The sequence below is a fragment of the Misgurnus anguillicaudatus genome, chromosome 9 (genome assembly GCF_027580225.2).
Source record: "Misgurnus anguillicaudatus chromosome 9, ASM2758022v2, whole genome shotgun sequence".
Classification (NCBI taxonomy): domain Eukaryota; kingdom Metazoa; phylum Chordata; class Actinopteri; order Cypriniformes; family Cobitidae; genus Misgurnus; species Misgurnus anguillicaudatus.
The window spans coordinates 17,977,007-18,121,185 of NC_073345.2; the positions used below are offsets into that span (position 1 = coordinate 17,977,007).

General features: G+C 39.0%; 5 protein-coding genes and 1 non-coding gene across 12 annotated transcripts; 4 read left to right on the forward strand and 2 right to left on the reverse strand.

Moving 5' to 3' along the window:
- Positions 1 to 10,704: 10,704 nt before the first annotated feature.
- Positions 10,705 to 12,921, forward strand: cd248b (CD248 molecule, endosialin b). Its single transcript, XM_055181125.2, has one exon. It carries the CDS (start codon positions 10,861 to 10,863, stop codon positions 12,892 to 12,894), a length of 2,034 nt encoding a protein of 677 aa, XP_055037100.2. The 5' UTR covers positions 10,705 to 10,860; the 3' UTR covers positions 12,895 to 12,921.
- A 1,481-nt stretch (positions 12,922 to 14,402) lies between these two features.
- On the reverse strand, positions 14,403 to 14,484 carry trnas-gcu (transfer RNA serine (anticodon GCU)). Its single transcript has one exon. It is a non-coding gene; the product is annotated as a tRNA-Ser (tRNA).
- Positions 14,485 to 15,078: 594 nt separating this feature from the next.
- LOC129424452 (deoxycytidine kinase 2) lies at positions 15,079 to 17,286 on the forward strand. Its single transcript, XM_055181126.2, has 7 exons — positions 15,079 to 15,326; positions 15,959 to 16,074; positions 16,152 to 16,345; positions 16,447 to 16,594; positions 16,671 to 16,786; positions 16,878 to 16,977; positions 17,097 to 17,286. The coding sequence occupies exons 1-7, from the start codon at positions 15,233 to 15,235 to the stop codon at positions 17,121 to 17,123; spliced, it is 795 nt and encodes a 264-aa protein (XP_055037101.2). The 5' UTR covers positions 15,079 to 15,232; the 3' UTR covers positions 17,124 to 17,286.
- A 2,017-nt stretch (positions 17,287 to 19,303) lies between these two features.
- On the forward strand, positions 19,304 to 62,038 carry ankhd1 (ankyrin repeat and KH domain containing 1). Of its 7 annotated transcripts, none has more exons than XM_055181118.2 (35): positions 19,304 to 19,451; positions 19,536 to 19,817; positions 38,266 to 38,419; positions 46,013 to 46,169; positions 46,447 to 46,609; positions 47,793 to 47,940; positions 48,058 to 48,291; positions 48,402 to 48,496; positions 48,734 to 48,971; positions 49,368 to 49,559; positions 50,508 to 50,617; positions 50,724 to 50,811; positions 51,333 to 51,460; positions 51,571 to 51,714; positions 51,817 to 51,919; positions 52,023 to 52,907; positions 53,189 to 53,322; positions 53,411 to 53,522; positions 53,608 to 53,753; positions 53,909 to 54,051; positions 54,159 to 54,372; positions 54,614 to 54,789; positions 55,572 to 55,734; positions 55,929 to 56,024; positions 56,349 to 56,465; positions 56,580 to 56,745; positions 56,872 to 57,376; positions 57,634 to 57,789; positions 58,152 to 58,301; positions 58,386 to 60,034; positions 60,137 to 60,331; positions 60,447 to 60,701; positions 60,906 to 61,081; positions 61,207 to 61,371; positions 61,451 to 62,038. In XM_055181118.2, the coding sequence occupies exons 2-35, from the start codon at positions 19,542 to 19,544 to the stop codon at positions 61,508 to 61,510; spliced, it is 7,893 nt and encodes a 2,630-aa protein (XP_055037093.1). In that variant the 5' UTR covers positions 19,304 to 19,451; positions 19,536 to 19,541; the 3' UTR covers positions 61,511 to 62,038. The 7 variants fall into 7 exon arrangements, with proteins under 7 accessions (XP_055037093.1, XP_055037092.1, XP_055037097.1 ...); XM_055181117.2 differs by having other exon boundaries at positions 19,307 to 19,458; XM_055181122.2 differs by having other exon boundaries at positions 19,352 to 19,817; positions 46,046 to 46,169.
- Positions 62,039 to 63,566: 1,528 nt separating this feature from the next.
- On the forward strand, positions 63,567 to 65,917 carry eif4ebp3 (eukaryotic translation initiation factor 4E binding protein 3). The gene is made up of 3 exons (XM_055181127.2): positions 63,567 to 63,774; positions 64,604 to 64,756; positions 65,373 to 65,917. Exons 1-3 carry the CDS (start codon positions 63,648 to 63,650, stop codon positions 65,402 to 65,404), a joined length of 312 nt encoding a protein of 103 aa, XP_055037102.2. The 5' UTR covers positions 63,567 to 63,647; the 3' UTR covers positions 65,405 to 65,917.
- Positions 65,918 to 69,228: 3,311 nt separating this feature from the next.
- tmsb (thymosin, beta) lies at positions 69,229 to 70,602 on the reverse strand. The gene is made up of 3 exons (XM_055181206.2): positions 70,444 to 70,602; positions 69,917 to 70,029; positions 69,229 to 69,488 (listed from the first exon to the last, which is right to left on the reverse strand). The coding sequence occupies exons 2-3, from the start codon at positions 70,014 to 70,016 to the stop codon at positions 69,451 to 69,453; spliced, it is 138 nt and encodes a 45-aa protein (XP_055037181.1). The 5' UTR covers positions 70,017 to 70,029; positions 70,444 to 70,602; the 3' UTR covers positions 69,229 to 69,450.
- Between the last annotated feature and the right edge of the window lie 73,577 nt (positions 70,603 to 144,179).

Consider the following 144,179-nt stretch of genomic DNA (forward strand, 5'->3'; position numbering starts at 1 on the left):
GACACCAAGGCATCCAGAGTTTTCTTTGTAGATGCTTTATACCTCGGCCTTCACAAACTATTTTTGGGTTGTCTAGACTGAAGTGATCTTCAGACTTTAAATCTGCTGGTGAAGCGTCACCGTTTTGAAGGCTCCACAACAAAGCCCTCAACCACAGCGGGAAGACTGGCTCTATGAAAGTGTGAAGCTTTCTCAATCCAAGTAAGCACATCCACAGAGAGAATGAGCAGATGCTATATAGATCAGACGCAACGGTGCCGGCATATGCGATAGACATCATCAGTAAGAGAAGAGCTTTGGTACTAAAGAGAGAGTTGAAGTCTTTGTTGACCTTCTTACCTGAAGATCTGAGTAAGATGGTTTTTTAGATCAAAGCCATTAGAGTCCAAAACTATAATTAAAAAAACAGAAAGACATGGAGGAGTCCAATGCTAAGCGACTGTATACATCTTCTAAGGAATAAAGATGGATGAGAGAAGAAACCAGATGTTGAGAGTTCAATGTGCTCGCGACTAGCCTGCGTTCTTACCAGTAATCTTGTAAAAACAGAAGATTTATTGTTTTATTCCCCACTGTAGGTCACATATGTGGCTTTTATTGATATTTGTATCATAGGAGCAATAATGATATATTTCAAATTAGTTAAGGAAAAACTTAATCACAAGGGTTACAAACTCTGAGTTGGCGGTATGAGCAGATCATGACAGAATGAAATATACTCGCAGCCTGTATTCTCAATTTAAAAGGAATTATATAAACTTCCAGTTTTCCTGACCTCTTTTTCGGTTTAATACTCTGAACACATTTACAGTACATGGATTTCAAACGCTCCAAATGATCAATTTGATCACAAAAAGAGCACCAACAAAGATGTCTGTGAAATCCAGGCTAAAGTTTTATAATCTAAAGCACTATTCGGACGGGATTAGTTTTCCAAATGACGTTTGAGTTTCAGCGTGTCCCTCAGGACGTCTGTGATTTTTATGTACCGATTCGGACGGGATTAAAATGATGCAGGCTATTCCAGAGATGGGAGTGTCTGTTTTATGCATTTGGGCGTTGCAGTAGCACGTGCTCTGGATACGCGTGTTTGTAATGTTAAATATTTTGCTTTAAATGTAAAATTATGACAGAAAATGTAATTTATTAATTTATTTTTAACAAATCAAAATAAAATATACAAATCCTACTAAAGTAACGTTAGCCTACGTGCTTTATATATTTGTCTGCTTATAACAAACACAAAGAAATGAAGAAATAATGATTAATAATTAATAATTTAATATCTTTATTAATTAACATTACCATTCCGGAGTTGAACAACTTTGAACGGAGTTTCTTATAATGTTAATGATATTACAGTGTTTAGTCTTAACATATGATATTCAGCTCGTCTTGATTTAATTACTTTATTTTGCCGAATGCAAAAAACATTCATATCTGAATGAATGGGACTCAGGCTATGTCCACACGAAGCCGGTGCATTCCCTATCCGATCATTTTTTTCCCTTGCTCTAAAAAAATAATCCGTAAACACGAAACCACTGAAACTGACTGAAAGTGGTGTAGTATATATGCCGGACCAGTATGGGGCGCTGTAATTCTGCCACAGATATACACTATACACGGAGAAGAAGACTTTGAGCATGCGCATAACCAATGTATGGTGTTGTCCATTATCGCTTGTTGCTCACCACAATTGCATAGAAGCAATAGATTTTGCTGTAATAAAGCTAGTAGGCTTTAGTTGCTTCTGTAGCACGAACACAATCACGTAGTCCGCCGTTATTGTTGTTGCTGTTACGTGTGACGCTTCCGACACGTGATGTGATGACGTTTTTGCTTCACAAAATATACGGATTGGCTGTACAGACGAAACCACAAGGGTGTCGGTTTCAGATTTATCCACTATAGCGGATTCAGTCTCCCAAAACGCCGGATCCGTGTGGATGAAACGCCAATACGATAACAAATTTATACGTATACAGTGATATGCGTCTCCGTGTGGACAGCCCCTCAGGAAATACAATATACACGCATTAGTAAGACCTTACGGCTGATCGCGTTGGCCAAAACACGAAATGAACCGCGTTTTCAAAAGATATTGCGGGCAAACACAGACATTTGCATCCGAACGGGATTATATTTCTCAGAGGACCTCTGAGTTCGGCGGAAAAACAGTAGGTAAATTGCTCTGGAATTTTTACGGAGGTCGTCAGAGAAAAACACAGACATGGCCGATTCGGACGGGATTAAAAACACAGAGGACCTCTGAGAAGCACGATTTTCTCAGAGGTCCCCCTGTAAAACTAATCCCGTCCGAATAGGGCTTAATTATGAGATTTGGAAAATCAAAGTTTAATTTCGATCACTGATTTTACTTTAATTTCAATCTTTAAAGGTCACGTTCTTCCTGATCCCATTTCTCAAACTTTAGTTAGTGTGTAATGTTGCTGTTAGAGCATAAATAATACCTGTAAAATGATAAAGCTCAAAGTTCACTGCCAGGTGATATATTTTCGAACGGCCGGTTTGGACTACAGCCCTCTAAGTCCCGATTGAATGACTTCAATAAAAGAGTGTTTGACAAAACTCCACCCACAGGAATACTTGAGTCACCAGCTTCGGCTCAGGCCCTGTCCCAAATGGCACACTCCAGACTTGTGGTCCTCCTCAGTGTCCATACTTTGATGACATCATGTAGTGCAGACTTTAGAGACCCTTAATGCGAGTCCACGTGGGTGCACCGGAGTCGTATTTTAGGACAGACTCGAGCGTCACGCCGGAAATAGAAGGAGAAGTTGCCCGTCAGTGTGAACTCCTCCCTTCCGTCGTCTAATTGGTCTAATTGCTCTTTCCAAGGACTTCTGGGTTGGTAAAGTGCGTGAAGCCTGCTACAGTGCAGGCTTCGCCGAAGACCGCATCAAGGGGGCAAAGGGCGCGCTGATGAGCACACTTCGAAGAGTCAAAAGGCGTTTACCACACCTAGTTTGCCTCTTGAACAGTTTGAGTTTACTCGCTTCATTCGCACGTGAAATTCTAGTCATCGAGACATTCACGCGGAAATCGCATGATGGGAGGGGCTTCTGCGACTCTGCTCGCTTTCTGTAATCATGTCACTACTACAGCAAGCTCCTGATTGGTTAACGCGGCACGTTTTTTCCGCCACAGTTCAAATTTTTCAACTCGCCCGTTTGCCGCAGCAACGCTGAATTCGTGCCATTCACGCGAACTAGACGTGAGAATGAGGCCGACTTGTGTCTACCCGTGCTGCGCTTAATGCCTCATTGCACCGCGAGACCTCCAGACGCGCGTCAACGTGTCTTCACATCGACTTAACATTTAAATCACTCATGCTTGACGCCTCTACTGCGGCTGGTGTAAACGCAGCATAACTGCGGGTTTACACCAAATGCGAAGCATGCAATCGCATCGTGTTGCTCGCTTAGATTACTCGCGGGATTTAACTTCGTGTCATGCAAATTTTTTGCTCGAGTTGAATATTTTCAACTTGGGCGAAGGCACGTTTGAAGCCTAGTTTATGGTTGCTGCGTCCGCAAGAGCGCGTTGGTGCGCGCGGCAAAAATGACGTCAACGCGGAGTGGGCGGTCGCGCGTGTTGGGTGCGCGAGACCCCATTTCGCGTGGCGCTGTGCACGGCATTTTTTTTTAACTTTCCGCGCGGCTCCGCATCCGAAAATGACCGAACTCGAGGCGATTCTGTCCGAGCAGGCAAGCCTGTGACCTATCTCTTTGATAAATCCAAGCAAAACAATGTATATTTATCTGACACTCTGGAAGTAAAGTATGGAAACTTTGCAGTTTAAAACACGAATTATTTTACATGAATCAGAATGTTTGGCTTATATGTGTATTGAATGAACCACTGGATGAGGAATAAAATATAAACCTTAAGATGTCTGTACTGTTTGTTTAGTAAAAACGTTAATGAAATGATAATGTTTAATAAAGACATATTTAAAAGATTGTTGTTTTATTCATGTTCTCATATTTATATATATCAAACTCTAATGTTAAAAGCAGTAGGGTTGATCCAGCGGACGACTTCTATCCTCTTCTTTGTGTTTGTTTTTGACTTTATTGCTCGCGTCGCCGCCTGGTGGTTAAAAAAATAGTGCAACGGCGAGCGCGTTAACTATAAACGCCTCGTCCGTTTGGTGAGACGCGCGCGCAATCCGCGGAGGCTTGCGTTGCGGACGCGGCGACTATAAACTAGGCTTAACGCGCCATTCGCATCGCCCCACGCGAGGACGCGTCTGATCGCGTCTTTGCATTAACTTTGTATGTAATCTACTCATGTAAATTGTTGAACTCACATCTGGTTTAAACCCACAGACACCTCATTCGTGCCGCGAGACCTCGAGACGCGCGTGAACGAGTCTTCGCATTGACTTAACATTTAAATCACTTACGCTTGACGCCTCTACTGCGGCTGGTGTAACGGCGCATTCACACGGGGCGTAACGCTTAACGGAAGGCTTGTCTGAAGCGTGGCCAACAGCCAATCACAGTGGCCGCTACACATGCTCCGTTCTTCCATAAACGTAATTGGCTGGCTCTGTCTAGGTAATTTGCATAAGGCGATCTGATTGGCTGACGCACGCGTTGCCGCTTGAAAAGTTGAGAAATGTTCAACTTCTGCCGCGAGCAACGGCACTGACGCGGCGCCGACGGATCCACAATTCAGTTCGGCAACGCATGACGTCACCCATTAAAAGTGAATGGGAAGCGTTAACGCTTACGCCCTGTGTGAATGCTCCGTAAGCGCAGCATAAGTGAGCATGCGCAATTTAAGGCTACGAGACCGAAAGTCCACATGAAGTGATAAACAGCTCTGCTACAGTGGGGCAAAAAAGTATTTAGTCAGCTACCAATTGTTCAAGTTCTCACACTTAAAAAGACGAGAGAGGCCTGCAACTTCTGTCAAAGGTACACGGCAACTACGAGAGACAAAATGAGAAAAAAAATCCAGAAAATCACATTGTCTGATTTTTTAAGAGTTTGTTTGTAAATTGTGGTGAAAAATAAGTATTTGGTCAATAACAAAAGTTTATGTCAATACTTTGTTATATACCCTTTGTTGGCAATGACAGAGATCAAACGTTTTCTGTAAGTCTCCACAAGGTTTTTACATATTGTTGCTGGTAGTTTGGCCCATTCCTCCATGCAGTTCTCCTCTAGAGCAGTGATGTTTTAGGGCTGTCGCTGGGCAACTCAGATTTTCAACTCCCTCCAAAGATTTTCTATGGGGTTGAGATCTGGAGACTGGCTAGGCCACTCCAGGACCTTGAAATTATTCTTACGAAACCACTCCTTCTTTGCCCGGGCGGTATGTTTGGGATCACTGCCATACTGAAAGATCCAGCCACGTTTCATCTTCAATGCCCTTGCTGACGAAAGGAGGTTTTGAGTCAAAATCTCACGATACATGGCCCCATTCATTCTTTCCTTAACTCGGATCAGTCGTCCTGGTCCCTTTGCAGAAAAACAGACCCAAAGCATGATGTTTCCACCCCCATGCTTCACAGTAGGTATGGTGTTCTTTGAATGCAACTCAGCATCTTTCTCCTCCAAACACAAGAAGTTGAGTTTCTACCTAAAAGTTATGTTTTGGTTTCATCTGACCATATGACATTCTCCCACTCTTCTTCTGGATCATCCAAATGCTCTCTAGCAAACTTCAGACGGGTCCGAACATGTACTGGCTTAAGCAGGTGGACACATCTGGCACTGCAGGAATTGAGTCCCTGGCTGCATAGTGTGTTACTGATGGTAGCCTTTGTTACTTTGGTCCCAGCTCTCTGCAGGTCATTCACTAGGTTCCCCCATGTGGTTCTGGGATTTTTGCTCACCATTCTGGTGATAATTTTTACCCTACGGGATGAGATCTTGCGTGGAGCCCCAGATCGAGGGACATTATCAGTGTTCTTGTATGTCTTTCATTTTCTAATAATTGCTCTCACAGTTGATTTCTTCACACCAAGCTGCTTACCTATTGCAGATTCAGTCTTCCCAGCCTGGTGCAGGTCTACAATTTTGTTTCTGGTGTCCTTTGACAGCTCTTTGGTCTTGGCCATAGTTGAGTTTGCATTCTGACTGTTTTAGGTTGTGGACAGGTGTCTTTTATACTGCTAACAAGTTCAAACAGGTGCCATTAATACAGGTAACAAGTGGAGGACAGAGGATCCTCTTAAAGAAGAAGTTACAGGTCTGTGAGAGAAAGAAATCTTGCTTTTTTGTTATTGACCAAATACTTATTTTCCACCATAAATTGCAAATAAATTCTTAAAAAATCAGACAATGTGATTTTCTGGATTTTTTTCCTCATTTTGTCTCTCATAGTTGAAGTGTACCTATGATGAAAATTACAGGCCTCTCTCATCTTTTTAAGTGGGAGAACTTGCACAATTGGTGGTTGACTAAATACTTTTTTGCCCCACTGTAAGCTAAGCTGCTATTGAATCACAACACACTAAACAAACTACACAATCAAAACTCGTTACGTATTTCTGATTTTTTTTACACGTGAAACATGAACACATGTCATACTGTGCAAAAACACAGAAAGAACTGGACCTTTAATATGACCTTAAGTTACTCATTCAAAATAAACAATATCAAGGTTTATTTTCACAGATCTCTTTACATTATTTAGAATGATTTTATTTATTGAACAGTTAGGGATAGGGTTAGGCAAAATAAAAGACTTCAGCTGGGTTTTCACAGACGGGTCACATACATGTGGAGACATTGTGGTTTGTTAAATATTATGAAGTATGGGGAGGAAAGAACAGTCAGCATACACACTAAATCAAACCAAGTGCAGATATCTCTACAGGGCATTCTGATCTAATGTTTAGTGTCGAGAAAAGGGGAGGCAGGATGTCAAAACAACCCCCATTCCAGTATGAGCAACCACAGTTTCCCAGCATTCCTCATCTGTGTATTCCTGCAGGGTCCATCACTTTAATTATGTCCATACATTAGGTCGAATACACTGCTGGGACAAACACCCTAGTTAGTCATGCAGAATCAACAAATGGCATGTGGAGGTGTGTCGTAAACTACAAGATGTAGGATGTGGTTTAATTGTCAGACTAAACCAACAAATAGTGTATACACAAACTGCATATTGTTATAGTCTTTACATATGTTGGGTGTATGTTAAGGCTTAAATTGATGAGAAGCCATAGAAGATCAAGAAAGAACAAAACACAAACAGAGTAAAAATAGCTTCTACTGAACTATCCACATGATAAAATCTTCAGTCGGCAGACTTAGGCCAGGAACTGACCCTGTGCAATACACACAATCGCTATTTATTTGTGTTTAAAACATAGCTAGAGGAAAGGACCAATCTGATTTTGGTGTTTCCTTTGTTTGCTGAACAGACAGCTCAGCCTGTCTGCCTGCTCAGCTAAAAACTGTACACGTGTTTAATTTATAAAACACAGTTTAATAGTTGTGATTACTTGTTATTACTTTCTTAAAATAATTTAAAGTCAGATATTAAAGGGCATCTATGGCCTGATTCACATTTTTACATTTTCTTTGGTGTGTAATAGGAAATGTTAACGATATGCAAAATGTACATACCCCAAAGTAAACGATGACGCGAGTTATCGTCTCCAACGTAAATCTCTTTTCTTGGACTACAACAAACACACGGATTACTTCCTGGATTGGTGATGTAGACAAGACCGACATTATTATAATTCGCGCTTTGGACTCAGCCTGTAAGTTAAAGGAAAACACCACAGTTTTTCAATATTTTACTATGTTCTTACCTCAACTTTGACTAATTAATTCATACCTATCTTTTTTCAATGCATACACTTAATCTTTAGCGCATCGTGAATGTGTTAGCATTTAGCTTAGCCCCATTCATTCCGTAGGATCCAAACAGGGATGAAATCAGAAGCCACCAAACAGTTCCATGTTTTCTCTATTTAAAGACTGTTACATGAGTAGTTACACGAGTAAGAATGGTGGCACAAAATAAAACCTGCCGATTTTTAAACAGATAAAAAATGAGAACTATATTGTATGGCGGAAGAGCACTTAGTTTGCAGCACTTTGACCTCGGGCACAGTAATATTGAAGGATGTTTGAGGGAGTAGTCAGGAGTGATGTTGTAAATGTGTGCTGAGGTCGAAGTGCTGCAAACTAAGTGCTCTTCCACCATATAGTTCTTATTTATTATCCGCTTAAAAAAATCGCCACAATTTATTTTGTGTCACCATACTTATGTAACTACTCATGTGTCTTTAAATAAGGAAAACATGGAAGTGTTTGGTGGCTTCTAAATTCATCCCTGTTTGGATCCTAAGGAATGAATGGTGCTAGGCTAAATGCTAACACATTCACGATGCACTGTACAAAGATTAAGTGTAAGCATTGAAAAAAGATAGCTATATTAATCCCTCTTTTCCTTTAACTCCTGTTAGAATTGCATTGGGAGCAAATCTTTAAAACATGATTAGGATTGTCATATTTCCGGCTGATGTCAGAGGTATTCAGGCCAATCACAACATACAGATTAGCTAGCCAATCAGGGACACAACGCTTTTCAAATCGATGAGTTTTGTACAAAATCCATGGGTTGTAGTTAAAGAGTGAAATCTGGATCTACTAAAATTTACGGTATGTGGAAAAGAATGTTTTTTGAACCATAAACTACGCTAACACATTCATATTAAACAAAATACACAAAATAACGTTTTTTTAAGCAATGAAAGAGGTGCCCTTTAAATGTTTTCTGAGTACGTCACACCACAGAAAATTGTATTATTAACCACCCAACCAAATTTGAATGATGGAAAAACGGCATGTAAATAAAATAAGTTATTAAAACCTTGGAAAATAGGCTGCATTCCCTGCTCTCAAGCGGTGGGGGCGTGTCCGCTGTCGGCGCTGAAACCACGCCCCCTTGCGGGACCACGCTACTTTCAGCTATCCCTACAATCTAAATGAATGCTCACGTTTGTTTTCTCAACTCAGAAATGGTTAAAACTGTTTAACGATGTAACTCTGCAATTCAGTACATATTTTACAGTCTTTGTGGTGTGTTCTTCTTAGCAATACATTTCTAACATTTACAATGTGTTTAGAAACAATTTTCAAGATTGCTACAGCTGACTTTAAATAAGTAACTTACAAAATGATGGGTATGTTTTTACTATCCAAAAGCATAAGCAACATCCCGATGACATAAAGATTGACAGAGGGAACCTATTCAAGCTGTACAGATTTGATTGATGAAATAAAGTGAGTTTGGCAATGGGATAGCTCTGTGAGCCAGTGGTGGAAAAAATTGTTCAGCTGAAACACCGGGATGGCTCTACAGTACGCTCGGGACATGATGGGACCTTTCCAAACTATAAAACACACGAGCAGTTAGACGCTTTCTGATCTCATTCAGGAAGCCTTATCTCACACTGATGAAGATGCAAATCTAAACATATAATGTGGAAAATAGTGGGCAGATGGGACATCTGGAGAACTGAGTAGAAACAACATGGCTCATTCATATTCGGGTCCCTTGAGGGTTACGTCAACAAAACACAAATATATCTTTGATTTTTAGATTTATAATCTTTCTATACAGTACATGCTGTAATTTTTACTTTGTTCAAGTTGAGCATGAGAGAAAAAGTCTACATCAGGACAAACTTGTTTGAATTGGATGAGCACATTAAGAAATCTGGGATGGATTTCAGAAAGGTGCCTTTTGGTTAAAAGAAACAACGAGAGACTCATTACATTTCTTAGAGGAGTAACTGAAACAGATTAAATCTGTATGTAAGAGAAGGTCAGAAGCAAAACAGTAAAGAAAAGCAGCTATTGCTTAAGTTGTCTGACTGTTGAGTTGTTGGCTCGCTGACTCTTGGCACCACAGCAGTACCTGATATTCATGCGTCTCTAAAGGTTTTTCCTTCCACCATCTATAAATCTTATGGAGTATTTCACTGCAATATTCGCCTTACTCACAAGGAGCTAAATACATTAAGGCATAGTTTTCTTTAAAGCTACATTATTTTGAAAGGGATTATTTAAATAATAATTACAATAACTTGCATCAATGTCTCCACTTAAATGTCTCCATACTGACCACCAGATATGTTTGAATCTCATAAGAGTGTGTTGGAGAACATTAGATTGTGGTCTTGCATAAACACTTCTCTTGTATCCTGAAGGGCAAGCCTTGACCCCTTGTGGTTTATTCGCCCCACGCAATCCAGAAGACGACTTTGACCACTGTGAGGACACTTCTACATGTTTTCACATAGTAAAACATCATCTTTAAGCTTACAGTGGTTCACAATATCAACTCTGCAACATTTTAATAATACTATACTGAATGGCCTATATCACATTAAGACAATCAAAAGCATCACCTTCATTTATCATTTAAGGAAAACTGTCTGTGCAGATCTGTGAGGTTATGTTATAAAGAATGAGGAAAAAATCTGATCAGGATGAGCGAAATAAAAAATTTTCAGGTTGAATTGATGATCTTGAAGATGATGTTGTACTGATTGGATGGGTAAATAGGGGGAGATTTGGGGTTGGGGGAGGACATTTTGGCAGGGTCACAGACTATTTCCTTAAAAAGACTTATGAAAACCATACGGCACAAGGGAAAACCATGGGCTAAATCTTCCCCCTCCACTCGGCGTACTCATTACCCGCCCCCTCTTCCAAAAACAAACGTCTGTACCCTCCTTCTCCGTTTCCCTGCTGCAGACAAAAGTCATCCTATATGCAGAGAGACCAGATGTTTCAAAGAGCTTATAGGTAAATTAAAAACTTCAGGCGTGTAAAACATAAAAGAGAAGGAATGGAAACCCAGAATTTCTGTGCTGTATACCCTTGCATTTTCTTTGGTCTGCTTTGTTTGTATTGGTCTGATGGAGTTGTGGGACAGAACTTGCAGGAGCAGGACAGTGTGTGCGATGCTGAGGGATGCTATTCAATTCACCTCCAGCGCAAAACTTTCCGCGAGTCCTGGAGGAGCTGCAAGGAAAAAGGGGGGAACCTGGTTACAATTAAACGACCAGAGGAGGCATCCTTGATTCACAAGCTCTTATCATCAGGGGTGAGACGTGGCTCTCGGACCAGAATCAGACTGTGGATCGGTCTCCAGCGCCAGCCTCGCCAGTGCTCGGCCACGCGTCCTTTGAGGGGCTTCACCTGGATCACCGGTGACCAGGAAACGCAGTACACAAACTGGCAACGGGATGAATTATCCAACGCGTGTGCTGCTCATCGCTGCGTGGTCATTACTTACAACACTGCTGACAGAAGTGGCAGTGACCAGAACAATTTCAAATGGATGGATGGCTCTTGCGCAGTGGCTGTGGACGGTTACCTCTGCCGCTATGCCTACCTAGGCATGTGCCCAGCTCTTCAAAATGAGGGAGGGGGGCCTGCACTCTACACCACCCCGTTTGAGCTTTCCAGCACTGTTCTTACTCACATCCCTTTCGGATCTGTAGCCATCGTCCCCTGTCCAGATGGTGAGAAGGAAGATCAGTCTGTGCTTTGTACACTGAGGGGGGACGGGACTGCCGAGTGGTCTAAGGATGGCCCACTCTGCACGTACATTACAAAAGACTGGTGTGAGCATGAAAAGGGAGGCTGTGCACATTATTGTGTCAACACGGAGAGCCATTATCATTGTGAGTGCTCTGAAAATTATGAGTTGGGAGAGGATGGTAAGAGCTGCCAGCTTTCTGACCCCTGCCAAAATGCCAACTGTGAATTTGAGTGCGAGCCCACTCCTCAGGGCCACCGGTGCAAGTGCCCGGATGGTTACTTACTGTCGGGTGACGGTCAAAGCTGTCTTGATATAGACGAGTGCTTGCAGAAGCCATGTCCGCAGATATGTATCAATGCGCCTGGTACGTTTGAATGTAGGTGCAATGAGGGATATGAGCTCTCTGAGTTTGGAGAGTGTCTGGACGTGGATGAATGCATGGAAGGAAAGTGCGATCATTTGTGCGAGAACTTGCCGGGTTCCTACGAGTGCCGCTGTCATGATGGATTCCTCTCGCTGGCTGAAGATCCAGATCAATGTGAAGACATTGATGAGTGCAAAATCGAAAACATTTGCGATCAGGTTTGCCGAAATTACGAAGGTGGATTCGATTGCCTTTGTGAGGAGGGGTATTTGTTGCAAGAGGACGGTTACTACTGTCGACCAGTTGAAGATGATGTTGAACACTTGACGGCTGAACCGACTGACGTAACGTTACAAGATATTGTCTTGCATCCAGAACTAGTAACAGATGCCAGTCCTGCAGAATGGTTTACTGAGTCTCCAAGCGGTGAGTGGTTTCCTACATATTTAAACTGGTTTACAGAGATGGCACAGGAAGGAGATGTGACCACGCAGGAAGTTGATTTAATAGAGCACCCAACTTCTCAGTCACCGGCATCTCATTTCGCTGATTCAAATGAAGAGGATGCAAAACTGTGGAGGAATGTGGAAGAGGAAATATCAATGGCGAATGGTGATATAGAAGATGCAAGGACTTTAGAAGACCACACACCATTATATGCATCCACACCAGTACCAAAACATGAAGTGGATTTTGTTATGCTCACTCCAGCAGCATCTCAAATACCAGAAAGTACATCGGCATCAGACGCAGAACAGCGTCCAGACGCAAGGAAGAAGCATGACAAAAGCTGGCTGCTTGTGGCACTGCTAGTACCACTCTGCGTCTTTATTGTGGTCATGTTGGCACTAGGCATTGTTTATTGCACCAGTTGTGCCGTTGAGCCACGAAACAAAAGTGTGACGGACTGTTACCGCTGGACCACCACCCCAAAGCCTGAAAAGCCAAACACTGCTAAATCCCGAGCTTGAGTAACGCTTGAGTTTACATGACTTTTTTTCTAAAAACAGCAGTGACTCTGGACTTTGTCAAGCTGTTTTGGTGTGTTCATTCACACTGATGTCAATCTGGTATTCTGTATGATCCCGTGGAACACACTGTAGGGATAAATTGTCAATTTAGTCAGAATTGAGCATTCTGACATCGTTTTCAGAGAATGCAGAGGATTAAATAAAACACATTAACAATCCTTAACAAATCCAGGTGGCACAGTAACCCTAAATGCTCAAATATTAATGTGCATAGAAATATGCCACAGGAATTTTTGTGGAAATTAGGACATTGAAACTTTGGTAAGTGTAAGTGTGGTAGAGGTTTGTGTCTATAGAATTTAGCATGCAGCTCTTTTTCATACATGTTTTTTATTCATAAAGTCTTTAACTGGAAATAAAATAATAATTTAAAATCAAACACCAGCTCATTTTTTCACAGTTTATGTTACAACACCCCCAACAGTATGTAACTTAAACTGCTTATCTAGACTATTATACACATTTGAGATGAAAAGATTGCATCTTAATAACTTACAGTTAAAATACTTCATTTTATCTGATCAAAATGTTTTGTCTAAAGGGGACATACTTTTGGATCAAATGTATAGGAATACCTGTGTTACCTGAAATGTTTTCTGTGTTGGTATTTTCAGCATTTGGTAAAATTATAATAACAGAGAAAATAAATGTTACCACAGTAAAAACAGTTGAGTATAATAATAAGAAAATAGCAGAAACCACTGAAAACTATGAGGCATTAACAATAAACAAACCTTACAGACCTGGTGCAAAAAACTCCAGCTCTTCGGGAAAGAAAATGCCCCTTTAGAAAAATAAGTAAATAATACAGACTAATATAAAAGAAAACTTTTATTTTGGTGGCCCACTATCATCTTAAATAACGTGTTTAAATTTAAACGTTATTTTATTTAAACAATATTTTTTAACTTTCAGCATCTCATTTCTAACTCACGTGTGGTCTAATTGCAAAAAAGCATTTTTTGTGTTGTGCAGGCACAGTCACACCAGTAGCTGTCGCTGTCTGCCATTTGAATAATTGTATTTGTTAACAAGTGGTTTTAATAAAGGCTAAACCTGCACTACGTTATCGGACAATTGTCGTTATATTTAAGTTTTTTATTTTTTAGCTATTTGGTCCTTTAAAGAGCCCTAGATAATACTATAAATGCAGTAAAGTAGCTTATTCACATTTTTAAAAGCTGGGTATTTGTATAATAATTGTACATTCATGAGATAACATCATGTCACATTTTCTTACGTTGTTGTTAATACATGTTAGTAGTCAAGAAAGAAATCTGTTAAAATTTTATTATTAAACCACTTACCTGGCACAAGCTATACTCACTTTGTATCAAGACACAGAGATAATTTAACATACAAATGATTGATATAATCAAGAAAATCAATCGTGGGATATTATTTACGTAAAGGTTTTTTTTTTTTAATTCTAAAAAGGTGAAAATTGTCGACGAGGATGGGATTCGAACCCACGCGTGCAGAGCACAATGGATTAGCAGTCCATCGCCTTAACCACTCGGCCACCTCGTCTGATACCACATATGGGATATATCTTATCAAGAAAAATGTGACGATAAGAATATTTTTTATCGCTTATTAATTAGTTCATAACTTAAAGTTAAAGCGCTAGTTCAGCGTGAACAATAGCTTGACACGTTATTTCATAAACCGCCACCGTACATTTGGTGACAGTTATCCAAACTTATAAACTGCTGAAGTGCAAATTAATGCTAGTGCGTTTTCATGATATAGGGAGACCTAAGTTACACAGCTTCACTTTGTGTTTGACAGGTAAAGACGGTAAAAAGTGTAAAAGATAATGCGGGAAAACTTCTAGCATAAATGCAATCTTGATCCCATGTCACCCTCTGCTGGCCAAAAGACGCTGTGCTTTCGAATCGCTTTCGCATTACTCGATCTCCTACGCATGTTAAAATGTTATTTTTACATTTATAAGGGCGGTTTGAATATTGTTCACAAAGTATGCATAGTGGCCTAAAAATATTAAAAAATAAAACAATACAAAAAATACGAGAAAAAAATACGACGCACTGCCTGAAATCTTACGTAACACCCCTTTTGTGGAATTATCCAATCAACTTCTTGCTGCTCCTGACGCCTACCGGACACGTGATGTGACGCCTTGCCGCGAATTTCAACCAGACCAAACAGTCGTTTAGGCGCGCAAGGGGAACTTTAAAGCTCCCTTTAAGGGCTTTATACGTTTTTATTTATAAAACAAGTGGTGCAGAAAATACCTCAATATTTAATACAAACTATGGCTACTCCTCCCAAGAGATGTTGTAGAAGTTTCGACGCTGACCTCAGCTTCGAAAAAAGAGCATTGAAAATCTCAATAGAGGGAAACATAGGTAAGTGTGAATACTATTTTAACTCTATTTACCTAGATCACAAACAAATCATACCTGTGCATGAATGTATTGTGTGATTTCTATTGTATCATGAGAGAAGGCGTTAAAGGGTGTAACTTATTCAATTGAGCTAAGAGATGTATTGTTTTTTTTTTGTGAGCTACTGTAGTGCAGTTGGCGCCAAGTAAGTTTGCCTGCTGAATGAGCTCTTTAATTTTTAAATAATTTCAAATAATTCGTCAAAAACGATGCGACAAATATTTAATAACATATGTTATGTTTAATAACATTGCTTTTGGCTATAATATACATTTTAGTTTTATATAGGATATGAAAAAAATAATAGTTTGTGGAAGTGTGTTTTTTGTAGCCAAGCACCTTAAAGTTAAAAATGAACTTACTATTAAAATATTTTAATTCCTGTTAGCGTGCTATTTGATAGGTGACTTTTATTGCATTTATGCTCGGACAGATGCTTTTATTCTGAGCGAATTTTCACGCTATAAGTTACTTCACCAGTTGAACTATGGGAACATCGATTAGATTGTTCTCGATATATTTTTAAACATGCTTTAATCAGATTTGTTTGAGTAAATGTGTTTTAAATTTTAAACCCTTTTTGTTTAAAACAGCTGCTGGCAAGTCAACGTTTGTGCGCGTGTTGGAGCGTACGTCAGAAGAGTGGGAGGTCATACCAGAACCCATAGGAAAGTGGTGCAATGTGCAAACCACAGAGAATGAGTACGAGGTATGACTAGAAAATATATTTTCTCAAAACAAGATATCAAATGGTTATCTAAGTGGCTTGATAAACATTCCCTATAGGAGCTTAGCACATCACAAAAGAGCGGAGGAAACCTGCTGCAGATGTTATATGACAAGCCCAGCCGCTGGTCCTACACTTTCCAGACGTACGCCTGCCTGAGTCGTGTCCGTTCACAGCTTCAACCTCCTTCTGCCAAACTTCAGCAAGCTGAGAAACCCGTCCAGTTTTATGAGCGTTCTGTCTACAGTGACCGGTACGTAACAGTTTTACTTTGTCAGCATATAGAAATGAAATTGCTTAATCTATGTAATTGCTGTGGCTATACATATTAAAGATGTGTGTATGAATCTTCAGGTATGTGTTTGCGTCAAACCTCTTTGAATCTGGAGATCTGAACGAGACTGAATATGCCATCTACCAAGACTGGCATTCGTGGCTCCTCGGTCAGTTTGAGGCTCAGCTTGAGCTAGATGCCATGATCTACCTTCGTGCGGATCCAGAGGTAGTTAAGTGCTCTTTTATCCATATTAATCTAATATAGTTCATTACCAGTTACTTATAAAAGGCATGTCCTGCAGAGATGTATGCAGCGTCTTCTGTTCAGAGGGCGAGATGAGGAACAGGGGATTCCACTTGAGTATCTTGAGAAGCTGCATTATAAGCATGAGTGTTGGCTGTACAACCGGACCACAAAGTTAGTAAGCATGTTCATTTGTGCTAAAATGGTGTGTGTGTGCATTTTAAGTTTATCTATTTACTTTACTAAATAGATATCTTGTATACAGGGTTGACTTTGAGTATCTTAAAGACATTCCAATATTGGTCCTGGATGTTAATGAGGACTTTAAAAATGACAGAATTAAACAAGAAGGAGTAATGGATCAGGTAAGTGTGTCTTTGTGAACAAATTGCAAAATATTTTGGATTAATTTAGAGCATATTCTCAATTTTTTGACCAATTAAAGAATACAATAGTGTAAATTGTTCTGTTTCTGTTGTTTTAGGTGAAGAAGTTCCTGAACACGCTGTAGCCTCCAATCCAACTGCTTGAATCACGTATACTGGTGATTTATCACTAGTATTCTGGATCAGTGCCTGTTACTACTTGAATGATTTTTTTATCTGCTTTTTGTTGAGCTTATTGTACATATGTAATTGTGTTTTTATTAAAACCAGATTTTTAACATTTTACAACCAAGCATTATATCAATTTACCTTTTTATTACAGTAAATGGTCTGTATTGGACAGAAGGAAGATGATAACATTATCAAACATGAGGTTCACAAAATACACTACCACATACACTTGAACAAAATAAATTTTATTAGTGCTGCAATAAAATTTGGATTGGTCATTGAATTTAAGTGTAAGTACAACAGAGAATATAGGTGACATACATACAACATACAGCATATGTGTAATATTAAAATATTATGTAGGACAAAAAAATCACTGTTAATTCATTATTATGTAAGGCAGTGAAAATAGAAAAATGCTGAAGTAGCTTAAGAGAACGTATTTTTCTTTACACAGGTATTTTGTTACCTACAGTTGCGATCAAAAGTTTACATACAGCTTGCAGAATCTTGAAAATTTGGGAGAAGAGGAGAAATTTTGAAAATAAAGATTGGTTTCACATGAGAAATGTTTAGAGAAGAATTTTTCGTTCAGAAGTTTACATGCACATGATTCTTAATACTGCACACTGTTACCTGGACCATCAATGATAGTTTTTATGTTTTGTGAGTCGTGTCCGTATGACATTACCTTTAGTTGACCAGTGAACAGTTTAATGTCTTAGGACAGAAACTGTTGATCAACTATCATGAAACAAAGAAACCGTCATTGATTGTCCAGGTATTAAGAATAGGGTTATTTTTTAGAAAATCTGTTATTTTAGTTTATTTATATAACTTTCTCATGTGAAATAACTTGTTCAGGCCAGGACTATATTCAAAACAAAGCAACATTTTCAGCATTTTCTAGGTTCTGCAAAGTGTAGGATATTGTAGGTTTCCTTTGTGAATGTAATAAATCTTTTTCCTGTAAATATGAATCACTGGAAAAGTTGTGGAAATTTTTGAATGTGTAAAAACCCTGATATACAGGTAGGCTGTACAGAAAAAATGTATGGCTTCAAAAAAGAATAAAATTTCTTCAGGTTTTGATACAATCCTCTTTATTTGGTCAGGTTAGTTTTATTTAGGACCAATATTGACATTAAACGGAATTAATTGTTCACATGTAAAACGTTGCAGCAATGTCTGTGTGTATAGCTCTTTAAATACTGTCTTGGACAATTGTCTAATAATTGGAGTGTCATGGTCCTAATTTATGTGAAAGCAGTTGCCAAACCATAATCAAATTAAGAACACAACTCATATACAGTGGTTCATAATGGTGAATGTTTTCTTATTTGTAAGTCGCTTTGTATAAAACCAGCAGCTTAAATAAATACATTTAACAGTCAAACATTAGAGATATGGTATTTTGCAGGAAAATATACAACAGTTTTTTTTTAAATCCCAGAATTACCACTATAATATTAAATTGGGATGGTACCAATATTCAAAAACTTGTGGGGAAACAAATAAACTCTACAAATAGAGTACATGTTGAATAAGTGAACATATTTTGGTCTTTATTTCAAACTATTTTGTAATTTTAAAGTCTAGTGCATCATTTTTACAGATCAAAAAAATTGACTACAAGTCCCATAAACGAAACAGAAATCCGGGTATTGCTTCACACAGGTCGGTCGCACCCTCCTCCAAAATGTTATTGACACAGTTGTCCTGACATGTCATATAATATTAAAGTTGCTTATCATCACGCAATCACTTTAAAGGTCCACCGAATAGTTGCTAATATATTAGAAATTATATTATAATAGGAAAATGGACAGTTAGTAACTAAATAAATTGAGATCTTATGACGCACATTACATTGTGTTACTGTAAACATATCTCACAAATTCCTAAAACTTCCTAAATACGATTCTGACAACAAATTAACCTCTACTTTCTGGAAGACGACGAAATAGGCGTATCGAGAGGGCGGGAATTTGTGACAAGCGTGGCCGCGGCCAATCGTCTTTACTAAATGATGTTTCCTGGCGTTAAATCTTAAAGCCTCCCTGTAAACCAACCTTGACGTCGCGTGCTTTAGCTCGAGTAGCATATAACGTAGCCAATTGTAGTTTAGTACTCAGCGCTCTCGTCCAATAGCATTCGCATATTTTGAACAAGGGCGGGTCAATACACAAATGGAACGAAGTAGGCTAGGTTGTTAGAAAGTTAATGGCTTGGGGGAAAGAGATTCTCTTCTCGCTTCAGGAGAGTTTGAGGATTTTTCTGAAGTAAAACGTAATTATTTTGTAACAATATAACCCCAAAGAAAGTGAAGCGACAACATTACCTTTACAAATATACGTATTATTTAGGAAAGTATGCAGGATGCAGTAGCCGGGACGGCAATGCTGACGGACGGCTTCGAGGACGAGATTGACTCGGTGACTCCGCGTTCCCCTGCGTTAGGGATGGGGGTTGGAGCTACACCAGGAGCCGGACTCGGGGGCCTCGGGATCGGTGTCGGAGGCAAGAAAGTACGCTTGTTCGGAGATGCTGGCGGGCCCACAACAGACAGACTTGATTTCAAACTCACAGCAGCCGCTGTGCTATCGTCGGGCCCTGGATCCGGTAGCGACGAGGATGAGGTGTCTGAGGTGAGAGCGAGTCAGCCAGCCAGCAGGAAAGTGTGTGTTAGCTTACATGCTATCACACGCTAGCTAACTCCATCCACCGTTAATGGGGTTCATTCCCAACCCATCAAAACTATACGAATTAATCACTTTATTTCAACATGCCAGTATATCAAGCCCAACCCCTAGCAACCTTTATGTACTAACAGTTTCACACTAAACGAAGTAAATAGCAATTTCAGTAACGTTTCTTTCGACCCACGTTGCGTTTCTAAATAGCTCAAATTGTGGCGAGTTAGCTTAGCTTAGCACGGGCTCTAAGACGAAGGCTGCGATTTGGGCCTAAAGTGAACATCAGTGGGCAACGCCATCGTCTACTAGTTAGCTAAATCGTCACACTTTGCTCATCCACTGGTTTGTCAACTAGTTGCCACTTTAGTTTACGTTTGTTAAAGTACAACATGCTTTACTCCACGTTCCTAGTCTGTCATAGTGTCAGTCTGGGCTCATTTTGAATGATCTAGATGGAAGAAATGTCGCTAGCTTGTTAGCTAAGTGGTTCTTGGTACGTAACTAAATATTAGCTGGAAAGGCGAAGCTTATTTGCGTGACTGTGTCAGGCCTGTGCACTGTTGGTAAACTTAGGGTTTGACTTAGATCTGACATCTGTACTGTATGTACATGTCATTTGTGTTAGATGTTTGTGAACTGTTTACCTTTAACCCGTGTGTCCGTACTAACACTTATGTGAATATATCTACTGCAGATTATCTAATTTAACGCCACTGAAATGTTAAAAAAGTTTTAGTTTTAGCGTTAATAATTGCTTGTGTTATGAAAATACATTGACACTCTTGAGCTGCAGAACGACATGTCATGTTTGTTTGTCTTCGTACATCAAAAGGTGTTAAAGATGCACCTGTTAAGTCCCCTAGATTTTAATGATCAATCACAAATCCTGAATTTGACCAATGAGAAAACTTTCTGCAAAAAAATGTATTACGTTTTTATTTTGAGATCAGATCTATACCTCTACTTTATCTGCCAGAGAGTCCAAAACGTTTAAAGTAACATTGCAAAATATTTTAAGATTGATACAAACAGTTGTTGACAGATGACAAGCATTTGATATCTAAAAACTTAAAGTATCTGTATACTTTAAAATGTACCATGCACAAACCTAATGTATACCAAATAAGGTATACCAAATTCAGGTATACCTTACAAACTGACACTTCAGTTTTTAAGCCCATACATTTTCTTAAACATATACTGTTGTATTCAGAACTCCATGTGATTCCTCCACCAACTGCTTGAAGTACAGGGGTGTGTCTGTTGCCTTTTATAACTCGTGATGGGTGCCACTGGTCCCCCCTTGTCTTGTTGGTATTTGTTAAGAATTCAGGGGGAGGGGTATTATTATGGGTGGAGGTATGCAGAGATCAGGACCAGGTAGGACCACATTCCCAAAAAGATTATTAACGCTGCATCAACTACATACTTGGTCACCCTGCATCTCTATTGAGTCTACCCCACCAGTATGTTTTAAAGGGATAGTTCACCTAAAAATGAAAATTCTGTCATCAAAAAGGTTTGTAACGAAAAAGGTTTGTGGACCCCATTGCCTTCAATAGTGGGGAAAAAGTATTTTTCAAAATATCTTCAGGTTTGTAACAACATGAATTTTCAGTTTTGCGTGCAAGCTTTATGATTCTACAAACCTTGTGAATCGAGATACCAAATCTTCCACGAAAGATGAATCAATGCATACATTTTTGTTTTGATTACATTTAAAGACTTGAAATTCTCTTAGCTCTTTTTTAGTAGTTTTACCTGAAATCCTGAATTGGTCTATAGTCAAAAAAATTTGCATAGCTGGGAACAGATAGCGAGTCGTGTATAACTTTTGCCTTGTGTCAGACTGAACACAATCAGACTGACACTGTTCTTTAAAATCAGTATCTTCACAAGCTATATGTCCTACAGACAGAACAGATGTGATGTTTTCGGATCAGTCAGAGACTTTCCCATTAAATCAATGTCGGAGTCAGACAACTGTCAAATAAAAAAGCAATGTATTTGTAACGTATAGTTGCCCTTTCTCTCCTCATGTCAAAATGCTTATTGTAATGCATGATAAAAAACATTAATATGTAACTTTGAATATTTACACAATATTTTAAAGTTTCAAATGATATGTTTTTTTTTATGGCTGATACCAATAATAAGAAATCTGTATGGCCAATATGAGGATGATATAACACAAATGTTATTACAGTAAATAAGAGACAAACAAAATAAATTGGTTAAACTAAAAACATTCGTTGTTTATAACATTTATAAATATACCCTTTTGAAGTATTTAAAACTTATTTACAAGACAAAATTAATGTGGACCTGACATCTCACGGTACTGTTTGAATAATTGTGTTAAACTAGTGTGGTGTTGTGCGTGTGTGACACAACATAACTTTATGTTAAAAGGTGAATAATAACTGGTCATTTTACTGTCTGTCAGACTTTGGCTTTACATTGAGTGACACTAAGTATCATTTTGATCACAAACATCAAATTTAAATAATAGAGAAATTTACCCTCCAATTGAAAAGATTTATTGGCTGATGCCAATAAAATAACCCAAATATCGGTCGATATATATCTCCCCCTGCAATATATTGTCCTATCACTACTACTAGTGAAATCCTCTAGCATCACTGGACCAAAAATCTTTTGGACATCTTCACCCTACAGCGTTTGTCTTACTAAAGCTCTATTGTATGGGAATTATTAGCCTTTTTCTTTACATTTGTAAAACTGTACACATTTACATATATGTAATGACCAACAAAGCTGGACATGACTGTGGCCTATTGGACAGCTTGTGTTTCCTAATTTGTTTTGCGTATCCCTGTCTGAAGAGGGAGTCAACTACACAGTCTCTATATGTGAACTCCCTGTCTCTGGGGACAATTAGATATTATCATATGATCAAACTTGGCAGTTTCGTTACTAGTCTTTAGTGTGATGATACGGGGAATAGTGGTGTTTCTAGTTTAGTTCTTATCTAGTTAAACACAGGTGCTTTGTGGATGTGTAACATTCTGTCATTGCAGGTGCATTATCCTCTATAAGTAGTTTTTGCAACTCCTATGTGACTGCTTGAGATGGTTCTTTAGTTTAAAATGAGTTTTTCAGTTCTCCTGCTGATGGATGATAAAAGTGATATTGAAAAAATTTGGGTTGTAACTGTGCCAAGTTATGTTATGGTGTTAAGATGCGTTTTGGTCGACCAAATTATAAGTGGATAAGAGAGTCACATTCCAGTTCACACCTGCTGTTAATCAGTTTCTTTTGTCTACTTTGACCACTTCTATCCTAAATACTTTGGGGGATTGTCTATGGGCGAGTCGCTAAAACACGAGTGGGAGAAATTGTCGGCTTTGATGCATAATATTATGTGAGAGTACCACTGCTTGTGGCGTTAGTAAACATGTTGCACAGCGTTTTGTACATGTATAGCTAAGGGCTTCGTCGGATATTTCAGAGCAGTTGATTAAATAAGCTTTTGCAACTTGCACTCGCAAAATGAATACGAAATGAAAGAGGTTGAGAGCGAAAATGGAAGGAGCTCAAACGTTTTACACCCTGTTTATACCTTTATTTAGCGTCGTCCACTTGTGATCCGGTCAACCACAACGCATGTTAATGCTGCCGGATGTAAACAAGGAAATAGGGCTTTTTTACACCTGATCACTTCATGTGTTTTCTCTGATCGGATAGCTATCTGATTTGTTTAAACTGTTTCATTTACATTCGGCCACATAAATGCGTCTTAGAAAAACTGATCAATCCGATCTTCTACTCCTGGGCAAAATGCAAATACACTATTCTTTACTCCGCCTTAAAAAACTTAAGACGATGCTTATGCAACAAAAGGCAGCACTTACTCGGCCGATAATGTCCCCTATCGATCAGCCGATAATGCTTGCTATGCTTCTTAATGAATTACTGTGAAATGCTGCTACATCCAAAAGCCAGAGGGTGCTCTCGTGCAGAAGCTTAGTATGCGCTGCAGACGAAGAATGACACGCAGCTCCAGGAAATGGCTTAAGGATGTAGTTATGTTGCTGTTCTTCAAACCTTTTCAGGTATTTTCATGATAATAAAGAATATGTATAATGATTATGTTTAGCGAGTATTGCTTTTTCAAATGCATGTTATAAACAATTCAAACTAACAACGATTTCAGATCGATAAGGACTTACTGATCAAAAGCCGTAGTACATGAAATAGCTGTGAATAAGATCGGCTGTCCGATTTAGAATAGTGATAGGCCACATATTTTTAGTGGATATCGAAATTAATTGGCGCACCCCTACTTACTGTATGTTGTGCAGAGGACGCGCGTCTCCTTGCTCGGCATGCCGGAGAATAAGACAGCGCATTGATTTACAGGTCCATGATGGGGAAAAACTCTCAAAGTTGTATTTCTTTGTTAAATGTAACCGAGTTTGTTATTGGACTATTTTATTGGTTCTAAAAAGGTTTTTTACCCACTTTCTTCGCTCCATAAAGCAGCGAGCGTCGAGTGTCGTCTTTGTTTCTTCATCTCGTTCCCGGCTAACTTGCGAGTGCTTACGGTTGGAGGTTCAAAATGCTGATATATGTGGCTTCATCAACCAGATGTATTTTCACTTGTTCCGTTTTATCTGAAATGCGTCCCAAAGTGGTTTGTGCAATCTGATTTAAACGAGTCTCAAAAACACTTCAAAAACGCTTAATGGGTCTTCCACTGATAGTGAAATTAGCTAGTCTATGACGAGACGTAATTTAGCAAAGGATAACGTCACACTGCAAATTTCAGGCTAAGGAGAGATGATACGTCTCATTGCTTTAACTGTCACGCTATTAAAGAAATACTTCAGTCACATTGTCAGAAGTTAAAAGGACAGTCAGTCAACTACACTGTAACAACGTAACATTACTATGTAATTCCGCTTCACTCTCTGCTTATTTAACAGCAACAAAACTGGACATGATAGTCACAAATTTTGTCATGCTTATTTGAGTTAAGAGAACTGATTGGGATGTTCTTTTAATTGTTATTCAAGCAATGTATGTCTCATGACCAACTAGGGGTGTAACGGTACGTGTATTCGAACCGGACCGTTTCGGTTCAGGGCTTTCGGCACGGTGCACACGTGCACCGAAAGGCCGAATGCATTTTGTGTGCGCCTGTGCGGAACATAATACGTGCGTTTCCGCACGAACATATTAAGTGGCGGAAGTCTCCGCGTTCAGCGCAAGTCTTCTGTCAAACATATAACATAATTCGGCCCGCAGAAAGATTTTTATTTACTTGGTTGTATATCCGTTTGATTATTGATGTAAACGTTTACGTGTCGTATCTAAAAGCGCATGTTAAACGCGTGTCAACGTGCTGCTTTGTTCTTTCAAAAGTGCGTGAGAGGATGCGCGTCTTTCGTTGCTACGCATTCATGAGACGCGCTTTCTGTGACAGCGAGAATAAGGAATGCGTGATCAGATTTTTCATCTGCACATCACGTCAATCATATCATTGTGCCAATGCGATCAGCTGGTCGGGACAGAGAAGAGCTGTAACCCGGGCTTACTCAGCTGTCACTCAGCTGCGGAGGGGTTCGTTACAGCTTACATTGACGACACAAGCAAAGATTAGGAGAAACATGCAAAAGATCAAAGATGGCTAGGTATGCAACTCACTAATCTCAAAATGAGTGTATAATAAGTATATCATCATATTGCTTGCTATGCAGTTACACATAGAGCAGTAATATTATTTTTATACAGAGATGGTACATAGCCAATTCAATACTGTGAGTTAAACAATCCAAAATAAATCAAAACAGAAAATTTTTGGTGGCAAAAATGTAGGCTAATATAAATGTATTCAGGAATTGAATTTGTTAGTTCAAGGTTTTAGTAGAAAAAGTTTAAGAGAAGGTTAAGAAAAGAGTTACCTTCTGTTATAAAATAATGTAAAAAAAAGAACTTGCAGTAGTATTTTATTTATAATTTTTTCATTTTATATATATTTTATATGTTATATTTTAATAAAGTGTTTAAAAAAGTGTAAACAAATTGTAAAAAAAAGTTTATAGTAATAAACAACCTGCAGTTTGCATTTCTCCCTTACTGTACCGAAAATGAACCGAACCGTGGCTTCAAAACCGGGGTTTGCACCGAACCGTGATTTTTGTGTACCGTTACACCCCTATGACCAACTCACCATCAACTAAACCGTTGTTGATTAGCAGGTTGCAGGATGTGTGACGCGTTATACACGAGTGTTGCAATAGGGAGGTTGTACAATGCCCTCTGGTGGACAAACTATACAATGGCAACACTCATGACATGGTTGAAGGCTGTTTCGTCCGTGTTTTTTAAAAATATTCATTTATCGTCCATTATGAATGCAGATACCGATAGTTTGTAAAATGCCTAATATCGGCTGATAATATCGGCCTGCCGATATATCTGTCGGGCTCTAGTCTGGATTAGGGTTGTGCCGATAGACGATGGTATTGTGTATTGACGATCGTCAGACATCTCGCCAATAGTAGACCTTCATGAGGATAGTTGGCGATAGTTATGATTATAATCATAGTTATAATATGACAGGGTTTGTGGGCTTCACTTTGGGTGAGAGAGAGCCTTTGAAGTGCGCAGATTTCTTGCACGCACCTGGACTCAATGTTGTTGTGTAGAGGGTTAAAACTAGCGAGTTTGTTGTTCCCGCTCCCTGGCACGCAGGAAATTTTGGGGGCGTCTGGGATTTAATTATGCGCTCTTTAGAAAGTTGCAGTCATGACTGTGTTGCCCTTGCTGCTTTTTTGTCCACCAAATAAATACATTGCCATAAATGAGCAAAAAATTAACAAATAAATAAATGAGTAAACTATTGCCCCAATCCCACCCGATACTATCGTGTATCGCCGATCTCACAGGCTGATGATAGGGGAATCTCACAATGGGGCATATCACCCAGCACTAGTCTGGATTTAGTGATCTAGGTGTGCTTCCTATGAAAACCAGGTACAGGTACAATTACACTTGTACGTGGAGATGGTTGTTTGCTGTGTTACCAGTTTTCTCTATTACAGTTACAGCATAGTAGCTTCATAGTTATTATACATTTACATTGCATTTACATTTATGAATTTGGCAGGCACTTACCCAAAGTGACTAGCATTCAGGGTTTACCTCTTTTTTTAGCTTGTTCCCAGGGATTTGAATGCTCAACCTTTGCTAACACAATACTCTACCAGTTGAACTACAGGAACACTGCATTTTTTGTTTCACACATGGACTAAAATTTATTGTGGACTATGCAAACTCTAGCACACATGACTGTCGCTGGCTGTTTTTAAGCCAAAGTGAAAATGTAACTTAGTTTCATTAAATTATCACACGGATTTAACCTGTTTTGTATATGTGTTTATGGGACCTGTCTGCTATGCGTTGGCAGTGTGAAACATTCCTAGTATAGTGGCTGCAAAAGCTATAGTAGTATAGCACAGTGGTTCTCAAACTTTTTTGTCATTTAGTTGACTAGTGGTATACACTGATAAAAAAAATAGCTGCCATTAATCAAAACACTTAATTTGTCATGTTAAGAACACTGTCATTGCTGCTGTCATCCTAGGGATGTCGTCGCTGAACTTTTTTGACAGCGATCAGCTGTAAAATGTTCTGGTCCCGCTCGATTTTCGTTGACTTAGAGTAAAATAATGAAAAGTTTTTCATAAGATCCCCTGGGGTGAATGTGTTGGCATGATAGAAGCTTGATACTGTTGTTTGAGAATGACAGCCGGGATTTTTCCTTCGGCCGAGTGCCTGCGTAAATGATTTGATTTTGATGGCTTGCGTTTTTTCCCCGCCACAGAAAACCACCACAGGTTTATCAATGCCATCAAAAGTATTACTTTTGTTTGATTCAAAGCCCCGCCATTATTATTAACAATGCGTGGAATGGTGCGCTGTGATTGGTTAAGCAGATTTATTGCATTTTGAAGAGGAGGTGAACTGCTGTATGTCACGGTCTGAAAAAAGGGAGAAAAGATGACAGAATAACACGGCGGAATAGGATTTTGTGTAAAATGAAGAATTTACTTTTTAATACTTATCTGATACAATAGTAATTTTTGCAGTAACTCATAAAAAAGGTGTTTATAGCGTTAAATTCAGCGTAAAACTTAAAATTTGAATCAAACAAAAATATTAAATTACACAATGTAGTGCTGTTGGTTAGTAGCCTTATTTTTTTGAGGTTTAATTACACAGAATTTAGAGGAATTTATTATTTATAAAACTGGGGCCCCCTGCATCAGCTCGGGGGGGCCCCCCAGTGGGCCACGGCCCCCAGTTTGAGAACCACTGGTATAGCATATAGCTCTAATATGGTAGCTCTGTATGTAAACAGTTTATTTAGTACTCCAGTATCGAAAATATATTTTTGTATAGTGACCCACCTAAATTAAACAAATGTTCAAAAAGCATACAATAGGATGGGTCTACACTATATCCGTATTTGATCTCAAACTTCTGATCTCAAAGTTATGTGTGACTGGCACAGGTTATCTTATGCAATGCATAAGTTGTTTAATGGCATAAGTGCTGTGAATAAGTTGCTGGTTTGGACTTTACACACTGGATGCTATTGTTATTGTCAGGAATCTGTGTGTTGGTTCTAAGTTGTGAAGTTTGACCGTTTTAATGTGATGAAGACATATTACATTTTGTGTAAAAAGAATGATGACTTGGATTGTTTGATAGGTTGACTTTAATCTAGAAAAGACTGGATACCTCAAGATGTAGGAATTTAAGCCATTGTTATAGAATTCACCAAGTCATCCTATTGTTTTCATGTTAGTTTAGGGTTACAGACACTATACTTGTCCGCACAATGCTGTACTGCAGTTCACAAGTCTCATTTTCAAAGCCAGATATTTGTATGTGATTTAAGGATAACATGCCTGAGATCTTGCTGGAAGTGTAGCTCTCCTCTCTCTCTTTCTCTCTCTCAGCGAAGAGATGAGGTAATGAGAGTCACTTGTTTAGATGTAGCTTCTAGTCTCACCCTCTTCTCTCTCTCTCTCGCTCGCACTCTGAGACAGATGCTTCCCAGAGCTTGAGACCAGAGCACAACAATTCCAGCCACGCCACAGCCGTGCAAATTCAAATGCCCCTGTATGCTTTTAATTATTCCTACTGCAGATGGGCTCTGTCTGACCACACCCGGCCTTACTGCCTTACTCACCCTGCTTTGCTTTTTGGGTCAGCTTGTTCTGTCAGTGCTGGTTATTTTTTGCCGTATTTATCTAAACTAAAAAAATTCTATGACCCCTCTCAGTTCCTCAGTCTTGAAACTTTACTGTTTCTGCAGCACCATGAATTTGTAATCCCTTGACATAATTATAAGAACAACCACGAGTAGTGTGGTGGTTTACAGCGTTTCTGGTAATGGTGGATAATTCGGGTCCCCTGAATTGTATGAACAGTGTGGAGGTTAAGAAATTAAGGACTGGTTCTTTTATAACGATACTGAAAGTGAACAATTTTCATCTTATTTTTTGTATATATCATTTTGGAGTGCTGTTTCTGCAGTGTAAGAAAATCAGGCACTTTCATATGAAAATAGGTGGGTCTTATTTACTTTTGACTGTATGTGTTTATCTAAGTTGAAATTGGTAACATGTATAATAAACCTTTTCTCACCCAGCGATACAAGGAATGTCACAGTACCAAAAATATGGTAGTTGGTACCAATACCACAAAAAGTACCTGGTACGAAAGTTGGTACCATAGTGTATAAAAAAGAACAATTATACTTAATCATTAATTGTTTTATTAAAACATTTCAACATTATGTGTCTCTTAAGAGCTTCTGTTTAGTTGTTTATGTTTGTTGACTTTTCTCCTGACTCTCCTGGTGTACATCCTCATCTGGGTGATACTGGCAAAAAGAGAGAGAGAGAGAGAGAATAAGAAAGATTTTATTTATCTAACATACTGTCTGACAATGAATAATAAAGCTGCAGGTGCTAAGGTGCACTCATTAACACGGGCGCACCCACATACTCTGAATGCAAGCATTGGTTTAAATTTACTCGCATTGCTGCAAGACGAAAAAAGTTATTAGAAAACCCTTAACATTTTAATCATTATTTAATGCAGTGACAATAGGCTACATTATGCTGACAGGATTGCTCAAAAGCGATGCATGGTAGCCCATTTTTATATAGTTTATAATGTTGCAAATTCAGCATCATTAACAAATAACTGGCTAACGCAAACATTACAACCCTAAGCGATACAATGTTTGCTGATACCTCAAAAAATTCTGTGATTGGTTTATTGATATTCAGACTAGAGGTCGACCGATATGCTTTTTCTCTGGCCGATGCCGATTTTTTTAGAAATCAGGGCAGCCGATGGCCGATATGTTTGGCCGATTTTCTATATGTACATAATAATCAAAATGTTCTCATCATTATTAGCAGATATTTTAAATGCAAAAATGTCACTATTTAAGTCAAAGTATTTAAAAATATATGACTGGTCTTTCTGAAGAGTTTTACAACCTCTTCTGCACCATGCATTTATCAGACACAGATATTACCTGACACTCTGCTGTCATCATCTTTGATCAGTTTTTTACCATGGCTTTTATTGCTTTGTAGGATAAAATCCTTATTTGGTAGACCTGATAAAATATTTATTCATCATAAAGTTAACATAGTAAATGTCTATGGTTTTTAGTTGAGACTGTTATTTAGGGCAAATCTTTCTAAACACATTTACATTCTCATTTCTGAGACGCTATAAGTGACTGATTGTGCTGACAGTGACGTCTTGTGAGTTTACTGTGTTGGGACAGATCTGTTGTTTCAACCGTTCATTCAAACGAAACCGTTCAAAGGAGTCAGTTCGCGAATCGGACGCGCTGTGTTCTAATCCAGGCTGAGCAGCGTAAAACTGTAAACAAAGTGTTACTGTAACAACATGAAAAACATTTCCTTTGTGGATATGATTTGGTCTTCCGACCTTTCGCCATTGGGTCAGTTTTGTTTTGAGTAATAAAAGCAGGGAGACAGAAAGCGTGCACGCGCGGCTCTTCTCTCTCTGTCACGCAAACAAAACTCATCATCACTCATTAATCACATGAAATGAGCCTAATCTTTGCACGGACAGTGCACCGCGAGACATAAGCCCGTCGCGCTGTTGTACTGGCTGCTTAATTCGCGCGAGCCGCCATCATTTAGTAAAGCTGTTTGTGAACAAAGCATGGCTGTACACACACGAGACGGGAGCGATCTGCTTGCAGCAAGAGGCAGCGTCACGAGTTCTACAACAGCGCTTAGGTGCCCGCAGATGCGCCTGCCTATTAATCGGCCTAATTTTGCGGCAAAATCGGCCAAAGCCGATTTTTTAAAATATGCCAAAAATCGGCCAATTAATCGGCCGGCCGATAAATCGGTCGACCTCTAATTCAGACAGCATCCAACAGCAGACACAAAGTTTTCTTCGTCTGTCTTTTCGCAGCTACCACCGCTTTGTTATTGAATCGCAAACTGATGCACAGGCCGACAGTTTTTTTCTCCAGAAAACGAATATGCGCTCTTTAACAGAAATGCATGGATAAATTTTATGTGAAGAAGTGGAGAGAAAAAAAAAGAAATATCGATATTTTGCGTGTGACATTAATGCAGTTAAAGTTCCAGTGGATCGTTGGAGAAACACTGCATTATTTGACAGAAAACTACATCAAATACAACAACTCATAAACACAAAGCTGAACATGTCACATAGATGGAAAGCAGAAATTCTTGTGAATCAAATTCTTGTTTTTTTTAGCCTTTTTCAGGAATGCTAAGGGGTTAAAATCGCCGTGAGCTTTTAGTTAAAAGCTAATTGGTGACTAGCAAATTCGGCAAATTTTTGTATTTCAAAAACAATATAAACATAAAGCTGATGAATATAACGTGAAATATATATAGTTACCATGAAATTAAATGGCTTATTTTGTGAAATGGATTTTTGGTCATTTCACCCACCCCTAATTTTGAATGTTGTAGTTGTTATTGGCATAGTAAACTTTAAACTTTCTCACAAAAATCTTGCAAAAAAACTATATAGCAAAATATATGTATTGCAAAACATAACATTTTGATGTTGACATGTATATTGGAATTCATAGTTAATTTTGTGGATCATTAACAGTGCAAACTTGCGTAAAGAATGATTGTCGGCCGATTTTTGGCATATTTTAAAAAAATCGGCTCTGGCCGATTTTGCTACAAAATTAGGCTGATTAATAGGCGGGCGCATCTGCGGGCACCTAAGCGTTGTTGTAGAACTCGTGACGCTGCCTCTTGCTGCAAGCAAATCGCTCCCGTGTGTGTGCAGCCGTGCCTTGTTCACAAACAGCTTTAGTAAACGATGGCGGGATCGCGCGAATTAAGCAGCCAGTACAACAGCGCGACGGGCTTATGTCTCGCGGTGCACCGTCCGTGCAAAGATTAGACTCATTTCATGTGATTAATGAGTAATGATGATCTTTGTTTGGTGACAGAGAGAGCAGAGCCGCGCGCGCACGCTTTCTGTCTTTAAACTGTCTCCCTGCTTTTATTACTCAAAAAAACAAAACTGACTCGATGGCGAAAGGTCGGAAGACCAAATCATATCCACCGAGGAAATGTTTTTCATGTTGTTACAGTAACACTTTGTTTACACTTAGTTTTGCTCCTTTGAACGGATTCGTTTGAATGAACGGTTGAAACAACAGATCTGTTCCAACACTAAACTCACAAGACGTCACTGTCAGCACAATCAGTCACTTATAGCGCCTCAGAAATAAGAATGTAAATGTGTTTAGAAAGTTTTACCCTAAATAACAGTCTCAACTAAAAAACATAGACATTGACTATGTTAACTTCATGATGAATAAATAATTTATCAGGTCTACCAAATAAGGATTTTATCCTACAAAGCAATAAAAGCCATGGTAAAAAACTGATCAAAGATGATGACAGCAGAGTGTCAGGTAATATCTGTGTCTGATAAATGCATGGTGCAGAGGAGGTTGTAAAACTCTTCAGAAAGACCAGTCATAATTTTTTGAAATACTTTTTAAAATATCTGCTAATGATGAGAACATTTCGATTATTATGTACATATAGAAAATCGGCCAAACATATCGGCCATCGGCTGCCCTGATTTCTAAATATAGGCATCGGACAGAGAAAAAGCCATATCGGTCGACCTCTACTTTATTGTTTAGAGTTTTATGAAACATTTGGAAATGTTTGCGTTAGTTTTAACTTTGTTAGTCCCCTACATGTCATTTTGCACTCTGGCTTGTAAGTTTTCCAAGGCTGGTGATGATGTTACACATGGGTTGCTGTCATAAGTCTCCTGCCTGTGCTAACAAGCAGCACATTTCATCCCAGAGGGTCACGGTGTGGGACGTTCTGCCCTGTGGGTGGTAAAGCGAGTATAGTCTGTTTTTTTTACGTGAACGTACGTGCACCGTCAAACTCACAACTTTGCAAAGTATATTTTATTTGACTCGTACGTGTACACAGACATTTGACGCATCTCCTTGCAGTGCATCTCCTTGGCTACGTACTACATTCTCTTAGGCATGGAGATGTACGGGCAGTTTAACAAATTTGGCGTTCCATTCTGATGACGAAAAGTGCAGACCCTTGCGTACGTGTAAAATATGCACCATACTTTGGCCTTAAGGCAGGTTTGTGGAGGTCAAGGTCACAATGAGGAAAGCAGGGGAGGGAAAACCCTCTGATCAGCTCATGTTAATGCTTAAATTAATTCCTTGGGCTCAGAGCCTAAATACTGTGCAGCTCTGTGTCTCAGCTACATTTTAGAGGGGGGTGGATGTAGTGAACTTTGTCACTAGTTCCTTAACAAGGTAATTACATGTCCCTGTTTAAGGGTACACCATTAGCTATTATAATTAGTAATTGAAGTCTGCTTTTATTCTGGTAACATGAAATCTAAAGTTCACCCAAAAATAAAAATCTACTCCCTAAGTGCATGTAACGTCCTTTCTTCAGCTGAACACATTTAGTTATATTAAAGTGGCAATCCATAACAAATCTCTGTTTAAAACTATCTCCATACGTTGCCACAATTCACAATGGGAAAAAGTTTTAAAACGTCATACGTCTTTGCATGATGACGTCACGTCGGTAAACAAAGAAGAGGAGCTACTGTTTTGATATAGTCTACTCAAAACTTTTTGGTTGTACTTGTTGATATGTTTTATCATTTGTTTAAAATGTTAACATACATAAAAGAAGCCAAGCTATGTAATAATAAATATTAAGAGGCTATGAATAAAATGTGCTTTGGCGAGGAACTCAGACTTTGTGCAGGCAACCTGTTGTTTAAACGTGTCATCTAGATGGCGACATTTTAAACGACGATCATCTGAGGAACGACATGTTAACATGTCAGTTTATTACGTTCTTACATCTAGGAAATCATCTGTTTAAACTACAAGCTCAAAACTACAAGCTCGTGCTAAAACAAGAGTTAATAACAGCCGGGCTTTTTAACATCTGAAGGGATTAAATACTGAAGCAGAGACCGCTTCCTTTAAACCAACAAAGCATCTGTTAAAACACTATTACACAATAATATTCTTGCTATTCCTAGCTCTAATGGCATTGAATAGTGGCCACTTATGAAGGGTATGAAGCTTATCCATCATTGGAAATTGGAATCTGCATGACTACATTATTCACCTTAATATTGCAATTAGGGGTGGGCAATAAACCGGTAGACATGGTTGGCCCGTAGAGGTTTGTCGGCCGGTGGAGATTTTGGACTGTTGTTTCTGTCGAGGTTGCGCGCCCACACACGCTTGCGCGTGGTCGCGAAAACGTAACGTTTGTACACGTATTTAAACACATACAACAGATCTGTATGCGTGCGTTCTTTCTGTATGTCAGGAGCGGAAAAGTCGCGCAACCGCTGCTCTTTCTGTCTGTGAGGAGCGGGCAAGTCGCTGCTCATTAAGCTTGTGAGTATTTTTCCTCTTTATTGGCCTTAAATACACATATGTGTCAAAATTCCCGTCTTTGCAAGCATCCTCATAAACATGACCAGTTAGGTCTTAAGAGAAAGTAAACAGCTAAAAGAGAAAGCGCATGTGCAACAGTGTATTGGATCCGGACTTTGGTCTTAAAGGGGAAGTTACCTAATTTTGCTCCTGTCCGTCACTCGTGTTAATCAAACAGCATTGAGAGAAAATCTCTTACTGATCCTGATTAAATCACTTTTCTACCTTAAATAAAAATATATATAGGCCTATACATACATGCATAATTATTTATTATCATTCTTATATCATTGACTGTTTATCTCTTGAGTTTTGTTTGTTTTTATCTTCTTTCTTTGCTTGTATATGTTTTTTGTGAGAATTATGAACATTTCTATGGTATCAAAGATTTAAACCTTATTAAAACATAAAAAACTCTACCGTGATACATATCGTTATCATGATATAAAATTAATCCTATCGTGATATCGAAGATTTTGTTCATATCGCCCACCCCTAATTAATGTCAATTGATAGATTTTACATTTTAAGTTTTAAATGTTTTTTACATTTCTTTGAAGCAGCTGCTTGGTAAATTCTAAACATCCAAACTAAATAATATAAAATCATGTAAAAAACAAGTAATCTCCAACATTCTGCCGAAATGCACATAAATTAGCATAAATGGACAGCTGTAATTGAGGCTTTTGGCCATTATGTAATCGTTTCGCATGTAATTTTAATCCTGATTCGTTTTTTTTCTGATTAAATGTGCAGCCGTAGTTGTACGCCAGCTTTATGTTGGTTGATAGGACAAGTATTGATTCTCAAAAGTTTTGTAACTAGGTCTGCAGCTATCGATTATTTTTGTAATCGATTAATCTAGCACTTGATCGATTAATCGGATAAAATTTCTTGTTTGTTTTTAAACAACCAAAACAATTAATGCATAACGAAAATTATGTGGCTGTAAAGTGATCAAGTGTTTGGCTTTTTTTCTAAAAAAAAAAAAAAATAGGGGTATTAGGGGTGTAACAGTATGCAAAAATCACGGTTCGGTGCGCACCTCGGTTTTGAAGCCACAGTTCGGTTCATTTTCGGTACAGTAAGGGGGAAAATGCATACATTAAACTGCAGGTTGTTTATTACTATAAACTTTTTTTTAACAATTTGTTTACACTTTTTTAAACACTTTTTATTTAAATATAATAAATAAAATATATATAAAATAAAAAAGAATAATAAATAAAACACTGCTGCAAAGTTCTCCACTAAATAACATACTTTTTGACATTATTTTATAACAGTAAGTAAATCTTTTCTTAACCTTCTCTTAAACTTTTTCTAATAAAACCTTGCACTAAACTAACAACTTCAATTCCTCAATACATTTATGAACTATTAGCCTACATTTTTGCAACCAAAATGTTTCTGTTTTGATTTCTTTTTGATTTTTTTTAAGTCACAGGATTGAATTGGTCATGTACCATTTCTGTATAAAAATAATATTACTGCTCTATGTGTAACTGCATAGCAAGCAACATGATGATATACTTATTATACACTCATATTGAGATGAGTGAGTTGCATAAATAGCCATTTTTTTAATCTTTTGCACGTTTCTCCTAATCTTTGCTTGTTTTGCCAATGTAAGCTGTGACTTAAACTAACGAACCCCTCCGCAGCTGAGTAAGCCCAGGTAACAGCTCTTCTATGTCCCGACTAACTGATCGCATTGTGACAATGATATGATTGACGTGAAGTGCAGATGAAAAATCTGATCACGCATTCCTTATTCTCGCTGTCACAGAAAGCGTGACTCATGATTGCGTGACTCATGATTGCGTAGCAACAAAGGACGCTCAACCTCTCACGCACTTTTGAAAGAACAAAACAGCGCGTTGACACGTGTTTAACACGCACGTTTAGACGCAACACGCAAACGTTTACATCAATAATCAAACGAATATACAACTAAGTAAATAAAAATCTTTCTGCGGGCCGAATTATGTTATATGTTTGACAGAAGACTTGCACTGAACGTGGAAACAGGAAAATTGACCTATGTTCTGCACACAAAAGATTGCATTCGGCCATTCGGTGCACATGTGCACCGTGCCAAAAGCCCTGTACCGAAACGGTCCGGTACGAATACACGTACCGTTACACCCCTAAGGGGTATTGATTCCAACATTTGTCTCCAAAACTAAGCCTATTTATTGCAATTTTTACCCATTTAGTGTTTAGAAGTGCCAGTACCAACAATAAAGCAATTTAATTTATTAAAATGCACAACAGGTTTCATGCTGACATCAGAGTAAATATCTGGTTTATGTACATTTCAAGACCTGCAGCATTTACCATTAGGCTACTAACAAATAATATATAATTTCTGGGGTGAGCCTATTTGCTATGATAACAACCTGTGTGTGTGTGTTTGTGCGCGCGCGCGTGTGTTTGTGCGCGCATGTGTTTGTGCACGCGTGCTATGCGTGAGAAAGAGTGACACCCCAGTCAGACCAGTTGCTTCATTGCAGTTTGGTATGGCAGAAATACATATTCACATTCAATAGGATGCTGCATTTGACTTGCATCACTTGCATTGCGGTGCATTTTAGGTAAAGCATCCGTTCGAAAAATCACATGTCCCAGTGTATACAGTGAATGCATGCTGAAATTGTTGCGTGGCTTCATAAGAGTTTAAGCATATTTGACTACAAAACCAGTGTTTATACTTCAGGGCAGTTAACCCACAAATGTCTTGCATATAGTTGTATATGTATATGATGCTGGGTTAGGGGAATGTATTTTAAGACACGAATCTTAAGGCTATAATAAGTTAAAGAAAGTTTTAAAAGATCACTAAAGTTATTTTTTATGTGTGACTTAAGTTTCTAGCATTGCTAGTTTTAGTAAAAGATATGCATGCACCTTGTGCCTAATGGTCGTTGCAGGCCTATTGAGGAGGAGTAATGGGCTCAGTAAAATGCATCACACTTTTGATGCATGGTTTTGTCAACCTTCGCAGTCTCTGTGTTCCCTGGAGCAAGCGATTCATTTTTCACAAGTTAGAACACAAAGTCTGTGTTATGGATTGTGATGAAGCCAGATGTTGCTTATTACATGCAAGATAAATTTGTTATTTAAATCCACAATAATGAAATTGTGTTTATAAATGAATTTACTCGCATAAATGAATGTGAGAACTTTCATCAGCTATGTGTAAAGCATATATAGCTAATGTTTAGCAGAACCGAAACGCATGAATGTGTGTGACAATGTAAGGTAAAGATCCTTTCCCATTCGTTCCTGTGTTTGTTTAATAACAAGAGCAGACGGTCGCTGACACAATCTCTTTCCATGCAGGTGGAATCGTTTATACTCGACCAGGAAGATCTGGATAACCCCGTACTAAAGACGGCGTCAGAGCTGCTCTTATCCAGCGCTGCAGACGGAGCTGACCTCAGAACAGTAGACCCAGAAACACAGGCCCGGCTCGAGGCGTTACTAGAAGCAGCAGGTATGTTAATCAGAAGACACTGATTTGCTCACATTATACTAATTGATCTGTCCTGTGTGTCTGCATGCACCTGCTTTACAACTCTTGTTTTTGTTGTGACATGTCTTCGTAATGCTGACCGTGAGGTGATCTTTTTGGTTAATGTGTTTACGTTTCAGAGCTTATGTTACAGTTATCCTATAGTTAAGCGAAAGTCAACTCAGTCACAATATAAATACTTCAAAAGCAGCATAGCCATGATGCTTATGTTTTGCTTACATGTGACACATGTTGTGTATTTAAACAAGTTATATCTAGGTCTCTGAGTTAAAAGTCCATGTTTACAGTATATAAAGATCAACTTCCATGATCAGGCCACAATGCGAAAGAGTTGAAATACTTGGAGTTAGGGCTTAATTTAGGTCCTTAAAACCTCTTAATGCCTGTGTTTAAGCTTTACGTTGTCTGTTTATATCCCTGAAGTCTCCACAACTCAACCGGAGCTGTTGTTACATATGATCGCTGAAATGTTAATGATCTACAGCACAGGCAAAATGACCTAGATGGGCTAAGGGTCAATGTCACAGACAGAAAAAATGGACAGGGTTATTTTATAAATTGGAGGTTTATGGTACTGTCGTGCATGAGATAAAATGGTTTGGGTGAGGCCCGGCGTGTTAGGCCAGCTTCTCGGCATGGGCCTGCCATGCGTCACGAGCGGGTAGTTATCTCACAGATGAACCAAAAGAGAGATTAGTGCCAACAATGGATTTCCATACAGCAGCAGCCTCACTCATGACTCAGCACTGCCCTTTAGTACACTTGTGTGTGTTTGTGTACTTTTCTGTGTGCGTTTCTTCATTTGTGTCTGAGCATCACTCTGCCTTTCTCCATCTGTGCAGTACTGGTGAACATGTCTATTTTTGTGTTTGCGTTAAATTGGATTCAAGTTTGTGTTTTGCATCGCGCATGTGTTTCTTGCACTTTGTTGTGTTGGAGTCTGATTCACAGATTTTGCAGTGTGAAATATACCCGTTTACACATGCTTTGACATGTTTTCGTTTGGCCTGCCCTGCACTTATTGATGCACCAAAATTAAATTTCCGGCCGAAACGGTTACCGAAAATTACTTAAAAAATTATTTTTAAAAGTTTTTGTATAATTGTATTCATATTAGACTCTAAAAACCAATCAAATAGTCAAATCATGCTTTGCTGTGTAGCGCTATGATAAAAGTAAAGCAGTAAAACTGAAATCTGAGAAGCGGAGTGTAATTTCTTTTTCTTTGTATACAGTGGCTCAGCAACACACTTTACACGCGGCATTTTAGTGTTTATTAACAGTTTTTTTCAACGGAGTTTCAAAGGATTATAAACAATCCCAAACGAGGCATAAGGGTCTTATCTAGCGAAACGATTGTCATTTTTGACAAGAAAAATAAAAATATGCACTTTTAAACCACAACTTTTCGTCTACGTCCGGTCTTTGTGACCTAACGTAAATGCATAGTGACGTAGGGAGGTCACGTGTTACATATAACAGGGTTCCCGCGGGGTCTTAAAAAGTCTTAAAAAGTCTAAAATTCAGAAAGTGAAATTTAAGGCCATAAAAAGTCTTAAAAATGGCCAGATTTTCATACTAGGTCTTAAATTTAATTAACCCAAGTCTTAAATTTCTTACATCCGTTTATTCCCGAAAAGCGTTGTCCGCAAAAAATAAAATAGTAATTTAAAATGCTGTAGAACTAATCAGTGATGAAGGAAGAAAGTGTTTGATAGGCGGGTCTCTAAAAAGAAAAGTTCTGCACTTCGCTTGTCACTGGATCGCACTTCAATCCAGTTTTTAATCATCATTTTTTTTAAAGAGGATACAAATGTAGGCTATTATAATCAATGCAATTCATGCCATAAGCAATATTTCGGGTGTTGTGATCTGACTGTATACTGTAGGTTTGGCGAGAAACAAACCTTAAATGCAGTTTTGTATACGCAAAAATCTTTTCTGTGTTAATTTAACCAACTAGCCCGTGGCTTACCTGAGCATTTGCCAGGTTGTGAAACATAGAGGACCCAGAAGCGAAAAAATCAACACTGCTTTATTGAAAATCAACTTAAACAGTCAGGCCGTTGAGTCCCAAACCACCAACAACGAATCAACTTTAGTGTTACACAGTTTTTACTTAAAAAGCTTTTGTTTACCTCACTGCTCCATGGCGTTTACTCCTTTGACTTTAATCTGCTAATCTTGATGACGTATGCAGCCTAAAAATGCGACCTCTGGAGGCTACAGCCTAAACGGCCTTGTTAGCAACACACAACAAACTACGAACAGCCTTTTAATGGTAAATTTCATTTTCATTTAATTATTGTGTAATTAGAGAGGCGAATAAATGCGATGGCGGTATAGTGCATATTAATGCATATAACATATGGGTAGAGAAAGTGTAAAACATGTTAACAAGGCACTTATCATCAGCTGACGATACTGATCTTCCCATATTAGTGGATTTTATTTGTCAAAAAAAATATTTAATGATGATATAAAAATTAAAAAATATAATGTTTTGAGAATTTCTGAGATCATTGTGTCGCGTTGGTCTTAAATTTCACTCATAATGGTCTTAAAAAGGTCTTAAAAAGTCTTAAATTTGACTTGCTGAAACCTGCAGCAACCCTGCATATATAAAACGCACATTTGCGGACCATTGTAAACAAAAACTGACACAAATACATTCATTAGTATTATTCCACATACAACAACGTTGGAACGGCCCTCTTTCAACACACTTGTAAACACTGGGGCGGAGTTTCGCGTTCGTCCTCTGTGACCTCTTGACGTCATGACGTATTGCGTGGGGTCACGCTGACGCTTTCAGGACCGGAGGAATATGAGAAGTTGTAGTTTAAAAGTGCATATTTTTTATTTTTCTTGTCAAAAATGACAATCGTTTCGCTAGATAAGACCCTTATGCCTCGTTTGGGATCGTTTAGAGTCCTTTGAAACTCCGTTGAAAAAAACTGTAACGTGTTGAGTTAAGTGTTGGTGTCCATTAAAATGATAAAAATCCTGCAATGTTTTCCTCAAAAAAAAACAACAACATAATTTCTTCTGTACTGAACAAAGAAAGACATCAACATTTTGGATGACATGGTGGCGAGTAAATTATCTGGATTTTTCTTTTAAGAAAATGGACTATTCCTTTAATATAATATACAAAAAAGTTATGTTAAGATCCTAATCCTTTGCTTGATCTAATAATACTGTTACATTTAATAAATCATATTTAATAATTATATGAAGAAGCCCTTATATTTGAGTCTACTATAGCTAAATTGAGTTAAACTGGCAGCTTTGGCTTCTATCATTGCTTATATATGAATGCATCACCTTATGCCATGAACTAACCAACGTGTAAATTGTCAACAATTTGTCAATAATTGCATTATTTGTGCCTACGTCTTATAATAATGATTATTAGGTCTTTAAGGTGCAGTGTGCAGATTTTAGCAGTAAGATTGTGAATTGCAACCTAGGCTCAGTCCACAGTTCACCCAGAGACTGCAGTGTATGTAAACAAAAATGGCTCATTTTAAGATAATAAAAACAATACAGTTTATTATGTAAGGTCTATATACACTACTGATAATATAGTTCGGTATATTAAATTTCATTTCTGTCAAAAGATCCTTCTAAAATGTACACACAGCACCTTTAATAAATGTGGAGAAAAGCTCTTTCACGTCCTTCGTTGTTTGTTTCTCTCACTGATCTCAGAATGATTCAGAATGATTTGATTCACTGACAGAGCTCTAATTGATTCACTAGGTGACTGAATTATTTCAACCATTCATTAAAACAAATTGGTTTAAAAGAATAATTTTCAAAGAATCGAGTAAAAACTGATTGTGATGTTGAACCCCCAAACAATTTCATGCAGGAAACAATACTGCATCAGCCTGTGTCTGTGTATAGATATAGCTCAGGAGGAAACTCCATAAATTGCAGTTCTTCTTGTTAAGTTTGCTCGGCGCCTTGCTATGCTGACAACTGAACAGCGCCACTACAGTCGTGTAAGGCCTAGGGTTGGGCGATGTCCCCATAAATTGGCAGTTGACGATGGTTACGTAAACCATCGCGATGGACGATGATATCGTTAGGTGGGGGGGTATTTTAATTTTTCGTTATTATATAATTATTATTCGTTATTTTACTTTATTACTTCCACTTAAGAAGAGTTTTGCACTTTTTATTTTAATATATATTTTACATAAATACTATTCTGTACTTAAAATCTATAATTTTGCTATTTTACTATCCCAACTAATGTCTCTTTCCTATAAGTTGCACATAAGGGGAAAAAGTAGCTTTAATCCACTGAAGAGGAGTTGTGCACTTTTAAGCACTTTTTAATCTCTTTACATAAATATTTTTTCTATTAAAAAGCTATAATTTCGTTATTTTACTAACCCAACGACTCCTCCGCGCTTTCCAAATTTTGCACGTAAATATCTGTGCATATGTGCCACAAGTACTCCGTCAGAGAGCGGGTCTTCAGCACCACGGGGAGCAGCCAGCACTTCAATCCGCAGCTTATTAAAACTAGACAAAGTGAACAGGGCCAGACACATCGAAATTTAATCATGGTCTGTGTATGTAAATCCCTCGTTTCTGTCGGATTGTTGTTCCCTTTTTATTGTTCTTGACGTTCGCTGAATTCTGGGTTTATATCCTAATCTTCCGCTTCAGTGCAGTATAGCCTCAAGGTAACAATGAGCACGATCTCCCGAGACACTACAATAGGCTACTAATAAATGATTAATATGGGCTGTTTTCTTGTACAAAATTAATTATTTTAAGATAAATGTACAACATGTAAAAAGACAAGATTCTAGCAATGTCAAGATTAGGGATGGGCATTTTCCAGTAACTTACTATTACCAGTAATTTACTATTACTTTTAATATTTAATTTTTCGAATATTTAAGCTCTTAAAGAACGAATATTCGTTTATTTAAATTATGTTAATTAAGACATGCGTGTTTTGTATTTTTCATTTTGTCATAATTTCACAGAAGGCTTATAATTAGGAAATATCCACAACAAGCTAAACTTATATTCTGTATGTATGTATATATATATATATATGTGTATGTATTTTTAAGTTGAAAACATTGTAAAAAAAATATATATATATATTAAATTCTTCTTAAAAAATATCCTACAGAAAAAAATGCGTTAAAACTTAATGCGGAGCGAAGTCTAGTCAAATCCTTAGTTTCAAGTCGGTCGTTAGTATTAATTCATTACTGTTTGATCTTACATACATTGTATTATACCAAATATTATACACTAACCCCAAATCTAAGCGAAGTTTGAGGACTTGCGAAGTTTAAAGTTTGAGGACTTGACAAAGTAGCTATCATCATTTAAACAGACTCAAAACACCAAGAGCCCGGAGCAAATGAAAAAACACATCTAGATAACCGACTGCTCAGTCAACATATAAATATCTTCTCAGTTTAGTTTGACATGTATTTGTGAGTAAAGAAACCATCTTTACCCTACCTGCTTCGGTGAAAGCCCGTTCTTCTGACTAGATACAATAATGCCGGTGTTGTGGAGAAAACTCTTCCTCGTGATGATGGTTATCCGATAAAAACAACAGACGGATTGAACTAGATTGAATATCTGTATTTAACATTATTTTACAAATAACGTAAGCGGCTCGATACCTTATTGTTGACTGTGCAAAGTTACTAACGTTAGCTTAATTTAACAAGATTTCACAAAGACGGAGCTTTGCTTGTAAACAGCCATGTGCAGTTATCCGGTTCATTTTCAAAAGAGCACCGCATATAATAAATGTTCTCCGTTTCATTTCGTTCTCCGTGTCTGTCTCCTTATTAACAAAATAAAGTAGACTTTATAACAGAAAGCTTACAAATCTCTCATGATGTGTTGATTCGGGCGGCGGAGAAGCACGTTTAATAACACGTGAGCCCTCACGTAAGCCAGTGGCCAAATACGGCGCGGCGCGGACAAACCCGGAGGTAAAAGGAAAAACTTAAATTCGTCTGCAATCTGCATTGCCAAACAATCAGAAATACATACAAATTAATGTTCATGTATATTTTACATCCAAGTCTGTAAAAGACAGTATAGATGAAGTGAAAAAGCATTAAATAAGTTGTTACCCTTTGGTGGCACATTAAAAACAAACAAACATTCGAATAGCATTTTTTAAATTCGAATTATTATTGCCATTCGAATATCCGTGCCCATCCCTAGTCAAGATCAAATGCCTGACAGGATATTTTCACAGACTAACACACGTCACGTCTCAGGCATAGACTACAGTATTTAAAATAGCATATATGCATTAGTTATATTTTCTATTTAATTTATAGAGCAATTCACGCAAAGATATTAGGTTAACTATAGTCTATATAGAAGAGAGTAAGTGTATGTCGACTCGCAGCGAAGTGGGGAGGGGGCGTGGCATCACGATGGTGTGTCTCCATCGTGATGTCAGTCAACCATCACGATGGACGATGATATCGTCTATCGGCACAACCCTAGTAAGGCCACAACTGCACTTACAAATGATAGTACACTGAGTGCAAGTATTGTTCGTGTTTTCCTGAAAGACACATGACCGAGAAACTTGTCAAGAGCCATAGGTGGCATGAAATTTGGTCGAGGCGCCCGCGTCCAAAATCTCTAGGCAGGGTAAACCTTGGAATAAATTTTGATCGTTTTTTCTTTTGCCCAAAACCGATAATGCTTTTATCACTGGCCGAAATTTCGGTGCATCACTGCCTGCACCACATTGTGATGAAACATGTCCATGTGGCTTGGATTACCTGCTGCCACGTCCATTAGGCCTATCTGTTTTGCATTATTTGTGAAGCAAGTACTCTTCCTGCTTTAAAATAGAAGCAGGTTGTTAAATACTAAAATCAATGAGTGTTTGATGTGTAAAGCTGAGTCAAATCTGCCAATTAATATCAAATAATTTAACTTATACTTGTATAGCAAGTGTCATGTTAATTTTTTATTAGGTATGGGGGCTTTATTGTTCAATATTCTATAAACGCTGAAATCAATGATGTTGATCGTGTCTAGAGATGTTTCGACCCAACTTTTTAAGTTGTATGGGCTGATCCAGAGTACGTTTCTGATAAACTGCCCTTAGCAGTTAAGTATTTACATCTCATTGTGTGAGAGAGCAAATCTCTTATGGTAAAAAAAACACTTTGTTTATGTGTTAATTTATTATAGAAGTGAATCTAAACTACAGTTTGTTTTCCGTAAAGTGCAAAAGTAAATTCTTATAAACCTATAATCAAATTGAGAAAAAAAGAACAATTGTAACAAATTTAATTTGCATCGCCTCTGGCCAGCAACCAATCAATTTATCACTATTAGTGCAGGTACAAATCCTTAAATTAAATCGGTGCATCTCTTGTTGCCCCAATCACAAACCTTTAAAATTAAAAATGCATGTTTGGAGTAAATCTAACCAACGTTTGTATCTTGTGTGTTGGGCCTGTACTAACCATGAATGTTTTTGCTGAATGGTGTGTGTTACTGGTGTGGGGCTGGATGCAGCAGGCATTGGTAAACTCTCCACTCCCGATGGCAAAGCCTTTGCAGATCCAGAGGTGTTACGCCGACTGACGTCGTCGGTGAGCTGCGCGCTGGACGAGGCCGCCGCCGCCCTCACCCGCATGAGGGCAGAAAACACGCTCAACGCCAGCCAGGCCGACAACCGTAGGCATCTTTTCTCACGCACATTTCATTTTTCAATTCTGTGATGCAACATTTATAATCGACCAGCAAGAATTACTTCAACTTAAGTATAATGTCTCAGTATATTGCTTTGTCTCAGTATAAATGTTTAAAGTCTGAATTGTGAAGCTTTGTCAGAACCTGTATTATGTGTAATTAAACACAAGCAGCTGTACAGATCTTTTTTGCTGCTCTATAAGCCTTCAATTAGAGTAGTTAGCTTAGCTTCGCCTGCACAGTCGCAGTAATTGTAGCAGTCTGGTTATTTTTAGCCGTAGCCTGGCTGAGGCCTGCTCGGACGGCGACGTGAACGCAGTGCGGAAGCTGTTAGACGAGGGACGCAGCGTCAACGAACACACAGAGGAGGGCGAGAGCTTGTTGTGTCTGGCCTGCTCCGCTGGATACTATGAGCTCGCACAGGTACTGTGGACAAACTCAGACACTTATACTAGTGCTTTTTGATATCACAATAATTCAAACATGAAGATTTCTTTTCAGTAGCCAAACAGAAAGACAACCATGTCAAATAATTCTTTAGGGGTTTTCATTAATAAAGAAGTTTGAGCAACATATTTTAAATAAATACTCTCATTAATCCAATAAATTGGGCTAAAATCCAAGGATGCAAACTTGTCCCCTTTCAGCAATATTTGCAATTTTGAAAATGGGGTGAGGGGGTCTGCAAGGTCAGTCTTTGGACAGGGTCGCAGTAAATGAAATAATAAATAATCATGTGGTAACATTTAGGGCTGTCAAACAATTAAACGCGATTAATCGCATACAAAATAAAAGTTTGTGTTTGCATAATGAGTGCGTGTAATAGACATTAATGTATTTAAAAAACAAGTACATGTGAATATATTTTCTATATTTTATATTATATACAAATAAATAAATAAATGTTAATAACATTTTTCTTAAATTTATACATTTATGTGTGTGTGTTTAATTAAACATGCATAATGAATTACACACAGCGCACACACACACGTATTATGCAAATACAAACTTTTATTTAATATGACCTATCGTGAGTAATCGTTTGACAGCCCTAGTAACGATGTCAAATCACTAGCCTGTTTGACTGGTTTTGTTTTACAATTTAAAATCACTTTATGCAATCTGCATAGATTGAGTATTTGAACTCAATGTTAGATATTGTCGAATTGCGCAGCACATGATCATTTCTGGCTTTTTGGTTGCATTAACACAGTTCGGGGAGAGACAACGCATTTATGAAGAAGCCTTGTGTAAACAGAACCGCGACGTGACACATTACAACCTTGGATGTGCATTTTTGTCAAATGATTCAACGGCCTGTTGTCAATTATTCCTTGCATATCTACCTTGAGCTCGCATCTTTCACCCGTCGAGTTTGCATCACTGAAAATGCAGTATTGCACATGTTGAGTCATTAAAATTAAAGCCATTTTTAACAATATAGAAAGACCACTTATTTCTTAATAAAACAAAAGTACACAAACATAAGATGTAGTTTCAAATAAAATAGTTATGGTATAAATTGCACAATTGTAATCTAATTCATTGGTTTTAAACATACATTTATGTTGAAATGAATTTGTTAACTGAGAAATGCTTGTAGGTCTTGCTGGCCATGCACGCTAACGTGGAGGACAGAGGAATCAAGGGAGACATCACGCCACTTATGGCTGCTGCAAGCGGCGGTTACGTCGACATCGTCAAACTGCTCCTGGTGCACGGAGCTGATGTTAACGCACAGTCCTCAACAGGTACAACAGCCTACCTAGGCATGCTTGATCACACACGGGACATTACTGAGTCAGTGTAAAGCAATGTGTATGCTTGGTGATGCATGCCTTTTTTAAAATCACATCCATTTTTTTTAGGGAACACAGCGCTTACTTATGCATGTGCGGGAGGATTCCTGGATGTTGTAAAGGTGTTGCTCAAGGAGGGTGCCAACATTGAAGATCACAACGAGAACGGTCACACTCCCCTGATGGAGGCTGCCAGTGCAGGCCACGTGGAGGTCGCTCGCGTGCTCCTGGAGTACGGTGCTGGAATCAATACACACTCCAACGAGTTTAAGGAGAGCGCGCTCACGCTCGCCTGCTATAAAGGTGGGACTTCGTGTATCACTGAGATAGTGTTTGTGTTAAAATGAAACCAGTCACTTTGTTAGTGCCGAGTTTGATAGATAATGGGTGACTGTTTTCTGTCTCTTCTTTAGGGCACTTAGACATGGTCAGGTTTCTTTTAGAAGCAGGAGCCGACCAGGAGCACAAGACAGATGAGATGCACACAGCACTCATGGAGGCCTGCATGGTACTAAAACTTCATATATATATACTTATGAGTGCTTTACTTTAAGTACTAAAGTACTGGCTTCTTTTCCTAGGCAGAAGCTTGAATTGAAATTGCAATATATGCATTTATCATTCTGGATACTTGAGTCATGATTTTTCTTTTATGAAACCATGTTATAAGCGCAATCCTGTACCAACTGCAGACTCATGTGCTTGCACATCTTTTTAGCTGTAAATCCCCTTTTTTTCTGTGTAGGATGGGCATGTAGAGGTGGCACGGCTGCTGTTGGATAGCGGGGCACAGGTAAACATGCCCGCTGACTCATTTGAGTCACCACTGACGCTGGCTGCCTGCGGAGGCCACGTGGAGCTGGCAGCGCTGCTGATCGAGAGGGGAGCCAACCTCGAAGAGGTTAACGATGAGGGCTACACTCCACTGATGGAGGCAGCTCGTGAGGGCCACGAAGAGATGGTTGCCCTACTCCTGGCACAAGGTATGGGTGTCCCTTCACTACCCTGAGCTTTGGATAATAAAACAAATATAAATATAAAAGTGCTAGTCTACCTATGTACCATTTGCACACCAACCTACCAAATACATTACAGTTTTCATTTTTTTCTGACAACAAGCCACATATAGGCCCAAGCATACTTTATTTTTTAAGCATACATGAGTATACTTCATTTGGCTTTCACGTGTTCATAGGCTTTAATGCATACGCATTTTGACAAATTGCAATACCTCTCCTGGCCTACAATCGGGCGGAGCGCATACAGTACACGCATACTATTCTGATGATGACATCTGTGACGTCATGCACACTGTAAAGTTTTCCTATGCCTTCTTCAACCTTCTCTGCTCTCATGTAATTGTACAATGTTGTTTCTAGGTGCAAATATTAACGCTCAGACAGAGGAGACGCAGGAGACGGCGCTGACTCTGGCATGCTGCGGGGGCTTCCTGGAGGTGGCTGATTTCCTCATCAAAGCTGGGGCGGACATTGAGCTGGGATGCTCTACACCGCTCATGGAGGCTGCACAGGAGGGGCATCTAGAGCTGGTCAAATACTTGTTGGCTGCAGGTAAGGCCTCTTTTATAATGCATCTTTTAAATCTTAAGGCCACAGAAGTTTAAACAAGAACAACAAAATGTTGGTTTTGGCCAAATTTTTTCGATTTTGCTAGCATATTCAGGGTTTCTTGCAGAAAATTTGTTAGTTAAGGTGGTAGGGTTGGGTGGGTAGGCAGGACAGGGGCCGTGACAATCAAAGGGGCGGGGTACGTGTTATGATGAAAATTAAAATATTTTTATTTAAAACACTCAAATAAAACTTAATTTTGAAAAAACTATGACAGAAAATGAAAGCATACTAGATTATTTTTTTAACCTCTAACGGGAATAGCTGCGTGATGAAGTGAAACTAAAGGGTTAATAAACACAAACTAAAGCAGATGTTGTAGAACGTCTGGCGAACGATGATAGATAGCGCAAAAATTGTAAAAACTGATTATTTCCCATTATTAATTACATTATCTTAAATGAGTGTAACTACTGTAACATGTAAAAAATGCGCTCAACAATTATATCTAATCAACAGGCACGTGAAACCTTGCTAGCAGGTTGCTTAAACAACAAAATCACCAGCTAACTTACTTTAAAATTGCAAGAACTATAGACTAATACAATAACAGGCTTAAATAAACCCAAAACATAAGTCCACTTACAGTTCTCACGGACACGTGTTTTATTAACTGGCTATCCTCCAGACATGACGGACCACCTCTTTATATCATTTCGGCCATGTGGCGCGCATGCACGCTCGCGGTGTGAAGAGCGTCCGCGCAGTTCTCCGTGATGTACTTGACAGCCTTTTTTGCAGCAATTTTTTTTTTGAACGGCCTACTTAAGGCGATAGGGTTTCCCAGCTTTGGTGGGCCGCCCAAACTGAAAAGTGCTGCGGGAAAGCCTGATATTGCATCCTTAAGCTTATTTAGGTAATAAAAGTCTTCACACTTTTTGCTCTTTTTAGGGGCTAACGTTCATGCCACCACAGCCACGGGTGACACAGCTTTGACATATGCCTGTGAGAATGGACACACAGATGTTGCTGATGTGCTGCTACAGACAGGGGCCGACCTGGTTCGTAGATGATTTATTTTCATAATTTATCATTATTGCTTTCATTTTTCATTACAGTTTTTTTCGATTGAAACTTTTTTGGAGCTGACTGTTCTTTGTATTTCAGGAACATGAATCAGAAGGGGGCAGGACTCCACTGATGAAAGCAGCCAGAGCAGGACACCTGTGTACTGTGCAGTTCCTCATCAGCAAAGGCAAGTTGGAACATTTGTGTGTACAAAATTTAGAAATCTACCTTGAAACAAACGGATTGGGAGTTGAAAGGAATATTCACTGATGCCCTTGTTGTAGTCCAGTCCAGCTCATTCGAGTCTGAATCCAGACCAGACCAAAAACTGTGGAGTCGGAATCGAGTCAAGCTTTATATTTGACTTGACTTGGACTCTACGGTTTTGGTCTTGGACCTAAATAAGATGCACTCGACTACAACAGTAGACTGATTTCCGTTAAAGATTTGCACCAAACGTTAGCAAAATGACTGGGTTTCTATTAACCAATGTTAAGCGACTAAATGTAACTTTTTCTCTTGCGATAAGTCATTCCAAAAATGTTTTCCATTTGGTGCATTTTTAATTCGCTATTTCAATTTGCTCAGTTTTAAGGGTAACGGATACTCATCTATGCGACTGCTGCATCAGATTCCTTGTCATGATGAGCATGGACAAAAAGGCTGCCATCTGTTTTGAATATTAGTTAATGAGTTTTATGTCTGCAGGTGCTAACGTGAATAGAGCCACAGCCAACAATGATCACACAGTGGTCTCTCTTGCCTGTGCTGGGGGACATTTGGCCGTGGTGGAGCTGTTGTTGGCCCATGGAGCAGACCCAACCCACAGACTGAAGGTAAGTGTTGTTCTTCACGTAGTGCTACATTACACAAATGGATATGGCTTATTGGATATTAAGTCACGTTAACTTTGTATTAATTTGAGCGTCATATCTCCTCCCCATAGGATGGCTCCACAATGCTGATTGAAGCTGCTAAAGGGGGTCACACTAATGTGGTGTCCTACCTGCTAGACTACCCAAACAACATTCTGTCAGTCCCTGCCCCAGATCTGTCCCAGCTCACACCCCCCTCTCATGACACTTCTCAGGTAAACAATATTTATTTTATACCTCCACTTGCATCTATAACAGTTTATATATACACTATGAAAGATTTATTGATTAAATTGGATATTTGTTGACATGTGCAGGCCCCTCGAGTCCCATTCCAAGCCCTGGCTATGGTGGTGCCACCCCAGGAGCCAGACAGAGTGCCCTCCACAATCCCCACACCCCCACCCGTGACAAGCAAAGGTTAGTTTGCCATAGTCCAAAAAGGAGTCTTCATTATCGATGTCTATCTGTGATTTTCTGTTGCCTGATATGCTTCAATACTCATCTGGGTTTTTTCTCTTAGGTGCGTCCAAGCAGAGACTGACCTCTCTTCAGAGCAACTCTGTGGCCTCAGGTGGTCTAGATGCTGACCTGCTGCCCCCCTTCCACCCCTACCAGCCCCTGGAGTGCATCGTTGAAGAGACGGAGGGCAAGCTGAACGAGCTGGGCCAGCGCATCAGCGCCATCGAGAAGGCACAGCTGCAGTCGCTCGAGCTCATCCAGGGCGAGCCGCTCACCAAAGACAAGATCGAGGAGTTAAAGAAGAGTCGTGAGGAGCAGGTGCAGAAGAAGAAGAAGATCCTGAAGGAGTTGCAGAAGGTCGAGCGGCAGCTGCAGCTGAAGACGCAGCAGCAGCTCACCAAAGAATACATGGAGACCAAGGGGCTCAAGGATGAGCTGGGCCAGGCGGCAGGGGTGGAGATGCCCGGCACCCCCCTGCCCCTGCAGGCCACACAGCTGGGCACTGATCTCGATGATTGCTGCAGAGAGGAGGACCACCGGCCGACATCCGCAAATGAGGAGGAGGCTAATGAGGATGATGATGATGATGAAGAGGAGGATGACGACGACGAAGAGGACACCGACTGTGCCAAGCTGCCCCAGGTGGATACTATTCTCTACAGAGAGGCAGTGCAGCCCCCTCCGCCTCCACCTCCTCAAAACCAGGCCCTACAGAGTCCCCCATTGCAGACCAGCTTCGTTCCCATCCAGCCTTTGGCCACACAGCAGTCCACAGACTTCAGTAACGCCGAGTACCCAGAAAGCAGCAGTCCAGACCTGCAGAGGGTGTTGCTGGGCCAGCAGCTCACAGGGTTGGGGCCAGGGCTTCTCACACAGGCACCCGACGGACTCATGGTGGCCACACCCGCGCAGACGCTCACAGACACGCTTGATGACATCATGGCGGGTGAGCTCATTGGGTCAACTGGCTATTTCGCGATATTAGTCATTACAAATGGAGTAGTCACTTCAGTTTAAACCACAAAAAATGTTATGTACTTTTGTAGCTAGTCTGCTCACAGCTTTTAGCCTATACATCTATAAGCTAGTGTGAAATATCAAAAGAAAGTCAACCCAAGAAAATGCATAATTATATTTTGTTTTTATCTATATATGCAAAAAATTTTGCATTTGAGAACAAAGATACATCATTGCGTCATTGGTTAACCAGTAACTCTGTCTTTACAGCTGTCAACAGCAGAGTTCCTGTGGTAAACACTACAACTTCACCCTCTCCTCAGCCCTCCGTACAGACGCCCATCAACACGGTCTCCCCGTCCTCCATGCTCCCTCTCTACCCCTCAGTGGACATTGACGCACATGTAAGACCCAAACCCGACACTTGATATCATTCGCACAACTTGGCACACTTGTTTTTATGTAAGCACTATTCCTATTCATTCTCCATAGACTGAGAGTAATCATGACACGGCACTGACGCTGGCCTGTGCAGGTGGCCATGAAGAGCTTGTCTCAGTGCTCATTGCACGCGGGGCCAACATCGAACATCGGGACAAGAAGGGTAAATGGCTCGTTTATACAGTAGAGTCAGACCAGTAACACAAAAATAATAGCGATCTTAAGTGTTGTCATGCGTCTGTCCACAGGGTTCACTCCCCTGATCCTAGCTGCCACTGCCGGCCATGTCGGTGTAGTGGAGATCCTGTTGGACAAAGGAGGAGACATTGAAGCTCAGTCTGAGAGGACCAAAGACACCCCTCTGTCCCTCGCCTGCTCAGGTGGCAGACAAGAGGTAAAAAAATTCAGCTCCAATTCCACCAGTTAAGACGAGACATAAGCTACATATTAATATCTGCATCTAACTGGTTGCCATGCTTCGAGATACACATAAATAGTTATTTAAATAGCTTTTGTTTTAAAGGTTAATTCCTGTATATATCATTGCAGGTGGTGGAGCTATTGTTGCTCCGTGGGGCTAATAAGGAGCACCGTAATGTGTCTGACTACACCCCGCTCAGCTTGGCAGCCTCAGGGGGCTACGTCAACATCATCAAGATCCTCCTGAATGCTGGTGCAGAGATCAACTCCAGGTCAGATAATTTAATCTAAAAAAAATGTTTTTTTACTTGGAAGTATTTACTAATAATTCACTTTTAATTTTCTCTGACCACAATATGAAATCTTGTTACTTTTTTAGGACGGGCAGTAAGCTGGGCATTTCTCCGCTCATGTTGGCTGCCATGAACGGCCACGTGCCTGCGGTGAAGCTGCTGTTGGACATGGGATCAGACATCAACGCTCAGATAGAGACCAATCGCAACACAGCACTGACATTGGCCTGCTTTCAGGGCCGAGCAGAGGTTGTCAGCCTGCTGCTGGACCGAAAGGCCAACGTGGAACATCGCGCCAAGGTCTGTGCACTCATGTTGCTGCTTGTGTGATGATCTTCTTGATTATATGTATAAACAAACATGGTATCGAATTACTGTTGTTATTTATAGCTGAAACGGGACGGCTTTAAAACCTGTAATTGTAGTTGACAAAAAAACGGAATTTCATGATGTCATCTATGGTGGAAACATGCACACAAACTGTCCAAGGATCTCTTTGAAAGCTATCTAAAGATGACAATGAGACCTTTCTTTTAACCAGACGGGTCTTACCCCTCTTATGGAGGCTGCGTCCGGCGGTTATGCTGAGGTGGGCCGTGTGCTGTTGGATAAAGGGGCAGATGTCAATGCCCCTCCTGTTCCCTCCTCCCGTGACACTGCCCTCACCATTGCTGCAGACAAGGGGCACTACAAGTTCTGTGAGCTTCTCATCAGCAGGTGCGTCTTAGGTTCAGCTCAATGTTAAGTCAATGGGATTTTTCGGGTGGTTTTCACCCGGTAGCTACTGGTCATTCTTTAAAATAGAACTGGGAATTGTGACTAATTTGGCAATTTGATTCTTTTTATTATATGCTTTCGATTATGTTTCAATCCAATCTGATTAGTTATCCTACATGTAATGCAGCAGATCCAGTATACTGTTACACATACGTTTTCTTTCTGAATTGTTCACATTAACGCAACAGATCTTGTTTTTTAGGATAATCACAGTATTTTTAAATAATTTTGTGTAAACATGTCCATTCATCACAAGAAAATGTGAACCGAGTTTTTGTGCGCTGTCTTGACATGCAGCTTCCCAGGCATGTGCTTTGAATGTGCGCATATACACACTTTTTAAACAGAGTGTGAGTAGCGTGTTGAGATCTGTTTTGCGTCTTTTTTGCTTAAATATTTAATTTAGAAAGGTCAATTTTAATGTCCAACACGTGCAAGTGATAAACTTTTGTGACGATGTACCACTGGGCCGAGTGGGCATGTGACTGTACTGTTATCTGGCGCTTGCCCTGGCCAATTTAGCCATCTTTGTTATCAAGCCCTGCCTCTGAAGTATAGCACGTACATTAAGAACCGATTCAGGGAATTTACAGAATCAATGTTTTTTTGTCAAATTAATTAATATGTAATATGATCTACTTTAAAAACAGGCATCACTCTACAGAATGTGGCGTCTTTATTGCCGCACTAATAATGATGCTTATTCTGCTATGTTAAAATAGGGGTGCTCACATTGACGTGCGAAATAAGAAGGGGAACACTCCTTTATGGCTGGCTGCTAATGGGGGACACTTCGACGTTGTGCAGCTGTTGGTACAGGCGGGAGCAGACGTGGATGCAGCCGACAACCGCAAGATCACCCCCCTCATGGCAGCGTTTCGCAAGGTGAGCGCTTTTATCTTGGAGTTAATGGACATTTTGGACTATGACCAGAGCTACATAACAGAATTAGAATTAAATTTGGTTATTGTTCTTTGAGAAATAATTTAACCAATAGACCAAGAAATGTGTCTAACCATTTTGCAGAGCTCTACAACTTTTTTTCTGAACATTGATGGAATGTTCTTGTTTTCTTTTAGGGCCATGTGAAAGTGGTGCAGTACTTGGTGAAGGAAGTCAACCAGTTTCCATCTGACATTGAGTGCATGAGATATATTGCAACCATAGCAGATAAGGTACCAAAGACCACTTTTTCTAATCAAAGACATTGCTCTTGTTAGTGTTGTCATGTTGTCAAATTTCAGTAGTTTATACCAATACCAGTAAAACTCTGTACTCAACATACTATTTTATTGCATGGACACGGTTTTGTGGTGGTTTCTCTACTTAAGATAATCTGGTCAAGATGACTTTATTATTTTTAGTAAAGATTTGATACCCAAGATCCGGTACTTTTGACAACACTAGCACTTGTTATGATGAGGAAAATATCTTGGGAATAACATTTTTTATGTCTTGAGATCAGTCTTTGATTCACACATTCCCATTTCTTTGTCTAGGAACTGCTAAAAAAGTGTCATCAGTGCATGGAGACCATTGTCAAAGCCAAAGATCAGCAGGCTGCTGAGGCCAACAAGAACGCCAGCATTCTGCTTAAAGAGCTTGATCTTGAGAAGGTTAGTTTCACAGACAAGTAGTAACTGCTAGTTTGTCTAACTAGGATGTTTCTGTCACATCATGCAGCAGATTGTTGAATCATGGCCAACTTTTCTTAAACTCTTTGATTACAGTCTCGTGAAGAAAGTAAAAAGCAGGCTCTTGCTGCGAAACGGGAGAAGAGAAAGGAGAAGCGCAAGAAAAAGAAGGAAGAGCAGAAGAGGAAGTTGGAGGAAGAGGAGGCAAAAGTGAAAGAGGTTTATCCGGAGATGGATGATCAGAAGGAGGACTCCTCTGAAGGTGAGGAACACTATGGTACTGTAGCATTTGTTTGCAAACCTTATTTTGAATGTTTGTCATTTGTTTCTTTTCAAATAAATTTTTGTCAAGGGCAGCTTGCTGTAACCTTTACCTTTGTTTTTGCAGAGGTGGAGGTTCCAATTGAGCCCCCAAGTGCTACCACCACCACAACCATTGGCATCTCCGCCACCTCCGCAACATTCACCAACACTTTCGGCAAAAAACGAGCGAATGTGGCCACCACACCGAGCACCAATCGTAAGAACAAAAAGAACAAGACCAAGGATTCTCCTAGTGAGCCCATCATCCTACAAGACCCACAAGTGGCGCTGGCGCAGCAGAATGCCTCCAAAAATAAGATCCACGGTGAGCCCCGAGGGGGTGGGGCACCGGGAGGCACCAGCGACTCAGATAATCTAGACAGCACTGACTGCAACAGCGAAAGCAGTACTGGCAGTAAGAGTCAGGAGCTCGCCGACCCGCCCTCATCATCGTCCTTTTCCTCCTTCTCACTCTCAGCCCATCCAGGCTCCAGCCACCTCCAGACTGCAACTGAGAAGAGACATGGGCAATCGCTGCAGGGCTCTCGTGAGGAGAAGGTCACCGTGTCCATCTCCAAACCACAGCCGAAGTAAGAGTTCATATTCACTTCTGCATGCTGCCGTTGCTTATTGTGCAATTAATGTCAAAGTTACTTACTGCAGCGGAAAATTCACATCATCGCACCAACAAGCATGCAGAGACTCCAAAATTTTTTTTGTGCTAGTCTCTCATGTAATTAAATTAATAAATTATCAGCATAACAAATATTGCATATACGTTTTGCTGATTGTTACAAAAAGCTTTTGTGGAGAGCAGATCGATCATCTTGTACTGTTTTCATAACAGATCTCATGAGATCCACAGTGACTTGACTCCCAGTTCCCTGCCCTCATCGTTCAAGACCATTTCACTGCCAGTCACCTCACCCAACAGTAAGATGAACCTCACCAGCCCTAAAAGGGGCCAGAAGAGAGAAGAGGGATGGAAAGAGGTGGTTCGGAGGTGAGGGACACAGATAGCCTTTTCTTTACTGATTTAATGGTTTGCTGTTACATTTAAATTGGTAATTTACTGTTCATTCTTAAGTTTTTCAACATCCCCTTAAACCTTAACATTTCGGTGTGGTTTTCTTTGGCAAATTAATGCATCTTGTTGTTCAGAGGCAGGCTGTGTTAAACTGCGTGGTTCAAGATATAAAATGAGTAAAGAATCCACTAGAACTTTTGACTTAGGCCCATAAACAACCACCTTGTAATAAGCTAAAACACACCATGAGGTCCTTAGTGTAGCTATAAAGCAAAGCCCGAGCACTCTGGCACTGAGTTTTGGCATTTATCACTATTGATTGATCTTTTCTCCTGTAGATCCAAGAAACTCTCAGTCCCTGCCTCAGTGGTGTCCCGGATTATGGGTCGAGGTGGCTGCAACATTACAGCCATCCAAGACGTTACAGGGGCGCACATTGATGTAGACAAACAGAAAGACAAGAATGGAGAGAGAATGATCACAATCAGGTAATGCTGGCAGGCCTCAGAACATAAAAACTGTTACTCTTCTTATTGTGATAAGTAGTGAACACGTGCTATCTTGTTTTGCAGAGGAGGCACAGAGTCTACACGGCATGCTGTACAGCTTATCAACGCGCTGATACAGGATCCCGCCAAAGAGCTGGAGGACCTCATCCCCCGTAATCATATCCGGCCACCTGGCACCAACACCAAAATCAGCTCCACCTACACCACCTCCACCGGGGCAACAAGCACTACAGCAGCCAGTTCAAAAGGCCTCCCGTCTGTGGTGCCCTCCGCCGGTGTATCTTTCCAATCATCCTCCAACTCTACGGCTCAGCAGGCTGGGAAGTTAGGCAAAAATATGGCACAGGGTGTTAGGCCCCCTTTCGTGTCTTTGCCACCTCTTGCTTATGCTCATCCTCAGCTGGCCCTTCTAGCAGCCCAGACTATGCATCACATCCGTCATCCTCGTTTGCCCATGGCACAATTCGGCGGCACTTTCTCATCCTCTCCCAACACGTGGGGTCCATTTCCTGTGCGTCCTGTGAGCCCTGGTAGTGCTAACAGCTCCCCTAAACACAGTGGCAATTCAGCACTACGTCCCGTCAGCTCTGCTGCGCTCCACGCCGAGCACCCTGCTCCACCAACGTCCAGCACCTCAGCTCCTACTGCCTCTACCACCACCTCTCCTACCAGTACTGCGCCTACCAACACCTCCACGCCTTCCTCTGTCAGAAAGCAGCTCTTCTCCACAGATCCCAAGTCAGGGGCTGGAATGTCCGTGGCCACCACTGGCAACAGCGCTCCCCCGGCACAAGTTGCTCCATCTCCCATCGGCTGCGTTCCGACCACCCCTACAACTCCACCCCCTCCACCTACGCCCATTGCTCCACCATCACAGCATCCTACCCCGCCCAAGCTTGAGCCTGCCGGCCTCAGCACCCCTGCTAAAGAAAAGCCTGTCACAGAGCTTGCACAATCTAGTGCATCTGATGGCCCTAACCCCTCTGCACCCCTGCATTTCACCTCCTCTCCATCAGGTCCTTCAGTGCTGCCCGTACAGCCCGAGAGCCGACAGCAGCTTCCACCACACTTTCCCTCCACCACAGAACCCAGTTCCTCTTCTTCATCTCAAGCAGGGTCATCTCATCCTGTCACGCGCCTCCCTCTTCCCACCTGCAGTAGCACAGTAGTCACTAACACCAGCAGCACCTTACCTCATTACGCCACCCCCGCCGTGCCTGGTGTGTCCCCACGCATGCAGCCTCCATCACCCTACTACACTATGCCGCCAGGTGCCCTGCAGGAGCAGCAGTTCGTGCCTCCAGGAGCCTCACAGGAGTCTCTCAAACAGCAGCAGCAACAACAACAGCCTCAGCCCACCCTGGCTGCGACTGGCATGCCTCCTCCCTCTCTATCAATGTCCTCCACCATTGGCATGATAAATGGTTCTCAAATGCACCTGCACAGCGGAAAAGCGCAACTGCCCCCTAACTTTGGCCCCGCTGCTCTCTTCAATCACTTTAGCAGCATGTTTGACAACAACCAGGTGGGAAACAACCAGGTTTGGGGGGCCTGCCATCTGCCCACACGCACCCCACCCGAGCAGGCCTACAATGCGCCAACCGCTGCCTACATAGCGGGAGTTGGGCAAATGGAAAGTGTCATGCCTCCTGATGGCTCTAAAGCTCCAGGGTATCGCTGCTCTTCACATAGGATGGTCTCCAGTCCCATTGGTGAGGGCAGACTACAAACAATAAGCACTGTTGCTAAAGACTTTCCTCTGTTTTGGTGATCAAATCTTTTTATAAATCTGTTTGGTTCTTTATGTACTACAGGAATGCACCCAATGGACCCGGCAGGCAATTCCATGTCCTCGTCAGCTGCGCTCACCAGCTTTACCACAAGCATGTCTGCCAGCCCTGTGTTTCTGCAAGGTCCGGCTCCAGTGGGCACACCCTCTTTCAGTCGCCAGCACTTCTCTCCCCATCCTTGGAGTGCCTCGACTTCCTGTATGACACAGATCAATACTTGTAAATACAAAACTTTCATAAATCGTTACATTGACTGAATAGAGTGTAATCATATGTTCTTATTTTATTTATTTCTTTTTTTCCCTGTTCTGTCCTGTTGTTATGGCACATTTAGGTGAGTCTCCAGCGCCCTCTGTGTCCTCTGGGGCATCTTCACCTCTTTGCACATCCACAGGGACTCCTGCTCTGATACAGGCAAAACCAAGTAGCTCCAACCAGCAGGATCGCAAAGTGCCCCCTCCCATTGGAACCGAGCGCCTGGCCCGTATCCGACAAACTGGCTCTGTCAACCACACAATGCTACCCACCAGCTACACCCCACCAGTTGGACAGGGTGGCATTTGGTCTTTTGGAGTGGGCAGTGCCTCCGGTGAGTTTGCATAGGATAAATATTAATAGCTATATATAATAGTCAACTTTTGACAAGAATAATAAAACCAGGTTTACCAAAAATGTATGTAGGCGTTTCATTTTTACTTTTGTGGTGTTGTGCCTTTGCCTGATTTTTTTTACCATGGAAGTTGACATTGCATAAACAAACAAATGAACAAATAAACATTTATTTTGGTCACAGAGACGATGTCGGGTTGGTCTCAGCCCCTGATGGGAGGGCCAGTGATGCACCAGCAGATGCAGGAGCAGTCGGCTTTCTCTCAACACCAGGCTATGGAACGGGATGACACTGGGATTGTGGCTCCTTCTAACACTTTCCATCAACCTCTTCCCACCAACTTCATGGATTTTCCAAAGGTACACCCTGCACAGAGATGGACAATAAGACCTTTTTGTCCTGTGTTCTTGATCTTAAAACCAGCTTTAAAGAGTTTGGTAGTTCTGTTGACGCCATCTTGTTTTGGTTGTTTTGTGAACTGCAGGGTCTGCCAATGTCAATGTATGGTGGCGCAATGATCCCACCTCACCCTCAGATGGCGGAGGCTCCCGGAGGCCCTGTATACAACGGCCTTCACACTTCTGACCCTGCCTGGAATCCCATCCTAAAGGTTGTTCCCAACTCTGCTGAAAATTCAGACCCACAGCAGGTAATTGCTGTTAGCTGGCCTCTTCTCCTTTATATGAAATATAACCAAACCGTAACTCTTTGAATCTTTGTTGTTTCAGGTATGGCCCGGAACTTGGGCCCCGCATGTGGGAAACGTGCATCTGAACCATGTCAACTAAACCGTGATGGAGACGCCTAGGGGCAGTAACAAGAAACACGTTTAAAAAGAACAAGATAATTACCTAATTACTGAGACGTGGTATTAACCTAGATGTGTCCCCCAAAAAATGTTAAACCAGATACGTTAAATTTGAGAAATGGACACCCTTGATGTGCCTAACTAAAAAGAAAGAATCCAGTGTGGGAGTTAACGCGTTTACCACTGTCTATGAACAAATCGATTGCCTGTTCAACAGGATACGTTCTGAGTAGTATAGCCATTTTGACATATAAGCCCCACGTAAAAGTGTTCTTGGTCGGCAGGGCTCAGTAGGACAGTGCGCTATTTATACTTGGCCAAGACCTAGATGATTGCATAAAGAATGAAATCAGACCTTTTAGAGTGGTAAATACCTGTATAATTGTTTACATACTGAAAAAAGGGTTAAAATGAGAGTAAATTTCATGTCGTATAGTGGCTCTACTTTATGTAGCCTGTATTAATGTGAAATATTTACCTTAATATTCAATAAAAAGTTGGAAATGTATTGGTGTGTGAAAGTTACTTTGATCAGTTGATCTACAAAGTGAACATGTTTATTGCCTTTTGGTTTACTATAGTACAATGTTTTTGGTAGATTGATTACTGTTTGTTTTACCATGGCTTTACTACAAATGTCATGGTTAAACTATGGTTACTGTAGTGAGACCATGGTTAATTTTTTAAGGGTGGTGGTGACAGTCCATATAGATATAAAGAATTTACCTCAGAAACTGTATTGTGGCCAGAATAAGTAAAACGTACACAAGAACTGTGAGATCATGGGAACTCCAATGAAAAATAGTACAAACGCAGGACTACACATTAATTTTTTTTAACATTTCACTATAAATGGATAATATTAAAGAGCAACTATTGTTCGATTCACGATTTTACAGTTCCTTTGGTGTGTAAGTGTGTGTTAACGATATGCAAAAGGTACATACGGCAAACGTATACGGCATACGTGAGTTATCGTTTTCAACGTAAATCTCTTTCCTTGGATTACTACAAACACACAGATTGTAGGCAACGGTTTACTTCCTGGGCCTGTTGACGTGGACCACCGCCATAATCATAATTCCTCCAGCTTTGACTCATAGCCTGTAAGTTAACTCCTGTCAACATTGCATTGTGAGTGAATCTTTCAAACATGGTAAGGAGCGTCACATTTCCGACTAACGTCAGAGGTACACAACGTACAGATTGGCTGGCCAATCAGGGACAGGCGCTTTTCAGATGAAGAGCTTTGTACAAAATCAGAGCGTTTTAGGAAAGCAGTGTATCTGGAGCTACAAAAATGTACGGTATGTTTTTTAACCATAAACCACACGAACACATTGTATTATACCAAATACACAAAAAACTGTTTTTTAGCAATGAAATCGGTGCACTTTAGCACAGTTGACGTCATGCAGCCTAAACTCCGCCCTTTTGGCAGATAATCGTAGAGCGCTTTAGCATTTGATAGTGGTTGAACTGTAATTTTAAAACACAAACCTTACTATTTCAACATGTTGTATAAGGGTTTTTATGTTTAATAGTAACCCTGAAATGACATGAAAGAGTTTAAAATGTGGAAAATAACTGTTGATATACGTTAAAATGCATTATAGGGATGTGTTGCACGTTAAAATGCATTATAGGGATTTGGATGTACATGTATACATTATAGGGATTTGAAAGTACATATATCTTTTGAATTGAGGTGCGTAGTGAACTCTGTTGCCATGAAACTGCTGCTGGTGCCATTCATATCATATTCGCTCCCGGCTGTCCTTACCTGCCAGTATGGTGTAAACAGAATGGGTCACGTGACGTTCGGACTCTGCTGGTACTTAACTTGCTTGTATGTACGATGGTGTTCATACCATATGTCACGCTGAAGTTCATAAAGTACACAACACAAAATGAACTCTAATCAACCCCATCTAGGGGCCTCGGTTGGGTGTAGCCTTTCTTATGATTGGCCGTTGTTCATTGTAGCACGTGAGAAATCTCCACCTCTCAACATGGAGCGCTCAATTTAACGCGCAGTCGCGCAGTGTTTTTAACATCTCCTGCGGGACGTTCTCCATCAAAGCTTTGATTTTTAAGTTCAACCTTTAGTAGAAATCATGTCAACCAGCTGCAAAGCTTCGTCCACCTGTCCCATTCCGAACCGCTCTGTGGTTGAAAAAAGTTGGTCTCCGGATATCTACAGTCAAACTCCAGGCGGAACTGTTTTTTCAACAACTCCCGGTGGTGAGTTGTGTTCTTCTCTTATATGCGTTTTAAAATGTGCAGTTTGTATAATAAAAGTTGTTGGTTTAGTAAGTTTTAAAGTGCTTTCGAGTTCATGGGCGCTGCGCAAACCGCTCGGCCTATGACATCAAAGTACCGCGAGAGCGACTTGAAAGCTGAGCTGATGCTCGCGCGGCACTTGGTTTAATTTGTAAATCGATCTGCGCAGCGCCGCATGAAGTCTAAATTGCGAGTTTTGTATGACGTGAATTGAGTGCGCAATCATAAAGCCCACAGGCTATAAGATGTTTACAAGTCGTAATTGCCACATCATCTAAGTTTCTTTCTTTCATTTTCTATAGTCGCTGGTTTTAAATCTGTTTTTCTAAATCTATGTATCTACGGGTTAATAGTGACACCATAGTTGTTGAAGCTCACGTGGAGAAATTAGTTAAAAGTAAACAAAATATTTTTTTTATGATTTTTCATTGTTGTATTTGACTTTGAGGTGCGCAGTGAATAATAAAAAAAATATTAAAAGCCTTGTGCATTATCAAATGTTTAATTAAAAATCACATAGTCATATTTAAGAACTGAAGTGTTGAAAATAATGTCTCTTTACTTTTACTTTTGTATGTATTGTTTTTCGAATCAAGATTTGAGTCTTATTTTTGTAAATTTTATGGTTTTCATGATGTGTATGTGGTTGGGGTACTTTTTTATATCTTGTATGAATCAATTTAACACAATGCGGAGCAAAACACAACAGTCCATGAAGAAAAGCCTAAAAACATTTTGTTTTTTAAAACTCAGCCTATATAACTGATATTAACATTGATTTATTTTATAGGGACTCGGATTATCTATGATCGGAAGTTTCTTTTGGAATGCCGAAACTCACCAATTGCACGCACCCCACCCTGCTGCCTCCCCCACATTCCCGGGGTCACCATACCCTCACTGCAACCCACAGAGCAGGAAGATGACCACAAAGTTGTCCCTGGTAGGAGACATGTGTCCGCTCACATATTTTCACATGAGCTTATCTCCCTTCTGCCCTGAGAATCATTTATTGTTTTTGGTTGATTCCTCTCACGTGACTGAGTAAAGTGTGTATGGTGACAGTAGCACTTGTTAACCATGTTCAATTCCAAATCGACGGCCTCGAGCAATCTTGAAAAACAGGTTTGAGCTTGTTCTTATTGATTCATTTCCTTCTTTGTGCCACAAATACACTTACGAGACACATTATTTTGATTATGTACTTTAATGCGGTATGTACCACAGTAAATTGAGGTTTGAATGCCCTCTCATGTAAGGATGTGAATACAGTCACTGTTTATGAGTGGATTCGCTGATAAAAAGTGCTAGAAAAGATGACATGCAAAACACGTGAGCTCAAGGTTACATTTCAGTCTCTGAAGCCACTTCATGAGAAAAGCAAATAAAGTCAGGTCTGATCAGCACACTGTTGGCAACATTGATTTGCATATCAGGAATATCCAGTGCGTACCGTACTACACGTGAAAGTGACGCTGATCAAAGTTTTTTTTTTTTTAAAGAAGAGGTCATGGTGACACAGTCGCTCTAACTCTCCTTCTCAATCTTTCTTTCCTCAGTTGATGACAGCCAGTTTGAGATGGATATGTGATGTCTCACGTCCTGTGGCAAAGTGGACTGTTTCAGCCTTTCCACCAGTGGATTCAGGTTTTGATCTGAAAAGAAAAATCCACACCAGCTGTGGATTCCTTTGTTATATCTTCCAAACTTTTTCCTTTAACTTAAATAACAAAACCCTCAGATCCAGTAGTTCGCTGCTGTGGGGAGTTTTGACTATTTTGAGTTTGGTGAAAATTCAGATTAAAACATCTCAAATTGCAGCTTTTCAGCAGCTGCAATATACTGCCACCTTTACTCTTTTCGGAGTGATTTTAAAGGGGACTATATGTAATATACATTGTGATATTTGAATGGTTCAAACATTTGACAGCAAACCATTTAAGTTGAACCTGCAAAAATATTTGAGCCCTGTGAGGGGTAATGAAGTCATATGCCAGAAAATAACATTTCGGGTAATTCTTTTACTACTGTTATACTTGTATGTGCTGTTTATTTTCTGGATATGTTGACAGTTTGGAATAAAACTTTAAAACTGTAAACCTTGGACTCGCTTCGAGTGTTTGAAATATTGGACCTTATTGTGATTGTTTATTATTTTAGTATATGTATTTTAAAATATGGTACAGTATGGCAAATCTTAATCCTGTACCCCATCCTCTCAATATGCATTGATTTTCTCCTGTTCGCAGTGTTCCCGGCTTATCAGGTATATGCTTTGCCTGATGTCACCTGTTGCAAAGTACATAACAGGAGCTACTGAGAATCAGGGTGATGTCACCAAGTGAAGCATCTAACCCAGTTTTGGATAATGTGGTATATAATTTAAGATGATTCATGAAAGATTAACTGTTTAAAAGTTTTGATAAAACATTTTAATGTAAGTGTTATGAGCTCATGGGACGTTTTACATGCCTTCTGCTCCCAAGCTTACCTATCGAAACATTTTCATTTGATCTGTGATTAGTTTGTCAAACTAATGCAAAAAGTCATAAGCATGCATTTGATAGTGTTTGGGAGAGAATTTGCCCCTCCACACACACCCTAGTCTTGTTCTTAGAATGTCCATTACAAGTAAACAAAATGCCAAAGCAGTGCACATTCATTTTGTCCCTGACCAATGACCAGTACTGACAGTCCTGATAGCAGTTGTTATTCACACATCAGTCATACTAGGTCGCTGTGTATGGGTGTAACAAATTTTCCTGGTTCTATTCATTGATTTATTGATACTTTTTGCATGGCAATTTAGTGTTTGTTTTGAATATGAATAGAATTCTTAAGGGTTACAGGCTGGTGCAAAATGTCATCCTCTTAAGTTTTAAGTTTCAAATTTGATAATTTTCACTACTTAATTTACACGGGTCAGTGCTAGTTTGGTTGTTGCATGATGTCAGATGGGCGGCCGATACTGAGGCCTGCTGATAACTGTCGGGGACAAACAAAAACACCTGTTATGTTCACATTACATTTCACGTTACATTCTTCTCGCCCTAAACCTTGAGACACTCACAACCCATGACATAACCAGGATCACGTCATGTTTACAACAGTTGCTGTCGGATTAATTTTCTTATCTTTGGTTTTTTTATTAGTCCAGGCTTTTCAGTAAATTGTGTAATTTCCTCATATTTATTTTGATCGATTTTTATATTATTAATTGATCAATCAATATTATTTATAATTTTCTCAAGCTTTTTTTTTACTTGTTCCCCGCCATTGACAAGTTGTCTAGTCCAGTGGTTCTCAAACTTTTTCCGCATGCGGCCCCCCTTGTGTACGATGCATTCTATTGCGGCCCCCCCAAAGAAAATTTATGACAAAAACTGTTCTAAAATTTAATATTTTAATTAAACAAAACATATTAATTTATACAAAGTAGTGCTATTGGTTAGTAGCCTTATTTTTTTAGGTTTAATTACACAGAATTCATAAATTCATGAAGGCGACTCGGCGCCAGACCATAACTAATGGGGGGGCACACGGCTTCCAATGGGGGGGCACGTAATCAGAAACAATAACGTGCAAAAACAAGGCATAAAACATCAAATACAGTGCAAGCACATACTCATACAACTGGTAGACTTTCAGCTCATTCCCGTATAAAGTGCAGAAGATCACAAACTAATCAGTATATTACCATAATCACGTCGCAATTGCTGTTCACGGTCTATAGCCACACTTCACATTTAAGCTTACGTATATTAAAACAACGCTAACTTACCTTTTAAAAAAGCTGAAGGCGGCATGTGCGAACATTAAACTTCCTTAAAACAGTGTCCTGTCCTGTAGATTTGAAAATTCCACCTCAAGCTTGTTGGCTCTAATCTCTGAGTTTGAGCCAACCGGTGTTTGCATGAAGTCAGATGGAGCAGGCAGTGCTGGTTCGTTCTAAATGTTCTAATATCCATATTTTACAAGATCCATAAAATGCCGCAAAAAACACATTGCTAGTATCAAGTCACAATAATATGGTAAAGACTTGATGTACGAAATTGCGCAATGCAACCAATCAGAGAAACTGGTCTATTTTAATTTCAAAAAGCATATATCAACTATATTTTCCTTATTTGATTACATTAAAAGTCATGAAACATTCAATGTTTAATTTATTTTAATTATTCTTGATATATATTAATTAATAAAAAACTGTGTGGGGGCACAACAACCTCTTTGGGGGGGGGGCACGGCCCACAAATGCCCCCCCCCCTTTACGCCGCCCCTGGTTTTTGTTAATCTGTAATACCGCGATTATCCGCAAGATGGCCTTTACCCAATTTATAAAAAACTGAAGCAAAACAAAATTTAGCCTACTAATTTCAAACTCTATGTATGTTTTGATAATCATTCTGAATCTGATCTCTAACAAAATTCCTTCACAAAATGCAATCGTTTGAGCTTTTTGCTATTTTTTTATTTTTTAAGAAGAATACCCATATTTAAGAGTTTATAAGCAGAGAAAAAAAATATAGATATGATGAACGTCCCCCCCCCCCCGTTTTGTTTGTTTGAAAGCAGAGGGTCTGTCTTTCATTTGATATATTTGTATGTTTATATATTTAAAGAAGAAAATTTTCCTGGAAGGCATTCTGTAAAACTTTTGTGAAAATCACAAAAAATGCTGGCGGGGAATGAGTTAATTTGATGTTTTAGTTGGCTATACAATGGCTGTGACCTCTCCAACCAGTTTTAACACTACGTATTCATTGTTGAATCATAGGATTTTTTCTTTAAACACAAATAGATCACATTTTATTAATTCACAAATTAACAAATCCAGGTGCTGTCCGTTTACTTGCAAAATTATTGCTAAATGGCCGCGCTATTTATTAGATTTTTAATCTTAGCTAGGTGAGATTGAAATTAAACATTTCTAAACTTTTGTATCCGTTTGTATGTCCGACATTAATTTATTACTTAATATTTGTTTTAAATAACCTCTGATGTAAAATGGTTCGCTTGGTTTATTGCGTCAGTTCCATAAAGTCGAAAACTTCTTCTATAGATTATTTTTAGAGAAATACTGCCATCTAGTGGTAAAAACGATGTACTGTTCTTGTACATTTTAATTCGCTGTACTGATTAAATAACTATTTTATATTTGCTTTGTAGTGCACGTTCATGTCATGGTCTTTATTTAAAAGAAATTATTGATGCATTTAAAATCCTGGGGAAAATGCTATTTTATTTATCTTGTTCATAATGTATGTTTGAGACGATATGCAATGTATTTGTAAAAAACTCCCAAGTTTTGTCAGATGAAGTATGATCATAACATTATTATCCCTCGGAAGGGATTCAGACCAACACAAATGCAATGTATCAGCAGTCCATCCGCTTAAACACTGAGCCATATCATCACATTCATGAACCCTTTTATTGGCTCACTGGGTAAAAATACATACATTCGCGATTGGGAAATACATTCCTTCATTTTCAACTCTCAAACACACAGACAAATAAAAAATAAAAGCACTGAGATTTGCTGTTGTTCGGTTCTTTTCCATCTGTTGTCAGCCATGCTCCCCCACTGCTGTCAATCCTGCTTGTATGACTGTGCATTTACAGTACAAGCATCAGTCATGGTGTTGACTCGCCCTGTCTCTCCTGTTCAATAGCTGCAGAAACATTTCACATATAAAGTCAGAAAAGAGTTAAGAAAAATTACTCAGATTCTTAGTCTTTAAATTCTTCAGAAATACTTTCAGTACTGTTGAAACATCCAGTCAGTAAATCATTTTGACCTAAAATCAAAATGCATACCTTGCAGCCCAAGACATCAATCGCACATTCACTTTATAGCATGCAACAGTGTTGTTTAAAGGAAAAATACAGTGTATATTTTTCCCAAACTTTGGAAACAAATATAGATTTGGAATCTGAATCTTTTACACCACACGCATGCTTCATTTACTTTATTCAATAGGTTTTCTGACAATGCCAGCTCTGTGTAGACTACAGGAAAAAGACTTAGACAATACAAAAACCTACATTTAACGTATTCACATTGATACCCTCTTCTGTTGTTTTAAGAACAAATACTCACTTTCTTTGGTTGGCAATGGGTTCTTCTCCTGGGTGTCTGTCTTCCTGAGTTTAGTTTTATCAAAAGTTGTAATTTCTGTCATGTTGGGTTTGTCAGCCATGGTGTTTGTTTGACTACAGACACAAAAAACAAGTTTGCTATATTTATATTAAATTTAATGAACTTGGATGAATAATATTTGACCTCAAGCTCAGACAGCCCACAAATAAAACAAAAGATTATGGATAAAAAAATGAATTTAGTTATCATTTGATTGTGAAAAAATGCCTATAGCCATGTATATAGGCCTATAGGATTTCTCACAATCACTGCCTGAGTAAGCCAACTGTTGGCCATCCTTTCTCTGCCTGGAGACTGGGAATGACTCAACCAGCTCTTTGTTCTGTATCATGCTTCTCAGAGACACGTGTTCTTTGCTTTTAATTTGAAACTGTCTATACACAATTTTCCTCCTCCTGAAAATAAATGAAAAGAACACAAATCTCTCTCTAAATGCAAATGCAGAATATGAGCGTAAAAAGTCTTACCTCGATGCACTGGATGGGTACGGATGGGGAAGTAGCTGTCTGCGTGTGTCAGCAGGGTCTGTCTTGTGTGTTGAGGTGGGGTCTATGCAGCTTTCTCCCAGGGCTTTTTGAATAGCCGTAACCACCTCCTTTTCTTTGTCTTTCTTTTCCACTCACATTACATGAAATATTCATGACTTTGAAAGGGAGGGGCGGATAATAAATCTGCTGATCCTGAGAGGCAGAGAAATGAAGCAGATTTGATTCAGTTACGCGTTAGTTATGTGAAAGGTTTAGGGAGTGCCATGTATTGGAGTGGACCACGTTGGGAGACATCAAAATATCTAGCTTGTTTTACAAATGGCAAATGTGATGGAAATAAAAGTAGCTTTATTTTAAAAAGAAAGTGAAATGAATAGACTGTATATTGTCCTTCTTATTATATGGCAACTTACCAAAAAATACATAAATGAACATTGACATGTTGAGTATTTATCAAAATAGATATGTGGTAAAAAAATCTCATGAGACGCCAAATATAACTTTTTATATTTTATATAATATACTGTTCTTCATATTATTCAACCAGATGCCTGATAAAGACATCTAATCTGGCATGACTAGACAGGTGGGCAAACATGAGGTTTAATGTGTATATATAAATGCCAACTGCTTCATATCTCAGCAACTGAGTCATAAAACACACCAGTCTGTGTCATACATCTGACACCAGACACATGGCACTTTCGGGCAGCTGAGTCTGAGCTCATCCATATGGTGAGGAAGTGACCATTGATCTATAAGTACCATACAGCTGTTCCTGCTCTCATTCTTTCAGAAGTACTAGAGATCACAGATTTAGATGAAACCGATAGTTTAATCTCTTTTAGCATCATTGTTGCATTATTCTGTTTCTCACAATCACAGTAAAAATTAGCCCTTCACCTTATGTAGACGTCTGTTTATTAGACTTGATGGATTATTATAAGAATATTTCAAAGTATTTCTACACAAACTCACCACCAGATGGACCCAGTGTCTTATTAACAGCATCTGTACACACAACATTTTCCTCATATGTGACTGTGACCCAGTTTGTGAAATGTATGTGTGTTTGTGATTTCATGTATAATGCAGTCTGTTATGGCCTTGGTTATCATTAAATATATCAAGGTTATATTTTCACACAATGTTCTTTACATTATATGATTATGATTATAAGATATGATTTTATGTAGATTACTGCAAATCACCAAAAATGACTTTAGCTGGGGTTTAATAGACTGGGTCACATATATGCATAAAGACATGTAATTGAAGCTTAATGGTCACGTTCTTTCTGATCACATTTTTTAAACAGATAGTTAGTGTGTAATGTTGCTATAATAGCATAAATAATAACTGTAAAATGATAACGCTCAAAGTTCATTGCAAGGCGATATATTTTCTTTAACAGAATTTGCCTTTTAAAGCCTACAGAGAACGGCCGGTTTGGACTACGGCCCTCTAGTTCTCGGATTAATGACGTCAATATTAGAGTGTTTGACTAAACTCCGCCCACAGGAATACGCCAGTCGCCTGCTAAGCTTACGAAAAGCTAAGCTGCTGTTGAATCACAACACACTAAACAAACTACACAATCAGAACCCGATAGTATTTTTGAAGGAGGGACTTCATTGAAGAAGGAAAACATCAGCCTGCTTTGAGGACAGTGAAAACAGCGGTTTACAGATAAGTAAGTTGTGTAAAAAAATACCGCGTTTTTACACGTGAAACATAAACACGTTATATTGCGCACTGTAAACACAATCAAAGCTTCAAAAACACAGAACGAACGGGACCTTTCAATTCTTTGCCTGTAATTGAAATGCATTCTTGAAATGCAATACTGGTATTTATAATTCACAATTCACATGCACATGATGTCTATCAAACTTTTGCAATTGAAAGAATATATCTGAAAATTGAATGTGAATCATTACCATTGGGGGTGCCTGTGTGTTTTTGTGTGTGTGTTGTAGGGCTATAATTAGTTTGATGTTGTGTGCATTAAATATCTTTACTCAAATTCTTTTCTCAATAACTGTTTATGGAAGAGAAGCAATTATTTCAACACACCTTTGGTCTTTAAACTGCAGAATGAAGGTGAATCATTGGGGGAAAATGTATGAAAAGTGTGAAATAATCACAGCAAACGGTAGGGGGAGACAATGTTGCTGTGTATGTAAAAAGATAGGGCCATATAGCCATTGTGGTTATTATACTTCTTGTCGGTTTGTCATGATTGCTTATAGATTGTTTAGATTTTTACAAATGTGAAAACACTGGAAATCTAAAGCTTACACATATTTAAGAATATACAAATTGTTATTTAATTACTACAGAACATAACAAAATCTCAACTGGTCAGCTGTAACTTGCTTTGTGGACGGTTCAACCACCCATGATGATCACCCAGCTGGCATGTCCTTTTGGTCAGAGTAGAATAAAAAGGCTTTTGAGGCACCCAACAAAAGCCCACATTGACAGATCTGTGCAAATCTAATATTTGCTGAGAAATGTCCATACTTCTCCTTTTTAAGCTCTCCTTCAAACAGATCAAATGTGCCGTGCTACAGCTTTTCAGAGTTCACTTCCCACATGTGCAAACAAACGCGTCCACCCCTGGACCTCTCAGCTAACACTTCATCCATAAACTATCAACCGTAGTTATTGAAAGGGTCATTGGTAGTGCAGCTTATAAAGGAGCAATGTGATACTTGAAACAGACCACTGATCCACTCCCACTGATCTTTAGGAGCAGAAAATAACTTTATATGGTACAGGTCCATGAATCACTTTTGGACACCGAAGGCAGTGCCAGTCCATAATGGTGAAGTGTGAAATTAGGCTTACACTTAAATGGCTAACAAAGGAAACACCTGCACTGCCTTGGAATATGCAGCATTATTCAACATGATCTCATAGCAAGTTGTGTTATAGTCACGCAAAATTTGATCAATTTATTCGTGTACATGGCACAAAATTCAGCTTTTTATGTCTTTTTCTTGACACTCGTGACAATAGTTTTTTGTGCCTGTGGCACGACTTTCTTTTTCGTGTCATTTTATGTATTGTTTTCTCCTTTTTTACTATTTTTAAATCATTGACGCTTGGGGTTAGATTTGGGGTTTGGGTTAGGATGTACTTTTATGTATTGGTTTCTACATGTTTTTCTTCGGCTTTTAAAACTATTTTTGCCTGGAGTTGGGGTTAGAGTTGGGATTTGGGTTAGGATGTCTAAAAATGTAACAGAAAGTGATTCTAACCCCAACCCCAAGCGACAATAGTAAGAAAATAGGAAAAACAATACATGATACGTGCAACACACACACAAAAAATTCCATGGAAGTGTCACGAAAATGACATTTGTGCTCAAGGCACGAAAAAAGCTGAATTTCGTGCAATGGACACAGATAAATGTATCAAATTTTGCGTGACTACAACACGACTTTCCATGAGATCAATCTACATTATTTGATGTGGTGACATCAGTTTAACTGAAACAATGAAACTATCGAGAAGACCCTACCCCTTACAGGTAGGTAAATAAGTATTGCTATTTTGCAAGTTCTCCTACTTAAAAATCATGGACGGGTCTTAAAGTGTCATCGTAGGTGGATGTCCACTGTGAGAGACATAATCAAAAAAAAAATCCAGAAATCACAATGTATGATTGTAACTATTTATTTGTATGATTCAACTGCAATAAGTATTTGAACACCTGAGAAAGTCAATGTTAATATTTGGTACAGTAGCTTTTGTTTTGCAATTACAGAGGTCAAACATTTCCTGTAGTTTTTCACCAGGTTTGCACACACTGCAGGAGGGATTTTGGCCCACTCCTCCACACAGATCTTCTCTAGATCAGTCAGGTTTCTGGCCTGTCTCTGTGAAACACAGAGTTTGAGCTCCCTCCAGAGATTCTCAATTGGGTTTAGGTCTGAAGACTGGCTAGGCCACACCAGAACCTAGATATGCTTCTTACAATGCCATTCCTTAATTATCCTGGCTGTGTGCTTCAGGTCATTGTCAATGTTGGAAGACACAGCCTCGACCCATCTTCAATGCTCTAACTGAGGGAAGGAGGTTGTTCCCCAAAATCTTGCAATACATGGCCACCGTCATCCTCTCCTTAACACAGTGCAGTCGCCCTGTCCCATGTGCAGCCATGTTCATCCAATAATAGTTTAATTTATTTATTTTATTTAATAATAAAAGATAATGAATTTCAAACAGAACCAATCATATTATTATAAGTACCTATGCATAAATAAATTGATATAGTATGTATAGAACTATTTTATACTTCATAGTTTTCTTTATTTTACTTAATAATAAAAGATAATGAATTTTAAACTGAAGTTACTGAACCAATCATATTTTTATTAATATAAGTACATACACTTATATAATACATATAGAAGTATTTTTTTTTAAATGCCTCGACACCAACCTGACTCCTTCACGCGACTGACTGTCACTGCCAGCACTTTCAACTGTCCTCGCGGCTGCTGCAACTTTCAATCTACTCTATAAAACAAAAAGGCGACAAAAAGGTCCTATTGTCTTTGATTAAGAGGGGCTGGACACACCAAAACATTTAAACGCGGCCGAATGCCAGCTGTTTTTCAGCCGAGCGCTTTGGTAGCTGTGATACTTCAGCTGTGAGCCGGTTGGTTGCTGTGGTAATGTCCCGCCCCTCCTCCACTGTAATTGGACGGCCCTGTGAGAACTGACATTTACGAGCGGAGCGTTTCACTCAAAGTTTAATATTTTTGAACCCCGAGCGCCGGGTTTAGCGCGGAAAAACCCCGCTAGCTGCTTGCTTATTTGAAAAACGCTGAGTTTCCATTGGAATCAATTGAAAACATGCGCCGGCTGCAGGCGTAAAAGCTTTGGTGTGTCCAGCCCCAGCTTCAGTATAATTTTCGGGACAATTAGAGCAGGATTCGGGATTTGGGACAGCAGCTTAGATTTCGGGACTGTCCCGAATTTTTCGGGACTTCTGGTCACCCTATTTTTCACCTTTCTTAGGATCATTGAGACCCCACAAGCTGAGATCTTGCATGGAGCTCCAGTCCAATGGAGATTGACAGTCATGTTTAGCTTCTTCCATTTTCTAATGATTGCTCCAACAGTGGACCTTTATTCACCAAGCTGCTTGGCAATTTCCCCGTAGCCCTTTCAAGCCTTGTGGAGGTGTACAATTTTGTCTCCAGCTCTTTGGTCTTGGCCATGTTAGTAGTTGGCCATGTTAGTAGTTGGATTCTTACTGATTGTATGGGGTGGACAGGTGTCTTTATGCAGCTAACGACCTCAAACAAGTGCATCTAATTTAGGAGGAGGTGGACATTTTAAAGGCAGACTAAGGGGCCAGTCACACCAAAAGCGCTTTAAACGCTTGCAAACGCAAGGCGCGACGCGGCTTTTCATATTGCTAAGCAACCACCGAGTCAGCTGTTTTGTCAATCAAATATTGAAGCGTGAGCACTCTTTTGCTGTTAACTGTCATATTAGCAGAAACTTTAAAAAGAGGGCGCTTGCTCTGACCTTGTTTGAGGGTGAGAGGTGCACAAACACGCAGGAGAGAATGAGCGAGTGGAGTCCGGTTCTTCAAAGCAACTGTAAACTACCCTCACCTCAACGTAAGGCCCGCCTCTCCCCTCATTCAATTAGACAATGAAAAGACGCGAATGACGTCAGGCGCCTTTATGGCACAGTCCAGAAAAAACATACTGTAAGAAAACATAGAGGGTGGAACACTTCAGTATCTAAAGAGCATTTGATTGGACAGGAAATTTGATGAGAGTGTGGGTGATGTCATAAAAATTCTAGCCTTTTTTAGTGCACAAAACTATAGGTTTTGAATGCTTATATCTTCTGTATAAGAATTGTGTCATTGTTTTGGACCATACCAGTTTATATTTATTCTTAGCCTAACAAATTAATATACGTAAAGGAAAAAAGTTGAATTTTAATTTTATTGGGGCTTTAAGACAAGTTTACAACTGCATTATTAGAGATTTTGAAGGGTTCACTCATCATCATTGAGCAAAAAACATATTGCGTGAAATATTAAAACCTAAATAAAATAAATAAAGTCGTGAAACAATCACCTATTATTCACTATTTTTCTGCCACAAATATTGCATTTGTTCATAGCAACTCTAAAACTCTAAATAGGTTGTTCAGGCACATTTACTCAATACAATTTTATAATGACGGTTTCATAACTGCTGCACAAATAAGCATTTTGAGCAACGGACTAGAACAACAAATTCCCCGTTTAATAGCGTATTTTCTACCTTGTCATTACCGTTATGAAACTCTTTTGACCTCAAATTGCCAAAACTCCTCAAACTGAGCGTTCGAAACAGCCAACAGGTGTGAATCACAATGCGTTCTCTGCTGCTTAAACTAATCTAGGGCAACGCTGACGTGTGAGTCATTCTGCGCCAAAAAGCTTCGTTTAAATCTCAAACGAGCCAATAGAACATCCATCCTTGGAAACTGTGGAGGGCTTTCATAAGAGCCGTCGTCATGGCAACTGTGTACTAATGGAAGTCATGACAAAGGGATTGTGCACGCCACCCAGGTCTGACAAAGTTACAGGCAAGCGATTGTGAATGTGTGAGGACAAAAGCAGGACGGGGACGGAGAAGTGGCTGGATTGTGAAGGAAAGCACTCTTGTGTGACTGTATAAGAAAAACAGGATGGGTTTGTAACAGCGTTGAGCGGCCAGCTGTGTATAGGCAGAAAGAGACTGCAGACTGCTCGCTACATTTCTGAAGGTGCGTTCTCTGACGCTTGGTTATGTAAATGCACTTAGACATGAAGGTGGTTTACATAATAGCTGTAGTGTAAAGATCCATTACCAAGGTGTACTGTGCATCTGGAAATTCACACCATGATCCCCCTGCCTATAAAACTTGATCTCTTTTCCTTCCAACTGAATTAACAGAGGTGACTTTTCGTGTTGCAGTCTATTTTCCAACTGTGTCTAATGAGTTAAGGCAATTGGGAAACACCTTTGGCTTGGGGAACCGTCCACCTCGGATCACCAGACATGTCTTCTTGTATTGTAAAAAAAACCCACAGATATAATCTTAATACGGTAGTTTATAAATGATAAAGAAAATGTGATAGACATGGTGCTTATAGTGTATTTATTAGTGTGGACAGTGTTAAGGTGATGGAGGAGTCCTGCGGTTACTCAAACATACACTTACAGAAACATCTGTTCGGAGAAAATACCCATAGGGATTGTGTGTAGCAACGTCTGAAACACAAGGTCCCTTGAGTTTTTATTCTGTAGACCAAGCTTTACCTTTGTTCCCCATGAGAGATTTATGGATGGTTGGCAAATCTGTTTTGGGAACTAAGTGAGAGCGAGTGAAACATGAAGAGTTTGAGATATTCTGATATCCATTTCTCCCCAAGGACTTCATGTTATGTCACATTTTCCATTGAACAACAACATAAACCTTATTATTAGAAAGATATTGAATTTTATTTGGTTGCAAATGAAGGTCTAACAGGACACTTTTTACTCATTTGTAAGCACTGATGGTTTGAAATGTGGCAGGAAAAGGCCATTTGTCTTGAAGAAAATGAAAACAATAGCATTCAAAAGCACAAACGCTGTGACTCACAATATAGGCGCCCACTTCATATAGAATCTATGGCTGTTATTATCAAATCAGAATGTCTCGGTGTCACACTTTTTATGAAGAAACACAACAGCCTATCGCTCACTACCTTTCAGCTGTGTTATGCGCAATATGCATAATCACTGATTATGGCATCGGGGTCCTTTGAGAGAAGATGGGAGGAAACTGTGAGAGCTAAAACCGCCGCTCAAATATCTATCATCCAAAGTTTCAGCGTGGTACTGTCTTGCCACCTACTGCTCCACATTTTTCATATGACTTCAACAATGAACTTTAATTTCACAAAGAAGGCATTTCTTTGGAAAAGTGACAGGAAGAAGTGTGGGTGTATGAAATATTGCCCTCATATCATGATAGGCGCTTTCACATGCAGCCTTTTTCCGTAAATTCAACAGAATTTTTCTGTTTGCAGGTCAGAAGTTCCCAGAAGTCCTTTTGTGCTCCGGAAAGAATTTTTTTTATATTTTAACACTTTCTTTTTGTGTCAAGAGGTTTAGAAGAGAAGAAAGGTTATAAAATGTAAGAGTTAGAGTTTTGTACATCCAATGAATGTAAAACATTAAAATGTGCAAATATAACTGAATAAAACCGTCACATACATGTACAGTAAGTAGAATGTTACTTTAAATCTAATTTTTATCTTGCGTAATCTAATTCCATTTTTGGTAAAATTCCCTCATATCGTATAAGTGGATTTTTTGGTACAACCCTATTGTACAGATAAATACAAGCAGATGAATTGGTTTTTCACACTCTCCTAAATCGTATGTAGCCAATTACCAGAATCACCAGAGCCTGACCTGCAGATTATGAGCAACTGAAAGGACATTTTGTGCTATTTTTTACAGAAATCCCTCCGTCAGCCATCATGCTATATGGTTGCTCACTCTATATAAAAACCTTTTTCTTTTCCTTTTTCAGTAGGCTTTGATTTTACAATTTCTTTTAAATATTTGTAACTTTGTAATGCATTTCTTATATTATTGCCTCTTTAAGATAAATCATTTTATTGTTTTCCTCACTGTTGTAAGTCGCTTTGGATAAAAGCATTCGTAGAAAACTGTCTACATGTAAATGTTATCAGTTTCTTGGTTTTAATGTCCTGGTCCTCCATGGCATTCCAAAGGTCTGTTTACATTATAACGATAACGTTAACTATAACTATATTACGTCCACATCACCAGACGATAACGATAACATGCTTATTCGCTCACATGCGCGGTACTCACGCAAATTACTTGCCTTTAATGGCATTAACTAATATTGCATATTTCTTGTAATAAAACTTTTGCAGTTGTTTACATTCAATTCAATTCAATTTTATTTATATAGCGCTTTTCACAATACTCAATTGTTTCAAAGCAGCTTTACATTAATAGAAGCAGTAAAAGCACAGAAAAACGACAGATAGCACAACATAATACACAATAGCATAAGCAGTCAAATTTGCTGCGGCTATGACGCGACATTATGAGCAAGCGTATTACTATTGTAACGTCTAGGAGAAGAAGCTAAGTTAAGCCCAAGCAGGCTACCTCCCCGGGGTAAAAAACCCCTAGGAGAAAAAAAACAAAAACCCCGGGTTGTTTAGCCGAGGAAATAAAAAAAAAGTCCTAGGAGGGAAAAACCCTTTGGAGATATACATGTATACACACACATATATACGGATAAGGAGCTTAAGCGGAGATTAAGCGGAGATTAAGCAGAGATTAAGCGGATATTAAGTGGGTCCTGCCTGTGGTCGTTGGTCAGGCATCAGCTGGGCATCACATTGAAGGATGACCAGTAGATCAGAGGTGTGCCGACTTTCACATCTACCGGAACTGGGTCTGTTTGTCCCATTGTCCTCAGGGTCAATGGGACCCAGGGACGAGACCGGGAGAGAAAAACAAAATCATATCAGCGTAGGGGCCGTTTACATGTAATGCAAGTGTCACACAGTGATGTGGTTTAATCAGCTTAGTTTCAGACAGACTAACTATTGCGGCATAATTATATTATCCACAGTTGAGGATTTTGCAAATTGGAGGCCCACTGCGACGGTATATATGGTAACTAAGGGTCACCTTCCGATTTTTAAGAGAAAATGAAACCTGTCGACCCGTTTGACTAAGGCCTGTAACCCCACTGTCGTCGTTAATGCAGGTTCAGTGGCAAACGGGTCTATATTGCATACTATTTACAAGATCACGAGAAAACGCCAACATCGCAACCTGACCATACGTGTCAACCCGTTTGACTAAGGCTGGAGGCCCCACTGTCGTCGTTAATGCAGGTTCAGTGGCCAATGGGTCTGTATGGCATACTATTCACAAGACACAAGAAAGCGCCAAAATCGCAACCCGACCATACGTGCCAACCCGTTTGACTAAGGCCAGAAGCCCCACTGTCGTCGTTAATGCAGGTTCAGTGGCAAACGGGTCTGTATGGCATACTATTCGCAATATAAAGAAAGTGCCAAAATCACAACCCAACCATACGTGCCAACCCGTTTGACTAAGGCCAGAAGCCCCACTGTCGTCGTTAATGCAGGTTCAGTGGCAAACGGGTCTGTATGGCATACTATTCGCAATATAAAGAAAGTGCCAAAATCACAACCCAACCATACGTGCCAACCCGTTTGACTAAGGCTGGAGGCCCCACTGTCGTCGTTAATGCAGGTTCAGTGGCAAACGGGTCTGTATGGCATACTATTCGCAATACAAAGAAAGCGCCAAAATCACAACCCAACCATACGTGCCAACCCGTTTGACTAAGGCTGGAGGCCCCACTGTCGTCGTTAATGCAGGTTCAGTGGCAAACGGGTTTGTATGGCATACTATTCACAAGACACAGAAAGCGCCAAAATCACAACCTAACCATACGTGCCAACCCGTTTGACTAAGGCTGGAGGCCCCACTGTCGTCATTAATGCAGGTTCAGTGGCAAACGGGTTTGTATGGCATACTATTCACAAGAACACAAAAGTTCCAAAATCGCAATCTGACTATAGGTTAAGATAAGGTTTTTATTTATTTATTTGGTTGGTCTGTGTTATGACCGCGAGTGCTTTGTTCCGTACAGATAACTATTTCGAGTTAAGTACTTTTACTAGACAAATTATGCGAATGCTTTGTTGAAGAGAAAAGTTTTAAGTCTAGATTTAAAATTATCGACTGTGTCTGATTCTCGGACATCGGTTGGTAAATCATTCCAGAGCTTAGGGGCTAAGTAGGAAAATGACTTTCCACTTTTAGACACTTTTGATAGTCTAGGGATAATCAAGAGACCAGAATTTTGCGACCGTAGTGTGCGTGATGGATTGTATTCTGATAGTAATTCTCTAAGATATGAGGGTGCTAGGCCATTTAAAGCTTTGTAGGTGATTAGTGATATTTTAAATTGTATGCGATATTTAACTGGTAGCCAGTGTAAAGATGCCAGAATTGGGCTTATGTGGTCATACTTTTTAGATCGAGTAAGTACCCTTGCGGAAGCGTTTTGAACTAGCTGAAGCTTGTTTACTTGATTTGCATGGCATCCCCCGAGTAGCGAGTTACAATAGTCTATTCTAGAGGTCATAAAAGCATGGATAAGCTTCTCTGCGTCAGATGTAGACAGTATATGGCGTATTTTCGAGATAATGTCACTTAACTCTTTCCCCGCCATTGACGAGATATCTCGTCAATCAAGAGAAAACGCTTCCCCGCCAATGACGAGTATTTCCGTCTTTCCGCAATATCACTATTATCCATTTCCGCAACTTTTTAAAACCGGAAGTATTGCCCTATGGCAAGCTGCTGCATGTCCGTGTCTGTTTTAAAGATCGCTCTGAATGGGATCTCTATGAAAAGTCCGTCACAAAAATGAAATTATCTCAGCTTTTTGCTCAAAATGTGGTGTTTTTGCAGGAACCTACCCATATTCAAAAGCTGATTACAAAAGAACTACTGAAGGTAGGATGAAACGTTTTTTTTGTTTGAAAGCAGAGGGTCTGTTCTTTCATTTGGTATATTGTATGTTTATATATTTGAAGAAGAACATTTTCTGGAAGGCATTAAACTTTTGTGAAAATCATGAAAAACGCTGGCGCTGGCTGGCAACTTTAAAAAAAAAACGCTGGCAGTGAAAGAGTTAATATGTAAAAATGCTGTTCTTTTTTGCATTTACAAGCAAATTTAATTAAAAACACTCTGCATTTCGCATAAAGGGCCATTCACATTATAAAAATAACTATAACGTTAACTATAACGTTAACCAGTGTTGGGGGTAACGCATTACAAGTAGCGTGTATTACGTAATAATATTACTTTTCTGAAGTAACGGGTAAAGTAACGCACAGAGGTGGAAAAAGTACTAAAATATTGTACTCAAGTAAAAGTAAAGTTACTTTAATAAAATTTTACTTAAGTAAAAGTAAAGTTACTTGTCTAAAAATCTACTCAAGTAAAAGTAAAAAGTAAGTCATTTTAACTTTACTCAGAGTAAAAGTTCCTTTTTTTACAGCAGGAAGAGATGGAGGATTCTAGTATAGTTCAAAAACAACAAGGGAATATACATCTCAAACTAGTTGTTTTTAATTGTAGGAACATCTTTACAATTAAAGTGCAATAACAAAAAGTTAATAAAATAAAAAGCTTTTTTAAAGTAAGAAACATTTATGGAATTGTTTAATGATTTTTACATGGAGTTATGCACTTTTGAAGGTGGTCAGCAGCTTGTAAATACAATCACTAAGGTTGTAATTGATGTATTGCTGGTAACATACATTATTTTATTAAACTATATATCTAGTTTAAATGAGCATATAATGAGATGAGTGCCATGTCTATATACATTTGACACGTTTATTATCTTCTTACCTCCCTGGGTACCTGATGACCTTTATTCTTCTCTATCTCTCTCTCTCGCGCGCGCTCTCTCTCTCTTGCTCTCTCTCTCTCTCTCTCTTGCTCTCTCTCTCTCTCTTGCTCTCTCTCTGCTATGTCTAATGACCTGCGCATTCTCGAGGACGTTTTGAAGTTCTGTTTGACTTGACGCGAAGCTGCTAGACGTCGGAAGATAATGCGCATGGTATTAAAAACGCGTCGTGCAATTTCGTACTTAAGAGCATGAATCCTCCTACCTTTCATAGAAATGAAACACTCGCTTCGCGTCAGTGGAAAGTGGTCGCTTAAATATGACGAGGGGTTTCTTTCATAAGATTTGAACTGAGGCGGGTCTGCATTAGCGCGCGCCTGTCTCGTCCGTCTCCATGGTTCTTTTTGCGCGTTCCCAGGGCCCCGCCCATTTACATCCGTTGCGCGTCTTTATCCCCTTGCTTTTAAAAATATTTTTTTACTCAGTAACGGATATGATTTAAAATGTAGCGAAGTACAATACTTTAAATAAAACATACTTAAGTAAAAGTAACAGTACAGATTTTAAAAACTACTCAAAAAAGTAAAAATACACAAAAAAACTACTCAATTACAGTAACGTGAGTAAATGTAATTCGTTACTTTCCACCTCTGGTAACGCATTACTTTATAAATGTACACATTAATATTTAAGTTATGTTACTTTTTTAAAAAAGTAATGTGAGTTACTTTTCAGTTGAATTAATTTGATAAAAAAAATAATGTTCTGAATTAAACTGAACTGTACGTGCATCTGAGTCAGAAATGGAGATGGCAGGCCAGAGCTTGACATTTTTGCACAAAAGTAGCGCAAAAGTAACTTAAAAGTAACATATTACTTTCCATGAAAAGTAACGCAATTAGTTTTGGGGGAGTAACTTAATATTGTAATGCATTACTTTTAAAAGTAACTTTCTCCAACACTGACGATAACTATATAAGTGTCTACACTACTGGACGATAATGATAACTTTATGCTAATTCGCTTGCGAGGCACAGTACTCACACAAATCATTCACCTTCAATGGCATTAACTAATATTGCATGTTTTCTTTACTAAAAACGCTCGTAATTGTTCATGTGCCATTTAATGTATAAGTATGCTGTTCTTGTTGCATTTACACAGCGGGTATAACCAGCAAGATGTCCTCAACACGCCACTTTTGCGTAACTCTAAACAGTGAATCTAGTAGTTTGTGTAATCTAATATCTTACTATTTGGCGTAGTCAGTGTGGTAGAAAAAAAGCATTACCTAGTGAATTTCACAGGAACTGCATCAGCGCTGGATACCTGAGGTAATTTTATGTTATGGACCTCAGCAATGCACTTGAATTTCAAATAGATTTGATTGGCTGTCAAGGGTTTATCATTCATCAGGTGGGGAAAAATCGTTTAGAATGTGATCCCAACAATATCGTTCATTGTGTCGTTATCATTATAGTTGTGGTGTGAACTCTGCTATTCTCTTTATTATAAAAGATATAATCTTTTTTTAATTGTTATAGTTATTGTTTATCTTTATAATGTGAACGGCCCTAAAGTCCCTCTGTAGTCGATAATTTTATCATTTAAATATCTTCTTTAAGCATCATAATAGCATATGTAAAAGTTTTTCCTGTGACAGCAATTTCTTTATCCTTTGAAAAAGCTTGAAAGTAACTCAGTAACTTAGTATAGGCGGATCTATGAATACGCAAATTAGTCCACACCTCTACTCAATTGCACAGCTCGCACTATAGATATGAATATGCAAATTAGTCCTCACCTCCACTGTGTCGCACCACCTCAGACCAGAGATATGCTGGTTTCGCACAATGCATTAAACACATTAAAATACATTAGAAAATTAAGATTTATTTATTTTAAGACATACAATCATTGTAGTTTCATTCTTACCTTGAAATGTAACGGTTGCTTATCTAAAATTGAACCCGAAATATTAAACCTTGATGACGCGATCGACCAACGCGACTTCCGGAGAACACACCCGTAATCCTGTTCGGGACGTGTTCGGCGGAAATGACACGAATGGCCGCCCTAGGCCCAATTCATTGCCAGTTATGGGTAATTAACTTGGCTGAGACTTGGGCCAGTTATGTGTTGTCTATGTGAGAACTGTAATATTTATTGTCAATTAAACCTTTGATAGAGACCTGGCATGCTGCAGGGGTATCATTCAGAAATCCTGTTGTGATAAGTGACCAAGGAATTTACTTCACCAGAAAGTAGGACATGACAATATACTGTATGAGGCTCACTTAATCTGTTTACAGGCATGTTTAGGGTCTGGATCACAGGGGTTTAATATGCATATTAAAGCAAAGACTTCCATCCCCATCTGCTTTCTATCACTCCCATTACATATAAGGGAGAGATGTTATCAGTGCTTTAAGTGGGCCGGAACGCCCCGGTACTCAGTACCGCCACTTCTAAAAATAGCTCTTGAGCGTACCACCACTTCTCCGTGCGCCCAGAACGTGCTTTTAGCATACCGGAACGCTCATTTGCACATCTGTTTAAAAATCAGAGGTTTAATTTAATCCTTTGGCTGCGCTGCTGCTTTTCAGAGCGCCCTTAATGTACGCTTCCTAATTCGTCCCACCGAGAGCAGAGACTACATTACCCATACACCCTTGCGTTTACAAGTTAAAAGCGCATGCGTCCGTCAGTCAGTGTCAACGTGCTCTGGAGAGGTGTGTGTTTGTGTGTGAAACGCGCAAACATAGCTGCTCGGTTAAAATGAAAATACAATGAACACGTAATATGCCCTCCTTGTTTTAGACTCTGAGTAGTAAAAGAACACCTTCAGAATCAGAGGACTCGCTGACATCCCACCAAGCCAGAATGATAGCTGCAGGTCAGACGCAAGCCTTGTAGGTAGGCTACGTGATAATCTCCGTTGTCGTGGCTGTCAGTTTGGTTCCCCTCGACGCAACTTTGGATTTCCTCAGGCCATGTGCAGAAAACATTCTTGAAATTATAATATACATGTAGTTTAATTGCTAAACTACAAGTAAACGAAATTTCAATGAATTTGAACGACGTGCACAGTAGTTTTACCACCCGCAAAATGTAAAACAATGGGACAAAATAAATGACTTTCGAGTTTCAAATGGCCAGTATTTTGTTATTCTTGAACCCATAGACATGGGCTTGGTGTCATTTTAAAGTTTTTTTTCAAGCTCTTTCTATCTGAACAACTAGTTTTAGCATTTAACCATGCTGAACATTTTACTTACATATCTACCTTTTGCACATTTTATTTATGTTCAAAAGCTCTTTCTACAGTAGCTCTTTATAATGGTATTTTTTCAAAATCCTTTTGCACATTTTATTTATGTTCAGTAGCTATTTCTAGCTCAAGCAAATACACAAATTTAAAAAAGGATTTATTATTTTTTACATGGTCGTCTGTTGACTGCTGAATAAAAAAACCCCTTCAATATAGGAGTCGAGTCAGCAAAAAAACAAATAAAATTAAAACTGCAAGCAGTGATGGAAGGGCCCTCGCACTCATGTGCACCGCCACTCTATGGCCTTAGTAAAGCAATAAACCAGGGGGATTGAAATTTCCGTGGATAAATATAGGTGGATATTCAAAGGAACTTTGAAGTGCCACTACTCCTTTATGCAGCAGGTGGCGCTATGATTGTAATTGATTGTTGTAACATTGATGTGTTGAGGCCAGGACCCTTGTCAAACGTATGATGTCTGTGATAGGTCGGACATTGCATGTCTGAGTTACAACAGCTTTCTCATGGCAAAAATCAAACTTTGACAGGCCACAACGGACACGCCCCTTTAACGAAATGTCAAGATCTTCACAATTTATCATTGTGAAGTCCCTAAGTTCAGACTGACCAAATATGATGATGATCTGAATACATTTCAATGAGCAGTAAATCACAGTGTAAAACATGTCATTTCCTGCTTCCAGCAGGTGGCGCTATAACTTTACTGAATATTGCCATGTTGATGTGTTCAGGACAGGACACCTATCAAACTTGTGAAGCGTGGGTCAGATTGGACATTTTAAACCTGAGTTAGAACAACTTCCTGTTTCATTGAGAAACACAGAAATTTGGCAAGCCGCCACATACACACCCTCCATTGAAATGTCAAGATCTCCGCAATTTAGCATTGCAAAGCCCTTTAGATGACACTCACCAAATATGATGATTATCTGATTAAATTTATAGGAGGAGTTTGTTAAAATACGAAGGCCAGAAATGGCAAAATTTGCACTCAAATTACAGAGAAAATTCAAAATGGCTGACTTCCTGTGGGGTTTAGAGCTTTGCTCCAAGATACTTTTTTGTAGGTCTTGGGGTGATACATGATCCTACCGCATTTCGTATCTGTGCGATTAATGTAGCGGGGGGCCTGCTCTATTGAATTTTTGTAGGTGGCGCTATAGAGCCATTTTAACACCCCAAGTTCTGAGGCCTATATCACATGAAAATATTCGCCACTTTTGACACGTGTGCAACGTTTCATGACTTTTTGAGCTCGTTTAGGCTGTCAAAAATGGGATTCATTTAGCGATACTTTGCGAGGCCGCAACGGACACGCCCTTTAACGAAAAGTCAAGGTCGTTGCTATTTATCATCATACAAGGTCTTGAGATTAGACTGATGAAATATGATGTTGATATGGTTAAATCTCTAAGAGCGGTAAGTCACAGCATAAAAGGTGGTATTTCCTGCTGCCTCTAGGTGGCGCTATGACTGATACTGAATAATGCCATGTTGATGTGTTCAGGCCGGGACCCTTATGAAACGTGTGAAGTTGGGGGCAGATCGGACTATGTATGTCTGAATTACAACAGCTTCCTGTTTCATGGCGAAATATCACACTTTGCCAGGCCGCCACGGACACGCCCTTCAACGAAAAGTCAAGATCTTCGCAATTTATCACGGCAAAGGGCTTAACATCAGTCTGACCAAATATGATGATGATTTGATTAAATCTCTAAGAGCAGTAAATCACAGCGTAAAACATGGCATTTCCTCCTACCTCTAGGTGGCGCTATGAGTGAAGTTGTATATTGGCATTGAAATGTGTTCAGGCCAAGACTCTTATCAAACATGTGAAGCATGGGGCAGATTGGACATTGTATGACTGAGTTAGAGCCACTTCCTGTTTCATGGCGAAAAAGACGAAATTTGGCAGGCCGCCATGGACACACCCTCCAACGAAAAGTCAAGATCTCCGCAATTTAACATCGCAAAGGCCTTTAGATGAGATTGACCAAATATGACGATGATCGGATTAAATCTGTAGGAGGAGTTCGTTAAAGTATGAAGCCTGGAAATGACCAAATTTGCACAAAAATCAAGGCAAAAATTCAAAATGGCGGACTTCCTGTTGGGTTTAGAGCTTCGCTCCAAGAGACTTTTTTGTAGGTCTTGGGGTGATAGATGATCCTACCAAATTTCGTATCTGTACGTTTTTCGTAGCGGGGGGGCTGTTCTCTTGAAATTTTGCAGGTGGCGCTATCGAGCCATTTCTACACGCCCACTTCTGGCGCCTATACCACATGTAAATTTTCGCCACTTCTGACATGTGTGCAAAATTTAATGAGTTTTCGAGCATGTTTCGCCCCTCAAAAATGCAATTCACTTTGGAGAAGAAGAAGAATAAATAATAATTAAAGCTGCAAGCAGCGATGGAAGGGCCCTCGCACGCATGTGCACCGCTACCCTGTGACATAAGTAAAGCAGTGAACCAGAGGGATATGAATTAAAGTGGGTAAATATAGCTGGATATTCAAAGAAAAATGTATGTGCCACACTGCCTGTGTGCAGCATGTGGCTCTATGACTGTACCTGATTATTGTTATATTGACGTGTTCAGGCCGGGACCCTTAACAAATGTGTGAAGTCTGGGGCAGATCGAACAATGTATGTCTGAATTACAACAGCTTCCTGTTTCATGGTGAAACATCACACTTTGCCAGGCCGCCACGGACACGCCCTTAAACGAAAAGTCAAGATCTTCACAATTTATCACCGCAAAAAGCTTAAGATCAGTCTGACCAGATATGATTTGATTAAATCCCTAAGAGCAGTAAATCATGGCGTAAAGCATGGCATTTCCTGCTACCTCTAGGTGGCGCTATGATTGAAGCTGAATATTGGCATTGAAATGTGTTCAGGCCAAGACCCTAAACAAACGTGTGAAGCGTGGGGCAGATTGGACATTGTATACCTGAGTTAGAGCCACTTCCTGTTTCATGGCGAAAACGCCGAAATTTGGCAGGCCGCCACGGACACACCCTCCAACGAAAAGTCAAGATCTCTGCAATTTAGCATCGCACAGGCCTTTAGATGAGACTGACCAAATATGATGATGATCGGATTAAATCTGTAGGAGGAGTTCGTTAAAGTATGACGCTTGGAAATGTCAAAAAATGACAGAGAAAATTCAAAATGGCTGACTTCCTGTGGGGTTTAGAGCTTAGTTCCAAGAGACTTTTTTGTAGGTCTTGGGGTGATAGATGATCCTACCAAATTTCGTATCTGTACGTTTTTCGTAGTGGGGGGGCTGTTCTCTTGAAATTTTGCAGGTGGCGCTATCGAGCCATTTCTACACGCCCACTTCTGACGCCTATACTACATATAAATTTTCGCCACTTCTGACGCGTGTGCAAATTTTCATGAGTTTTCGGGTATGTTTAGGCCCTCAAAAATGCGATCCATTTCGGAGAAGAAGAAGAAGAAGAAGAAGAAGAAGAAGAAGAAGAAGAAAAATAATAATAATAATTAAAGCTGCAAGCAGCGATGGAAGGGCCCTCGCACGCATGTGCACCGCTACCCTATGGCATTAGTAAAGCAGTGAACCAGGGGGATATGAATTAAAGTGGGTAAATATAGGTAGATATTCAAAAAAAATGTGCAGCAGGTGGCGCTATGACTGTACATGATTATTATTATATTGACGTGTTCAGGCCGGGACCCTTAACACACGTGTGAAGTCTCGAGCAGATCGAAAAATGTATGTCTGAATTACAACAGCTTTCTGTTTCATGGCGAAACATCACACTTTGCCAGGCCGCCACGGACACGCCCTTCAACGAAAAGTCAAGATCTTCTGAATATATCATATTAAAGTCCTTAAGATCAGTATTACCAAAAATGATGATGATTTGATTAAATATCTAAGAGCAGTAAATCACAGCGTAAAACATGTAATTTCTGCAACCTCTAGGTGGCGCTATGATTAAAGCTGAATATTGGCATTGAAATGTGTTCAGGCCAAGACCCTTATCAAACTTGTGAAGCATGGGGCAGATTGGACATTGTATGCCTGAGTAAGAGCCACTTCCTGTTTCATGGCAAAAATGCAGAAATTTGTCAGGCTGCCACGGACACACCCTCTAACGAAAAGTCAAGATCTCCGCAATTTAGCATCGCAAAGGCATTTAGATGAGATTGACCAAATATGATAATGATCGGATTAAATCGCTAGGAGGAGTTCGTTAAAGTATGACGCTTGGAAATGTCAAAAAATGACAGAGAAAATTCAAAATGGCCGACTTCCTGTGGGGTTTAGAGCTTAGCTTCAAGAGACTTTTTTGTAAGTCTTGGGGTGATAGATGATCCTATTAAATTTCATATCTGTATGTTTTTCGTAGTGGGGGGGCGGTTCTTTTGAAATTTTGCAGGTGGCGCTATCAAGCCATTTCTACACGCCCACTTCTGGCGCCTATGCCACATGTAAATTTTCGCCACTTCTGACGTGTGTGCAACGTTTTATGACTTTTTGGGCTTGTTTAGCCTGTCAAAAATGCGATTCATTTAGCGATATTTGGCGAGGCCGCCATGGACACGCCCTTTAATGAAAAGTCAAGGTCGTTGTTTTTTATCATCACACAAGGTCTTGAGATTACACTGGTGAAATATGATGTTGATATGGTTAAATATCTAAGAGCAGTAAATCACAGCGTAAAACATGGTATTTCCTGCTGCCTCTAGGTGGCGCTATGAGTGTTACTGAATTATGCCATGTTGATGTGTTCAGGCCTGGACCCTTATCAAACGTGTGAAGTCAGGGGCAGATCGGACATTGTATGCCTGAGTTATAACAACTTCCTGTTTCATGGCGAAACATCACACTTTGCCAGGTCGCCACGGACACGCCCTTCAACGAAAAGTCAAGATCTTCGCAATTTATCAAGGAAAAGGGCTTAACATCAGTCAGACCAAATATGATGATGATTTGATTAAATCTCTAAGAGCAGTAAATCAGAGCATAAAACATGGTATTTCCTCCTACCTCTAGGTGGCGCTATGAGTGAAGTTGAATATTGGCATTGAAATGTGTTCAGGCCAAGACCCTTATCAAACGTATGAAGTGTGGGCCAGATTGGACATTGTATGCCTGAGTTAGAGCCACTTCCTGTTTCATGGCGAAAATGCCGAAATTCGTCAGGCCGCCACGGACACACCCTCTGACGAAAAGTCAAGATCTCCGCAATTTAACATCGCAAAGTCCTTTAGATGAGATTGACCAAATATGACGATGATCGGATCAAATCTGTAGGAGGAGTTCGTTAAAGTATGAAGGCTGGAAATGACCAAATTTGCACAAAAATCAAGGCAAAAATTAAAAATGGCCGACTTCCTGTTGGGTTTAGAGCTTCGCTCCAAGAGACTTTTTTGTAGGTCTTGGGGTGATAGATGATCCTACCAAATTTCGTATCTGTACGTTTTTCGTAGTGGGGGGGCTGTTCTCTTGAAATTTTGCAGGTGGCGCTATCGAGCCATTTCTACACGCCCACTTCTGGCGCCTATGCCACATGTAAATTTTCGCCACTCCTGACATGTGTGCAAAATTTCATGAGTTTTCGAGCATGTTTCGCCCCTCAAAAATGCGATTCACTTTGGAGAAGAAGAAGAATAAATAATAATAATAATAATAAACGGAGCAAAAACAATAGGGTCCTCACACTTGTGTGCTCGGGCCCTAATTAAAGCTGCAAGCAGCGATGGAAGGGCCCTCGCACGGATGTGCACCGCCACCCTATGGCATTAGTTAAGCAGGGAACCAGGGGGATATGAATTAAAGTGGGTAAATATAGGTTGATATTCAAAGGGAAACTGATGTGCCACACCGCCTGTGTGCAGCAGGTGGCGCTATGACTGAAGCTGAATATTGGCATTGAAATGTGTTCAGGCCAAGAACCTTATCAAACATGTGAAGTCTGGGGCAGATCGAACAATGTATGTCTGAATTACAACAGCTTCCTGTTTCATGGCGAAACATCACACTTTGCCAGGCCGCCACGGACACGCCCTTCAACGAAAAGTCAAGATATTCACAATTCATCACCGCAGAGGGCTTTACATCAATCTAACCAAATATGATGATGATTTGATTAAATCTCTAAGAGCAGTAAATCAAAGCGTAAAACATGGTATTTCCTGCTACCTCTAGGTGGCGCTATGACTGAAGCTGAATATTGGCATTGAAATTTGTTCAGGCCAAGACCCTAATCAAACATGTGAAGCGTGGGGCAGATTGGACATTGTATACCTGAGTTAGAGCCACTTCCTGTTTCATGGCGAAAACGCCGAAATTTGGCAGCCCGCCACGGACACACCCTCCAACGAAAAGTCAAGATCTCTGCAATTTAGCATCGCAAAGGCCTTTAGATAAGACCGACCAAATATGACGATGATCGGATTAAATCTGTAGGAGGAGTTTGTTGCAGTATGAAGCCTGGAAATGACCAAATTTGCACAAAAATCAAGGCAAAAATTCAAAATGGCCGACTTCTTGTGGGGTTTAGAGCTTCGCTCCAAGAGACTTTTTTGTAGGTCTTGGGGTGATAGATGATCCTACCAAATTTCGTATCTGTACATTTTTCGTAGCGGGGGGGCTGTTCGCTTGAAATTTTGCAGGTGGCGCTATCGAGCCATTTCTACACGCCCACTTCTGGCGCCTATGCCACATGTAAATTTTCGCCACTTCTGACATGTGTGCACCGTTTTATGACTTTTTGGGCTTGTTTAGCCTGTCAAAAATGCGATTCATTTACCGATACTTTGCGAGGCCGCCACGGACACGCCCTTTAATGAAAAGTCAAGGTCGTTGCTTTTTATCATCACACAAGGTCTTGAGATTACACTGGTGAAATATGATGTTGATATGGTTAAATATCTAAGAGCAGTAAATCACAGCGTAAAACATGGTATTTCCTGCTGCCTCTAGGTGGCGCTATGAGTGTTACTGAATTATGCCATGTTGATGTGTTCAGGCCTGGACCCTTATCAAACGTGTGAAGTCAGGGGCAGATCGGACATTGTATGCCTGAGTTGTAACAACTTCCTGTTTCATGGCGAAACATCACACTTTGCCAGGCCGCCACGGACACGCCCTTCAACGAAAAGTCAAGATCTTCGCAATTTATCAAGGAAAAGGGCTTATCATCAGTCAGACCACATATAATGATGATTTGATTAAATCTCTAAGAGCAGTGAATCAGAGCATAAAACATGGTATTTCCTCCTACCTCTAGGTGGCGCTATGAGTGAAGTTGAATATTGGCATTGAAATGTGTTCAGGCCAATACCCTTATCAAACGTATGAAGCGTGGGGCAGATTGGACATTGTATGCCTGAGTTAGAGCCACTTCCTGTTTCATGGCGAAAATGCCGAAATTTGTCAGGCCGCCACGGACACACCCTCTGACGAAAAGTCAAGATCTCCGCAATTTAACATCGCAAAGGCCTTAAGATGAGATTGACCAAATATGACGATGATCGGATTAAATCTGTAGGAGGAGTTCGTTAAAGTATGAAGGCTGGAAATGACCAAATTTGCACAAAAATCAAGGCAAAAATTCAAAATGGCGGACTTCCTGTTGGGTTAAGAGCTTCGCTCCAAGAGACTTTTTTGTAGGTTTTGGGGTGATAGATGATCCTACCAAATTTCGTATCTGCACGTTTTTCGTAGTGGGGGGGCTGTTCTCTTGAAATTTTGCAGGTGGCGCTATCGAGCCATTTCTACACGCCCACTTCTGGCGCCTATGCCACATGTAAATTTTCGCCACTCCTGACATGTGTGCAAAATTTCATGAGTTTTCGAGCATGTTTCGCCCCTCAAAAATGCGATTCACTTTGGAGAAGAAGAAGAATAAATAATAATTAAAGCTGCAAGCAGCGATGGAAGGGCCCTCGCACGCATGTGCACCGCTACCCTATGGCATTAGTAAAGCAGTGAACCAGGGGGATATGAATTAAAGTGGGTAAATATAGGTAGATATTCAAAGGAAATGTGCAGCAGGTGGCGCTATGACTGTACATGATTATTATTATATTGACGTGTTCAGGCCGGGACCCTTAACACACGTGTGAAGTCTCGAGCAGATCGAACAATGTATGTGTGAATTACAACAGCTTTCTGTTTCATGGCGAAACATCACACTTTGCCAGGCCGCCACGGACACGCCCTTCAACGAAAAGTCAAGATCTTCTGAATATATCATATTAAAGTCCTTAAGATCAGTATTACCAAAAATGATGATGATTTGATTAAATATCTAAGAGCAGTAAATCACAGCGTAAAACATGTAATTTCCTGCAACCTCTAGGTGGCGCTATGATTAAAGCTGAATATTGGCATTGAAATGTGTTCAGGCCAAGACCCTTATCAAGCTTGTGAAGCATGGGGCAGATTGGACATTGTATGCCTGAGTTAGAGCCACTTCCTCTTTCATGGCGAAAATGCCGAAATTTGTCAGGCTGCCACGGACACACCCTCTAACGAAAAGTCAAGATCTCCGCAATTTAACATCGCAAAGGCCTTTAGATGAGATTGACCAAATATGACGATGATCAGATTAAATCTGTAGGAGGAGTTCGTTAAAGTATGAAGCCTGGAAATGACCAAATTTGCCCAGAAATCACAGCAAAAATTCAAAATGGCCGACTTCCTGTGGGGTTTAGAGCTTAGCTTCAAGAGACTTTTTTGTAAGTCTTGGGGTGATAGATGATCCTACCAAATTTCATATCTGTATGTTTTTCGTAGTGGGGGGGCTGTTCTTTTGAAATTTTGCAGGTGGCGCTATCGAGCCATTTCTACACGGCCACTTCTGGCGCCTATGCCACATGTAAATTTTCGCCACTTCTGACGTGTGTGCAACGTTTTATGACTTTTTGGGCTTGTTTAGCCTGTCAAAAATGCGATTCATTTAGCGATACTTGGCGAGGCCGCCATGGACACGCCCTTTAATGAAAAGTCAAGGTCGTTGTTTTTTATCATCACACAAGGTCTTGAGATTACACTGGTGAAATATGATGTTGATATGGTTAAATATCTAAGAGCAGTAAATCACAGCGTAAAACATGGTATTTCCTGCTGCTTCTAGGTGGCGCTATGAGTGTTACTGAATTATGCCATGTTGATGTGTTCAGGCCTGGACCCTTATCAAACGTGTGAAGTCAGGGGCAGATCGGACATTGTATGCCTGAGTTATAACAACTTCCTGTTTCATGGCGAAACATCACAGTTTGCCAGGCCGCCACGGACACGCCCTTCAACGAAAAGTCAAGATCTTCGCAATTTATCAAGGAAAAGGGCTTACCATCAGTCAGACCAAATATGATGATGATTTGATTAAATCTCTAAGAGCAGTAAATCAGAGCATAAAACATGGTATTTCCTCCTACCTCTAGGTGGCGCTATGAGTGAAGTTGAATATTGGCATTGAAATGTGTTCAGGCCAAGACCCTTATCAAACGTATGAAGCGTGGGCCAGATTGGACATTGTATGCCTGAGTTAGAGCCACTTCCTGTTTCATGGCGAAAATGCCGAAATTTGTCAGGCCGCCACGGACACACCCTCTGACGAAAAGTCAAGATCTCCGCAATTTAACATCGCAAAGGCCTTTAGATGAGATTGACCAAATATGACGATGATCGGATTAAATCTGTAGGAGGAGTTCGTTAAAGTATGAAGGCTGGAAATGACCAAATTTGCACAAAAATCAAGGCAAAAATTCAAAATGGCCGACTTCCTGTTGGGTTTAGAGCTTCGCTCCAAGAGACTTTTTTGTAGGTCTTGTGGTGATAGATGATCCTACCAAATTTCGTATCTGTACGTTTTTCGTAGTGGGGGGGCTGTTCTCTTGAAATTTTGCAGGTGGCGCTATCGAGCCATTTTTACACGCCCACTTCTGGCGCCTATGCCACATGTAAATTTTCGCCACTCCTGACATGTGTGCAAAATTTCATGAGTTTTCGAGCATGTTTCGCCCCTCAAAAATGCGATTCACTTTGGAGAAGAAGAAGAATAAATAATAATAATAATAATAAACGGAGCAAAAACAATAGGGTCCTCACACTTGTGTGCTCGGGCCCTAATTAAAGCTGCAAGCAGCGATGGAAGGGCCCTCGCACGAATGTGCACCGCTACCCAATGGCATTAGTAAAGCAGTGAACCAGGGGGATATGAATTAAAGTGGGTAAATATAGGTGGATATTCAAAGGAAAATTTATGTGCCACACCGGCTGCGGGCAGCAGGTGGCGCTATGACTATACCTGATTATTGTTATAGTGACGTGTTCAGGCCGGGACCCTTATCAAACGTGTGAAGTTGGGGCCAGATCGGACAATGTACGCCTGAATTACAACAGCTTCCTGTTTCATGGTAAAACATCACACTTTGCCAGGCTGCCACGGACACGCCCTTCAACGAAAAGTCAACATCAGTCTCACCTGATATGATAATGATTTGATTAAATCTCTGAGAACAGTAAATCACAGTGTAAAACAAGGCATTTCCTGCTACCTTTAGGTGGCGCTAGGACTGAAGCTGAATATTGGCATTGAAATGTGTTCAGGCCAAGACCCTTATCAAACATGTGAAGCGTGGGGCAGATTGGACATTGTATGCCTTAGTTATAAAAACGTCCTGTTTCATGGCGAAAACGCTGATATTTGGCAGGTCGCCACGGACACACCCTTCAACGAAAAGTCAAAAGCTCCGCAATTTAACATCGCAAAGGCCTTTAGATGAGATTGACCAAATATGATGACGATCTATTAAAATCTCTAGGAGGAGTTCGTTAAAGTACGAAGCCTGGAAATGACAAAATTTGCACATAAATTACAGCAAAAATTCAAAATGGACGACTTCCTGTGGGGTTTAGAGCTTTGCTCCAAGAGACTTTTTGGTAGGTCTTGGGGTGATAGATGACCCTACCAAATTTCGTATCTGTAGGTTTTTCGTAGTGGGGGGGCTGTTCTCTTGAAATTTTGCAGGTGGCGCTATTGAGCCATTTCTACACGCCCACTTCTGGCGCCTATGCCACGTGTACATTTTTGCCACTTCTGACGTGTGTGCAACGTTTTATGACTTTTTGAGCTTGTTTAGCCTGTCAAAAATGCGATTCATTTAGCGATACTTTGCGAGGCTGCCACGGACACGCCCTTTAATGAAAAGTCAAGGCCGTTGCTCTTTATCATCACACAAGGTCTTGAGATTACACTGGTGAAATATGATGTTGATATGTTTAAATCTCTAAGAGCAGTAAGACACAGCATAAAACATGGTATTTCCTGCTGCCTCTAGGTGGCGCTATGAGTGTTACTGAATTATGCCATGTTGATGTGTTCAGGCCTGGACCCTTATCAAACGTGTGAAGTCAGGTGCAGATCGGACAACATATGCCTGAATTACATCAGCTTCCTGTTTCATGGCGAAACATCAAACTTTCCCAGGCCGCCAAGGACACGCCCTCCAACGAAAAGTCAAAAGCTCCGCAATTTAGCATCGCAAAGGCCTTTAGATGATACTGACCAAATATGATGATGATCAGAGTAAATCTCTAGGAGGAGTTCGTTAAAGTACGACGCTTGGAAATGTCCAAAAATGACAGAGAAAATTCAAAATGGCCGACTTCCTGTGGGGTTTAGAGGTTCGCTCCAAGAGACTTTTTTGTAGGTCTTGGAGTGATAGATGATCCTACCAAATTTCGTATCTGTACGTTTTTCGTAGTGGGGGGGCTGTTCTCTTGAAATTTTGCAGGTGGCGCTATCGAGCCCTTTTTACACGCCCACTTCTGATGCCTATACTACATGTAAATTTTCGCGACTTCTGACGCGTGTGCAAATTTTCATGAGTTTTCGGGTATGTTTAGGCCCTCAAAAATGCGATCCATTTCGGAGAAGAAGAAGAAGAAGAAGAAGAAGAAGAAGAAGAAGAAGAAAAATAATAATAATAATAAACGGAGCAAAAACAATAGGGTCCTCACACCCTGGTGTGCTCGGGCCCTAATTAAAGCTGCAAGCAGCGATGGAAGGGCCCTCGCACGCATGTGCACCGCCACCCTATGGCATTAGTAAAGCAGTAAACCAGGGGGGTATGAATTAAAGTGGGTAAATACAGGTGGATATGCAAAGGGAAACTGATGTTCCACACCGCCTGTGTGCAGCAGGCGGCGCTATGACGGTACCTGATTATTGTTATATTGACGTGTTCAGGCCGGGACCCTTATCAAACGTGTGAAGTCTGGAGCATATCAAACAATGTATGCCTGAATTACAACAGCTTCCTGTTTCATGGTGAAACATCACACTTTGCCAGGCTGCCACAGACACGCCCTTCAACGAAAAGTTAAGATCTTCGCAATTTATCATCGCAAAGGGCTTAAGATCAGTCTGACCAAATCTGATGATGATTTTATTAAATCTCTAAGAGCAGTAAATCACAGCGTAAAACATGGCATTTCCTGCTACCTCTAGGTGGCGCTATGACTGAAGCTGAATATTGGCATTGAAATGTGTTCAGGCCAAGACTCGCATCAAACGTGTGAAGTGTGTGGCAGATTGAACATTGTATGCCTTAGTTATAACAACTTCCTGTTTCATGGCGAAAACGCTGAACTTTGTCAGGCCGCCACGGACACACCCTCCAACAAAAAGTCAAAAGCTCCGCAATTTAACATCGCAAAGGCCTTTAGATGAGATTGACCAAATATGATGACGATCTGATAAAATCTCTAGGAGGAGTTCGTTAAAGTACGAAGGCTGGAAATGACCAAATTTGCACAGAAATCACAGTGAAAAATCAAAATGGCCGACTTCCTGTGGGGTTTAGAGCTTCGCTCCAAGAGACTTTTTTGTAGGTCTTGGGGTGATACATGATTCTACCAAATTTCGTATCGGTACGTTTTTCGTAGTGGGGGGGCTGTTCTTTTGAAATTTTGCAGGTGGCGCTATTGAGCCATTTCTACACGCCTACTTCTGGCGCCTATGCCAAATGTAAATTTTCGCCACTTCTGACGTGTGTGCAAAATTTCATGAGTTTTCGAGTATGTTTAGGCTCTAAAAATTGCGATTCACTTTGGAGAAGAAACGGAATAATAATAATAATAATAATAATAATAAACCGAGCAAAAACAATAGGGCTTTGCACCCACGGTGCAGGCCATTCTGGCCTGCTCCTCGGTGCTCGGGCCCTAATTAAAACTGCAAGCAGTGATGGAAGGGCCCTCGCACTCATGTGCACGGCAACTCTATGGCCTTAGGAAAGCAATAAAACAGGGGGATTGAAATTTCCGTGGATAAATATAGGTGGATATTCAAAGGAACTTTGAAGTGCCACTACTCCTTTATGCAGCAGGTGGCGCTATGATTGTAATTGATTGTTGTAACATTGATGGGCCACCTGATTCACACCTGTTTCTTCACAAAATTGATGACCTCAGTGATTGAATGCCACACTGCTATTTTTTTGAACACACCCCTTTCAACTAATTCAACTAATTGCCCAATTGCACAGCCTTAAGAGCGTGCATATCATGAATTCTGGGTCTCATTTGTTTTCTGAGAATCTACTGAACCTACTGGTAACTTGTTTGCCATGTAGCAATAAAAAATATACTAAAAACCTTGATTATTCTGGTTAGTCACATTGTACTGCTATTATTTTGAACAAGACTGTATATGTATATGTGTTTATGTGTATTTACAGATGTGGCCTTTAAAAATGCGCGTTTTCTCCCGCGGCATTCGCCAAATCGTCTCGCGGAGTCCCGCAGAATTCTGCAAGTGTTTTCGGGGGGGCTACTTTCCCTTTTCCCTTAATGTGTTTCGCTTCACAGAAAATCCACCAGGTGGCGCATAAAAAACTCAATTTGTATATGCGTTGTCATTGCGTTTTTTTCCAGAAGTTAATAAGGGCATTGCCGAATATTTAACATTGCTATTAAAACAGCAAAGTGACGTCAACCCCTTCTTGCCAGCATAACAGCGCATACAACTAATAAGATGACTGTGTGTGCAATGCATTTATACTAAGTGCAACAGAGAATTTAGCCTAATACACTTAACTCTATTTACAATGAATATCTTAATTATTTGTGTTGTCGAATTTTGACACAGTTTCATTGTTTGTTCATAATATTTATAATTATGTCGATTTTTCTAAAAGTATCAATATTTTAAAGAGATTAATGTGGTATAAAAAATACATGTTTTAAAGTTACAAAATGTTGTAAAAATATATTAGTATTCTTATATATTAAGAACAATAATATGACACATGTATATTGCGCTAAAATGCTTTACATATGGAAAAAGGAATTCTTCTCAACCACCACCAATAAAGTTTAAAAATTATTCTTTAGAAAAACAGTGTTTAAACCCACGCAGAGCAAACAAGAAAACATAGGCCTATGCATACTGTACATTTGGCATATGATATCTTTATTTAGTTTTACATATATTTATAATACCTTTAATAATACCTTTTTTGCGCATTTAGGCAGTGTTGTGATTTTTTTAAATCTTTTCAGCCGTAATTCATATCTGTAAAAATATCCAGGGGCTTTGTAAATATCACTAAAATAATGGATTAAAGTAACTTTATAAAATCGCTTAATGTCACTTATGTATTTTTTAGTTGGTCAAATATAAATGACTAAAATAGAACATACATTTTTATTTAAAATTTACTTTATATGTAGCCTATACTACAGCTAATAAATTAGCGAACAGAGAAACTGCGCCTTTTACGTAAAAAAACACCCCCGAAGTGTTGAGTTTATGAATATTTACACCTACAATTTGTACTTTGTGAAATGTGTGAGTAAAATAATAAATTTAATAACATGTGGCTATATAGACAAACACGCCGCGTCTCCTTCCAGATATTTTATCTCAGACATTCGCATTTAACACTTTTCAAAACTTATTTATATATAATCTAATTTATAAATTAAAAAAACAAAGTTTTAAGTTAAGACAATAATAAATATGTTTATCTTTATTGAAAGAAAAACGTAGAAAATGTTATTATGGGTATAGTTGATGCAAATAAAGTGTGCAGTATACAGAAAAATGCAAACAAATTATTTCTAAAAGTAGCAATATTTTATAAAAGATAAAGGTGGTATAAAGAAAGACATGAGAAAAGTAGATGTATGCAAAAGAGCACAGTTCAGATATTGTTAATTCAAGCGGTTTTATACACCTTTCAGCTTTGTTTGAATTGACAAGCATTTTATTCGGCACTGTCAACACATTTTGTGATTGATTTACTGATTTATTACAGAAACTTGTTGTCAGAAGCAAAGCTATTGTACTAAGCATCTTTATATGTATGTTTTAAAGTTAAAAGTGTTGTAAAAAAATATTAGTAGGCCTATTCTCTTATATTAAGAATAACAATATGATTATATTGCGCTAAAATGCAATATAAATTATTCTGCAATATAAATTATTTTCAACCTACACCAATAAAGTTTTAACATTATTCTTTAGAAAAAAAACGGCGTTTAAACCCGTGGAGCGAACAAGAAAACACATGTTTACATGCTTATTCGGTATATCATAGGATATCTTTTTTATTTCGTTTTACAGTTTTAAAAGTGGCAAAAAACTTCTTAAAATCTAATGAATACTGGTCTCTGTAAATATAACTGCAGATGACAGCAGATTAGATTCAGTTCACCTACTAAGAAATAGGAGAAGCGATGATTTGTGATTGATTGGGGCTAATAGAATGACTGCCACACTCAAAATACACCAAACCAAATGAGCACTTTATATTAAACTAAATCAACACACAATGTGCAAGTCATGACCATATAACTTTATTTTGTATATAAATATATTATTGTTTATAGACGTCAAACATCAATTGATTTTTTTATATTTTTATTAAAAACTGTCACAGCAAACATCACGCTGGCTTCTGCTACTTACAAACATGCACACGTGGGTGAGGGTTAATGAATCTGCCGTTTTCTGAGGGTATCTGCGTGCGTGGGTTCCGGGAATATGCTTTTCCTCCAGAGCTGGGTTTCCCGATAACGATTGAACTTAGCACTTAAGAGCGGTTTCGAGCTACTTAACGAAAAATTATTAATTATTCTTAAAAATTATATAAATTATTATATAAAATTATATAAATTATTCTCAACCTACACCAATAAAGTTTTAACATTATTCTTTAGAAAAAAACGGCGTTTAAACCCGTGGAGCGAACAAGAAAACACATGTTTACATGCTTATTCGGTATATCATATGATATCTTTTTTATTTATTTTTACTGTATATTAATTATAGAAGCAAATTGGTAGGAACCATTTATCAATTTGCTAGTACCAACTTTTACCAAAATTTACCAAATATGTTTTACTTCTTTATTAATTTCTGTTTAGTCATTTAAATTTGATTTCTCATTTTAATTTTAAATATATTATATTAAAGTAATTTAAACAAATAAACAATGAAGAACCCAATAAATAAATAAATATACATTTAAAACATTACATTATCGTCATTGCTGGAGTGCAATTTGTTGGTTGTCCTGCAGGTGACCTTGTAACTCTATTAACGACTACTCCGGAGCACTCGTAGATCTACGATGATTTTCAAGTGCTAAGTTATGAAGCTTTTGCGAAACGGTCCGTAATTCTAAGATGATTCGTACAATCGTTTTTACGATCTACTTAGCCTTACGATGCTTTTGGGAAACCGGGCCCAGACCTTGACGCTTTGTGTGTTCAACTTTAAATGGTGCGGCGCTGACTGGTCGGCTTATGACATCAGAGTACTGCGAGAGCAAAGGTAAAGTCGGACCATTTGTAACATTTCGACTTGCTCTCGCGGTACTTTGATGTCTCCGGTGCCGAACTGTCTGCGCCGCGCCTCATAGAAACGGCCTTTGACTCTTTACAGCAGAGCACCAGCAACATAAGAAGTGGTGGCACGCAAAAGAAAGTGAAGGTACGCAGTACGCTAAAATATAAAGTGTCTGTACTGCGAACACTGGTTTAGTTATTTACATCGTGTGTTGCTCTTTTACCAGTGTGCACCCGCGCACTCGCTCTGTAGTTTGTAGCTCGCGCTCCGGCTACTGTAAACAATGGCCGTTTCTCAAACCAAGGAGGGGGCAGGGTTGCCAACTCTCACGCATCTGGCGTGAGACTCACGCATTCAGCCTCAATCTCACGCTCTCACGCTCAAAAAAGAAATCTCACGCTAAAATAGACATTCTTCTCTGCTGTATTTTTTCACTCGTTTAGCTTTCTGATACAGATTCAAAATCTGTATTTTTATCTGATACAGACTCAAACATGAGTGGATGACATCAGAGTACCGCGAGAGCGATTGAAACCAACCTCCTCCGCCTTATTTCTCGCGGTACTCTGATGTCATCTGCTTGTCGGCTCTTGCGGTGCTGCGTAAAGTTGACCACACCTAAGAACCGTACTGCTAAACTCGACAGGAATGCTCTGTGTATACCAGCACCTCCTTTATTAGAAAAAGTTCTATTTTACTTCTCAGCGTGAGAAAAAGCTTACACGGTTTGGCGTGTGAGCGTTTGAACTAACAGAAATGCGCGTGTCTCATGGCGAATGCGTGGGACTTGAGAGCCCAGGTTATATATGTCAAATTACGCTACCCGATATCCACTTAATTTTATAAGTTATAAACATTCATTTATGTAGTACGCCTAGATTTGCATTTAAACAAAGGAACTGCAAGGGTGGGAAATAAAACGCCACACGCTGGTGAAAACTTGAAAAACCGGTTCTCTTTTGATTCTCTTGTTTAAATAGCATTGGGGGTTGGCAAAGAATTGGCAGACCTGGGGGTGGGTGGTTTTTAATTGTCACTGGTAGCTGCTAAAACTAGCAGCTTAACCATGTGCAATAATTACATTTTGGAATTAACTTCCTTCATGTCGTTTTATTTATTCACTGTAAAAATATTTTCTGAATTTGTAAGTAAAGGTAGCATACTAGCATTAAATTTGTTTTACAATTTTAAACGAATTTTTGCTTTTATTATAATTATAACTTAAATAACTGTAAATATTTATTAAAAATAATATTATATTTTTTTTATCAAAAAGACAAATAACTTGATTCTCATTAATAATAGCCATGGAAAACAAACTTCTCATTTTCAAAGCCTCATACAGCTTGTGCCTATGTGCGTGGAATTTGAGAGCGCTTTAAGCGTTTATTGTGTCTTTCAGCACATTACATATATGACCCATTCTGTCTAAATGAGTGGGATGTTTTCAAATACTCTATTAATTAAACATCTAATACGTTTTCTGAGAGTGAAATGATTAATACTAAGATGCATGTCATGTCAGACATCTTGGTTTCGGTTTAAAAACATGCAGGAATTTGAAAATAAAATGCAGGACTTGCTTGATGTTTAAATTATTAACAGGGATAAAGTTCGGGACTGATTTATGTTAAAAAGTTATTAAGATCAACAAGACTCGCGCTGACTGACAGATCCGAAACGCAACGCACAGACACGCAAGTACCTGCACTGACAGAATAGTTAAAAGAAAACATCTGTTTTGGCAAGAATTTACGAAAGCATATTAATTAAGCATTAAACTTGCTAAGCTCATTATTAAATATGTCCATAGCCTACAGCGTTTGCGCGAACAGAACGAATTGTTTAAAAAAACTTTCTCATTAATCTTCATCTAAATTAATAAATAATCAGATATTCGTTTATAATTTCAAATAACAGCTCTATTATTTAAAGTCAGTTTTGACTTAGTTCATAACAAGCAAAATGATTTTAAACAATAAGGTAATTAGAAAGATGTAATATAAATGTTTCAGTTGTTATTTACAATGACAATTTATCTAACCTTTTTATGTTAATTGCAATTCATGTCATAATAATCTTCAGTATAAATTTTGCTTTTAAAATGTTACATTTTCATATTTTTATCTATTTACTTGTTAATTTTATATTCACATTGACAATGAAGCTGGCTTTAACTTGAAGTAATTAAAAGATGACCGAAGTCATAGAGACACGGAGTTATTAACGAATATTTTATTATCAGAGTGCAGCATTTTATCAAGGATTTCTAGTCTTGTGTAATTAAATAAAATAAAATAAAATAAACTAAAAGGGTAATTTTTTACAGTTGGATTAATAGACGTTTGATATTAGCAGCGTTTTAAAACTAATTCCAAAACATCTCGAGTTTCTAAATAAGGGATGCGCAGAAAATGTCATTCATGTAATTTTATAGATTACACTCATTCACTTCACACACATATTATGCGTGCTTTAAGGGCTTTATAATTTAGCTGTTCCAGTAAACACATTATGATGTCTGGCCGAATATTTTTTCTGTTATTCGGATGAATTCGTTATTCGTTTTAAAGCCATTATCCGTGCCCTTGCGAATAACGTATTCGGCTTCGGGCACATCCCTAATATATATATATATATTTATTTATGTTTGACGAATGCTTATCAGTACAGTACTTTTTGGTTTCTTCAACTTTAAAGATGCATATTCTCCTTTAGAGATGGGCAATTTTTTGCAATAGCACATTATATTCAAAATTTTGAGCTCATAAAAAGATTTTTCGCTTATTTAAATGACATGTTTATGTTTTTATGCACGTTTAGATTTGGTGCAATTTCCCAAAGGCTTATAATTAGGAAATACACACAACACGCTTAACTTATATTTTCTTATATTTCTACTTATATTCCTACTGTTCAGTAATGCAGAAAAGCGCACCACAACCATGTTAAAGCTATTAAACGTTCAGATGCAAAAATGAACTAAATGTAAAATTAGATAAATTAGTTAATGATATTGCGTAAATGCGCTCGGTCTCTTCAAAGGTCTTCGCGAGTTATTTTGTTATAAGACAGTTATCATATACAGTTGTGTTCAAAATTATTCAACCCCCAATGCTGTTAAGGGTTTTAGGGAATTTAGTGTACATTTGTAATTGTATTCAGAATGAAATCCTACAATGACTTCTTAAAGAACCATATGCAACTAAAATGACATCAATTGGTTTTGTAATATAGTAGTAAATGTTTCTTTTGTGAATTCTTCATTGACACAATTATTCAACCCCTTAAAGAACTACCACTCTGAAGAACAGAGGTTCATTGAAGTGTTTTCAATCAGGTATTGAAAACACCTATGGATGTCAGGGAACAGCAATAAAGCCTAACGCTTCCTGGTCGTGGCAGAAAAAAGATGCTAACTGCGACTGCTGTGCGCTATCTGAAGCGTAGAGTGGAAAAAAGTCCCCGTGTGACTTCTGAGGAACTGAGAAAAGATTTGTCAGATGTGGGTACTGAAGTTTCTGCTCAGACAATACGGCGCACCCTGCGTACTGAAGGCCTCCATGCCAGAACTCCCAGGCGCACCCCCTTGCTGTCTCCAAAGAATAAGAAGAGTCGACTGCAGTATGCCAAAAGTCATGTGGACAACCCACAGAAGTTTTGGGATAGTGTTCTGTGGAAAATTAGAACTGTTTGGGCCCATGGATCAACGCTATGTTTGGAGGAGGAAAAACAAGGCCTATGAAGAAAAGAACACCTTGCCTACTGTGAAGCATGGTGGGGGGTCAATCATGCTTTGGGGCTGTTTTGCTTCTGCAGGTACAGGGAAACTTCAGCGTGTGCAAGGTACCATGAATTCTCTTCAGTACCAGGAGATATTGGATGACAATGTGTTGCAGTCCGTCACAAACCTGAGGCTTGGGAGACGTTGGACCTTTCAACAGGACAATGAGCCCAAGCATACCTCCAAATCCACTAGAGCATGGTTGCAGAAAAAAGGCTGGAACATTTTGAAGTGGCCATCGCAGTCACCAGACTTAAATCCGATTGAGAACCTCTGGTGGGACTTAAAGAAAGCAGTTGCAGTGCGCAAGCCTAAGAATGTGACTGAACTGGAGGCTTTTGCCCATGATGAATGGGCGAAGATACCCGTAGATCGCTGCAAGACACTTGTGTCAAGCTATGCTTCACGTTTAAAAGCTGTTTTAACTGTAAAAGGATGTTGTACTAAGTACTAAGATTGAATGTCACTTGGGGGTTGAATAAAACTGAAAATGATGTGAGCACAGAAAAGACATTTGTGGTTATTTCATTATAAATGTTATGTTATATTTGTCTGACCTACACATGCCTCTTTGAAAAAAATCAATGTCAAACCGGCCAAAACAATCAATTTCAGTTGGGGTTGAATAATTTTGAACACAACTGTATCACGTCTCTTCTACTGTAAGTACACGGAAAAAAAATAAGACAAATGATGCGCGTTTGAGTCGAAATTTTATGAAGAATATGTCACTGTTTATGTAACTGGCAAAGAAAACTTCGCCAACGAAATGTTTGCCAAAAAAGCCTGCATTTGTATAACATCAAAGAGTATCTCCTAAACACAGAAAATCCGTGTCATGTTACTTCAATATCATAGAGTATAAGCTCAGCATGAAGTCAAGCACACAAATTGTCGTCAGTATGGCCTACATGAAACACGACTGCCATCTACAGGTTTTTGTATTTCCTGCATCCCCCACCGAACCCCCCTTCTGCGGGATCTCGCAGAATTTCGGAAGTACTCGCGGCATTCTGCTCTCAGAGACGCGCGTTTTTAAGGGCCACATCTGTATATGCATATATGTATGTGTATATACATATATATGTGTTTATATATGTGGGTATAGGGATATGTATATATTTGTGTAATGTATATATCTGCAATAACCACCAGATATCCTGAGTGTTTTGTTTTTCTTGTTGTGGGTTGAGTAGCACAGAGCCGTCTGTAACATTTCACTGCATTATGTATGTGACAAATAAATCTGAATCTGAATCATTTAAACAGCTCATTGTGATCTTTAAACGTGGTTTCATCAGAGACATGCTGCTGTGTCTCTGGCGATTGTCATTCGATCGGCTCTCAGGTTTCTCTGGTGGAATTCCTTTGAACCTCCTTTGAAGACTGCATTTGTTTTAATTGTTTCCCATTTTACAACCTTGATAGGTGATAGAGATCTGGGTGATTGTGTTATCAGGAGAAAGGGTTATCTAAAGTCACAATTTTAGAGCTGCTCCGATCTAGATGCCCAATGGCCTCGATCTGACTCCGAGCCATCTGTTACACCTCTGTACTATACTGTGTCAAGAAATAAACAGAATTGTCTGAATCCTATGATTGAAGTTTTTGAACTAATAACTCATTTCTACTTATATTTCCTAGATTATTATATGCTTTGTTAATCACACTATTTTTATACCCTCGTTCCTGAAATTTTTAAGTCATTCTTTGGGCCCTAATGTCAAAATCCTTATCTTTGTCACATATTTTTTCAACCTCTATAATTGTCCAAAAGGAATATTATGGGCCATCCATAAAGAATGAAAACTATCTGCTCTTAATATGGTATTTCTCAGTTTCTTACCTAAAAATGGTGGAATGCAACACTCCATTACTTTCTTTAAAGATTTTTTTAATCCAAATAATTTATCTTAGTGTTTGAAAAATCAATACTGATCTTCAAATTTGCATTGGTATTATTTAGGTATGAATGAAAAACGTCTTGGTTACCTTCAGGGAATGAGGGTTACTTACGTAACCAAGACGATCCTTTTCGGTCATCACTATGACGTCACGTCATGACTGATGAACTACGAGTGCTGAAGCTGTCCCTTTCAGTGCCTGCATAAAAATTCTGACCAGTCACTACTTGTTCCTTAACCCACGATAGTGAACTAGGCAAAACTGGAAACCAAACCCATCTGGGCAAAACTAGGAACGCTGCAGAGCCACCCCTTATGAAGGTACGACTGGGTTGCATTACATGAACAACCGGTTCTCACATATGAATCTCCAAGTAATATCACATACTAGAGAGAGGCGCAGAGCGGACTCTGCTAAGGGAAAACGTGGGCTGATAGTATTAACCCCACAGAAAATGCGCACTTAGGACCCCCACGAGGGGGCGCTATATGGACGCCAGGCCTAACACAGGTTACAGAGAAAACATCTGATGAAAGGCAGACAGCCGATGCTCCGCAACATTAGCCGCCAAGGGTGGTGGAGGAGTACCAATCTTTTTTGTAAACATTTTGGCACTAACAGCATTCCAAAATAGTAGCACCAAAAAGCAGACACGCGAGGATACCGGCTCAACATGAACACTATAGAATCTAGTAAACAAACTAATACCTACTTTCCTCGAAGCTCATGAACAAGTCGAATGAATGCAAGTTATACAGCCCACAACTTGAGGCAGTTGATGTGCCAGTACAATTGGGGTGCTGTCCACATCCCTGAGACTGCAAGCCCGTCGTACATGGCCCCACACCCGTGTTTAAGGCATCTGCCCATACGACATCATGCATGGAGTTTCAGGGGTACACCAGCCTGAAGAAATTACTCTGACCATGGAGTGAAGGTGAGACAGCACGCAGGTGTAATGGTTAGATGATGCAAACGGCTGTGTCACGCTTTCCTTCAAGCAAGCCAGTATCGACTGGAACGCCTGTTAGATGTGCCGTTAGTTCCATACTGAGAAAAGAAGTCCTCTGCACGGGGCAGAGTTTGCTCTTTTCCCTAGTTGACCCGAAGACCCAAACAAGCAAGATGCCTGAGCACTAAATCTAACTGTGTTCGTAAAGCATCTGCCGAGAGTGAACTGTTATAAGCCACTCGTCAAGATAAGCTAATATATGAAAGCAAATCCAAGATCGGTCGTAACCCTCCGCTTTTCTTTGGTACTATGAAGTAAGGGCTGTAAAACCCTGACCTCATCTCAGCTAGAGGGACCGGCTCTATCGCGTCTTTCGCCAGTAGGACTGCAATCTCCACACACAGTATGTAAGGTATTTTTCCATCTTAATCATGTGTACAGTGTTCTTTAGAGTTATAACTGCTCCATACATTGTGCAACAGATAACCTTATTGTGTATAATGTACTGTGCAAATATGTCGTCATTTATTTTGACATTTAATCAACATTATCAGACATTCATAAACACCCTGAAAGTATGAAATCTATAAATGGTTGTTTTACAACTTTTATCATTTGACCTTATCTGTAGTAAAATAAAATTACACTTAATTCCTTAATTTTACACTGCTTTATTGCAATTTGTGTTGATTATTTATTAAAAAAACTCCACTCATTCAATTCTCATTTCCTATTATCTGAGTTAACATTTTAAGAAATTGTTTAATAAATAGAAATAGATTCAAGAGACACAATTAAGTGCAACCTTTTACTGCTAACATGAGCTTTCTAACATAACTCCATCATTTGCTCCAAAGAGACTTGAAGCTCCATTGACTGAAGTGAGGAGGCTCCACATTCAAGGGCCATCGTCTTCAAAATCTCAAGTGAAGTCAGAACAACCTGATCAAGAGTGAGAAATAATAGATTAGATAATTACATTCAGATACGGTAAGCAATGCATTTGGAACAAAATCAAAGAAAAAAAAAACAAAAAAAACAAAAAAACAATGGAGGTCTAAACAGATGGTAAATAATGGCTACATTTTCATTTTTGGGTGAATGCTGCACAAGATTGTCACTGACTTTTTTATCTTTAAAATATTGCTTTGCCCCATGGCTTCAATTGACATGCCTATTATAGTCTTTACAATAAATCTAAGCCTCCATCAGAAATGATGGGATCCATTCCATGGTTTTAGTTTCCCTTCGTGAATGTATGCTAGTGCCATAACTGGCTCATTTCGGCTATTTTTATTTTTTATTTATATAGTGCAAACACAGAAAGTGACCCTATTTACATGTGGTGAATAACAATGGATAGAACAAACCACAAAACAGATAAGACAAACAAACAATAAATATAGTCATTGCCCATACATACCATGTTGTAAGTGTATGTGTGTGTAAAGAATGAGGGATTATTTAAAGTAATTAATACATGTTTAAAAGAAGGTAATCCAATTAATATATACATTTAGATCAATTCATTTGGTAAGAATAGAGTAAGGATTAAAAAAAATGTTGGAGTGGTAGAACAGACATGGGGGTGGAAAGATGAGGAAAATACATATGCCACCCTTGTGTGTGTATTGGGGACAGATGTGGCACCGGGCCCAAGGAGCAGCCCCGCATGACCCCACAGGACAGTATCAACCCCAGTACATCGCTTACATGTCAGGTCTACCCTGTTTTGTTTGGAAATATAATGTCTGATATTTGGATCCAAGAATAGCTATAAAATATAGACAGCTTGGGGGTTATGGTCCCCACTGCTTGTCCTAGTCTCTGGATGTCGACATCAAATGGGCCAGAGCCACAAGGTTACAGCTTTTTTAAAGATTTTCTCTGGGTCAACCACATGTCTCAAGTCTCTACTTGATACATGTGGTTGACCCAGAGAAAATCTTTGATGAAACCACATCAAGAAAATTTCATTTCTGTAAATACATGTATGCATGCTTGCTGTATGTTGGCTCCCTTGCCTTTTTAAAGAACCTGTAACCTGTGAATATGCTAGTGTGATATTTATAATCTGTCTGTATTCATACTCTGAATCTGAATGAATCATAACTTAATGCTAGTTTAAACCATTCATATTTGGTATCAAACTTTAATTTCTTCTTCAGTGATTTATGTTGTATGACGATAGAATACTTCATATTCTCAATAATCTGGACTGATATTTTGCAAATGTGACAGTAGGTCATAAAGATGCAAATTAGCTGTTAAGGGGACAAATAAACTCTCCCCTGCTCAACTCTGATGGGCATGCCCCTTCTTTAAGCAATTGAGGTCTCCCAACAGCCCCTGCCCCAGCAGGCCTCCTTTTGTTCTGTGAGTTTGGGACAAACTCATCTTTGCCAGGCAAAATGGATCTAACAAACTTTGTGGATCTCCAGGAATCAGCAAACTATCAATTCACATCTAAACACCCCAGAACAACTTCCTACACAGACTCAGACTTTTGGTTTGCACACAGACAAACTTGGAGCTTGTCTGCTCTTCCAGCATGGAAACCATGCCTTGCACCACAGACAAGCAAGTATCTTTAATTCTATATACAATAGAATATAGCTGCGTTTAAGTCTTCCCTTATAAAAAGACAATATATTTACCAATATATTACTTGAAATATATTGTAATATATTATATTATTTTCATTTCCATTCTCCAATATATTACATATTGACAAAACATGGAATAATATATTAATGGTACATAGAGGTATATTGCAAAATAAACAAAAGATTGCCGCTTTTAATATATTGCACATGAATATAATGGGCTCTATCATACACCCGGCGCAATTCAGCGCAATGCAAGTGTATTTTCCTAGTTTCAACTTGGTGCAATCATCATTTTCACGTTTAGCGCCACGTTGTTTAAATAGCCATTGACCAACAAAAACCTGGTCTAAAGTCAATGGCGCAATATATTTTTTATTATTTTAAGAGTGTGTTAGAAATATAAACGGGACGACAATGCGGGTTTGCTATCACATTATGACATTATGTCTGTTGAACATAAATAAGGACAGAATATGAGACGTTAGAAGGCGTAAAGAGCTGCTTCACCTGTGGCCTGGTAAGTAAATAAACGCTTTGCTTTAAACAAATGTATCTGTTTTTAAATGTTTTTTTAAATGCTACCCTACGGATTTATTGTATATGATGACACTGTACCTGTGGATATGGTGAGATAAGAAACATTTTAAGTAATGCTTTAAAAAACATCCATGGCGCTGTCCGAGTGCTGAAACGCTTCGGCTCTCCGCACATTTGTAAATTCTTTATCTCTTTTTTGTAGTTTTAGAGTACAAACCTTTTTTTGCATATTTGCAAATTATTTTATGAGATTACAATGATATCAATACATTTACAGCAATTAAAAGCCTGCTATTTGTACTTCTATGACTGAAAGAAAAGGGCTTTTTAAGGTTTTAATCAAAAAAATTAAAATTTCAATAAAAATGAAAACAACACATTTTTTTAACATTATTCTTAAACTGGTGGTCTTCTTCCTCCGCTTAGTTTTTCAGTTTACAAAGACCGTCATCTAAATAGGGATTAGACATAGGGCCAGGGCAACTGGCTTTTAAAGGGGATGAGAGATAATACTCTCATTGGTTTATTACACGTTACGCGCAAAACACACCGATTACTCATTAGGAGAATATGAACAACCCTTTTCGACCAAAAGTGGCATCGGACAATTACGACAATGTGCTTAGATCATTAAAATAGGGCCCAATAAATGTGTTTATATATAGGCAAATATATTCAATATTATATTTAGAAATATCCGCCATATTGTATTCCGATTTATATGAAATATATGTACAGATATAGTGTCACATGTATGTGTACTATATAATAGAATATATTTCAAATATATGTAAAATTATATGGAAATATATACATTAATTAAAGCTGCAAGCAGCGATGGAAGGGCCCTTGCACGCATGTGCACCGCTACCCTATGGCATTAGTAAATCAGTGAACCAGGGGGATATGAATTAAAGTGGGTAAATATAGGTGGATACGCCTGTGTGCAGTAGGTGGCGCTATGACTGTACCTGATTATTGTTATATTGACATGTTCAGGCCAGGAAACCTAACAAACGTGTGAAGTCTGGGGCAGATCGAACAATGTATGCCTGAATTACAACAGCTTCCTGTTTCATGGCGAAACATCACACTTTGCCAGGCTGCCACGGACACGCCCTTCAACGAAAAGTCAAGATCTTCGCAATTTATCATCGCAAAGGGCTTAAGATCAGTCTGACCAGATATGATGATGATTTTATTAAATCTCTAAGAGCAGTAAATGACAGCATAAACATGGTATTTTCTCCTACCTCTAGGTGGCGCTATGACTGAAGCTGAATATTGACATTGAAACATGTGAAGCGTGGGTCAGATTGAACATTGTATGCCTGAGTTAGAACAACATCCTGTTTCATTGCAAAAACGCTGAAATTTGTCAGGCCGCCACGGACACATCCTTCAACGAAAAGTCAAAAGCTCTGCAATTTAGCATCGCAAAGGCCTTTACATGATACTGACCAAATATGATGATTATCTGATTAAATCTCTAGGAGGAGTTTGTTAAAGTACGAAGCCTGGAAATGCCAAAATTTGCACAGAAATCACAGCGAAAATTCAAAATGGCCGACTTCCTGTGGGTTTTAGAGCCTGGTTCCAAGGGACTTTTTGGTAGATCTTGAGGTGATAGATGACCCTACCAAATTTCGTATCTGTACATTTTTCGTAGCGGGAGGGTTGTTCTTTTGAAATTTTGCAGGTGGCGCTATTGAGCCATTTCTACACGCCCCCTTCTGATGCCTATACCACATGCAAATTTTCGTCACTTCTGACGTGTGTGCAAAGTTTCATGAGTTTTCGAGCATGTTTAGGCCCTCAAAAATGTGATTCATTTCGGAGAAGAAAAAGCAGAAGAAACTGAGCAAAAACAATAGGGCTTTGCATCCACGGTGCAGGCCATTCTGGCCTGCTCCTCGGTGCTCGGGCCCTAATAATAATAAACGGAGCAAAAACAATAGGGTCCTCACACTTGTGTGCTCGGGCCCTAATAATAATAATAATAATAATAATAATAATAATAATAATAAACCGAGCAAAAACAATAGGGTCCTCGCACCCCGGTGTGCTCGGGCCCTAATTAGAGTACCGGCACCTCTTTTGGGCCACTTAAAGCACTGGTTATACTCTAGGGAGCATGTTGGTACAGGCTCACACAATTTGGGGCAAATTGTTACAATTAAACATTCCGTTTAACAGCCTATTATGAGCTTTTCAGGACAGTGTAAACCAATTGTAAAAAAACAATTCATTAAACAGCAATAAGGTGAAAGAGAACATTCTCCGTGTGACAACTAGCCACAACTCTTCTCTATATAAAGTGGATAAAGCATGTTTTTAGGTGATTGCACAATATGTAAATGTTTAAAAAATGTGCTTTTTGATTAAGCTAATGTTTACTGAGCCCTGCAGCTATGGAGAGAGAGAGAGAGAGAGAGAGAGAGAGAGAGAGAGAGAAAGAGAAAGAGAGACGTTCTTTGAATAAAGATGCTACTTCATGCCTCCTGCAGATGGGCTCCGATGCATTTCTGAAGAAAACATATGTTTTGCCTCTGCAGAAGTCTGTAGTTTAAGGACAGCAACAACATACCAGATATGCATTAAAAAAACTAACATTAGTTAATGTTAGGCATTACTTTTCACATATCTTTCATCTTTTATCAGCAAGATCCTTAATTCGGATACATTACAGGAATAGAAAAGCTGTCACCCTTAGACACATGCATATGTCCATAAGCATACGGATGCAGATAAAACAGTTCTAGCATAAGGTAATGATACCTGAATGATTTCACACGTTTATATTTTCACGCCCTTCTACACAAAGGACTTGCAATCTGTTTGCTTTTATTTGATTATTTCTGGCGCACAATTTTGAATGAAGCTAAGCTTATGTTTTTGACATGTCAGAGATAAATTTTCCTGTCGTGTGTGGTTAAAAACAACTTAAAAAAAACACAGCACCTTTATTAGTCTTGCCTTGTGCTTCAGCTAGGGATTAATCTTCATTTGCTCCTCATTGCTAACAGCATTTTATGATAATTATTTAGCACTAACCTGCCATCATATTTGTATACCGTAACCTGGTAATGTGATTAATATAACAACCAGCCCTGTCAACAAGGTAGCCCCTCTGTGCATTGCATTGACTATTTTGAATTATTTGCAATTATATAGCTAATCTGGTTATGCATTGCAGTTATGCACCTTCTGCATTGCCCTTGATTTGCGTGTAACACCATATATTATTTTCCGCCAAGATGAATGTGGGCCATTTGGCACAATATTGATTCGGTGATTAAGATAATGATAATAAATGGCTGTTTGTTGCACCAAAGACTTTGTCATAGATTTACACTGCAGTTACGAGTAGAAATCATTTTGTTTGGGTAATATTCGGATGAGTCATTAAAGTTGTAGGACGAATTTCAAAGCAGAAAACATGCTGCCATTGTTCATTTTTATTGCATTTTCATGGATGGGTTCATCATAATAATTTTAAATTGCCAAGTTTACAAAGAGGAGTCTAGACATTTTTCATCAACATTCCTCTGAGACTGATGTTGAGCGGGTCAGCAGAAATTACATATTGTACTGTGAACGAGGAATCTGAATTACATTTTGAGCCACTATGAATAGGATGAACTGAATCGTATACTGTACTTCTGAAGTATGTTGTAGTTTTGTTAATTTACCCCGCAATGAATGACAAAATTAAAAGTTACTTCAAACATGTTTGAGCATCTACAAGCAAATCTCCTGCAACAAATCTGTACACTGACTTTCTCATTCCAGAGATGCTTTCAGAGGAGGAACTTTGATGTATAAATGGACTTCAGAGAAATATCTGAATCATGCTGAAAACTGCTTTTCAAAAATATTTCCAGCGGCATAGATAAGTGGAGCCATTTTGATCTCGCTTCCCGAACGGTGAGTTCCTAGTGAGAAATGAATAAGAGAGGAAGAACATTGCATTTAATTTTTCTCCTGCATGCTTTTCTCATAGAAAGAGACCTTGTTTATTTTTAAATTTACATTTATGCATTTAGGGGCGGTTTCCTGGACAGGGATTAGACTAGTCCTAGACTAAAATAAATGTTAGAGCTGTCCAAATTGAAAACAACTTGCACTGACATATCTTAAAATACATCAGTGCCCTTTGTTTTGCCTCAAAATGCACACAAGTAATGTTTTTATTAAAGCATGTTTGTTAAATATAGTTATATTTCCTAATTAAACTAGTCCTGGGTGATTCTCACGAAACCATTGAAACACCACGGCACTAATGATTTTAGCTTTAAAATGTGTAATATAGTAACATTAAAAAGCATCAGAATTAACACAATACTGTGTTCTACCTTGCACAATGTGTGATTTCAACATAAGAATTTATAATTGTAAATTTTATCTAATTTTCTGCTGAAATTCTCATTACCGCAATGTGTCCGGCTGTGTTTGAACATGCGTTATGTTGTAATTTAATCAAATTAACACAAAAATATTAAGAAAAAAATAAACGGATGTTTTGCTAGACTACTTTAGATGACAGAAAAAATATTTACTGAATATTCATGTATAATAATAATGAAGAAAAATTAGAAAAATGATGTGTCCATGCCTGATGTTCTCATCCTCCGCAACACTTTTTGAGAACAGTTTAAGCACACATACAGAATTTTAATAAAGTTTGATTTTGAGTGACCAAGCACATGGACCAGTTACTTCAAGATGGCTACCAGGTAAGATCATTTTTTACAGTTAATTTGAAAAATTGTCTTGTCAGAATGCTTACACGACATTTTGATTATCATTACCGCAACAGATGCTTATTAAATGTTAATTTAATTAATAGAAGCATAATACTTTGATTTTAAATGCATGTGCAGAATCTCCAAATTATGTTCTTTCAGGTTTGTCATGTCATTTTGAAAATATGTCAGTGTTGATGTTTTCTGACTGTTGCGGTAATGAGATTTTTTAGGACTAATTTTTTAAATTATGTTACAAAAAGTGTTAAATGATAAGTAAAAGTTTTTAAATTAATGTTCCCATTTACTCCAGACTTTGTTTTTCAATGTCTGGTGGGAAAAAAAGTAAATTTAAGCAATTTTTACATTTTCATGCTTGACATTTTTAAAACCAAGTTTTCGTCAGAATCATCCGCCTAGTCCTGGCTTAAGCTAATCCCTGTCCGGGAAACCACTCCATAGTGTATATTTATTTAAGTTTTGATAACTTATACTGTCCTATTTTGTGCAGAATTGTGTTCATTGTCTTTTGGCAATGTTAAAGGTGGAGATTGTGCACCTTAAAAAGTATGTTTCCTGTTGCAATTCAATCAATATTAAAGATATGAACAAAAACAAATTTGACACACGATTTTTGATAAGACAGGCACATTTATTTTGTTGGCATCCAGCAATCATTCGTGTGTAGCCTATTTAAAACGACGGCAAGTATTATGCAAACATTAGCGGTTTTCATATCGTAAGTGCTGAGGGGTCAGTTGTAACACAGCGTTACTATTCACCCCGCTGGGTCAAAATATTTTCAAGCCCAACAAAAAGCTGCTAAGAGCTGCAAACATATTTCAAAACAATGCTATGTTGTAGTCAATAAGACACTGATTTATGACATATAGCATTGGATTTTGTATCTTACACACCCAACTTAGAAACCGAAAAAAACATGTGATGAAAAAATATACTTACATGCCACCAAAACACTCGTTCATCAGTAACTCTTTGGAAAAACATTATACATTTCTATAAATTTGTGGGAGATCGTCTTTTGGAAGCATGAAAAAATACCGGAAAAACAAAATGCTCAACCTTGTGCAACAATGGAAACAGTCCGTGTTACAACGACCCCTACTTTATAAATGTTCTGCTAAGTGATGGGACTTTGTTAACATGTTTAAATGGCCTGCTGGTGAATGGCAAATAAATGTGGACCAAAGTTCAATATAGTTCACTTAAACAAAGAGAAATAAGGGAATTTTGCATCGTTCCCAGACTCTCAAGTTTTAATATCCTGCTCTCAGTATCTCTCATTTATATTATCTTGTATATGCTCATTTTATTAACCAGCTCTGAAAATTTCTTGCTCTGCGCTCTTTATACCCAGGGATAGCTGCCAAAATGTGAAATGTCACACGGTCAGGTTTGTGTTGTGCCTAAGAGGCCGTTCGTTTCACTTTCTGTTATCTCCCTCAAGAGAAAAGTGCTCAAAATGCTGCCGCGCTGCTTAAATCAGCAGAACATTTCCCAGAGCTCCCTGTGCTTTGATTGTGCAGCGCTTGCAAACACAACAAAATAGCAGCTAGGTCAGAATTTTCAATTTGACAACAGACACAAAACCTGAATAGTAAACACTGAATTCTTCCAAAACATTTTTCTCTAGCTATATACCTGCCTTATTATCAAAGCTGTCAAGAAGCTTTCTTTGTTACCTGTTTTACCTGATGTTCAGCAGGTGTTCAGCTGGTTCTTTCAAAAGAGGAACTCGGTTATAATGTTTCCATTGTTTATTGTTTAACTATAGTTCCTCATCATTTAAACCTACAAATGCCTTTGCTTATGTCTTCATATTATATTTAAATTCCCCATGAAACCAAAACTGACAATTCTTATTTGTAATGGAATATTGCATTGTTCATTACAAACAGTGATACTTAACTCTTTCCCCGTCAGCGTTTTTTTTTTTAAAAAGTTGCCAGCCAGCGCCAGCATTTTTCATGATTTTCACAAAAGTTTAATGCCTTCCAGAAATTTTTTTCTTTAAAGGACAAGTTCGGTATTTTACACTTAAAGCCCTGTTTTCAGATTGTTTATGATAAAATAGAACGGTTTTGACTGAAATTTTGACATATGCGGCTGCCCCGAGAATTTTCGGGTGTTTCTTGTTTCACCTCCCAACTCTATAATGGGTGTATAGGTCCACTGGAACAATCCTTCCTAAAATGCATTAAACTTTCATTTACAAAGACGTGAAACTCACCGGGTGGTCAGGGGTGTTCACTGATATGCTCACACAAAAATCGCTGCAAAAGATGTTTTCCAACAGGTGTTTTAGCATTCGTTGTAAACTTGTGGACCTATTTTTCCAAACACCTCACACCCGTATATTCTTCCGTTGAGAGCTTGGATAATGGACACTCCAGCCCAGTTGGTGGCGATAATCCACCTTTGCAAATTGCAGGAATAGAAACGGGTTCCCGGCGCGGAGTAACACCGTACCTCACAGCACATATAATACAAGTCAATGGAGTTGGCAAAAACTACGATAAAACCTGTTGGAATGCGTTTTTTGCAGCGATTTTTGTGTGAGCATATCAGTGAACACCCCTGACCACTCGGTGAGTTTCACATCTTTGTAACCGAAGTGTTTAATGCATTTTAGAAAGGATTGTTCCAGTGCACCTATAAACCCATAATAGAGGTGGAAGGTGATAGACCAAACACGCGAAAATTCTCGGGCCAGCATCATATGTCCAAATTTCAGTCAAAACCGTTCTATTTCATCATAAACAATCTGAAAACAGGGCTTTAAGTGTAAAATACAGAACTTGTCCTTTAAATATACTGTATACAAACAATATATCAAATAAAGGATTAGACCCTCTGCTTTCAAACAAAAAAACACTTCATCCTACCTTTATTAGTTCTCTTTTTATCACCTCTCAAATATGGGTAGGTTTTTTCAAAAACACCAAATTTTGAACAAAAAGTTGAGATAATTGCATTTTTGTGAAGGACTTTTGATAGAGATCAGATGCAGAGCGATCTTTAAAACACACAGAATTCTTTCTCTTTCACGTGAGGTGCTTCTTTTGGGTTGTATAAGTTGCGGAAGTGCGCCACTTGGTGGATAATAGCAGTATTGCGGAAAGCCGGAAATTCTCGTCATTGGCAGGGAAGCATTTTCTCTTAATTGACGATTTGTCTCGTCAATGGCAGCGAAAGAGTTAAGCTTAAACTATGTAATGCGGTCTGAAGCGTGGGGTTACCGGTGTATTTTATCACAGCTTAGAACACGTTTCAATCAATCAGAATAAAGAACCAGAACTGACCGTTTTATAATTGTGAGTTTTGCACATGATTTTAGAGATGCCTGTATTTTCCCATTCACTTAAATAGAACTTTAGTCTTGCATGACTGAATTAACTGCCCGGAGGTGCAAACATACGGCCTATGGAGTAGGTTCTGGCTAGGTATTCCAGCTATGACCAAATCTCATTTAAGTTTGATTAGGATGAAAAACAGCGGTTCTGGCTAGATAGTATACAGCTACAGCCTAAATCCTGTGAAATGTTGGGTTTAGGGTTATGTTTGGGGCTAGGATTAGGATGAAAACTCATCTCATCAGGTTTCTCATCTGGTTTCAAAAAGAAACCTCAAGATAAAAGAATATTTTTTTATTAGCTGACAATGTAACCCTCTTATAAAAGGATTTTTATAGAAAATAAGATGATAAAAAAATTTTTGTACTGATGTAAAAGCACCATGATTAGATTCTAAACATCTTGCAAGATCTAATGTTTGCATTACGGATACAGTATATCTTTTTCTTCATTGTACTCAGGTCACGTGTAGGCCATCAGCCCCTGTGGAGCAGCAATAGTCCATGACAGTGGATGTGGTGTTTCACTCCACTCCTACTTCAGGTTGACAGTAACTACTGTACACGTCATCTTCACTAACACCTTTCCAGACTGAGGAATAGATCCCACTGAGACTTTGTGATCATAGATGGGGTTTGTGGTCCCATCATGCCTGTCCAATTTATGCTTTGCTTATATGTGCATTAACCAGATATCATTTCCAAATGGTGCCATTGTCAATGTGCTGCCTGGTGTTATTACGTTTGGACTCATGACGTATAATAATACGGCTGATAGTAATAAGAAACATTATTAAAATCTTAGGACTCTATATGCTAAATTACTTGTTCCAGACTTACCAAAGCTATCATGAAATCCTAGAGTCATTTTTATCAGGCATACATTCAAACAAATACACTTCATTTACATTTTGCGGTTTTAGAGAAGGTGGTTTCTAAAGTATGGATGATCTCGAGACTGTGAACTCTCTTTAAACCCCTTGTTTCAATAAGTGAAAGATAGAGTAGATTTAGCTTTAGAGTAGATTATGCAAACAGTTTTCTCCTCTTTGTCGCTTTCAAATCCTCTTTTAATTATGATGACTATAAGGTGGATTAAAGCCAAGATGGTTTCTTAAAAACAAATGAAAGATAGGATTATTTCTATATAGGAGTATTTCCCTCAGGTGTCTTTGGTGCAATTTCTTCCTCCACCTCTCAGAGAGGTGCTTTTGAATGTTCTGACACCCGAAGTGTCTCCAGTGCTGAAATAATTTTACAGATGTTGCAAGGCTTAAATCTTGCTCTCACATTCCAGGCAGGCTGTTGAAAAGATGCTCTGTGAGGGCAGCATGTGAGCCCTGAGGTAGAGCAAAAGATCACAGGATCACTGGGGTTCACACGTGCTTGGTAGAATAGAAAACAGCACCACTGTCGCTTTGACAGAAGTCAATGTAGAGACATAAAAAATGTATGTCAACAGGTAGGAAAGTCAGAATGAGGATGTAATGAAATGAGGTTCATTTGGAAAGGTAAACACGTTTTAAGCAGAACTGCTATTTCCTATTTGGTTTAGAGCGTTCTGTTATTTAATTCTGAGAGGTTTGCAGTGACTTTGGGTTGTAATATCACTGCAGAGCTGATTGAAACATCTGACAATGTCTAGTGAATCTAATGAATGTACTTTCATGTTTCTCCTGAAGTGCAAACCCAAAGAAAGACAGTGGGAAGTATATGCAGAGACTGGCTAGTCCTGAAAAATATATGTGCATAAATCAATGTGCATAAATATTAAGCACCACGTAAATTCTGATTTTATTTGCGAGTGTCCCACTTGCATGTCAATGCTTTGTTACTGTCTTCCAGCACACATTGTTCCTAAGAATTGTTACTGAGGTCCCTAAAGAGCCCTGTATATGGTAGAGGAACTTAATGTGATAGTGGCAGTATAGCGAGGGAGTTGGGCAGTATAGCGAGAGAGTTGGGCAGTATAGCAAGAGAGCGTCGGGCAGTATAGCGAGAGAGCAGTATAGTGAGAGAGCTTTGGGCAGTATAGTGAGAGCATCGGGCAGTATAGCGAGAGACCGTCGGGCAGTATAGCGAGAGACCGTCGGGCAGTATAGCGAGAGACCTTCGGGCAGTATAGCGAGAGAGCGTCAGGCAGTATAGCGAGAGAGCGTCGGGCAGAATAGCGAGAGAGCGTCGGGCAGTATAGCGAGAGCGTCGGGCAGTATAGCGAAAGAGTCGGGCAGTATAGCGAGGAAGCATTGGGCAGTATAGCGAGAGACCGTTGGGCAGTATAGCAAGAAAGTAGTATAGCGAGAACGTCAGGCAGTATAGCAAGAGAGCGTCGGGCAGTATAGCGTGAGAGTGTCGGGCAGAATAGCGAGAGAGCGTCGGGCAGTATAGTGAGAGAGCGTCGGGCAGTATAGTGAGAGAGCGTCGGGTAGTATAGCGAGATAGCGTCGGGCAGTATAGCGAGAGAGCGTTGGGCAGTATAGCGAGAGGCCGTCGGGCAGTATAGCGAGAGGCCGTCGGGCAGTATAGCGAGAGACCGTCGGGCAGTATAGCGAGAGTGTCGGGCAGTGTAGCGAGAGCGTCGGGCAGTGTAGCGAGAGAGCATCGGGCAGTATAGTGAGAGCGTCGGGCAGTGTATTGAGAGTGTCTGGCAGTATAGCGAGAGGCCGTCGGGCAGTATAGCGAGAGTACGTCGGGCAGTATAGTGAGAGCGTCGGGTAGTATAGCGAGAGAGCGTCGGGCAGTATAGCGAGAGAGCAGTATAGTGAGAGAGCGCCGGGCAGTATAGCGAGAGAGAGTTGGGCAGTATAGCGAGAGCGTCGGACAGTATAGCGAGAGAGCGTCGGGCAGTATAGCGAGAACATCGGGCAGTATAGCGAGAGAGCGTCAGGCAGTGTAGCGAGAGCGTCGGGGAGTAAATCAAGAGCGGCGGGCAGTATAGCGAGAGGCCGTCGGGCAGTATAGCGAGAGACCGTCGGGCAGTATAGCGAGAGTGTCGGGCAGTATAACGAGAGCGTCGGGCAGTGTAGCGAGAGAGCATTGGGCAGTATAGTCACACCCGTCGCTATGGGCGGGCCTTAGGGGGCCGGGCCCGCCCTCAAGGACGCTTGTGCCCCCCCTGTATTTAAAAAAATACTGTCATTTTAAATTATTAATGTTGCTAATTTTGTGTTGCATTAATGTTGTATTCTTTATAATTAAAACATTAAAAATATAAAAAACAATAGTGTGATTTTGTTTGATTGATGGGAATCTAGCTACACTGCAACAGCCTATCACGAGGCTACGTACGACACATATGTGACGTAGCCTACGTCAGTGTAGCCGCTCAACAGTTACCGCACTTTTTTTAAACTGGATGAGTTTTCGCTTAGCTACTGCTTAAGATGGATATTATCCGCAAATGGTTAAAAGCCCAACAACAGTCTCCAAAAGACGCGCAGCAGTCAGACAGAAAGAAACTCCGGTGGCCTTGCAACCAATTTGGCGAGCTGCTCCATTGGTTTTACTTTGTTATCTGACGAAGACACCAACGTAACCGCTAAAATGTACATTTATAATTGACTGACATGTTTGTCTCAACGAAAATGAACCTTCTGACAACCATGTCGCAAGCGCTCTTGGTAAACAGATGAGAGGTGAAAAGGACATTGACGCACACAGGCGAGAGAGTTCGGGTCTTCTCGGGTCCGTTCAGAAAAAACACATTCATTTTTAAATTACCCAAGACCCGATGCCGCTATTGTTGTACCCGACCCGTGTCCGAGGCACATGTGAAACTTTTAGACCCGAACCCAATCGGGTCTCGGGTCGGACCTCGGGTTTTCGGATCTAAGTGGACCTGTGAAGAACTCTACCGTGGAGCCCGACCCCGGGCCTAACATACTACTACATTCAGAAGATATGGACTTGTTCACTGCGGTGATTCAGCTTGCTTCTGAAAAGGACCTCACTCACAAGTTTAATTCCGAGTGGACACTTTATTAATGAGGAGCTTCTGCTCTGAGAAACGCCGCCTGCCGCTGTACTGACAGGAGGGGAGGGAGAGACGACAGCGCTTGCCTCCACAGTACCGTAGGTTCAAAGTCTGCGTGCGTGTGTGTGTGTGTGTACGTGTCTCATGGCAATGCATATCCCTTTGTTGACTGCTTTTTTTTTTTTGTTGACTGACCTAGGGGGTTTTTTACCCCGGGGAGGTAGCCTGCTTGGGCTTAACTTAGCTTCTTCTTCTAGACGTTACATTAGTAATATGCTCGCTCATAATGTCGCGTCATAGCCGCAGCAAATTTGACTGCTTATGCTATTGTGTATTATGTTATGCTATCTGTCGTTTTTCTGTGCTTTTACTGCTTTTATTAATGTAAAGCTGCTTTGAAACAATTGAGTATTGTGAAAAGCGCTATATAAATAAAATTGAATTGAATTGAATTGAATTTAAAATGCAATGTTTGAGAGATGTCTCTGGTGTTACATGTAATATGTTGTATAGATTTATGGATATTCATAAAATTGTTTCTATATGTATTAATGTGGTGTGTAGGCTATAGGCTATCTGGTCATATTGCTGATGGTTGTTTAACGTGGTGATTACGTGCTGCGCGAATAGAGTATATATTATTATAAGTATACGTACTGTAGGCTAATAATAAGTGTGCCCTCCCATGCATTTCATATGCCCCCCTTAAGACTGAGGTCTGGCGACGGGTCTGAGTATAGTGAGAGCGTCGAGCAGTGTAGCGAGAGTGTCGGGGAGTAAATCAAGAGCGTCGGGCAGTATAGCGAGAGGCCGTCGGGCAGTATAGCGAGAGACCGTCGGGCAGTATAGCGAGAGTGTCGGGCAGTATAGCGAGAGCGTCAGGCAGTGTAGCGAGAGAGCATCGGGCAGAATAGTGAGAGCGTCGGGCAGTATAGCGAGAGAGTCGGGCGGTATAGCGAGGGAGCGTCGGGCAGTATAGCAAGAGAGCGTAAGCAGTATAGTGAGAGTGTCCAGAGAGATGTATGTATAGCAAGACCAGATGGGGAATGAGTGTGTTAGGTAGTCCTTATATACTCAGGTGATTGTAAACAGGTAACAGTGATTAGAAGTCAGGTGATGCAGATCACTGAGGGAGTGTGAGGAGCCTGGTGAATCTGTAAAACCTACAAGTATATATACAATATTATGTGTAAACCAGAACATTTAATATTTAATTACCATGCAGCAAAATATATAAAAACAATGAAATCCCCAGTGCCTCTGTTTGCTTTTATAGTTTCACTGCTTGACAAAGATTTCATTTTTGGAGTGGATTTCATCCACATCCGATTGATCTTTATAATTATTAAATGAATCTGCTGTCTGTTTCCTTCCTTTTGTTCCTCTTATATTTACTTAGTGCCAGTTCAGACTCATTTGAGATCCCCTGATAGTATATTTTCATTCTAACATATAACAACATCACTCTATTCCTAAGAAATGAGAATTATTCATCCCCGTTTAAGACAGAAGAGATGAGTGCTTTTTGACTCCAAAATTGCTTTCTTCAGAACCACAGCGTGAGACTTGTAATTTCTCTTAAAATTGCATATATAAGGGTTTATTGCATTTATTTTAGTCGACCTGCCCCACTAGATCTATGTGGAGTTGCAATACATAATGTAAGAAAAAAATGACAAGGGCTTTTTTAATGAAGTTCCTATCTCTAAAGGTCATGTTCTCCAATGTGGGTGTGGAGAGCGGGATCAGTCACTGTCCTTTTAATACAGAAATGAGTGACATATTTGATTGCATACTGCACCTGTAAATGAGTGTTTCAAATTACCACCTGCACTTCTGTCACCCAGTAAAACAATAGAAAGCTAAAGCACCTTCCTCCCACTGTTTGGCTGTTTCAGCTCTGTTCGGAGCTTTAATGTATGGTTTCATAGAAAGCGAGTGAGTAAAATCTGTCACTGTTGCCCTGGTATGTCCCGAGACAGCAGCTGTATTGTATCTCCGTATGTTGAGCTTAAATCCTGTGATACCCCCGGTTAAACCCATGTTACCCATAATTAGCCCCTTTATGTGTTGGCATGGTGACGGTCAGCTGTGATAAGCAGGTTTAATTGCAGCGGAGCTTGAAAAGACAGTGTTTGGACTTGTCTTCTGCCCCGTTTCTCTGAGCCAAAGGGCAGGGCTTTTACCTAATGAGCCAATGAGTGAAGAACACATGGGCAGACAGCAATCTGAACATTATGACCTGTGACACAAAGGAGGAAATGATGACCTTAGTGAGGAAATGAAGTTAAAATTTGTATAAAGGTGATAGAAAAAGGCCATTATTTTGATCAATAAATCTTTACCTTTGCACAGCACTAAAGTCTTGCATTTTTTTTTGTGCAGCCCCAATGATTTGTTCTCAGAAAGACAGTACATTAAAGTAAATAAAGTCTATTTTTATATATATTTTATATATATATATATATATTAAGAGTTTGGTTCCAAAATGCGATAAACGCCATTTAAAAAAAAGAGCTACTGCCAAAATCAGCATTATCAGGTCAGTATTAAAAAGTAAAATCTTAATTTTACGCAAAATCCAATATCCACAGTGTTATTTTATCATCTTTTCTCCCTTTTTTCCAAAATGCGATAAATGCCAGTCTTCCTTTTCTTCCGTTTACCCAAATTAGCCAAAATTGATTTATTGCGTTTTGGAACCAAACTCTTTATTTCTTTGTTCTGACGAACACAAAACAAGGTATTTTGAGGAATGCTTGTAACCAAACCCCACTGACTTCCATAGTATCCTACTATGGAAGTCAATTCGGTTTGGTTACAAACATTCCTCAAAATATCTTTCATCCTGTTAATCAGAACAAAGAAATGTATACAGTTTTGTAACAACATGACAGTGAATAAATGATGACACAATTTTCATTTTTTCGGTGAACTGTCTCTTTAATGATGACTGATAAGGTCCAGTTTGAAGAGAAAAAAGATGAAAATTGTATTACTTAAAGTGATTCTAAGTCATGGATCCAGTCCAGGGTTTATACCTTGAATCCGATGTGCTATTTATTGACCTCTGGTGGTACACTTAGCTTATCCTCATGGGAATGTACAGCGGAACAGGCAGTTAGAGTCTCTGTGTCCCAAAGCTATTGAAATGTGTCTTTACACATTGTCCTCAATGATTCTATACAAAAATCACATAATCTGAAAAGCATTTGACACTTCTTACAGTTGTAAGCCCTCCGTTTATGACTCGACAAGCATGATTAATGCCTGCCGCCGACTAAAACGGCACAGATAAAACACCCATCAATCGTCCTTCCTGTCGGAGCTTTGAAAGCATGTCTGAATTGCGCTTTGAATTTCAGTTAGGGGAGAGGAAATCATTCGTGCCCTCAATTAAGACCTAAATGGGTTCTTAAGGGGCCATTTGCAAAATCTCTATGAAGTTTTTAATAGGTGCTTTGAAGAAAAGGATATGCCTTTGCCGCCCTCAGTTACCAAAAGGTGACAGTCAGAAAGAGAGTGAATGTGACTATGACTGCAAAGCTTTGATGTCTTTTGTGAAAGACCTATGATCTACTGTCACTGAACCACACAAATGTCAGCTTACGTAAATGCCTGCCAGAGAGGGTTTATTTATATCCAGATCAATACTGCGTTATAGATTACGACGACCTCAGGTGGGAGTGGGGCTTGTAAAATTAATGTCTTTTAAATGTGACCTGAGTGTCTCTTGACCTTGTGGCTAGGACTGCTGGAAACCATTTAGATTTAAGCAACTCTACTGTGCTTTTGTAAAGGGTATCAGAGAAAATATATATTTATTGTGGTGTAATAATTACACAGAACTTGATCACTATAAGGTGCAAACCATTAACATTGTGCCCTTGAACAAGATTTCTTCAGAGAGACTTTATCATGATAATGTGCTATTGTGAAATTATGTGAAATCCGTGGACACCTATTCTATTCTATTCTATTCTATTCTATTCTATTCTATTCTATTCTATTCTATTCTATTCTATTCTATTCTATTCTATTCTATTCTATTCTATTCTATTCTATTCTATTCAGGACTGTCAATGTAAACATGTTAGTAATATAAAGTAAACAAGTAAAACAAACACAATGAATTATGCATCTTCATTGGCAAAGATGTCAATGTGATTTATATGTACACAGACCAACATTGGGTCATATGACGTTGCTAAAGAACATTATTTGATGTATTTGGTGTAATGCAATGTTTTAAACGTCATTGAACGCTTTATATTTATAATTAAACATATAATTTAATTTAACATTTACCATTTTCAATTTAACATTGTTTTCTCTGAACATTACTAAAAAGTAAATTGAAATTAAATGCAAGGAATTAAAGTGAATAATTTTTTTAATGTGCATGCATACTTGAAGATGTAAAGCATGCGTCACGAAAATCAACGAACTCGGGTACTACAGGCTAATAGTGGAGAGGTCGAGTTAGTGGCACACAGACAAAAGGATAAGTAAAAATGATTGGCAAAATGATTTCTTTTTTACAACAATTACCTTTGAAAATAAAACTGAATTAGTTATGCATAAACAGAGTTATGTTTGCTCATTTATTTGTTTAAATATTAAAAAAATAAATGAGAAGAATCAGGGCAACTTTCATTTTAACATAACACAGCAACATTTACTTTCGACCCATGGGCCTCAGTCAGGTTTGATTTTTGGCCCTTGGTCGTAAAAAGTTTGGGCACCCCTGCCTAAACCCAACCCAACTCAACCATATAAAAAACAACACACCAGAAAAAGTACTTTATTGGATAAATTGACCAAAAAAAACAACAACAGTATAAAAGCATTACAAACAATTTGCATTGCAAACATTGCAAACTGAAGTCATATGATCACTTTGTGAAAAAATCCATGAATGCAATGGAAACACAGTCAGATCTCATTCAAACATAAACTGGAACATAAGACCATGACGCAATCTACCACGAGAGCCAATATAAAGGGTATGCATTGACGTCATTTTTCCACGTGATCACGCCAGAACTTGCCCGGTTGAGTGGCAAGCGTTCAACAAAATGGCTGGTTTTTATAGTGGCTGCAGCGAAAATGCGAGTAAAACTGACTATTATCAGCTTCAACTGAATTTAGAATTTAGCATATGTGCTTTATTAGGGTGTTTGTATTGGGAAAATGTTTACTTCACTACATTCTAAAGGATAGAATCATACTATGTATTCTTTAATATTGCATATTAAAATTTATTTAATACCTAATTACATTAAAATGGTGTACTTTACTTGAGTAAAAGTATGTTGATGTACTTAAATAATTAATGTAAAACAAAAACTTGTATTTATGAAATGTAATAGAGTAAAAATTAATGATAATATGCTTTGGAATGTATGTTTTCCAAAGAAAAACACAGATAAAATACAAATTAAAGTAAAGTAGAAAGTAAAACCTCTGCTTGATAGTGACCCAGCAACTTATCAACCCACCTGTTGTCTGTGGACGTTGGCATGAACGATCAATTTACTTCTCCTTTTGGTGTTTTTTGGCAGTCTGTAAAACGATAGCTCAGAATTCTTGTTAATCTTTTATGTTAGTACAGTCTATCGCACAACAGCTTTTTCCCATTTATACGCATTTTCCCCGTGTTTTCGCTGATTTCACACTGTTCACAAATGCTGCCGCTCTGTCTTTTGCCACTCAGTGGGCTTAACTGCAGGCACTTTCGCTGAAGGTAACGTCACGTGCATACCCTCTATTACTTTACATTCTTAGCTGACATAATGATGCAATCGGTCATTGCTATTTCACAATCAAAGATGTTATATCATTGCTTCTTCTGGCAGCAGTTTTTGAACCAGTATTTAGTAATCGCATCTTTTGGTCAAGCTCAGAATCCCTGGGAGGAGTGATGTAAGAGGGAACTTGCGCATGACTTAAATATCTTGAAAATAAACAACAGATCTAAATAACGATAACAAAATCAGCCTTCCGATGCAATATATGTTATTTACAGCAATAATCTGACATTAAATCGATTTGCACAGATTAATTAGTACTTCACCTCCCACGTGACATCATCAACTATGTTGTTAAACCAACATGGTTCAAACGACGATTGTGCGAAAAAGTTACTATGCTTTCGGGAAACAGTCGTGACAAGGTAGTTTGTTTCTCCAACGATGCATCGTACTATGGTCGTTCAGCAACGAGTTACATCGTTGTTTGGGAAACGCACCAGATGGGTTAGTGGTTGGATGAATTACATGATCATGTCTTGTGCGAATAGCTCCTATTTAACCTCATACATCGCATGGCAAATTTTGATACATCAGATTATCTTTTTGTAAATATTAAATGAAACTCATTTGGATACATTTTAGTTCCTCTCTAAAGTTTATAAGCTGTCATGTATCAATTCTATCCCCCCAGAAAAGGGGCCTGTTATCTCCTGTCTGACACACAGAATCGTTTCATGTGAGGAACAACCGCAGCGCACAGCTCAGTTTGTCATGTTATACAACTCAAAATATATTTTTAAAACACACTATTACCACCTGCTGTCATGTCTGAGTACTCAATTCCACAGCTGAAGCTCTGAAGAAACTAAATGCATCTGTTCAATGTCTTCAAACAGTTTCGAATGTGAATGGCTTCTCGGCTCAGTTCAATTATCGGGATGCAGCTGGTAGTGTTTTGGATGGCTGTTTAAATCAATGACCGAAGAAGTGCTATCCACACTGTTCGCTCACACACTTATTCGTCACACTTTTATAAGAAGCTCTTTTGACACAATCTTGTAAACTTCCTAAATATCTTGTTTGTAAGAGCATGTGTCATATGAGTCTGTGTGTGACAGTACATGACATGTTCCACAGTGATGCTTTATCTAGTCGTGACAGAGCTGCGCAACAGCATTACGATTTTTCTCTGTACTGTGTGTAATACTTTTCACTCTTTATCATAGTTGCATTTTTTTGGACGGTGGCAGGCACACTACAAAGGCTAATGGGAACAGAGAGAAGAAAACAAAACATTGATAGATACACATGATGGTGTTCCTGCAGCTCAGTTGGAAGAGCTTAGCTATGCAGAGTGTGGGTTTTATTCCTAGTGAGCACACAACAGGATAAAATTTGGATGAAAGAGCACCAAATAAAAAAGAAAAAACTAGGACATTTTTAAATCAAGCAGGACATTTCTGTGTTTGCGTTAATGGATTGAGTGGGCGACCAAAGGAGTTTTCAGCAAATCTTTAAGTACCAAGTTTTGAGAAAAATTGTAACATTATAGGAAGGTGATGTCTTTATTGGCAGCATAATAACAATACATATTTTTGGGGAAAAAAGTTTCTTTTTAACAACAGTAACTAAGCAAGTCACATTTGTTGCATACCTATGTGAATTTTGCAGCTTCTGTTTCTCTGTTCATATTAAATAATTGTTATATTATTTATTTGTTTGTTTATGTTTTGGTTAGTACCCCCTGATTGTTATTTTATACATAAACATATTATTTTATATCTTATAGCAATACTTTGCAGGTTGAAGCTATATTATTTATAAATTATTTATTTATTCGATTTTTTTGCTATATTATTGAAGCTGTATTATTTATTTGCAGTGGCGGCCGGTGACTTCTTTTTTTCGAGGGCGCACAATGCAGAGTTCGTCACAACATGTATGTAGCCCGTAATATGTGTGGTTCATAATTTCAAAATATGTGTTCTGCACGTCGAGTGATCCTGTGTGCATCACGTGTCTTGCCAAAATAAGTGCCTGCTGCCGACACGTCTAAAGGGTTTATGATAAAAGAGACTCTCGCGTTTGCCAGATACTCGCATAATCGCATGCGTAATCAGAGTTTACTGTTAAGGGAGTGTCTTGCAAGTATTTTGTGAACGTGAGCGTCTCTTTATTCATAAACGGTTTTGATGTGTGTGCAGCAGGCACTTATTTTGACAAAACACGTGATGCACATGGTTAACATGACGCAACAAACACATATATTAAAAACACGAGCAACACACATGATATTTTGAATTTGCGCCCCTCAGATGAGCAGTCACAAGCTGACACTGTTTATTTGTTTGTTTATGTTTCTGTACATTCTGACTGTTATTTTATACATAGAAACTCATTAATCTCATAGCAATGCATTATAGTTTGAATCTTATGCCCGTCATAGCAACACTAACTGTAACTTATTGCAGGCCAGGGAGAGGAACAGATAATTGTTAGATTTTAGGCTCCAGGCCCCTCGTATCCTCCACACAGCTGTTGTTAGTTATCTCATGCATTTTGGGAACATAAGGCCTATCATCGCTGAGGGCAGAATTGTAAGGCTAATTTCATCTGCTTTTCTCACTTAGTCAAAGTTGAACTCTGGCTTTGCCATGCATAAGGCACTTTTTGATGATGTTTTGATTTTTTCATATAAAAGTTTACTACTTTACATTACTTGTGTATTAATTAGACATTTGACATTTTTTAAATCTTGCTGAACGAGTGTGTAATACTTGTGTTCATTTGCATTTCTATTAGGGCTGGAAGACATACTGTACTGAAGTTATTGAAATACTGTATCGCAAATGTGCATATGGCAACAGTTTGCAATAACTAAATGATTTTAATACTTAACAAATTATGCATAGTCAAAGTTTTAGGTTGATGCAGTTAGCAGAGAGACTGGTGAGACAAAGAGAGCTATGCTTTCTTTCCCAGAAAAAAGCAATATATATGCTATATAACTTTACGTTTACATTTAACAAAGTGAACGCATTATTATTTTGCATTTTGTATATTACATTTTTAGCAAGTTATCACATATCATATTTTCTTCAATATTGTGCAGACCTAATTTAGCTGCATTCTTGATGCTGGCAGGCAAACTACAAAGAGGGAAAACATCCTTATGGGAAGCAGGTTTAGCTCAAGGAAACAAAACACAGAAAAAACAATATGATAGTGTAGTGTTCCTGTAACTTTGGTTGTATAGTTATTTAATAAACAATTTTCACCTCCCAAAAACACTTTGTAATTACACAAATCAGGTAATTAGTCAAACCGATTCAATGTATGGCTGTACACTTGTTATGTTTTGTGATTGATTTTTCTTGAGGAGGCTTTGGCCTTTTCTGGCATAAAATATATGAAAAGAAAGATTGATGGATTGCAGTGTTCGCTTAAAACTGTGATGCTGGCTATAATCAATCAAAAATCAATCCAACTCACATTACACATATACACACTAACGGCCTTCATCAATGTTTAATGCCAGGTCAATTTCAGAATTACGGTTAGTGTTTTTCTTCCCCAAAGGCATGTAATCTTTTTCCTTTATAAAAACTTGACTTTTACAAATGCGTTTATTTCCGTTTAATCTTGCTCACTATTTATTTGGTGTTGACGTGTTTGTAGTCAGTTTAGGTTGACGTCGATAGTGCACAGTCCTGTCTTCTAATGATACACATTAAAAGTACTTCAAATTTCAGCTGTCAGAATCTTTGGATTCTTGTTGCTATGGTTACCACTATTCATGAGACGTGTCGACAGTGACCCAGCAAATTTCTTAATTTACCCACCAGTCACACCTTAGACATTTCATCAGTTCTTATGACCGGAGACAGGCACTTATGTCATTTTCAGAAGTCAGTAAATTGACTTTCAAGCCCTGTTTGAAAGCAGTTTGTCCCATAAGGTGCTAGACTGTAATGTTTTAGAGATGTGTAGATTGGTTCATTAGCTTATGTCTCCCTACTTGTTATAATGCGGTTTATTCTTGAATGTAATGAAATGTTTGTTAAATGAGCAATGAAGTGTGTGTATATCATTTCTTGAATGTTATTTGAATGAGTGCACTGTCAGATAAAATTATTAAAAATGATCCCTAGGTTTTGCGTTATACTCTTTTAAAAATTACACCTTTATACCTAAATATTAGAGTTTATATTATTACCCCAGAGGGCCATATTGGTACCAAAGAGTGGATATTACTACCTCAAATGTACATTCTGGTACCATATATACATCTTTACCTAAGGTACTGCCCCAGTGACAGCTTGGCACAATTGTTCTGACGGTGTACCCTTCTGGGCCCTTGTGTATCTCTATACACTCTGTGTCAAAAAGGGACGAGCTCAGCAGCTGGGTTACATTTTACCCAAAACATTTTTAGATTTGACCCAACAATGAGTTAAAATAACCTAGCATTTTGAGTTAAAACAACCTAGCATTGGTTAAATCTCTATTGGACCCAAATGCCTGGTTGAAAATAACGCAGCATTTTTGAGATATATGGAACATTTTTATATAATGAACTTGTCCTGTTGTCACTTTGCTAGGACATCTGTGTGTACTTGAGACAAAATTACTTGATACAGCCCATTGCACTTTACTGAAACTTTACTTAAAGGGATAGTTCAGCCAAAAATGATATTAAACCCATGATTTACTCACCCCCAAGCTGTCCGAGATGCATATGTCCATCGTTTTTCAGACAAACACATTTTCAGTTATTTTAGAAAATGTTTTAGATCTTTCAGTTAATTAAATTTGAAGTTACGGGGTCCATGTCCTTCAAGTCCAAAAAATGTGCATCCATCCTTCACAAAATAAATCCAAACGGCTCTAGGATGATAAATAAAGGCCTTCTGAGGGTAATCCGCGCGGTGCTGTTGTAGAAATATCCATATTTAAAACTTTATAAACGAAAATAACTACCTTCCAGTAGCGCCCCCATCTTATACTCCTCTGTATTCAGGAGAGAGTATCAGCGTAGTGTATTCACTTTTCTTAGTGACATATGACAAATTCGGAGGGCGGGGGCACAGGGCAGCAGCAGAGAAACCTCCGTACGCTGCGTAAAGCTATGATCTTGAATGCGGACGCGACTAAGATGGCGGCATTACCCGATGCGAGTTATTTTCGTTTATAAAGTTTTAAATGTGGATATTTCTACAACGAAACTGTGTGGATTACCCTCAGAAGGACTTTGTTTATCATCCTGGAGCCGTTTGGATTTAGTTTGTGAAGGATGGATGCACATTTTTAGGACTTGAAGGTTCAAGGACCCCATAACTTCACACTTGATTAACTGAAAGATCTAAAACATTTTCTAGAATGGCAGAAAATGTCATGGTCTGAGGGATGATGGACGTGTGCATCTCGGACGGCTTCGGGGTGGGTGAATCATGGGTTTGATATCATTTTTGGCCGAACTATCCCTTTAAGTGCTTACCTAAATGTTTAATAACATGTTGAATTTACAGAAGATTTTCGACTGCAAATCCAGTCCTCAGTGTGATAGTGGACAGAGTGTTGTCCAGCAACAACTGAAATATCAATATTTCTAAGGAAACAAAGGCTCACAGCAACATCCAGAAAGCGCCATACAAACAGAGGATAATGTGTGAGTGTTTGCAGATTCCCCTGCTGTGGCTGATACCAATAATGTCTAAGTCATCACAATAGAAGTTAGCAGAGCTGATCTTCATGGGAGGACATCTTGGACTTTGACTTGGACACTGAATTTCCTGTCAAAGGCTGGCCGGGGAACAAAGACAAACGCACTGAGTGATGTCCTACTGTTTGCCTATACAAAGGAAAGGGAAATGGGAAGGGAGAAAGGCTATAATGGTTTGGAGGTTCAGGTCAAAGAACCAAGAACTTCTCATGACATTTATTCTTGCTTTTTTGAGTTTTATCGAACTACTTGGTGTTATAATGTGCTATGTAAGTCAGACAGAAGTACTTCTGGCTATCCAGAAAGAAAATTATTGAGGAGATTAAAATATAAATAAATTACCTTTGTACCTAAAGGATCCATTTTAGTACCTCAAAGACACATATTAGTACATCAAGGATACATATTGGTACTTCAAAAGTATATATTGGTATCTAAAAGTATAGCTTTTGTACCTTTTCTCTGAGTCTGTAGAGTAGTAGAGCACTACAGTTTATGTGAATAGCATTTTTCATAGCATTTGTCATGAGTTTAAAGACAAAGTTTGTTTTTCTATCAAATATTTGATTTCATGTAAATTGTGTTACCCTATAGCAAATCTGAACACAGCTTGAGACTCAGTTTCTCAGAAACTAGGAGAAATGAGATGTCCTGTATGGGGGGTCTTTTCAAACAAAGAAGCGAATGGTTTAACCAAATATAGTCTTAATTGTTAATTGCAATCTTCTTGGAGAAACAGTTGATATATTATAAGGAGACATCTTTTGGTATGCAAGCCAGATCAAACAAAAAACTCTGGAGGAAAGAAAATGAAAGAAAATGATTACACCAAAATAGAAAGTTTTTTTGTCTTTGACACTAAATCATAAAAAGAAAGCATCTGTTGTTTCAACGCCAGTTATAATATGAAATTTGGAATCACTGCGCATTACACCATCATTATATCCCAAATGTCCCATTAACTGGATAACTAACCTTGAGCAATAATTAAGCTTGTCTGAATGGCCTGCTCTCCATATTACCCAGTTCCTGATTACAGTCATTAGAGAACAAGAATAAAATTGCATTCCTACTGTCAATAGTGCATACATTAGCTCTCTCCTACACTGTCCACCCACTTACGTGACTACAACAAGAGACCCAACAAGACCTGAGCAAAAAGTGAATAAAGTTAAAAGTAAATTTTGTTAGATGGGTGTAACCTAAAATATGTTGCTCCAGGTACATATCGCTGCATCTTTTGATAAAATGTCCACTAGATGCATTTGGTTTTTGTCTGCTTTGACGCAGGATTTTAAAAGTTATGAATAGACGCAAACACCTGTTAAATCTGCATGTCTTTGTTAGACTTACAGTGTCCTTATGGTTGAATGTTAATAAAATACAGCTTACTAAAACATACAGATATATTTTGATCATTCATGTTTCTTTTGTAAGTTGCACTATGCTTCCTGTAAACAACAAGTTCTTGACATACCTCGACCACACTGTTAACCCAAAAATTGTCTTTACTCAAACAATCAAGGAAAAATCATTAATATTTTCTGTTTTGAAGCCAAAGCTTAAAAAGTTTAGTTGGTTCAACTGTTAACCTTACAAAATCTATTAAACTAAAACATTCAAGTAAAATGAACTTAAAATTATTAGTTCATGTTGTGAGGAATACCCATAATCCTTTGCGCCTGACTATTTAGATTATTTTTTGCTTTTTCACAAATTAAAAAATGATAAGAACTTTCTCTATTCAAATATTTGTTAATAAAATGTCATATAGGTTCAAGCTCTTATATTATTGATGTTGTTTTGTTGTAAATGATAATTTTGTGAAGTCACCGTTCAGGTGATCAGTGTTTCCGTACATGAACCCTGTTCAAAGCATTTTATTGTATTTCTCTTCACTGTACTTACAATGTATGTCAAAACACATTTTTGTGTATTTCTGTGGAGAATCACGTTTATTCAATGATTGACTTAAAGTCAGTCATTAATTTTTGTTATAATACCATTTATAACATCAAAAGTAATATAAAGTGATAAAAACTAAAGTTATATGCAACAGGTTTCCTCACACATTTCTAGTAATGTCATCTAATCTGGGTCAAGAGTGCATTGGAAGAAATTAAAACATTAAGTACATTAAACTTAAAATTAACTGTTATTTCAACCAGGCAAAATCAACTTTTTTAGGGCAACGAGTTTCCATAAATTTTTTAGGTTCAATCAACCTGTATGGGCTTACAGTGCAAATACGATCAATCCTGACAGTAGCAATCAGACGTTTATCTGCCCCAGTCACACAAGCATGAACTCAAGAATATCCGCCGGTAATTTTCAGTATTATCTGCTTTGTATCCATGAATAAACCCGCATAAAAACGAAAAGAAATCAAACTCCTCCAATGCCTCTAGTGGACACTCTAACCGAAAGATCCAGCGATATGTACCAGGAGAAAGATAAAGTTATGCAGAAATGTAGGAAAAGGAAATTCCAATGAACCTGTGTATGTTTTTTTTTTGCATAAAGAATCTATAAACACATCAATTTCAAAACCAAAAAAATTTAGACCTTACACAAACCCTTCATGCAGTTTGTATACAGCTTTACTGCATTGCAGAGAACTTTCTTGGTGTAGGATACATTTAACTAAAACTGTCAGACCTTTTCCAGGATTTCATGAAAGGATCGCCTATCAATTTGCCATCCAGATGTTTTTTTATAACCCATTGCTGAGGTGGATTTGTGACTGCTTGAGTTCTTTAACAAAGCAAGCTCTTAGTTTCTCTCTCAATGTGGCCCTCAAAGTGTTTGGTGCTTAATCTGCTTAGATCAGTGCAACTTAATTAACGTTTGATGCCCCATTAAATTCCTTCTCAAGAGAGATTAAGCCATAGAATGCAGAAAGTACTGCACCACTGTGTGAGATATAATGTCACATGGCTAAGAATGGAAACCAATTATAACAAGGAGATATAGATGCATGGAACACTTTGGTATGTTTGCCTTCCCTTTCCTAGATGATTTCTTTCCTCCTTTAAAAATACCTAATGAGTCAAAGCCCAACATATTGGTGTCAAAATGAATTTATAATAAATATTTGTAATGGCCAAATTACGCTAAAAGAATGCTGTTTACTGTTTAAAAAATATTTTCAACCTAAGGATCATAACACCACACAGCAAAATCTCCAGTCTTAAATTAAACTGTTTGGTGTATATCTAATCCACACCCAGTGTGTTAACAAATAAACACTGAATCAGAGATTTTTTGTATTCTTCATAGATAACACATAAACTTCAACCCTGATTCAGTGTTACTTTTTCAACATCTGAGTGTTAAATGCGTTAAAAACAGAAGCTAGACGATCAGTCGATGGGCATCTGAAAACAGTCATCTGAAAACAGCTTTATATAAAACTAAGCACTGCAGATGTATATCTGAGATGTTCTGAATTTAGTTTATGTACATGATTGTTTATCTGAGTGCTATCAGTGATATTTACCCATCAGTTATGTATGTAAGCTTATGTGGTATTTCTGTGGACAATTTATGCTAACAGCTGTTTATAACTCTCTTACAGGTCTGCATCCCTCTCATCAGTACAAAACTATGAAGGTGAAAAACATATTCAGTTTTTGGACATAAAGTTATATGGTAACATGAGCCACATGAGCAGCTCTGTTGTGTATCAGTTTCTTAGTTTATACAAGTTTTTGAATAGGGTTTGTTTTCAAATAAACTGAAAATGTCCTACTGACCATCATTTCTATTTTGATTATATTGTTAACTTCTTAATAAACGACAAACAAACAAGTGTATATATTCATTTTGTCCTCTTCATTCTTTACTGTAGTTCCCTCTCACATTCCTGAATAAAGGCTCATTATGCAGCTCATTTTGCAAGTCTTTTGTTTCCTTAGCTGTCGAGTTTTTGCCTTTATTACCCAGTGAGGTTAGGAGAGGACAGGAAAGTACAGGGAGGAGAAAGGGGTATGGGATCGGCAAATGACCACGAGCCAGGAATCGAACTCGGGTCGGCGAAAGTGCGAAAGCACCACAGGTCAGGGCGCTACCGACTACACCATCGGCTCCAACATCACTATATTGTTTTATGTGAATGAGTAGGCAGAATGATTTTCACATCATTTTAAAGAAAAAACTCTAGACTACTTGATTCTGTTTAGAAAAGTCTTGTAAAACATGTTTAGTATGGGTTTCGTGGACTTATATCAGTGACTTAAAAATGTTGCTTTTTTAAAAACCACGCATAAACATTTTTTGTACATACATGTAGCTCATATAATATTGTAGCCCAGTTAGTGCTGAACGCAGTGTTATGAGACACTTGCCATTAATATGTTTAAAGCAACTGAAAAAACACCAAATGTAAGAGCATGTCAGAACCTCTGACAGTGTCCCAAAATGGTCGAACCCCAGAGGGTTAATATCAGAGTATGGATTCTTTTATTCGCTTATTCGTCGTTGGCGTTGTAGAGTTTTTGATGCTCTGGCCGGCGATGGTGTGAACGTATAGTAAGCAGTGTTAATTTAACACTGGTGATTTTGCTGCATAGTTCAGGATTCTCCCTTTGAATTCCATATTGGCTTCACATGGCTTCAGGATGTTTGTTGACTGGCTTAGATGGTAAATTATTTGTGCCACTCCACCCACCTGTCTGTTGTGGCACTCGAACACGAGGAGTAGGCTAAATGTCAAATGATTGAGATGTCAGTTTGACACATTCCCTCCCAACCCATAAGTAAGAAAAATCACAGATCAGATCACTACAGTGGCACATTTTTTGAAGAGCTGATCTCCAGTTAGAGGAAACAACTGATGTGTGAGTCTGTGGCATACACACAAAAATAAAGGTGCTTCACGATGCCATAGAAGAACCATTTTTGGCTGAATGGTTCCATAAAGAACCTTTAACATCTAAAGAACCTTTCTGTTTTAAAAAGGTTCCTTGTAGTGAAAAGGTTCTTAAAAAAGGTATGAAAGAAACGGTTCCTCTAAGAATGTTCTAGGAACCAAAAATGGTTATTCTATGCAATCGCTGTGAACCTTTTTAGCACCTTTATTGCTAAGAGTGTTGCTTCTTAGTAGTTTATTCTTTAAGAAAAAGAAGAAATCTCAACCAACTTGAGCTCGGATTTGCCAAGTCTTTAATCAAAAGTCAATATTACTAAATAAATTTATCAACATGAAGTTTATGAGAACATTTCTCATAGGATTTAACCAAACCCAGATTACTTCTGTTAAATCTACATTCATTTGAAAGCTCTATACCTTTTTCTATTTCTGTAGTTTGGAATTTCTGAAAAAGATAACCTGAATACTTTAGAGATGCGGTGTGCAACAGATTTTTCACGTAGTGCTTTATATATTTAAATAAGTCTTTTACTTTCATGCTTTCTGTGGTTTCATCCTAACCATTATTATGGATAGCATAAGCGAGAACAGAAGGGTTGTCAGGGTTGCCATGAAAATAGAGCTAGTGTATGAAACATCTTATTTCTGAAGTTCACATACTGAGCAGCCCACATGTAAGTGTTAATGTCCCTGTGGGTTTAAATGAGCATTAACTGTGATAGTGAGCAATGCTGGCAAAAACCAGTCTACAAATGTAATGCCAAATATGGATTTGGAGAATGGGCAGCACAGGAACATATTACTCATTCAGTCATGGCAGGAAATGTTGCTGAGCGACACTGCATCTCTTGACACAAAAAAAAAAACACGGGGAGCCCCCCTCCATCTGCGAGCAATGCTGCAACGCTCCCAGAATAAACGTGAATCAGCCATCAGAACGTTATCTCAGGGATTATTTGTCTTCGTTTGTTTAAATATAGCAGTCGGATCATTGTTGGCAGGTTTGGGACTTTATCTTCTCGTCTGTTTGTCGTGATCTTTTTGGCTGTCGAGAGCATGGCTGCCCTCTTTAACATCTCGCTTCTCCTTGGACAGATTTTCTGAGGGTTGGTGATGAAGATGTGTCATGCTGTCAGCAGATGTTCTCCTTCCTGTTATGATTTCGCTATTTCTGACTTTCTTTCGTTGGATTGACGAGAAGGACAGAAAGCTGACTCGACTCCAGGATCTGCCTTAGGAACCACAAAAGTTCTTCAGCTCTAGTTTCATAGTGATTTCAGGTGGCGAGTGTGCGAGAATGCCAATTGCATAAGATTAGCATGCGCCAAAAACCTTGGGTGTCAAACCATTTCATGCCCTTTTCATACTTACCCACACCTTCAGCCAATGGTTTGTATTTTCAGTAAACAGCCAGTCAATCATGACCCTATGATTTATTACTAATCTAGACTTGGCAGATGTCTTTATCCAAACCCTTATGAAAATTAACCATATAGTGTAACACTATCTCATGAGAATTTTTACATATTGTATCAGTTGGCTAATTTGTATTAATTCATATGACACATTTGTAAGTTTTTGTATGATTTGCCTTGACCCCTGTGACGTTGGGGTTAGGTGCGGGGTTAGGGATTATGGTTTTGTTGTTGTTCTTTTCGTGAAAATCGTATGTTTTTGCACAATTAACTTTGTATGAATTCATACAAATTAGCCAACTCAGAAAATATGTAAGAATTCTCATGAGACCAGGCTGGTTTAACTACAAATAAGAAACAAACAAACAATGGTTACTATAGTTAAATCATGGTTACTACAAATTAATACACTTTTTTACAGTAACCATAGTTTAACTGCACTCTTAAAATGGCTGGTTTATTTTTGACCCATAATGGGTAAATATTGGACAGAACACACTGCTGGGTTAAAATCATGGACTGTAAAAAAAGATGGACGACGCCTGTTCGCTCTCTTCCATTGGCGAAAGTGAAGCCGTCAGTGTCCTGATACGGCGCTGACATCTTGGGTCTTGAGTCTGCGCAGTAGCGATTTTGGGACCCGTCCTGCGCAGTAGTAAGCAGGAAGTAAAGCCGCCAAATCAAGACCCTGTCCTCGCTCTCGCAGAATGCGCATATCACAGCTGTCAATCATGACGTGACACCACCGTTTTTATGTCATTAAATAACTAACTAAACACAAACTTATTTTAAAAACGAACATTTGAATTTACATCAGCATGATAAAAACTACAGTAAATAACAGAAACCAGCTTCGGAAAAAAGATAATTCAAGTGTAATACATTTTTTGTTGGTCTCAAGTCCTATCGAATAACATGGGGGAGGCGGGGTTTATGACATATACTGGGACCAATCACTGGGGGGTGATTGAGACATTTTGGCTTCACTTTTCAGGGCTTGTGCGGCACGCTTGGTTAAAATTTACCCAATGCTGTTTTTTTAACACAACTGCTGGGTTATTAAACCCCATGGTTGCATAAAAAAACAACCCAACATTGAGTTATTTTTAACCAAGCATGTGTTCTGTCCAATATTTTACCCATTATGGGTAAAAAATAAACCAGCCATTTTTGGAGTGTGCAATTTTTGCAATAAAATCATGGTTTTACAAATGGTAATTACTTACATAAAAAATTTGATTTTACTATAATGAAACCAAGGTTAATTTTCACAACTTATATGAAAATTTAAGGTGCACATGTACTGTATGTGTTTTTCCTATAGGGACAAAATTACTCACTTGATATTAAAGATATCAAGGTTATATTTTCACAGAATGTTCTTTACATTATGTAAGAAAATTTTATGTAGAAAATAGTATATAAAAAAA

Coding starts and splice junctions, on each gene's coding strand:
- cd248b (XM_055181125.2), top strand. CDS start 10,861: ATGGAAACCCAGAATTTCTGTGCTGTATACCCTTGCATTTTCTTTGGT.
- LOC129424452 (XM_055181126.2), top strand. CDS start 15,233: ATGGCTACTCCTCCCAAGAGATGTTGTAGAAGTTTCGACGCTGACCTC. Junction 16,787..16,877: donor CTGTACAACCGGACCACAAA/GTTAGTAAGCAT, acceptor TCTTGTATACAG/GGTTGACTTTGAGTATCTTA. Junction 16,978..17,096: donor AAGAAGGAGTAATGGATCAG/GTAAGTGTGTCT, acceptor CTGTTGTTTTAG/GTGAAGAAGTTCCTGAACAC.
- ankhd1 (XM_055181118.2), top strand. CDS start 19,542: ATGCAGGATGCAGTAGCCGGGACGGCAATGCTGACGGACGGCTTCGAG. Junction 19,818..38,265: donor ACGAGGATGAGGTGTCTGAG/GTGAGAGCGAGT, acceptor CTTTCCATGCAG/GTGGAATCGTTTATACTCGA. Junction 56,466..56,579: donor AAGAGCTTGATCTTGAGAAG/GTTAGTTTCACA, acceptor CTTTGATTACAG/TCTCGTGAAGAAAGTAAAAA.
- eif4ebp3 (XM_055181127.2), top strand. CDS start 63,648: ATGTCAACCAGCTGCAAAGCTTCGTCCACCTGTCCCATTCCGAACCGC. Junction 63,775..64,603: donor TTTTTCAACAACTCCCGGTG/GTGAGTTGTGTT, acceptor TTTATTTTATAG/GGACTCGGATTATCTATGAT. Junction 64,757..65,372: donor TGACCACAAAGTTGTCCCTG/GTAGGAGACATG, acceptor TTCTTTCCTCAG/TTGATGACAGCCAGTTTGAG.
- tmsb (XM_055181206.2), bottom strand. CDS start 70,016: ATGGCTGACAAACCCAACATGACAGAAATTACAACTTTTGATAAAACT. Junction 69,489..69,916: donor CCCATTGCCAACCAAAGAAA/GTGAGTATTTGT, acceptor ATGTTTCTGCAG/CTATTGAACAGGAGAGACAG.